At 42.7% G+C, this 144,179-nt stretch overlaps 1 protein-coding gene across 1 annotated transcript; it reads right to left on the reverse strand.

Moving 5' to 3' along the window:
• Nucleotides 1-13,468: 13,468 nt before the first annotated feature.
• LOC121552120 (disks large-associated protein 2-like) lies at nt 13,469-111,957 on the reverse strand. Its single transcript, XM_041864857.1, has 12 exons — nt 110,773-111,957; nt 63,881-64,107; nt 53,365-53,542; nt 51,946-52,165; nt 47,657-48,326; nt 32,812-32,837; nt 21,972-22,345; nt 20,519-20,604; nt 19,787-20,205; nt 18,453-18,544; nt 15,201-15,365; nt 13,469-14,967 (listed from the first exon to the last, which is right to left on the reverse strand). The coding sequence occupies exons 1-12, from the start codon at nt 111,904-111,906 to the stop codon at nt 14,752-14,754; spliced, it is 3,807 nt and encodes a 1,268-aa protein (XP_041720791.1). The 5' UTR covers nt 111,907-111,957; the 3' UTR covers nt 13,469-14,751.
• Nucleotides 111,958-144,179: the final 32,222 nt, after the last annotated feature.

Below are 144,179 nucleotides of genomic sequence, written 5' to 3' on the forward strand. Positions count from 1 at the left end.
GGCTATTTACCTCTGCACAGATTTTGCCTACACGCCACAGAGCATAAATAGAAAGCACGCAGAGACCTACTGCTGCCTCTGTTGTTCTGGGACCATATCTATTCAGAAACGGAACAGCTCTCATTTCCTCCTCTCTCTCTCTCTCTCTCTCTCTCTCTCTCTCTCTCTCTCTCTCTCTCTCTCTCTCTCTCTCTCTCTCTCTCTCTCTCTCTCTCTCTCTCTCTCTCTCTCTCTCCCACTTTCCAACTGTTTTCTCTCCTACTTTTCTATTCCTTCAATCTGTTATATGACCACTCTCAGGGATGTAAACTACTACAGAAACAATTTGTATTGAACTACTATGGAATATCAACAATAAAAGTCACCCCTCAACTCTGGCTCTTCCTGGGTTGGTACTGCCCCAGTACACCCTCCTCGTGCTGACAAAAGACACATCCATAAAGCTCATTTACTGTAGGCTACGGAGCATTATTGAGTGTCGATTAGACACCTGAACAGAATATGTGAGTGAGACACTAGAGAACCAACCTCCACTCTAACACACAATAGAGGTGTAATCCTATCAAGTGATCCGTAGATCAGTTTACTGTCTGTTCTCAATATACAATCCACCAGCTTTCCCTTCACTTCACATTGTTCTTGAGGGCTTTGTTAAATAATTTGTCATAAAATAAGTAGTGATACAGTATCTTTATCAAGATTATTTTGTTTGCAAAAGCTGCAACCACAGCCAACAATTAACATCCTTAATAGTCTATTGACACACCTGAGGGTCAATCTAAATAACATAATAAAAACATCCCCACCTGTCAGTTTAAGCTAGAGATATCCGTTTTTTGCATGGGCTTCATCTTAATTCACTGCATCCGCTTATGTTGGCCTTCCGCATCTGCGGTGGAAGGTGGCCGAGCTACAGCGCTGTTTGTCAGACCATGAGACATCCTGAAAATCGGTCTTCTCACAAAAACGTCTGTAGCGCCATAACTGTCACGGGACTCGTCTGAGGGTAACCCATACAAACAAATGGAAGTATGGAGGTAGTTTTGTGGCAACAAAAATAAGGGGTTAAATATCTGTAAAAAATATATACATATATATATTTCCTGAGCATTCTTATATCACCAGACACTTCAAAACCTTATTCCTTATGATTTATTTTTTGCCATTTATGATTGTGTTATTCAATGCGTTTCTATGGGCTATAGTAGTAAAGGCCAAATTCAATATTTTTTCAAATGAGAATGACCACATTGTTTGTTTTTACGGGTGAGATAACTGAATGCCTCAAACCGCAAATAAAAGACTTGAACTCAAGACGTTGACACAATTGTTGCAGTAGAAGCATAGGGTTTGTGCCGCGGTCTCTAAGCACCTTATTGAGAATTTGAGAAACCATCCATGTCGTTGACCAGTCTCAGGAGATAGGCAAACCATGGATAATTATTTGAAGAATTTGGATTATTGCAATTTAGACAGCTGGCTTGTGGGACAAGGTGGTGGATTTTCATTATATGCACCAATACCCTAAGCCAAATATCCAACTGCAAGTCTCCACAACGGAAACCGAAGTAGCATGACCAATGCTCCTCCCCAGTCCCCACGCAGGCCTCTACCACCTGACAAGGGAGACAGACAGTATGCACTGGGGGCTGCCCTGCTGGTAGTCTGTAGTAGCGCACTCAAACAGACCATTGGATCAGGCTGCCATGATATCACACCTCTGGTTCAATGCTAGTGGCACCTTTGGAGAGCGTTCACTAAGCACAGTCGTCTTCTGTCACTCAGACCAGTCCTGTTCTCAGAGTCCATGGCAGATCCACATTGTCTCTTCCCCCAGGGCTAGGCACCTCTCTGCCGTGCATGCTAACTAGACCACATACATCAAACAGTCTCTGTTACCCTGGCGTGTACTAACTCCCATCCATCCATACACCGGTGTCTTTCAAACCAGGAGGGACAGGAGTACTGTTCAATATATCCTGTATAGTAGAACATACAGTTGATGTCGGAAGTTTACATACACTTAGGTTGGAGTCATTAAAACTCAGCGCCTCTTTGCTTGACATCATGGGAAAATCAAAATAAATCAGCCAAGACCTCAGAAAAAAATGTGTAGACCTCCACAAGTCTGGTTCATCCTTGGGAGCAATTTCCAAACGCCTGAAGGTACTACATTCATCTGTACAAACAATAGTACACAAGTATAAACACCATGGGACCACGCAGCTGTCATACCGCTCAGGAAGGAGACGTGTTCTGTCTCCTAGAGATTAACATACATTGGTGTGAAAAGTGCTAATCAATCCCAGAACAACAGCAAAGGACCTTGTGAAGATGCTGGAGGAAACAGGTACAAAAGTATCTATATCCACAGTAAAACGAGTCCTATATTGACATAACCTGAAAGGCCGCTCAGCAAGGAAGAAGCCACTGCGCCAAAACCACCATAAAATGCCAGACTACGGTTTGCAACTGCACATGGGGACAAAGATCGTACTTTTTGGAGAAATGTCCTCTGGTCTGACGAAACAAAAATATAACTGTTTGCCCATAATGACCATCATTATGTTTGGAGGAAAAAGGGGGGCGCTTGCAAGCCGAAGAACACCATCCCAACCGTGAAGAACGGGGGTGGCAGCATCATGCTGTGGGGGTGCTTTGCTGCAGGAGGGACTGGTGCACTTCTCACAAAATAGATGGCATCATGAGGAAGGAAAATTATGTGGATATATTGAAGCAACATCTCAACACATCAGCCAGGAAGTTAAAGCTTGGTCGCAAATGGGTCTTCCAAATGGACAATGACCCCAAGCAAACTTCCAAAGTTGTGCCAAAATGGCTTAAGGACAACAAAGTCAAGGTATTGGAGTGGCCATCACAAAGCACTGACCTCAATCCTATAGAAAATGTGTGGGCAGAACTGAAAAATGTGTGTGCGAGCAAGGAGGCCTACAAACCTGACTCAGTTACACCAGCTCTGTCAGGAGGAGTGGGCCAAAATTCACCGAACTTATTGTGGGAAACTTGTGGAAGGCTACCTGAAACGTTTGAACCAAGTTAATCAATTTAAAGGCAATCCTACCAAATACTATGTAAACTTCTGACCCACTGGGAATGTGATGAAAGAAATAAAAGCTGAAATAAATCATTCTCTCTACTATTATTCTGACATTTCACATTCTTAAAATAAAGTGGTGATCCTAACTGACCTAAGACAGGGAATTTTTACTAGGATTAAATGTCAGGAATGGTGAAAAACTGAGTTTAAATGTATTTGGCTAAGGTGTATGTAAACTTCCGACTTCAACTGTAAGTAGTGGAATAGCAAAATAATGTCCTTGTGTGGCTCAAGATATATACCGGTATGCTTTGCTACAACATGTTCAAAGTGTGTCACTGTGTGGTGTTGTGGATTAATGTCTGAAAGGGGCTAAGCCAGCCACGTTTCAGTCCTACTGAAACTGAGCTGGCAACACAACCAAATCCACTGCTTTGAACACTACAGACAGAAACCTATTGAGCTGTTATCTTTACAAACAGCTGTGGTCCCTTTTACTCCCAAACAGATAAGGAAACCCACAGACATGACGGCACTTGGGCACAATACTCGATTCTCTCACTCTACCATGAGAGAACGTAAGAAGTTAGCAGCTCGGAGCAGATGGTAGCAGACTCCAAGTGTGGTATTGAGTAAGTCTATCATGGTATTAGAGGCAGTATCACTTAATCGAATTACTTTATTTGTGTAAACTCAACTTCAAAGGCAAATATCAAACTTTTAAAATTGTTACAACCCAAAAAACATGCTAGAACTCACAAAGGCTGTCTAGCATTAAGTGTTGAATGTTGTTGCATAGGAGTAGTCAGTTGGGAGTTTGAATCATGTTGTTCTTGGATTTTGCTAACTGCTTTAATTGGGGTAAACTGTCTTTATTCACAGTTTCACAATGATCTTTCAGACGGTGGAAGGCAGGAGTATGCCCTTTAACCGTTACCATAGAGACCACTGGGGGCTATTGTGGCTTTGGCAGCTAGTGACCACTATGCTGAGCTGCCTCCAGTGTCTGCTGGTCTTTGGTTTTTCCTTTCAATTAAGACCTAGACAACCAGGTGAGGAGAGTTCCTTACTAATTAGTGACCTTACTTCATCAAGTACAAGGAAGGAGCAAAAACCTGCAGACACTCGGCCCTTTGTGGAATGAGTTTGACACATGATGTAGCCTTTCAGCATGGTTATTTTTAGAACATCTTCCTCCTTAATGAAATGCAGTCTTTTTAATTGTATTTTTAAATCATCACTGTATGTCTAATAAAGCACTGTGTGTGTTTATTTCATGAAAATAACTCCATGTATATTTTTAATCATTTATTTCCCTGAGCCTCCTTTTGCCATTGAAATGCTGTCTGATCATGTTGGCGTGTTGATAAAAATGCAAATATATTTACATAGACAGCCCTGATTGGCAGATAGGATCTTCTAGACTCTAGAGCCTACCCCGCTTACCCTTCAAAGTAGGAGGATACATATACAAATAAAAGATGACTGGTCATTGGACAGAATAATCAGATCATATTGTAATGTCATGCTGTGGGCCAAAAATTCTATCCCACCTGATCAGGCTGAAATTCCAGGCTTTTTCCCCAAAGCTCTTACACTAAAAGGGCATTGTCATAATTTTAACAAGCTTTCATGTAGTCCTCATTTCACAACCAGGCTTTGAAATCAATGCTAGTTTTATGAATATGCAGGAGGTAGAAGATCGTGTCTAGTCCTGATTAGCTTCACCACTCATACTCATCACAGACCTCCACACTGGGGATTTCATCCACATCCAGTTGTCTTCACAAATTACAGGTAGAGCTAAATACAGGGATCCTTGTAAAAAATACATCCTCTGATCATCTTAACAATCAACATCTGTTTTCCCTTACTCATCTGAGGAGAGTGTGGTCATTATCTTACATAAGGGGAGGGAGGAGTACTTTCCTGAGTCTGCTGCTACAATGTTTCCTTGCAAAATGCTGTCAAGAGGCATGTTAGAAAGATTAGGAATCACCGATAAATAACGTACACCAGACACAAATATGAAATCCTTGTACGAGACTGAAAGATTAACAATATGGTCAAATTTATGTTACATTTCAACAAATTCAATGGGTAGAGACTACATTCAGAAAGGTGTTATAAATGTTGTTATGAATATTGACCCTATTCAAGTAAAGTGTTACCCTGAAAGGTATGCTGTCTAAAATGAGGTCAATGGAATGTTTAGTGTTTTGATGGTCTGTAAGGTTGTAAATGAACCTGATCAACTACCAAGTTTAGATGTTTTTAGTCTCAGAGCTACACCCTCCGGTCAACACAGTTTGATTCAACATTGGCTGAGAGAACAGGTGATGGTGGCTTTAAAAAAATGGTGGATAGAATAATAACTTAAAGTAAGTAAAGGGACTATCCAAGTTAATATGCATTGTTTATTTTCATCATAACACAGACATGTTGCTTTTTAATCTCTGAAATGATATATACAGCATGGATGTAAATATGAAAATACTTTCTCCAGAAGCAGTTTTCTTCCAAAAATGTTTATTTGCAGAACTATTTACAAAAGATAGTCATTAGCAATACTTAATTCAAAGAGGCAGATTGCTAAGTTATGGCAAAAATACTGAAGCACATTGATAAAGCAGGAAAATAATAAAATAATATAAATAGTTCAAAAACCTTCCAATAACTTTTATTTAGAAAAGAAAGGTTTACAATTCATTTCAGATAACCAAATATATAATTTAAATTTAAATAGTAACTTAAACAGCAAACGAGTCATACAAATACAAAACAATTTGTAGAATGCTGCAATACTGAACAGCAATGAAACATCAGATAATACATTCATACATACATTTCACTATCCTGCATGCTATCTTAAGACCTTATAAAAAACCTAGCCAAAGAAAAGTTGAAACAACAAAAACATGGTTGACTCGAGCGGAAAATAGTTTAAATTAGGCATAAATTTCTATATTTATATATGTATATTTCTGTACAAATAATGAATATTTGGCATTATATTCATCCTTATTATTGATATGATATCTAACAATTCAAAATAGTTTAAGCTAAACATCTACCTTTATGCAATCAGATTTTTTTCTTCCATGTTACATTCCAAAACCCATGAGAGGCCATTTATTAAATATACCCACAAAACATTAATCATTTCTCCACCATAGGTAAACATAGAGTGAAAGCTGTCTCCCCTCGCAAAACATTTAGCAAAAAGAAAAAATTGCACAGGTCAAGGGTGCCCTTTCTTTTCCCTGGGAAAGTTGTATTGGCTTTTAAAGGCTAACAACGCAATGACTGTCAATGTGAACAATGAATGCACATCTGCCCCGAATGTCCATATAGTTGAGTTACATGTAGGCCTAGGTAATAGCAGGGGAATGGGAGACCTTGTGGGTAGAATCCTCCATTCCACAATATTGGCATTGACTAAGGAATAAAGTGTAAGAGATCGGGTGACAGGTCAAATTAGAAGGCCAAACTGTAAATGTTGTGATGTAAAGGCTACAATGCATTGAATGAAGATTATTGCTAAACGGGCAGTGGGCACTTTCAGTCCATGTGGTTTTGAATGTAAAGCAGCCCTGATTCGCTCAAACCTTTTAAAATAAAACATAAGCCAATAGCATTGCCTCAAGGAAATTAAGAAAGAGACCATAGTATTTTGTGGAAGGTCACTACCCCAAATCACTGATAATGATAAGAATGAACACTGTGCTCCTAATTGAATCAAATGTTTTATGAGAAGAGAGAGAGAGACGTTCTTAGAGTGCAACTGCACTGGAAAAAAAGGAAGAAATATAAGATTGAAAGAAAAACTCAAGCAAAGTTTACAGGGCCGTAGAAAATCGTGGTGGTGTCAAAATACCATAAGATAAATTGTTCAAAATAAAGAATTTAGGATGCCATCTTGAGGACATCATGTGTTACTGCTGTTGTGTGTGTGTGCGCGCGTGCATGTGTTTTTGCGCTGATTGTCAGAATAAACCAATCTCTGTAAATCTGGAAAAAGAAAACACGAAAATAAGTTAAATTAATTTCAGCACCTTTACTAAATTCTTTGAGGTTTTTAGCACAACATGCTCACCAAACACATTAGCCCAAGATGATGTAGCAAAAATGTCACTCTTGGAACATTGTACGTTTTAGCCCCTAAAACAGCTCACTACTTAAAGGGCTGCAGAGCAAAATATCATAACCAAAGAACTTTGATATGATGCAATTTGTTATTCTAAATGTCTGTGTATATGTGTGTTTAGCGTTTAAGTTTTGAACAGCATTAAAAGGATGATATTTCCAATCAATATAACGTAATCAGGAAAGCAATTCATCATGGACATACTGCATATTAGATGAGGGTGATGTATTATGTGTTTAATAGAACATCAAACTGCTTTCAGAATGACCAGTCAAGATGGCCAGTAAGTGTGTAAACACCAACGTTTCAGAAGATAGATCAAGACAACTGAAAACGCACTGAGATTTGAACTGTGTCCAACAATTCAAATCTTCTACCTTCTTAACACAACGTCCACTTCCATAAAGATCAGTAAATAAAGTGTAATTTCCACTGGGACCATCATGCTTTAGAGGGCATGCCTGTAGACATGGGGATGTGGTGCAGGCTGGCAGGACTACTGCATAGGACACAGGCATGACAAAGTGCTCTGGTGGCTGTGTGTTGTCACTGTAACTGACTCTCAACCATGAGGTAAATAGCTGTATGTGTGCCTGCCTGTTGTATGAAACACTATTGCACTTTTTAGCAGGTCAAGTTTAGTCAGTCTCTAGTTTGTGGTGATGATAATAAGCCATAAAGCATTGAGAACTGGAACGAGGTTACGATATCATAGCAAGGAAAATACTCTCTGGGATGTTGTTTTTCTTTGCCAACCTCCTCCGAGCCACACACACTCACACATACACACGCAGGGCACACAGAAATGCAAACACACACACATACCTACAGTGGGGAGAACAAGTATTTGACACACTGCCGATTTTGCAGGTTTTCCTACTTACAAAGCATGTAGAGGTCTGTAATTTTTTATCATAGGTACACTTCAACTGTGAGAGACGGTATCTAAAACAAAAATCCAGAAAATCACATTGTATGATTTTTAAGTAATTAATTTGCATTTTATTGCATGACATAAGTATTTGATATATCAGAAAAGCAGAACTTAATATTTGGAACAGAAACCTTTGTTTGCAATTACAGAGATCATACGTTTCCTGTAGGTCTTGACCAGGTTTGCACACACTGCAGCAGGGATTTTGGCCCACTCCTCCATACAGACCTTCTCCAGATCCTTCAGGTTTCGGGGCTGTCGCTGGGCAATACGGACTTTCAGCTCCCTCCAAATATTTTCTATTGGGTTCAGGTCTGGAGACTGGCTAGGCCACTCCAGGACCTTGAGATGCTTCTAACGGAGCCACTCCTTAGTTTCCCTGGCTGTGTGTTTCGGGTCGTTGTCATGCTGGAAGACCCAGCCACGACCCATCTTCAATGCTCTTACTGAGGGAAGGAGGTTGTTGGCCAAGATCTCGTGATACATGGCCCCATCCATCCTCCACTCAATACGGTGCAGTCGTCCTGTCCCCTTTGCAGAAAAGCATCCCCAAAGAATGATGTTTCCACCTCCATGCTTCATGGTTGGGATGGTGTTCTTGGGGTTGTACTCGTCCTTCTTCTTCCTCCAAACACGGCGAGTGGAGTTTAGACCAAAAAGCTCTATTTTTGTCTCATCAGACCACATGACCTTCTCCCATTCCTCCTCTGGATCATCCAGATGGTCATTGGCAAACTTCAGACGGGCCTGGACATGCGCTGGCTTGAGCAGGGGGACCTTGCGTGCGCTGCAGGATTTTAATCCATGACGGCGTAGTGTGTTACTAATTGTTTTCTTTGAGACTGTGGTCCCAGCTCTCTTCAGGTCATTGACCAGGTCCTGCCGTGTAGTTCTGGGCTGATCCCTCACCTTCCTCATGATCATTGATGCCCCACGAGGTGAGATCTTGCATGGAGCCCCAGACCGAGGGTGATTGACCGTCATCTTGAACTTCTTCCATTTTCTAATAATTGCGTCAACAGTTGTTGCCTTCTCACCAAGCTGCTTGCCTATTGTCCTGTAGCCCATCCCAGCCTTGTGCAGGTCTACAATTTTATCCCTGATGTCCTTACACAGCTCTCTGGTCTTGGCCATTGTGGAGAGGTTGGAGTCTGTTTGATTGAGTGTGTGGACAGGTGTCTTTTATACAGGTAACGAGTTCAAACAGGTGCAGTTAATACAGGTAATGAGTGGAGAACAGGAGGGCTTCTTCAAGAAAAACTAACAGGTCTGTGAGAGCCGGAATTCTTACTTTTTGGTAGGTGATCAAATACTTATGTCATGCAATAAAATGCAAATTAATTACTTAAAAATCATACAATGTGATTTTCTGGATTTTTGTTTTAGATTCTGTCTCTCACAGTTGAAGTGTACCTATGTTAAAAATTACAGACCTCTACATGCTTTGTAAGTAGGAAAACCTGCAAAATCGGCAGTGTATCAAATACTTGTTCTCCCCACTGTATGTTTGCTCCTGTTAAACTAATTCAATTTGATTCTGATAAAAATGTCTATGCTGCTTTTTCTGTTGTTCAAAATAAATCAAAGACCATCAACATACAAGATTTTTCATGATAATAAATGATACACAGTGTGTACCTATCATGAAGACACTTTCATACCGGTGACATAATGTAAACTTGGGGCATGTACCAATAAATATGAATAACCAAACCTGCCAACTACACCAAATGTAACATGTTTTTCCCCCCTGATGAATGGGGACGATCTCTACCTGTGAGAATGAATGGATGCCAAAAATGACAGATCTTACCAAAAGCATAGTTTAAATAATCACACAAAATGTATCAATTCATCCTCTTCACTTATCAACTTGTGCTGCAGTCATACAACAGTATAACATTCAAACTTATCCAATGCTAATCCAAACGACTAATATCAAGGCATTTGGATGAAAAAACCAAGCTAGCTTTCTCCCTAACAGCCCTTTTTGGTGACATTGCAGCTCAATCAACACAACCAGAGATGTCCAAGCACTCTGCATGGCATTGTATTCCAACCAAAGACCTCAACCTAAGACATTCATTCATAGATTTGTGTAAGTCTGATTTTAAGGCACCTAAGGATTTTTCCCACCATACGTAGTTGCCAAACTTGCAAACCCCTCCTTAGATCATGGAAAAGCATACGGTATGGGACAAACGTGAAAATAGACATTTACATTTACGTCATTTAGCAATAAATAGAGTATGTTTGAGATTGAGAAAGGGCAATTCATTTTCTATGAAAACAAAAAATTGCTGTCACAATTTAAGCACCTAATTAAGAGGGCTACATATATTGTAGATTATTACAAAATATGAATAACTAAAGACTAGGAAATGATAAAGGAGAAAGAAGAGCATGAAGATCCATGAACAATTTGCCTTGGCCAATCTATCATGTTTAATATAATCTGAATGTTATGTTATATATCACTGCAAATTGGTAACTGTAGTGAATAGTTACTAGTATTTCACTATAGCAGCAGTTGGTGACCCTGTGGTTTTGAATCTTTCAGATGAGACCACCACGGGTGTGAAAGAGATGAAGTGACATAATTTCTAATGCCCAATGATCATACTCTAATTTTTTTGTATCTCTTCATCAAGCTATCAATGTCTATCACTTTCTGCTGTTTACCTCACTAAGACCAGACATGGACTTTGTGTCCACATAGAATCACAATACTGTACTGTTTGCTTTTACACAGCACCTACACACCTCCTTTGACCTTTTTTTTGCATTGTTAGGGGCTCTACATTCATAAAGGTTTTTGCTTTCGATGTGTTTAAGGCCGTCTGGTATGTAACGGTTTCATCGAGTTTCACAGCAGAGAGAGACTGACGTCAGGAAATGAAATTGGAGCCATTGAGCGGTTTACCAGAAGCTATAGAGGAATGAGGTTATTAAACTACTTTCCACCCTTTTTAGCAAAATATCTGCCAACGTATCTGACCAAATGAACTGTGGCTACATTGCAAAGGCCTCAATAAAAAGTGTTGTCTTAATCCATGCAATGTGGACATATAACAGCTCATCCTGTTTTTGCATCACATTCTATTGAACATTCCTAGTCGACCACTGGTGCTAGAAGCTTACAACCCTAACATCACAATTATATGGGAATAAATTAATGATACTTAAAATCCAATCTGCTGTTCATATGGGTATGGATATGCTATACATATGACACACAGTACAACACAAATGCCAGTATATCATGTAATCTAGTAAAAGGACAGTTTCATTTTTTGAAGGAAATATACAGTATATTGAAACAATTATCTCCTTGACTGGAGGAGGGCCAATTCTGAAGTGTGGTGTTGTAGAGCACCGCCAAAGCAATGGAGTAACGTCATAAAAATGAAAATGGCTTGCTCTCTCTCTCTCACTAGAATTCCATAGACCTTTGACTATGGCTACAATTATAGCAACCCTCTTAGCTGATGGCAAGATAGGGACTAGAAATACCTCATCATACGTATTTTCTCTGCCTCTTCAATAAATAACTTTTAAGCAAAAATGAACACTGCAAATAGACACTTTGCAAATATGTTTTTTTTCTCCGCAATGTTTTTTTCCCCCGCAAGTCAATAGCCACCATCTTTAATTAAAGATAAATATGGGCACCATTTTTGTAAATCTCTGTTATTAAAAAGTCCTTGAGTGTGTGTGTGTGCACATAGGACTGGGTAAAGGACAACCGTTTCAGGTAAAAAGCAGCACCATTTACTAGTAACTGGATAGTGTTAAAGTGACATTTGCACCTGTTTGTCCCACACTACATCTGCAGTGTGGAGAAAAATACTTGATTGTTGTGTGCCGGATGCGATAGAATGTGTGTGATGTGGTCCCTAATAGGTATAACTTATCTGTCTGTTGGGGCACTGCTCTCTCCACCCCATAGACAGTCACTCTTTCATCACATCGTCCACTGTCAGACAAATCAAGTTCAATGTAGTTTGTGATGTTGGTCATTGGGTATATATGTGATTGATTACATGATTTATCATCATTGTTATCATTACAATAGTACTTGACATCAGGGGATAAACACAAAACTCAAGGTGCAGATTGATGTGGTGTATAGAAAAGCATCATAGACATATTCAGTAGCAAATGTTCCATTTTTGTCCTTGCAATTCAACTGCAACAATATCATGTGAGTGTCATTTACTACATTTCCCTTGGAAATACAAACACGAATAGTATATATATATAAGGTGCAAAAATGCATTATATCATATAGTCAACTTTTTTCTTTCACGAAATTTGATACATTTTTTTTCCCTATAAGTGATTTAAACTAGTGTTGCAATGGAAACATGGATCAGACGAATAAATGCACTGTACAACCTATATCATAACCATGTTTCAACCTTACAACAATGCCTTTATCTTAACTGAAAATGCATAAATGCAGCCCTAAGGTACTGTCCCAGCTAGCACACAACGTTCTGAGAACCATACGTTTCTTAGAGCTTGGTGAGAGCGTGGTTGTCCCATGGTTATTTTGCATACAACCTTCCCACAACTTTCTGGGAAAGGTACAGGATAGTTGCTTGGCTTTGGGACTTTCTCAGCACATTTAAGGAACTTGACAAAAATACTTAATTTTCTTGGTATTTCATTACTTTAACAGAACGTTTCCTAAAAGTTTAAACATGGTTACATTATTTTTATTTTTTATGTTCTTGGAATGTTCTCCAACTGGTTTGACATTGGGAATGTTCTCAAATAGTTCTAAGAATGTTAAGAAACATTATGAACGTTAAGAAACGTTATTCTGTGGGAATTTCAGTACATTAGTATAACGTTTTCTGTAGGTTTCCTCATGGTTCTATTTAAAGTAATGTTTTCAGAACATTAAGAAAATGTTCCATAAGAACCACAAGAAAAAATGAGTAGCATTCAAAGAACGTTCTAATAATGTTATTTAAAAACATATACATTCCGTTCTCAGTGTCAACAAAACTCTCTCTATCCTCTATTTACTTAAGTGTGTTCAGGTGTATTGGCCGGGCCCACTAATTGGCCGCACCTGATATTAATGAGTGCTTGTTTCCTTTGAAATTGGGTCTGTTGGAATAGACTAAAATTAACAGCTTTTATGAGTTTGAAAAACATGGCATGCTATGTTTTCCTGGTGTCGCAGTGAACTAATTCCACGGACAGAGAACAGAAGATCATAGGTTTGAATCTCACTGACGCCGTGCCACAATAAAAAAGAAATGTGTTTGCATTATTAATTTCCATGTATCCTATTACATTTACATTTACGTCATTTAGCAGACGCTCTTATCCGTTCAAACCAGTTAACCTAAGCTAGCAGTCTTATTGAAACATTCAGTGAAAGTTTTAAGTTATTCAAAAACCTCCAAATAACCTATACATGTCGTTCAAAACATTCAAAACATTTAGAGAATGTTCTCAGAATGTTATTTAATCACCTTCAAATAACCTATAATTTCCGTTTTCAGAACGTTAATAATACCTCCAGGAAAATTTCAGGGAACCATAGTAAAAGGTTCTAAGAACCTCCGTGCAACCTAAAATTTTACATTCTCAGAACATTTTAAAAACGTTCAGTTTTACCGATCAGGAAACTTATGGCTTTGTTCCCAGAACCAATGGGAAACCAAAAACTTCTGTGCTAGCTGGGGTACTACTGCATGTCTTTTTCAGATCCCATGTCTCAGCAATGTTAGGCAGTGGCTGCAGCAGCTAGCCTGGTAAAAAGTGGTGTGAGTACGTCCCAAGAATAACAACGGAACTACTATACCCAGGATGCTGTGCGACCATATCAGATGTGATGACTACTCCTCGGTCTCTACCATAGAAATAGATTTGAATTCTATGTCTATGGTTTTTACGCTAGAGTGCCCACTGCAAGACTGAGGTATTTCAATAGCAGGTGTTGATCAATCACATTACATATTCCCCCCCACTTTGACTGACAACCCACAAACATGGGGGAGAGATTTCCAGACTTCTATCTTGACAGTGAGTCATCACCACCTCTGTGCTACCACTGGGGAGTAGTAGTCTCCGCACAGGGTGCTTTAGCCCAAGACCACTGATGCTGGTGAGATTCTCCATAGAAAAGTTGCACTTTGTGATTCCTTTTGAACATGGTGGGAAAATACTGATATTACCCTTACTTTACCCAGAGGCTCATAATACATGATGGCAATGCGAAAGCTCTTGGGGGGATGAATACATTTCCAACAAGAGAATTTGTTACAGTATAGAAAATAATCATTTTGCTTGTAATTACCCAAATATAATTGTGATGGTGAATCAGTTCGGTTAAAGGGGAGGGTGTAGTAGCAGCTCATTATAATGGGGTGGAGGGGTGGTGAATATTACCTCCGTCTTAAAGGGGAGAGGACATCAGAAGAATGGCAATAGATGGAGAGAAACAGTGAGAAATGAAAGTGAGAGATGTTGACACAGATGAGAAGGAGGAGGGAGGAAGGAGTCTGGGTGACACCCACTGGCTGGGGCTGGGGTATGGGGGCAGGAAATGGGCAGAGCTGGGGTCAGGCTAGAGGGGTAAATCCTTGGACCTCAAAGGCGGGTCTGGGCCTCGGGGATGTAGATCTCGATGCTGTCTGCCCTCTCTGTGGCTGAGTTCTGTCTGAAGGAAGCTGCCCGCTTAGCTGCCATGAGGCGGCGCCGGGCCTCCTGACGCTGGCGGTCCTGCAGGTCCAGAGAACGCTCCCGCATCACGCCGCCACGCCCCTTCGGAGGCCTCTTTGGCAACGGGGGAGGCCACTTCCTCTCCTTCACAGAGAGAGAATGAGAGAGAGAGAGAATGAGAGAGAGAGAATGAGAGAGAGAGAATGAGAGAGAGGGAGAGAGATTTGAGCCATGTAATTTTCTGAATAAGGGCAGGATAAAACAATACAAATAAGTACACATTGGCCAATACCATTAGACAATACACCTCCACAGTCTAGTTTGCTAGCTGTGAAAAGCTATACAGCTAAGCAAGGGTAACAACTCCATTGATATACCTGTAATGGTGTCTTCTTCTCAGGGCTCTCCACAGGCCTCCACTCGTTGCTCTTGATTTGCTGCAGCTCGTCAAACTTGCCAGTGACGTCGTCGATGGAGAGCTGCAGCAGGTCCCAGAATCCAGCCAGGTCCTGAGAGGTGGGGCGGGGCATGGCGCTAGGATCCTGGCGGGTGAAAGGTGGCAGGGAAGGGAGGGAAGGGGTTGACCGGAAAAGTGAAAGGTGGAGGAGGGAGATCATTTTATATAATTATCAACACCTCAGTGACCATGACAACGTATGTCTGTTTAAATTTCATGACACTTATATATCTGGTATAGTCATAACTGTTATAGACTATAATGGTGATTTTTAAATGCTTGTGTTACATCCCCAGATATTGTACCTTCCAACACCCTTCTGTACACTGTCCAACCACTAGATGTCCTCCTTAACGCTTTAAATAACAGATGTATTTCATGCCCTTTGCCAGCCATGAGCTCCATTTCATGGAGCAAAATCAAAGTTACATCCATGTGGAGTTCTACATTATTAAAGAGCCTTTGTCACTCCCACTTATCTGTTTCTGTAATCATTCAAAGCATAATTACACATAAAGGTTGGCAATGACTCAGCACACAATTGCAACATGGTGTGCTGTATGCCTGAACAGGTTCAACATTGACATTTGTGTTACTGAGGGGACCACTTGTGCTGTCCAGATGACACAAACACATGCACTTACACGCACACACACCCACCCCCGAACACACACACAGACGACCCCACCTCCTCAACCCCCCCCCCCCACACCCTCCGCCCCCACACGGACATTACAGTTGTGATATGGGGTCATGCTAGGGGTAGTGCTCTCTCTCTCGCTCTCTCCGGTAGGGATACTAGGGCTGCTCTCTACTCAGTCAGTGGGACACATTTGAGAGGCTCAGGGCAATCTAAGTCCTGTCACAGTAAATGTGGGACATCATCCATCATCCCATTATCTCCGGGGGAACGCAGAGAGAGAGTCCACGGCCCCTCAGAAAGAGAGCAAAACACCGGCTTTAAGGCATCATAGTCATCAGACACAAAAAAACAATCACGCTACGGCAAGAGAGAAGGGTCATTAAGCCCCTCCTCTCAAAAACAATTTGCTTTTTTCATTAAAGAAATGTCTGCACTGTGTGAATAAATGGCAAGTGAAGCATCATTTGAGCACAGTCTTCTGAGACTACCCCTACAGTAACTAATGCAGGTTGACATTTGGTGGGTAATTAAAATTAGGTATTGTGAAAATGTGAAAACTTCTTGACTACGTTAGGGGTGAGTAATGAGAGAGGGTAGAAGGTTTGTTATTCAAAACCCATTGAAATGTCTGTCTCTCTGTATTAATGAATGGTGTGAACATAGACACCTAAGTTTCCTATTGTTATTCTCCTTCCGCTTACTGTGGGGGTCAATACAAGCAGAAGGCCTGTTTCGACATCAATTGGGACTGCTATTTCTGGAGCAGCCAGTTAGTGCAGCTTCAGGTACAGCACTTTTCAAGCCCTGTGCTGTTGCTAAGTCATCAACAGTGAGAATGTGAGATATAAGGTTTATTTTAATGCACAACACTGACGTATGCATGCATACACTACCGGTCAAAAGTTTTAGAACACCTACTGATTCAATGGTTTTTCTTTATTTTTAATATTTTCTACATTGTAGAATAATAGTGAAGACATCAAAACTATGAAATAACACATATGGAATCATGTAGTAACCATTTTATATTTGAGATTCTTCAAATAGCCAACCTTTGCCTTGATGACAGCTTTGCACACTCTTGGCATTCTCTCTACCAGCTTCATGAGGTAGTCACCTGGAATGCATTTCAATTAACAGGTGTGCCTTGTTAAAAGTTAATTTGTAGAATTTATTTCCTTTTTAATGTTTGAGCCAATCATTTGTGTTGTGACAAGGTAGGGGGGGTATACAGAAGATAGCCCTATTAGGTAAAAGACCAAGTCCATATTATGGCAAGAACAGCTCAAATAAGCAAAGAGAAACAACAGTCCATCATTAATTTAAGACATGAAGGTCAGTCAATACGGAACATTTCAATAACTTCGAAAGTTTCTTCAAGTGCAGTCGCAAAAACCATGAAGCGCTATGATGAAACTGGCTCTCATGAGTACCGCCACAGGAATGGAAGACCCAGAGTTACTTCTGCTGCAGAGGATAAGTTCATTAGAGTTACCAGCCTCAGAAATTGCAGCCCAAATAAATGCTTCACAGAGTTCAAGTCACAGACACATCTCAACATCAACTGTTCAGAGGAGACTGTGTGAATCAGGCCTTCATGGTCGAATTGCTGAAAAGAAACCACTACTACAGGCACCAATAAGAAGAAGAGACTTGCTTGGGCAAAGAAACATGAGCAATGGACATTAGTCCAAATTTGAGATTTTTGGTTCCAACCGCCTTGTCTTTGTAAGACACGGTGTGGGTCAACAGATGATCTCTGCATGTGTATTTCCCACCGTAAAGCATGGAGGAGGAGGTGTTATGGTGTGGGGGTGCTTTGCTGGTGACACTGTCTGTGATTTATTTAGAATTCAAGGCACACTTAACCAGCATGGCTACCACAGCATTCTGCAGCGATACGCAATCCCATCTGGTTTGGGCTTAGTGGGACTATCAATTGTTTTTCAACAGGACAATGACCCAACACATCGCCAGGCTGTGTAAGGGCTATTTTACCAAGAAGGAGAGTGATGGAGTGCTGCATCAGATGACCTGGCCTCCACAATCCCCCGGCGTCAACCAAATTGAGATGGTTTGGGATGAGTCGGACCGCAGAGTGAAGGAAAAGCAGCCAACAAGTGCTCAGCATATGTGGGAACTCCTTCAAGACTGTTGGAAAAGCATTCCAGGTGAAGCTGGTTGAGAGAATGCCAAGAGTGTGCAAAGCTGTCATCAATGCAAAGGGTGGCTATTTGAAGAATCTCAAATATAAAATACATTTTGATTCGTTTAACACTTTTTTGGTTACTACATGATTTCATATGTGTTATTTCATAGTTTTGATGTCTTCACTATTATTCTGCTATGTAGAAAATAGTAAAAATAAAGAAAAACCCTTGAATGAGTAGGTGTTCTAAAACTTTTGACCGGTAGTGTTTGTTCACACACACACACACACACACACACACACCCATCATGGTACACCGTCATGGTACACCCGTCATGGTACACCCGTCATGGTGTATTATAATATTATAGGGCACTTACCAGGTTCTGCTGACACAGCCAGTAGAACTGCTGGAATTTTTGAGACATGAGGAGCTGTGCGCTGCCCACCGCACTTCGGATTTTCCCTAGGACTGGAGGACACAGAGAGAGATATAGAGAGAGAGAGAGAGAGAGAGAGAGAGAGAGAGAGAGAGAGAGAGAGAGAGAGAGAGAGAGAGAGAGAGAGAGAGAGAGAGAGAGAGAGAGAGAGAGAGAGAGAGAGAGAGAGAGAGAGAGAGAGAGAGAGACATACGCGTATGGAGTGATATTAGACTCTTAATTCTGTAAATATACTGTCAGGTCCAAAAGATGAGCAAAAAATGCTATAAAATAAATAATACAAATACTGAGCTATATTGTATGCTCCAAAACATTTGAAAAGTATATATTTCTTATAGAGAAAGAGATTTTGTATTTTTTTTTCTTCTGAAAAAGATATGGGTCAAAATTATTGGCACCCCTGTTTTCAATAGCTTTCAATACCTCACCTTGCAAGGATAACAGCACTGAGCCTTTTTCTAAAATGTTTTATGAGATTGGAGAACACATTGGGAGGGATCTTGGACCATTCCTCCATACAGAATCTTTCCAGATCCTTTATATCTTTTGTCTGCGCTTATGGACTGCCCTCTTCAATTCAAACCACAGGTTTTAAATGGGGTTCAAGTCCAGAGACTGAGATGGCCATTTTGATGTGTGCTTGGGGTTATTGTCTTGCTGGTAGATTCACGTGCGACCAAGCTTCAGCCTCCTGGTAGAGGCAACCAGATTTTTTGCAAAAATGTGCTGGTACTGGGTAAAGTTCATGATGCCGTTGACCTTAACAAGGGCCCCAGAACCAGTGGAAGCAAAGTAGCTCCATAACATCAAAGATCCACCACCATATTGTACAGTATGTATGGTTGTTCTCTCCTGCTTATGCATCCTTATCACTGGTGTACGTGGCCAAAATAGCTATTTTGTCATGTCATCTGTCATCTGACCACAGCACCGGATACAATCACATGCCTTTCAGCAAACTCCAGGCATTTACATTTGTTGGATGACATGACAATAGAGCCCTTTGGCCATGCAGCAGTGTTATCTCACTCAAATCTGTCCACTGCATCAAGAATCAAAATGCTGGACTGGTATTCATTAGCTAAATAAATGTGTTCATAACAACGCTTGTTGGTTGTATTACATCTCCATCTACAAACATGACTTTGCCCATTCAATTCTAAAGGGTTATCAGTGAATGCATGTAGAAATTAATGCATTAGAATATGAACAGCCCCTGCCTTAGGGACTATAGAGGCAGTACATGCCTCTATGCTTCAGCGTCAGAAACTCACTCTCCTCCGACAGGTCATGCTCCTCCGCCTCCCTCTCCATGTCTTTACACCATCCCTCCATCCTCTTAGTTTCATTATGGAGGAGCTGCATGAACCAGCTGCCGTCCCTGCGGAGGGGGGACACGCGGCCCGTCTCTACCCCCTCCAGAGAGGGCTCCGTCAGCCACGACTCAGGCTGCGGGCTGGGCGGTCCGCTGGAGGAGCGCTGGTAGTCCTCCCGGTAACTGAAGAGGCCCTGGGTGCGGACGGTGCGGACAGCCCCGTACTGGGTGGGCGTGCTAGGCTCCGAGTGGCCCCCGTGGAAGGCCAAACCCCCTCCGAACTGCAGGCCCTTGTCCTCCATGGTGGGGAAGCCCTCTAGTTCCATGTCAGCTTGTACGGCTGTCGTCACACTGTTGGATCGCTTGAACCTGCCATGCCTGAGGGAGTATAGACACATGCAGACACACACAAACAAATATATATATACAGAGGAGAATAAATAGATTAGAATTACAATATATGGATCCAAAGAGAGAGAAAACATAAATATATTGATAGATAGCCAAACCCAACAGTATATACAGAAAATAAATCATTCACAAGTACATGTGCAATATAAGTTTCACAACATCGATAAATATTGATTTAGTGCAATCAGGACCCAGAGAGAGATTATCAACTGCTGCTGTAAAAGGTCAGAGGCCAAACTGCAATGGTTGTATTGTCTGTTTCCATTTCCTGTGTGCGTACCGTTTGTCATCCTCCACCTGGGTGCCCACAGAATGGTACTGAGGAAGCCCTTTGCTCTCTGACTCGGAGTCTGTCGCCGTCTCCACCTGGGAAGCACAAACGTGAACATAAACAATAACACGTCATTGTCAGTAACCTCGTTATTACAGTATCATGGGTGAACTACTTTAATACCACACCAACTGAACATCAATGAGGGTGCTTAGTGACATAGATAATAAAGAGGGTAGTAAACTGTAGTGATCTATACTATGTATGCCGAGAGACGGAGAGAGACAAACACGGGGGAGGAGAGGGGGGGATAAAGAGAGAGAGGATCTGCATTAAGTGAAGGAGGAGGGCCGGGGTTTGTCCAGAGACCCCTATATCCTGAGCAAATGATTGTCTCCCTGAAAGGGAAGGCTTTTATGGGCCGGTCCCTCTCTATATCCCCAATGCATGGCTCACTTTACACACACACACACACACACACAGACACACACACACGCACACAGACACACACACACACACACACACACACACACACACACATTGTCATCTCAACATTACAGTCCCAGTGCTAAAAAATAATGACATTGAAAAAGTTGAGTATGGAATAAAATGAGTACTTCATAGTAAATAACTAATCATACCAGATGTGATGACAGATATTAATATGGTGCTGGCACTGGAGGTTATGATGGAAACGTTGATGATAGTATTCTGATGATATTGATGATGAGGTTGATGAAGATGATGGTGAGGATGGATTGGTTTCTATTTGTCCCTTGAGAAACTGCATTGCAAAAGAGACAGAATCTTGGCATGAAAGTGAAATTAACGGTCTAAACGGTTACATTAATGCTATATGATGGGTTTCTCGTAAATTCAGAGGCCATGAAAATGTGTAAAACATGTTCACAAGTCACCTCAGCAGGCATCCAGAAAATACTTTGAGTCATTAGTAAATGTAATTATATTTCTTTCATTAGTTTGATTTGTTGCCAGTGTAAAATAGATAATGTGATCAAATTGAATTACACCGATAAATAATCATCATCAACAGTTTCCTCTAATGTTATTCTACTCTATTAGTCATCATGAGGTGGTGTGTGTGTGTGTGTGTTATATTGAGCTGAGTGCTGCCTGAGCTCTCTGGGCTGGCCAGTGGCTGTAGAGCTGTGTGGTCATTAATCCTTATTGGTCAGGGTCACATTGGGTCAGTGTGAGATGGCTACTTCTCAGTGTGAACGGTGTTTAATGAATGTGTGTGTGTGCGCGTATGTTTGTGTGTGTCTTGGTCTAACATCAGCTGTCATGGGGAGTGGAGACAGTGGCTAGTGTTAGTGCGCTTCATTGCAGGCACAAAGTGCTGTTGTGAGAAAGGATTCACGTCCTGGGTCGGCCATACAGGGACTAGACCATCAACACGTGTGTATCTAAGCATATGTGTGTGTGTATGAGCTTGTCTTACCTGAATCCCTATGGAAGAGCGTGGTGTTTTGAGGTATTCCTCAGCCTTGGACACGAGCACCGCCTTGTCACATGTCTGCACCGAGCTGTGGCTGCCCGTGGAGATGTGCCGCTTGCCTGCCGCCGTCTCCATGGCCAGCGTCACCGCCTTGGAGCTGTCCAGGCTGTCGGTGGAGTTGTAGAGGGTTCGACCCGAGCCGCCCAGACCGTCTGGCGCCCACAGTACACTCCCCCGCTGGTGCATCCCCTCGTGGTAGGCGTCCTGGGTGGACTCTGTGCTGCTCTGGGCCGTCACCGAGATGAGGGGCTTGGAGGTGGCACGAGGTGGCACCGGTGGGGGCGTCTTTGCCTTATAGCTAGGCGTGTGCGTCACCTCTGGAGAGCAAGCAGGGAGAGGAGAGAGAGGAAGAGGAGTTATTGTAAAGCAGAGGTTCTGAAGGGGAGAGAATGGAGAATGCTAATATAATAATGAAAGATGGGGCGAGAGTTCTCACAGCAAGGCGACCCATTGCACCTGAGTACATACGCTACCACAATGAGTGATGAAAGCGAACGGCGGAGTGATGAGGGGATTATGTTAAATGCATCAGAAGACACTGGGGACAGAACAGAAGAAAGGGGAAACTCTTTGAGAGGATTTATTTTTACTGCCACAGAGATGAACACTCAACACATATGCTTCTTTCTGGTTAATAAGCTATAGCTCCTTCTGTGCAGTGGAGGATTATGGGTAGCAACCCTTCTTTCAAGTGCAAATGAGAATGTGATCTTAATCCAGATGGACCTCATAGCAGAAAAGGGCTAGCAGCAAGGAGATACAGTATGCCTACTTCACAGGCTGGGCTCAAGACAGGTACCATTGTATCAATGTATATATATTATAATATTAAATGCAGTTGCTTGATATGAACTTTTAATTCTGATAGCCTCATATAATTATTTTAAAATATATAGTTATATCTAACAGGCTATGTTAGACAAAGGTGAGAATATGTTTCTACCAGATTGCTAATGAATTATAACCAGGCCAATTTAGTCCTGTAGGCAGTGAGGAAACATATTAAAGACCCAATGTAGTAAAAAATATATATTTTCCTGTGTTTTATATATATTTCCACACGATGAGGTTGGAACAATACAATGAAATTGTGAATATTATGATAATACCCTTTTAGTGTAAGGACAGCCCGCCTGACATTTCTGCCTGTTTTGGTGGGAGGGAGTTTTGGCCTTCCATGGTGACATCACCATGTGGTAAATTAGTTAATAGACCAATAAGAAAGAGAGTTCCAAACCTATCTGTCAATAACAGCAAATCCCCACTCAAACCACTCCCAGACAGTCCTAGTTAAATTCTTGCTTAAGAAATTGTTCTTTACTAAGAAGCTATTTTTGTTTCTTTTTGACCATTTTAATTGAAAACAATCACAGTAAGGTACTTAATTGTTACCCAAAAATGACTTGATATTGAGATAAAAATGGCTGCAATGGACCTTTAATTATATAACTTTTTTTTCACACACTCATTAACAAGTAGATATGATGCATCATCCTTTTACTGATACATTATCTAGCATCAAAGGAAGGCTACCACACACCAGTTACATTTTGTGTGGAATTATCCCATCCAGAATACAGTACAACAAATAATGACAGTTAACAGGATAAAAGGAACAGCTCATGGCAGTTCTTGTACTGGAGTCCCAGATACTGTATTCATCATTAAACACACCAGTTACAGAGAGACTGCAACATGCTGATGGACCTGTGGATGGTGACATTGACATGCAGAATTTCTAAACCACTATTTTATGAAACTGTTGGATGAGTCACTGAGGTAGAAAGAAAGGCTGTGATTCATTGCAGTGTCAAAAATAGACTTCATCACAAATAGGTTGTGTAACTGGCAAACTCAATAGTCCTCAGGTACATTTATTCAGGCATTAATTTGTTAATGTGTTCATCCACCTACTGAAACATTCACCCATTCATTCATTTTTAAAAATTGACTATTGAAAAACCTCCCTAGTCCTTTCAAGGTCGCACACATGCACACACACGCATGCACATTGCCGGCAGCTGGTTGACACATCTTTGACATAATTATACTACTTGTATAAAATCAGGGATAACTTGCTTAATCCATTCACAATTTTAACAAGCACATCTTGTGATAGATCTAATTAGTCATTAGATGTGATAAAACTCTGCATATACTCTCACTTTAGATGGATTCATTCCATCTGGAAAGGGTTGTAGTTTTTCCGCAAGACTTTGTCGGTGGATACCAAATTGAGTAGGATGGGTGACGCAGTCATAGACAGCATTTATTTTTACATTTATATCCCTGAGTTTTAATCGTGTGCTGCTTCAAAGACAGGCAGGAAGTGTGAAACTCTGACTTTTTAATAAACAGCCTCCTATTCAAACTGAGTGGATTTGAATACTCTGTGGGCAACAGCCTCTTTGAAAAAGCACAACAACTGTACACAGCAAGAGACGCCATATCGCCTCCTTGCCTCCCTACAGAACGCAGACAGACAAACCCTGTGTGCCTGGCGACCTTGCACTGCAACTTGACAAGCAAGAGCCGTGTGAGTCTCTCTCTGTATTCGGGAGGTGTGTTAAAGCCAACAGCCGGTGGGAAAGGCTGTAGAAAGAGTCTGGGCTAGAGAGCTCCTTGAAAGGAGATGATGTGTCTGTCATTGGCCTCTCCTCACACTGCACTCTAAGAAGTAAAAGGAGCCTTTTGGGGTTCAAAAGACTGCCACTGTTGGGGAACCTTTTCAGGTCAAAAAGGTTCCTTGAGGAACACCTCTGAAAATGTTATTTGAGGAACCCCTGTGTAAAGGTTCAAACTGGAACCATTTTTGTGATGGGAAGGACCTCTCAGAAGATTGGAGGGGTGGCTTATTGGAGGCGTGACGTGAAGATTTTTTTGGCCACCTGTGAGAATAAATGTAATTCCTGTTCATCATGTTAAGTTTGTACACTGCAAATGTCAATATCCCTTGAGTGTACAAAACATTAAGAACACCTTCCTGATCATTTCTGAAATTTCTGCCTGTTTTGGTGGGATGGAGTTTTGGCCTGCCTGGTGACATCACCAGGCGGTAAATTAGTTAATAGACCAATAAGAAAGAGAGTTCCAAACCTCTCTGCCAAAAACAGCTAGTTTTCAGTTTTACCCTCCCCACTGAGACCACTCCCAGACAGTCCTAGCAAAATTCTTGCTTGAGAAATTGCTCTTCGCTAAGAATCTATTTTTGTTTATTTTTTGACCATTTTAATTTAAAACAATCACAGTAAGGTACTTAATTGTTACCCAGAAATGATTTGATATTGAGATAAAAACGGCTCAATTGGACCTTTAATAATTATCATCATAAACAAACGTCATTACCATCACAATAAACTTTTCAGAATTGAAACAGGAGGCTACATTCATATGATACAATTGGCTTGATTATTTAACATTGCTATTAAAATAGTACACATATAGGAATGGGTCAATGTTTTCAAGTTGCTAGCTATCCCATAAAGCCATCGCCAAAAACCACATACTTTATTTGGATAGTCCGGATTTTACATCTGTAGATGCTCTACAGATGGTCATACTATCAACAAACTATCTGTTGATAAACAACTGATTACAAAGGTTACCGTTAGGGTTAGGTTTAAATAAGGGTTAGGGTTAAGTTTAGTGCTAGGATAAGGTTTACAATTAGGATTAAAGCTAGAGTTAGTAGATAGATACGGTGAGGGAAAAAAGTATTTGATCCCCTGCTGATTTTGTACGTTTGCCCACTGACAAAGAAATGATCAGTCTATAATTTTAATGATAGGTTTATTTGAACAGTGAGAGACAGAATAACAACAAAAAAATCCAGAAAAACGCATGTCAAAAATGTTATGAATTGATTTGCATTTTAATGAGGAAAATAAGTATTTGACCCCCTCTCAATCAGAAAGATTTCTGGCTCCCAGGTGTCTTTTATAAAGGTAACGAGCTGAGATTAGGAGCACACTCTTAAAGGGAGTGCTCCTAATCTCAGTTTGTTACCTGTATAAAAGACACCTGTCCACAGAAGCAATCAATCAATCAGATTCCAAACTCTCCACCATGGCCATGACCAAAGAGCTCTCCAAGGATGTCAGGGACAAGATTGTAGACCTACACAAGGCTGGAATGGGCTACAAGTGTCACGAATTCCGCCGAGACTGCTCCTCCTCCTTGTTCGGGCAGGCTTCGGCGTTCATCGTCCCTGGAGTACTAGCTACTACCGCTTGATGTTCTCTATGTTTGTTTGGTTTTGTCTTGTTGGTGCACCTGTTTCGTCTTATGTATTGATTATGTCACCTATAAGTTTCCTTTGGTTTTGTTTGCAGTTGTGTGTTGTCGTCCGCCTGTCCGTTGGTGCATTATTATTGTTCTCTAGTTGTTAGTGTTTTTACGCACTGTTTGCGTAATCGCTCGCCTCCTGTGTTTGAGGCCCGTTATTTTGTATTGTCTTTGTTGACAAGTAAAGTCGTTTTGACTAAGCTTCTGTGTCCTGCGCCTGACTCCAACACCGCATCCACATCAGCTTGTGACAGAACAACACACCTTACTATGGAGTCAGCAGGAGCAGCGGCGGCGACCGAGTCGCTGGAGGATCGGGTCAGCTGCCAGGACGCCAGGATCCAGCAACTCGGCTCCGCCATGCAGGAGGTGATGAACACCCTGCGCCGATGGGAAAGGGGAGGCGTGCCCACACCTCCTCCTACATTACCACCACCATCGGCCAGCCCCACCATACCAGCTCCGGAATCCAGTGGGATTCGGCTCTCGCTCCCGAGGGCGTATGATGGCACCGCAGCCGGGTGTCAGGGGTTCCTCCTTCAGGTGGAACCCTACCTGGCCACCATACACCCGGCGCCCTCGGGATACGAGAGCGTTTCCGCCCTCATCTCCTGTCTCTCCGGCAAGGCGTTGGAGTGGGCCAACGCCGAATGGAGGGGAATAGACGCCGCCACCATCAGCTACGCGGAGTTCTCCCGCCGCTTCAGGGCTGTTTTCGATCACCCTCCTGAGGGTAAAGCGGCGGTGGAGCGTCTGTTCCACCTCCGACAGGGGAAGAGGAGCGCACAGGAGTTCGCCTTGGATTTCCGGACTCTAGCGGCGGATGCGGGGTGGAATGAGAGGAACCTCATCGACCACTATCGGTGTAACCTGCGTGAGGACGTTCGTCGAGAGCTGGCCTGCAGGGACACCAATCTGTCCTTCGACCAGATGGTGGACATGTCCATCCGTCTGGATGCCACCCGCGGACGTCCCGAGTTGGGGCCGTCCATTCCATCCCCCAGCACCTCCGAGCCGAGCCCTATGGAGCTCAGGGGTGCTGGCGCTAGAGAGAGGAGGAGAGAGAACCCGAGGGGGGCCGTCCCCTGCACCAACTGTGGCCGTGGAGGACACACTGCGGCTAGGTGCTGGGGAGTGTCTCCAGGGAATCGGGGCAACAGGTCGCGCACTGGGGAGTCATTTCAGGTGAGTAGGCGCCCCACTCACCCAGAGCTCTCTGTTGTTCACTTGTGTATACCTGTGGTATTTCCTCAGGTTGCATCTCATTCCCAGCATAAGGCGCTAGTCGATTCAGGCGCAGCTGGGAATTTTATTGATCGGAAATGTTGTACTAAGTTAGGGATTCCCCTCCTGCCCGTTGATGCACCCTTCCCTGTCCATGCCCTAGATAGTCGCCCGTTGGGATCTGGGTTGATTAGGGAGGTCACAGCGCCACTAAAGATGAAGACGCAGGGGGGTCATGAGGAGATCATTCAGTTGTACCTGATTGACTCTCCTGCGTATCCCGTGGTGCTGGGGCTTCCTTGGTTAATCACCCATGACCCCACCATTTCGTGGCAACAGAGGGCTCTCAAGGAATGGTCTGACCAGTGTGTTGGGCGATGTTTAGGTGTTTCCGTTGGGGCGACCACGGTGGAGAGTCCGAACCAAGTGCCCGCAATGCACATTCCCCCTGAGTATGAGGATTTGGCACTCGTGTTCAGCAAGACGGGGGCGACACGATTGCCACCTCATAGACAGGGAGATTGTGCGATAAACCTCCAGACAGGTGCGGCACTCCCGCGGATGTGTATCCTCTGTCTCAAGAGGAGACGGCGGCTATGGAAACATACATAGCTGAGTCCCTGAGACAAGGATACATACGGTCCTCCACTTCCCCTGCGTCCTCAAGTTTCTTTTTTGTGAAGAAGAAGGATGGAGGGTTGCGCCCGTGTATTGATTACCGTAGTCTCAATCAGATCACTGTTAAATACAGTTACCCTCTTCCTCTGATTGCGAGTATGACTGAATCATTACGCGGAGCGCGTTTCTTCACAAAACTGGATCTCAGGAGCGCCTATAACTTGGTACGCATTAGGGAGGGAGATGAATGGAAGATGGCATTTAGTACCACCTCAGGTCATTATGAGTATCTCGTCATGCCATACGGGTTAATGAATGCTCCTTCAGTCTTCCAATCATTTGTGGACGAGATCTTCCGGGACCTGCATGGGCAGGGTGTGGTAGTGTACATTGACGACATCCTAGGGTACTCTTCTACACGAGCCGAGCATGTAGCCCTGGTGCGCCGAGTGTTGGGTAGGCTGTTGGAGCATGACTTGTATGTCAAGGCAGAGAAATGTCTGTTTTTCCAGGAGTCCATCTCCTTCTTGGGTCATCGGTTGTCCGCGTCAGGGGTGAAGATGGAGGTTGACCGTGTGTCAGCCGTGCGTAACTGGCAAACCCCAACCACTGTTAAAGAGGTGCAGCAGTTTTTGGGTTTTGCCAATTACTACCGGAGGTTTATCCGGGGTTTTGGACAGATAGCAGCTCCCATTACTTCCCTGCTGAAGGGGGGCCCGGTGCGTTTGCAGTGGTCGGCTGAAGCGGACAGGGCGTTTGGTAAACTGAAGGACCTGTTCACTTCGGCTCCGGTGCTGGCGCACCCGGACCCCGCTTTAGCGTTCCAGGTAGAGGTGGACGCGTCAGAGGCCGGTATTGGGGCAGTACTGTCGCAACGCTCCGGCACGCCTCCTAAGCTCCGTCCCTGCGCTTTTTATTCTAAGAAGCTCAGCCCGGCGGAACGTAATTATGACGTAGGGGACAGGGAGCTGTTAGCCGTGGTTCAAGCCCTAAAGGTGTGGAGGCATTGGCTTGAGGTGCTCAACACCCTTTTCTCATTCTGACTGACCATCGTAACCTGGAGTACATCCGGGCAGCTAGGAGATTGAACCCTCGTCAGGCTAGGTGGAACATGTTTCTGACCCGGTTCGTTTTTAAGATCACTTACATCCCAGGGTCCCAGAACGGTAAGGCAGACGCCCTGTGCCGGCGGTATGACACAGAGGAGAGGTCCATTGAGCCGACTCCCATACTGCCGGAGTCGTGTCTGGTGGCACCTGTGGTATGGGAGGTCGATGCGGAAATTGAGCGGGCGTTACGCACCGACCCTACTCCCCCAGAGTGTCCAGTGGGTCGGACGTACGTGCCGCTCGAGGTCCGCGATCATCTAATTTATTGGGCTCATACGTCACCCTCCTCTGGACATCCAGGTATTGGCCGGACAGTGCACTGCCTTAGTGTTAAGTACTGGTGGCCAACATTGGCTAGGGACGTGAGGGTTTATGTCTCCTCCTGCTCGGTGTGCGCACAGTGTAAGGCGCCTAGACACCTGCCCAGGGGGAAGTTACAACCCCTGCCCGTTCGACAACGGCCGTGGTCTCACCTCTCGGTGGACTTTGTAACGGACCTTCCCCCCTCTCAGGGGAATACCACTATTCTGGTCGTTGTGGATCGGTTCTCTAAGGCCTGTCGTCTCATCCCAATGCCGGGTCTCCCTACTGCCCTACAGACTGCTGAGGCTTTGTTTACCCACGTCTTCCGGCACTACGGGGTTCCCGAGGATATAGTGTCTGATCGGGGTCCCCAATTCACCTCTAGAGTCTGGAGGGCGTTCATGGAACGCTTTGGGGGGTCTCGGTTAGCTTTACCTCGGGGTTCCACCCTGAGAGTAATGGGCAGGTGGAGAGAGTGAACCAGGATGTGGGTAGGTTTCTGAGATCATATTGCCAGGGCCGGCAGGAGGAGTGGTCGGGGTATATCCCCTGGGCAGAGATGGCTCAGAACTCTCTTCGCCACTCCTCTACTAACCTGACCCCTTTCCAGTGTGTGTTAGGGTATCAGCCGGTTCTGGCACCATGGCATCAGAGTCAGATCGAGGCTCCTGCGGTGGATGAGTGGTTTCGGCGCTCGGAGGAGACGTGGAACGCTGCACACGTCCATCTGCAGCGGGCCATCCGTCGGCAGAAGGCGAGCGCCGATCTCCACCGCAGTGAGGGTCCAGTATACGCACCTGGAGATCGAGTCTGGCTCTCGACTCGAAACCTGCCCCTTCGCCTGCCCTGCCGGAAGCTGGGTCGGCGGTTTGTGGGGCCATTTAAAGTCCTGAGGAGACTGAACGAGGTATGCTACAAGTTACAACTGCCTAATGATTATCACATTAACCCCTCGTTCCATGTGTCTCTCCTCAGGCCGATGGTAGCTGGTCCACTCCAGGACAGTGAGATAAGAGAGACTCCCCCGCCCCCACTGGACATCGAGGGGGCTCCGGCATACTCAGTCCGGTCCATCGTGGATTCGAGACGTCGGATGGGGGGTCTACAATATCTCGTGGAGTGGGAGGGGTACGGTCCGGAGGAACGGTGCTGGGTGCCTAGGAGGGACGTTTTAGATCCATCCCTCCTGACTGAGTTCCACCGTAGTCATCCTACGCGCCCTGCTCCACGTCCTCCTGGCCGTCCCCGAGGCCGGGGTCAGCGCACGGCTGGAGCCGCGCGTCAAGGGGGGGGTACTGTCACGAATTCCGCCGAGACTGCTCCTCCTCCTTGTTCGGGCAGGCTTCGGCGTTCGTTGTCCTCGGAGTACTAGCTACTACCGATTGATGTTCTCTATGTTTGTTTGGTTTTGTCTTGTTGGTGCACCTGTTTCGTCTTATGTATTGATTATGTCACCTATAAGTTTCCTTTGGTTTTGTTTACAGTTGTGTGTTGTTGTCCGCCTGTCCGTTGGTGCATTATTATTGTTCTCTAGTTGTTAGTGTTTTTATGCACTGTTTGCGTAATCGCTCGCCTCCTGTGTTTGAGGCCCGTTATTTTGTATTGTCTTTGTTGACAAGTAAAGTAGTTTTGACTAAGCTTCTGTGTCCTGCGCCTGACTCCAACACCGCATCCACATCAGCTTGTGACAACAAGACCATCGCCAAGCAGCTTGGTGAGAAGATGACAACAGTTGGTGCGATTATTCGCAAATGGAAGAAACACAAAATAACTGTCAATTTCCCTCGGCCTGGGGCACCATGAAAGATCTCACCTCGTGGAGTTGCAATGATCATGAGAACGGTGAGGAATCAGCCCAAAACTACACGGGAGGAGCTTGTCAATGATCTCAAGGCAGCTGGGACCATAGTCACCAAGAAAACAATTGGTAACACACTATGCCGTGAAGGACTGAAATCCTGCAGCGCCCGCAAGGTCCCCCTGCTCAAGAAAGCACATATACAGGGCCGTCTGAAGTTTGCCAATGAACATCTGAATGATTCAGAGGAAAACTGGGTGAAAGTGTTGTGGTCAGATGAGACCAAAATCGAGCTCTTTGTCATCAACTCAACTCGCCGTGTTTGGAGGAGGAGGAATGCTGCCTATGATCCCAAGAACACCATCCCCACCATCAAACATGGAGGTGGAAACATTATGCTTTGGGGGTGTTTTTCTGCTAAGGGGACAGGACAACTTCACCGCATCAAAGGGACGATGGACGGGGCCATGTACCGTCAAATCTTGGGTGAGAACCTCCTTCCCTCAGCCAGGGCATTGAAAATGGGTCGTGGATGGATATTCCAGCATGACAATGACCCAAAACACACGGCCAAGGCAACAAAGGAGTGGCTCAAGAAGAAGCACATTAAGGTCCTGGAGTGGCCTAGCCAGTCTCCAGACCTTAATCCCATAGAAAATCTGTGAAGGTAGCTGAAGGTTCGAGTTGCCAAACGTCAGTCTCGAAACCTTAATGACTTGGAGAAGACCTGCAAAGAGGAGTGGGACAAAATCCCTCCTGAGATGTTTGCAAACCTGGTGGCCAACTACAAGAAACGTCTGACCTCTGTGATTGCCAACAAGGGTTTTGCCACCAAGTACTAAGTAATGTTTTGCAGAGGGGTCAAATACTTATTTCCCTCATTAAAATGCAAATCAATTTATAACATTTTTGACGTGTTTTTCTGGATTTTTTTGTTGTTATTCTGTCTCTGACTGTTCAAATAAACCTACCATTAAAATTATAGACTGATCATGTCTTTGTCAGTGGGCAAACGTACAAAATCAGCAGGGGATCAAATACTTTTTTCCCTCACTGTAAATGTCACTGATAGTCTGAAGATAGTATGTGGAGCATCTACAGATGGACTATCCAAATAAAGTGTTACCATAAATTCAAAGTGCTCCACACACGCCAGCAAAAAGATTCCTCCAGGAACCCTTTGCTACATTGAATCATTAAATGTTCCTCCAAGAACTCTCAATTAACCAAAGGTGTCAATATGAACCTATTGACTGCAATGGTTACTTACATTTGCATTTGACATTTTAGTCATTTAGCAGACGCTCTTATCCAGAGCGACTTACAGTTAGTGAGTGCATACATTTTCATACTGAGGAACTCCAGGGTTCCTCGGGTCACACATAATTCAAAGAGTGTGGGTATCTCCCATTCGCAATGTGGGTAAAGGAGATGAGGACTTTTTTACCTGGAGGTGGATTGTCTCGGTCCACACTGCAGGAAGAAGGGAGACGAAACTGGATACCTGAAAATAGTAGGCAATACAAGTTAGTAAGGGAATTGGAGGGTCAGGAGAGACTCATTCACACATAGTTCATCTTACTATAACAGTACCTACCATGCCTCAGGCCAACACTCGTATCAGGATCACAGTCAAGCGAGAGTCGCAGACACATTTCAGAAGATATACACATACATTTCTTCTCATTGATCATGCTATTTGGTCAATCAATAACAAACAAAGACGTGGACATTACAGTGCTGGGATGGTCCACAGTTTTCAACGTTTGCTGTGTTCCCATCCACAACAAGAACATTCACACAGCAGTGTCATTGAGACTGTTTTCAGTTATGACTGGTGGAACCACAGGTATTAGACTGTGTTGAACAGTCTATTTGGCATGATTACACAGCAAAGAGAAAACATGCAGTATCATCTAATAATCTCGTGGTACATAGAACTGTGCCCTAATGCACACCACACAGACAAATAGGGAAACATGAGAAAGTAAACACAAATGATGAGGCAGGCTAATTAACATAATCAGTTAAAAGTAAATACATGAGTAAATATGCTAATTTAACAAATGTATGCAGAGGTGGGATATAGGTAATGAGGCATCTACAAATAGCTGAATGGGGATGAGTAAATCAGAGATAAAAGAATAGAGGGACTAGATAGAGGTGTAAAAAACAACAACTTATAATGAAGATTATAAATGGGGTTGACTAAACAGCGGGAAAATATGTTAGAGGGAGGACAAATAACGAGGAAGAAGACAGACACATAAATCAAACATTCAATTAACTAGTCTACCAGGCAAACACCACATTAACATGGAATTGAATTGGAACAAGATCTGTCAAGAAGTTGCAGTTGTGTTTAGATCTAGAGAGGGCCATGAGGTTAAGACAGTAAGGCAATAGAGCATATTAGACAAAGCGGGCCTGCGAGGACAGAGACAGAGAAGCTCATTTACACCACAGAGAGGTAGCCTGGAAGTCGCAACAAAGGATCTAATTTCTCTATCTGTCTATTCATCTATCTGTCGGTCGGTCAGTCAGTCTCATACTCCTAGGGACAGCTAACACAACATGGTCAACACATGCTGTGATGCCTACTGAACAGTGACTCATATTAACTTAGCTGAAAGGTTTACATTTGGGGGGAAATGCTCATCATTTTAATCTTCGTATGAGGGTGTGAAATCGTAAAACAAGTATCTTATTTCTTTAACCAAAAGGTCATGAAACATTTACAGTAAATCTACAATTTTCTTGTGGGGGAAATTGTGTTCCTCATTTCCCATGACCTTTGATTCCTTATTACATAACATGAAGTTGCAAGGATAAAATGTTGATTGATTTCTATTTCTATATCTAATTACAGTAGCTACCTGTAACTACACAGTTGCAATTAATTTGAGAGATTAAATTCAATCATTGTCTGCAGGCATGTCTATAGTTAGTGTACCAGTGCAAAGTAAAATTACACTCAAGTAAATAGTTACAGAGTAGCTACATGGTATAAAGTCAACTTAATGAAACTTATTTCTTATACAGTATCATGTATTTGTTCTGTCTAGCATATTCTGACTGGTCAGTCTGCCTTTGACTCCTTTTCTCTGTCCAGAGGAACTCTCAGACCTTTTCGTTTGTTTCCTGGTGGTCCATTCACCTCGCTCCATTTGAGCCATTGGCGGTCCCCTGCCATAGCCGTGGAATGTGACTGGCAGTAAGGCTGGAGGGAAGGTGATCTTTCTCAGGTCAGGATGGTACTGGTGTAATGTTATGGGATGACTGACAAGCAGCATGAGGATGATGGCAGCAGCTCCAGCACGAGCAGTGGGGAATGGGTATTCATCATGCTGAATTAATAGAACCAATTCAGATGAGAAAAATGGTGAACAATGAAACCCTGCACAGACCTACATTCAAATACATGTAATTTGTTTGTAACCTTTACAAAAAAAAAGTCAAAAAGAGCAGGAAAGTAATGCTTTCCTTACAAAAAGTGTCAAACTAATGGACACTCAGAGAAAAAAAAGGTGCTATCTAGAACCTAAAAGGGTCCCCATTGGAGAACCCTTTGAATAATCCTTTTTGGTTCCAGGTAGAATCCTTTCCACATAGGGTTCTACATGGAACCCAAAATAGTTCTACCTGGAACCAAAAAGGGTTCTCCTATGGGGACAGCCGAAAATCCCATTTGGAACCCTGTTTTCAAAGAGTGTATATCAGACTGTATGCTAATCGTATTTCATATGATAGGTGCTTTGCCAAAGTGAATGGAGTGGATTAATGAATGGATGGAGGGAAAGATGGATAGATGGTTGGATAGAGGACAAACTAGATAGGACAGGTTCGAGGATGACGACAGTCCGTTAGGGTCCAGCTGACTCCACTACTGCTGGTTTTCTGAGCTAAAGATCTGGTGATTTGGATCCTCTTTCAGTTGAAAGAAGAAAAACAACCATGTTTTCCATAGCCACATACATATATACATACAGTGGTGATGCCCCCATGGATGCAAAGTGGATTAACCTTTCATGTATGGAATACAACAACAAACCTTTACAAATCAATGGGCTGGATACAAACCTCCCTAATCTTTGCTACTGTGCTATGGATACTCTTCAGATTACCCACTTCTCTGTGTCACTTGTAGATTGATATCTTCTGCTCTATCAAGTCCTAAGTAGCAGTCAGTAGCAGTGTAAAGTTAATGCAAGTTCAAAAACAATGTTTAAGAACATTGTAAGATGTAGGGAAAAGTGATAATTTGCTTTGCATCACCAACAAAGCTTCAGGTTTACAACAATGTTCATACAGTAGCTAGTTTGCTTTGCAGATGTAATAAAATGTTGAAATTAAAACACATGTTCCAATCTGTAATGAGTGTACACCAAGGTCATTATAGTTTTGTTTTTATATTAGTTTTTATTTCTATTATTATTATTCGTATTTTTTTAAAATTCAGTTTAGTTTTAGTTAGTTTTCCAACTTGATTTACATTTACATCATTTAGCAGAAGCTCTTATCCAGATGTACTAGTTTGTATTCAGTTTTAGTTTGATAAAAACATTGGTATTTCATTTTTATATTATTTAGTTTCAGTTTCAGTGTTAGGAACAGAAAGTAGCTTATGCATGGGAGGCTTGTAGCCATTTTTGTGTTGTAGGTTCTATTTTTCCCTGTTAGCTAGTGATAGCTAGTAGTCATGGAAATTCCAGACCTAGAGCAACAGCACTAGGTCTGGGAAGGATGTTGGATTCTCTTGGACATTTTGGAAATAAATAGTTCAGGGGAATTCAGATAGACAACTCTCCCAACAAATCACGAGTTTGGGTATGCAGGCCAAGCCTGAAATATCAACCTTTTTCTGTAGCCTGTAGACAGACATCTCAGAACATCGCGATTTGAAACCAAAGTTTACAGGTAAAACCTTTGCAGTGCTTTTAGTGAAGATAGATAGAACTAGCCACTTGCAAAATGCACGCATTAAAAATAACCTCTGCGTACTCAATCTCACTAGCTAGCTACTTCTTTGTCTCCGGCTGGGATGTTGACGCTAGGGCAACAAGCGGAAAAGGTTGTGACGTCACTGGATAAGGTGTTCAATAAAGATGTATACAGTCCATTCAGAAAGTATTCAGACCCCTTGACTTTTTCCACATTTTGTTACGTTACAGCCTTATTCTAAAATGGATTAAAAAATAAATAATCCTCATCAATCTACACACAATACCCCATAATGACAAAGCAAAACAGGTTTTTTGAGATTTTAGCAAATGTATTAAAAATAAACAACTGAAATTTCACATTTACATAAGTATTCAGACCCTTTACTCAGTACTTTGTTGAAGCATTTTTGGCAGCAATTACAGCCTCGAGTATTCTTGGGTATGACGCTACAACCTTGGCACCTCTGCAGATCCTCTCAAGCTCTGTCAGGTTGGGTGGGGAGCGTTGCTACACAGTTATTTTCAGGTCTCTCTAGAGATGTTCGATCGGGTTCAAGTCTGGGCTCTGGCTGGGCCACTCAAGGACATTCAGAAACTTGTCCCGAAGCCACTCCTGTGTTGTCTTGGCTATGTGCTTAGGGTCGTTGTCCTGTTGGAAGTTGAACCTTCGCTCCAGTCTGAGGTCCTGAGAGCAGGTTTTGAGAGCTGGTTTTCATCAAGGTTCTCTCTGTACTTTGCTCCATTCATCTTTGCCTTCATCCTGACTAGTCTCCCAGTCCCTGCTGCTGAAAAACATCCCCACAGCATGATGCTGCTGCCACCACCATGCTTCACCGTAGTGATGGTGCCAGGTTTCCTCCAGACATTTCGCTTGGCATTCAGGCCAAAGAGTTCAATCATGGTTTCATCAGACCAGAGAATCTTGTTTCTCATGGTCTGAGACTCCTTTAGGTGCCTTTTGCCAAACTCCAAGCAGGCTGTCATGTACCTTTTACTGAGGAGTGGCTTCCGTCTGGCCACTCTACCATAAAGTCCTGATTGGTGGAGTGCTGCAGAGACGGTTGTCCTTCTGGAAGATTCTCCCATCTTCACAGAGGAACTCTGGAGCTCTGTCAGAGTGACCATCAGGTTCTTAGTCACCTCCCTGACCAAGGCCCTTCTCCCCCGATTGCTCAGTTTGGCCGGGCGGCCAGCTCTAGGAAGAGTCTTGGTGGTTCCAAACTTCTTCCATTTAAGAATGATGGAGTCCACTGTGTTCTTGGGGACTTTCAATGCTGCAGACATTTTTTGGTACCCTTCCCCAGATCTGTGCCTCGACACAATCCTGTCTCTGAGCTCTACGGACAATTCCTTCACCCTCATGGCTTGGTTTTTGCTCTGACATGCACTTTCAACTATGGGACCTTATATAGACAGGTGTGTGCCTTTCCACATCATGTCCAATCAATTGAATTTACCACAGGTGGACGATCAAGTTGTAGAAACATCTCAAGGATGGTCAATGGAAACAGGATGCACCTGAGCTCAATTTCGAGTCTCATAGCAAAGGGTCTGAATACATATGTAAATAAGGTTTCTGTTTTTTTTATTTTATACATTTGCAAAAATGTCTAAAAACCTGTTTTCACTTCTTCATTATGGGGTATTGTGTGTAGATTGATGAACAAAAACATTTATTTAATCAATTTTAGAATAAGGCTGTAACGTAACAAAATGTGGAAAAATTGAAGAGGTGTGAATACTTTCCCAATGCACTGTATGCCAGTTAGGCTCTACACCCGTTGTAAAGCGGATTAATGTGCTTCATTTTAAGAAGTTATTTGGCCACTTTAGTTGTGATACAAACCTTATCAAAACATATAGGCCTATGGGCTAGGCTACATGAGGTGTGTGACTATGATTTGAAAAAGTCACAAAAAAAGAAGGCATTCGCTGTTTCTTGCCTTACTGCACACAAGCTGGGCATCATTCACAAGTGATAATATATAATTCACAAGTGATAGGCAAAATATTGTCACCCATCAGACTGTTCTTGATTTAATCTTGTCTTTACATATACTAAATCATATATGTGTGAAATTTGTTTTGATTTAGAATGGACCATTATCATGCACCTGTCTCGAAACAGGGGCAGTGGAAAAAAAAAAAATGTCGTCTATGCACTTAAATAGCGAATGGAGGACGCTTTTCCCGTGGTTCATTTTCATGCCAGCCAGGTAGGCTATACTCCTGTTGTAAAGAGAAGCAATGTGCTTAATATTAGGAAAGTTGAGAAATAATTATAGTATGCCTACCCTATAGAAAGCTGATGGTATCCTCCTCTTTTTAATAGAGGCCATTACTCTGTTTTCTCAATTGCATAGCCTATAGAAATGTTGCACAACATGAGCTCATGGGCTCTCATGAAGTGTTTGATTAGATTTTCGATTACATTTGCATTGATGTCAGAGTGATGAGAGGGACAATAGAGTGCTGAGTACCAGGCAATTAGCAAGTTTGGTAGGCTACTAATGACCATCAGCATCATCAGAGCTTGGCCTAATTACCGTGACTAAACGGTCAAGTAGAATTTGACTGCCGTCATGACTCGTGACCGCCGGTGTGGCGGTAATAAGGTCACCGTAACAGCCCTAGTTCCAAACAGTCCCACACTGTTACCAGGCTCTATGCGCCAGCAATTTGAGCATGGGGACGAGGTTACAGACGCCATAATGGGACAGATACAACGTTGCAGTCTCTATACATCTCATTGGCGGTACATTGTTACATTGTGGGAGGCAACCCATCTGTCTAGAGACTAGATACTGTAGCTAATGATAGTGATGCACGAGCTAGGCCTAGTTGAAACATCCCCATCAACTGGCAGCATTTACCTGCCAGATTTTTGCCCAATGTTAAGATGAGAAAAAACTACAACTGAACATAATTTATGATGGTCTTTATTTCATTTTAGTTCGTTTTGGAAACAAAGATAATAGTTTCATTATAGTTTTCATTTTTCAAACGAGTTTCTTAATTATTTTACTTCAGTTTTTCATGAATCTTTTTTTTGTTTTAGATTACTATAATAACCTTGGTGTACATCTATAAATGCTGTAGGCCTACTTGTGAGGGATATGTAGTACTGTGTTTAATCCTATCTAATGGCAACATTGATTTGTCACTGGTTTGCCTTGCTGTAGATCAGCATCTCATGAGTTGATTTTATTACTTGCTTTTCATAAAATGGCCTTGCGATAGACTAGCGTCCTGTCCAGGGGGTGTACTTGTACATAAACTGCCTCATGCTAAAGAAACAAGATATATGCTCCTGCTCCTGCTCCTGCGCCTATGAGCCGTTCCGGCTGGTGCCCTACCAGACCTAAGCTACTTTTCATTAAATAAAATAAAATAAAATAAAAACATTTAGGCAAACAGAAATAAATATTGATTAAATCAAGAAGGTGATTCAGGTAAAACACAAATGCCAATACTATAATGTTAATAAGAATGCTAACAATGCTAATGTTAATTCTAATGCTAATTCTAACTCTAATGGTACCAATAGTGGGAGTAGTAGTAGTAATAATAATAATAATAATAATAATAACTTTTCAAAAGGTATAATAAACAGTTCAGGACATGCTTCAAATAACAAACAAATGAACGCAAAATGTGTGGCTATTGTATGAAAACTATAATAAAAAATGTAGGGACTTGTTCTGGGTTACATGCACATCTCAAGTATGTTTTGAACGTGAAAAAGACGTGTGCAAGACATCTCAAATGGAATGATAGTTTATGTTTGTATCTTATAAAGGTACCATGCAGGCACCATGTAATATATTTAAGTAAAATAAAATAGCATTTGTGTCAACACAATGCAATTAGTAGTGATATTAGTAAAGTCATTTGTAACTTTTGGAAAAGCAGAAAAATAATACAATATTGTTTACTTTTTAAAATTGGAATTTAAAAGCAATATGATGACATTACTGACAAAGAGCTGGAGAGTAATGATTTCTACATTAAAAGGTGGGACAAAAATGGTTTAAACAAATATATTAACAACATAGAAAAAAGTATAAGAAAATGGTGCCCTACCTGACCTACCGTATGCTCTATGCCCCCCAGCTAAGCTACGGGTGCCTATAATAAAAAAAAAAAAGTGATAGCTTAGTACAAAAATAAAACATATTGAGAGGATCAAAGCCATAGATACCATGCTGTGTGTGGATTATGGTAACTGTTGTGTGCTGTTTCCCGGATAGTTGACATTTTATGAGATGTTCTTTATGAATTCATCTTGTGCTTAGTTGGACCTTTACACAAAGAAATTAACATTTGCAATGACTCTTTCTTCAGTAAAAACAAATGAGAATTTTTGATTGCCATTGTAAAGCTATGATCCCCATAGAAATTGTGAATATACTACACAACCATTTAAAACATCTTCAAGATCATCAAACATCTTCTTTTAACTTGTTTCATAACTTCTTATATTGATTTATGAAAAAATACTTAAGGCAAATGTAACGGACATTTCACAATTAAACCTTAGAATTAGAAATAAAAATATAAAAAAAGAACATATACTGTAAGTATTTTCTAAAATAAAATACAACCAATTACATTAATTATATCAAACAATTATATATATATATATATATATATTATATCAAACAATTATATATATATTTATAAAAAGCTAAATCTTTAATTAGCAGTGGTCAACACATAGCAAATAGGAATGAAACCTGGACTGGTATATTGATGATACCTCCAACCCTTTAAAAATGTAAATAAAACATGATGAACCTGTGGCCTCAGCCTGGTCTCATAGAAAACATAAATCCCGGACACTGAAATTACTATGATATGTTACGTTTGGTATGGTTACATAAGACAGATGGTTACTTAAGGCAACGATGAAAGTAGGGTGGTTTGGTTGGGCGTATAAGGCGAATGTCTAGCAACACAATGGTTGCGAGTTCGAATCTCATCATGGACAACTTTAGCATTTTAGCTCATTAGCAACTTTTCAACTAGTTACTACTTTTTTTTTGCTACTTTTCAACTACTTAGCATGTTATCTAACCCTTCCCCTAACCCTAACCGTAACCCTTTAACCTAAACGTAACCCTAACATTAAATATAACTCCTAACCCTAACCCCTAGCCTAGCTAGCATTAGCCAGCTAGCTAGTGTGAACCACCTAGCCACCTAACTAGAATTCATAACATATCATACGTTTTGCAAATTTGCAACATATAGTACATTTGGTAAATTTGTAACATATAATACAAATTGTAATTAATACATACCATACGAAACGTAACATATCATACTAAATGGAGTGTCTAGGATTTACGTACAGAATAATACGAAGTGCTCTGACCAGGTTGGTTGCCTGCCATATGTACTAGGCTGTAATAAAGAATAAAACATTAAGATGACCTTTGAAAGTGCCATTCAAACTTTTGCTCGTTATATTATACTTAAAGAAATGTGTTTGTTTTCTTAAAAAATCGTAAATACAGGAGAGGAAAACTCTTGAGGGGTAGAAAATGAATTTGTATTCAAGCAGTGTTACAGTCTATTTTTCTTTTTTTAATTGAACTGCGATCAGATTCCAATCCAAACCTGTGGACTCCAAGACTGGACATCAGAAGGGCAGCACAGTATTTGTGTCAGATCTCTGTATAGTAATAAGACGTCAAAATTAAATAAAAATATCTCAGGGGTCCATTAAATAATTAGCAACATGAAACTGGAAATACATAGACCAGATATGACATACAGTATAATTAATATGGTCCCATTATTCAAAAGAGTTAATGGTAAGATTTCATGATACAAACAACATTTGTAAGCCATGCCTCTACCAACATCTTTTTACTTTAATTTTTTTGTAATCAAGGTACATTTCATTGCCCGACGTATTTCTGACCAAATATAAATATTATTCTTAGCACTTTGCTACATTTCAAGTCATTCTGGGGGGAATGTTGTAATTTCTGACTACATAATGCAATAATTGTGAAAAAAGAAATCCATCTTTCTAGCTAACTGATATGACGTTATATCAATAGTTGACAATAATACAAAAAAATGATACATTTGTATGACAAGATCTTAAAAAAGCAACAAAATTAATAGCATTGCCTGAGTTTCATGCAACATATTCTCTACTAATAATATCTCTGCACAATCCATTTGTTCATGATACATACTTTCCAGTGTTAAAATACTTATATGAGGGGAACAAACCTAAAGACCTAATAAGAACTACAAAAACTGAACATAACCTGAAACAATACAACAGAAACGGACATAGGCCTTGCATAGAATGAATGAAAGTAGTTCTGAGACATCAAGAGTTCACCTGCCCCATCATAGATTAAGCACCTTTATTTCAGTTAATTCTCCCCAGGCTGGGAAGGATGCATTCTCTCCTCTTTGTCATTTCAAGTGAAAAGAGGAAAATGAGAATGTTAGTTTCTTAGACCATTCTATTAAAAAATATGTTTAATGAAATAAATTCATATATTTAAATTAAAACTTGGTTGATTTGTGTGATGCTCTCACAGTCTTTTTTTTCCCTGAAACAACAGGAAATGTCAGCCAACCGGTAGCTGTTTAAGTATGGGGGACACATTCAGAGAACATTCAATATCCTTTTTGTTTTGGAAATCTGGGTCTGTAACAAACGGGGGGAAAAAAAGTGTTATTCCTGTATTGCAAATATTATTTTGATTGTTACAGTAGAACACCTTCATTTTCTATGACAGGACGGACTGCTATCAGCCAAACTACCCTATAGTGGTAGTGTAGTGTGGTGCTGTAACACATGTCAAGAGCAAAAACCAATCCACTGTAAGGCGAAAGAACTTTGGCCCATTGAGTTACAGTAACCAGGTGGGGAAATAATTTAAATGCCAGGTCAGAATTCTTGATTATCTTATATTTTTGTGTCCGTTTTCTTTTCATATTTCTTTTTTTGGTACACTTGGTGTCAATGTCATCTTTCCAAATTGCCACTTGTTTCTCTAGTAATGTATTTTGGTCCTGCACAAAAACAGAAAAAAATCATCACTTTCCAGAAGAAGTAAGAGGTCTTTAGTTTGAACCATCTCATCCGTAGAAAGTATTTGAGGGATTTAAGTTAGAGTTGTGATTCGTACATGCCTCTGTAACATTCCTGTTCTGGAGGGTATAACATCTCTGTTCTGGAGGGTATACCCACAGACAGGTGCACTGTGGAACTTGGAGCTGTTTCAGGTGGGCCCCATTTCCATGGGTCCCAGCCGTGACTTTGGTACGCCATGGTGGTATGATGTGATGATGAAGGAGATGAGCAGTTAGGGGTATCATTTGACTTGTTCAAATGCTTCTTTTTAGGAACACTCAAACAAAGATAATTGAGGACTCAACCTTTTAAGGTTTCCATAGAGCCTGGCATGGCCATCACTAGTGAAGGCGGTGTTAGTACATTCAGGGGTACAATACTACCATGTACCTCTGGAAACATTGAGGAAGAGGTAGGGGACTATGCCCTCTGTCTCATAGATTAGGACTATCTAGGAGATGTTTGTGACATATAACACACAGGACAGTGATTGCATTTGAGTAATGAATGAAACAACATGAGGGTAAAGGTGCAGGGTTTGATTTAGAACCATGTAGGAGAGTTACGAGCTTAGCTTGCGTTAACCCCTCATAGAGGGATTATGTAAGAACACAGAATGGTCACAATGAATTATATAAACTTGGAATATATGCCATACTTTTCAGTCTATTCAAAAATATTACATTTATAAACACATATAAGGTTGAAACATGTAACATAGATTGTGCTTGAATTAACTTAAGCTGATACAGTACATTGGTACTCAGATAATGCCAAACCCTGACTATTTATAGTTTCCCTTTGTTGGACATTGGAATGAAATTGTAAGTATGTTAATTCATTTTGATTGTTAATTTTAGATAAATGTGGGGTTATCCACACTTAAAAATGTTATCTTATTCAACTTAAAAAGATAAGTCATACAACTTAAAGTTAGAGGGGTAACTAATGTATATTACAATGCAACTAATATTGAGTTAACATAACTTTAAAGCATTTTTAAGGCAGCTGGGTAACTAAAATGTAGGAGTTACCTTGCTGCCTTAAATCTTAAGTTAAGTCAAATCAATAAATATTTTTAAATGAAACTACACTTTTTAAGTGTAATTGTTTAATCAATGTTAGATATTATCGGTAACATAACTGACTTAAATTATCATTATATCTTCTTATTATTTATATTATTGTCCACTAAAACTAAAGTTTGTATACAGCTTTGGCATGTTCCATTTTCCTCCAAACACAATGCGATTTACGGCTTTCAAAATGCCTATTTTCATTAACTAACTACACAAAAATGAACTGAAAAAAATAAGTGTACGATGACACAGGGAATGACTGGGAATGGTTATTGATTAAATTTACTTTACATTTAATCTAAATGTGATATTTTTCTTTTTGATTTAATCATACAAAAAAATGGTATTTAAAAAGTTGTTCACAGTATCATTTCAACATAAACTGGTGTTTAGGTTTCTACATGAGAAGAAACTGGAATGAATAAGGTTGGGAAAAAAGTCACTAAATCACTGGAATTTCATGGCTCAGTTAATGCAAGTTTCATGACAATTCTTTCTCTCTAATTCAGATGTATGCACATTTGCGGTATCTTTTATCTTTGTAATCTGTTGCCCGGTTTCATAAAGGTTCCTAGCCCCTTTACCCAGCTCCTATTTCTTCGTTGTTCTCAGATCTGAAAGGATATGATTGGTGTAAGCAAAGGGATGGGATAGGTCCTAGGATTAGAGGCGGGAGACTGGAAAGAAACTGGGCAGTTATATTCAATTCATATATTCAATTTCCCCCCCAAATTGTCAATTTGTGCATTCAATTAGTCTTAATGGTATCAAGGCTTTTATACCACACCTCATGGAGTGGCAACATTCTATAGGCTACCTTACCAACAAGATAAGAGAGTTTAAGGTGGCTTGAGCAACATCTTACTCACCTATTGATTGCAAACAGCCAAATTGGTGACTCAGTGTTATAAACAGTATAATCTCAGTAACCCAGAACTAAAGTCTTGCATAATTGGTCAGATGCTCTCTTAAGTTCTGGGTCTATATGTGTTAAGAGAAGAGATTGGAACCAGAACAAAGAGTCTATGGGACAAATGTCCACTCCCCTTTTGAAATATGTTAACACCTGCGAAATTGTGATTTGTCCAAAGCACCAGAACTAATGCTGCTTGTCATGCATCACATTGTATCATGACATATCTACGGTACCATTTAAGTTTACGTAGTCTGTCCATGAGAGATTACATACAGTAAGATACTTTTAAATATTTGATACACAGTAGCCTAGTTAGGGGGGTGCTGAAAGCCACTCTGTGGTGCTTAGGGAACAAGACATTCCAAAGTATTCAACACATCCCTTTATAATTGATGTACAGGTCCCTTATTATTGATTAGTTCAATGTTGTCATTACTTGCTCTGAGAATGACAGGCCAACATCTACAGTGTCTTCAGAAAGTATTCATACCCCTTGCTTATTCCACATTTTGTTGTGTTACAGCCTGAATTCAAAATGGATGAAATCTACACACAATACCCCATAATGACAACGTGAACAGTTGTTAGACATTTTTGCAAATTTATTGAAAATGAAATATGACACTAAATTGAGTTCAGGTGCATCCAATTTCCTTTGATCATCCTTGAGATGTCACTACAACTTGATTGGAACCCACCTGTGGCCAATTACATTATTTGGACATGATTTAGAAATAAACACAACTGTCTATTTAAGGTCCCACAGTTGATATGTCAGAGCAGAAACTATACCATGAAGTCAAAGGAACTGTCTGTAGATCTCTGAGATTTGTGATGACGCATATATCTGGGGAAGGGTTTAAAACAATTTGTTGAAGGTTTTCAAGAGCACAGTGGTCTCTATCATTAGGAAACTAAAAAAATATGGAACTAGCCAAACTGCCTAGAGCTGCCTGTTCGACCAAACTGAGCAACCGGGCAAGAAGGACCTTGATCAGGGAGGTGACCAAGAACCCAATGACCACTCTGACAGAACTACAGAGTTCCTTGGCTGAGATGGGAGAACCTGCCAGAAGGACAACAGTCTCTACAGTCCTTCACCAATCTGGGCTTTATGGGAGAGTGGCCACTCCTGAGAAAAAGGCACATGACAGCACGGCTGGAGTTTGCAAAAAGGCACATGAAAGACTGAGATCATAAGGCAAAAGATTCTGTGGTCTGATGAGACAAACATTGAACTCTTTGGCCTGAATGCAAAGCACTATGTCTGGAGAAAACCAGGCACAGCTCATCACCCGTTTAACACCATCCCTAACATGAAGCATGATGGTGACAGCATCACATTATGGGGATGCTTTTCACTGGCAGGGACTGGGAGAACAATAAATGGAGTCAAATACAGGCAAATCCTTGATGAGAACCTGCTTCAGAGTGCAATTGACCTTAGACTGGGGGCGAATATTTGTATGTCCCCAAGCATACAGCCAAAGCATTAATGGAATGGCTTCAGAACAAGAATGTGAAAGTCCTTGAGGGGTCCAGCCAAAGCCCAGACTTGAATCCCATTGAAAATCTGTGGAAATTCTGGAAGATTGTTGTTCACCGCCGCTCCCCATCTAACTAAACAGAGCTTGAGAAAGTCTGAAAGGAAGAATGGGAGAACATCTCCAATCCAGATGTGCAAAGCAGATACAGATATATTCAAGACGACTCAAATTTGTAGCCGCCGCCAAAGGTGCTTCTACAAAGTATTGACTCAGGGGTGTGATTATTTATGTAAATTAGATATTTCTGTATTGAATTTTCAATACATTTCAATAAAATCTAAAAACATGTTTTCACTGTCATTATGGGGTATTGAGTGTAGATGGGTGAGAATCCATTTTGAATTCAGGCTGTAACACAACAAAATGTGGAATAAGTCAAGGGGTATGAATACTTTCTGAAGGCACTGTTGATCTCTACATAAGTAAAGGGACATTCAGCAACATTAGTGCCCTGCCTCTCTCTGTGCACACATGATGAGTTTTTCCCCTTGGCTCCTGCTCTGGTTCTCTAGGGGTTGTTATCAAGGGGGAACCCATTTGTGTTTTGCTTCTTCTGGGTTGTATGGGAATGATTAGAATGACATTGACAGGTATGACATGGGCCCACTGGTGTGCTTCCTGCTCCACAGTTCCAGACTGGCACTCTTGCGGCCACCGCCCAAAGAGCGCTTGCGGGTCTTCTGCTTCCTGTTGTCCTACGTTGCGGAATGTTCCGATGGCTGGGAGCTAGCAGGGATGCTCGCTTCCTCCTCTGGTGTTGAATCTCCAGTTATCTCAATGCGGGGAGGGTCCATCAGGTCTATGATGCTAAAAGAGGCCGGTTCTGGCTGGCACATGACAGACTTATCCTCTGTGTTCTGCCCGATGGGCCTGCTGGTGCCAGCCTGGATGCCCACAGACACCCGGTCCCCGGTCTGTGTTGAGCTGTCGCTTGCGCTCTCACGGCACAGCGTCCACATGTTGTAGCACTGGGTGAAATTGAAGAAGTTGCTGTTGAAAGTCTTGAGCTCGCCGCACACGTCCCTGCGCAGCTCGGCCAGTTCGTAGCGCATGGCCGAAATCTCGTCTTTCCACTGCATGTTGAAGGCGGCCACCATGTTGGCAGACTCTTTAAAGGCCTGGATGGCCTGAGGTATGGGGGGATCGGGGGCGGCAATGGAGGGGGCAGCAGGGATCTGGTAGGCAGGCGGTGAAGTCGGGGGGACAGAGATGGCTGTTACAGTGGAGCTTGTGCTGTGCTGGCTGCGAGCTACAGCGTTCTCCCTCTCCAGACGCTCCAACTCCACATAGGCCGAAGAGCTGGCCCCGTCGTCGTCTTCTATCATGTCCTCGTTTAGCAAAGAAGTGCCTTCCAGCACATCATATCCCTCTGGAAGACAAATTTGAATATGCAAATAGAGGGACATTCAAAGGGAGGGAACAGCTGGAGTGTCATGTAACTGTGATGCCCAAATGTTCAAATCTAGAGTGGGCATACATATACCTACAATATGAATACAGTATGTGAGTAAAATACCACAACTACCCTATCATTCCAATAGATATATCAGATCAAATCAAATATCTATGGAACAAGGATTTTGACTGGCTGCATAGAGAATGGTGAACAGCTAGATGATTTGTTGATCGTCAATCTCCTGCGAAAATGATTACCCTTTTATCAAATTATGCATTTGTGATGCATTTATCAGATGCATTTGTGATTGTTCAAACTCGAAAAAGAGACAATGTAAAACTTAATGAAGAGGTGCCCTTCAGACACTGAAGTGGTCTCTAGAATTGGAATGCTCTCTAACACAGCTCTATTTGGCATAGTAAAATACGGAAAGGAATTATTCAGGCAGGTACACTGAGCCACTTGAGCGATACATTTTGACTCACATACTGCAGGCTTTTCATGGTGTTTTTACACTGCCTTCTCACTCATCTGAATGAACATCAACCTTCCAGTCTTTCCATCTTTTCACTGCACTACACCATGGGAAGTGGAACCCGTTGGCTCCTAGCATAAGCCATCATTACCAATCAGTTTCAAATGAAAATACCATTCTCCGAATTAAATCTTCAAAGCATGGTTCTCTAAAAAAAATCTAAAGTGTTTTCCGATTGTTTCCTTTTTCTTTTTTTTTGTGCAACAGAAAAGATGAAAAGGCAATGAAAAATCACAACTCAAGTCATTGGGCCGAGAAGCAGTTATGAACCCTATTGAACATATCAGGTCCCTCACCATGAGGTTGATTGGACCATGTGGAGTTCCCCAGTGGCGGGTAAATCCCCCCCTACAGGGCTGCACCAGGGAGGGGCTGCAATCCCACAGTCAAAGACGGCTGATAACCTCCACGCCAAGGGTCAAACCTAGCCACATGTGGCCTTTACAGAGGTCGACAGTCATAGAAAGAAAAAAACACAAAACTACTGTAACATACTGTAAATGCTCTCACATTTTCACTGTTGACAGTGGCAATGTGATAACATGCAGTGTTATTTTATGGCTGGGGTATGAACACATTATGTGTTAGACTGGAAAGTACAGCTTTATCATACAGTTCCACCAATGAGTCGCTTTTAGCGCACTTGAAAATAGAGACACTTCAAACAACTCGCAAAAGCCAGTGAGGCACCATCATCACATATAAAGTATAATTCTGGAATATTAATGCATACGAACAAGGAATTCAAGGCCTCTGAGTTTTGTGAGTTGTTCGGACCCCTGTTTGTTTCTCATTGTATTTAAATGGGATTTTTCTATCCTGCTATTATATCAAAGTGGTCATTTTTATTTATTGCTGAGAAGGCAGTGCAAAAAACACACATATACATAGATATATGTATGCGTGTTGACATTAAAATACCTGTGACAGGCATCACTGAGGTCTCCAGCTGTTCTGTCCCCCTGGTTATCCTTCAAGAGATGCATGGCTGGTCAGATAGAGACGGGATGCTGCTCTTCTGCCCAATGGGGCATCATAGGATCCCTTCCCCACTCAAGGGCCCCGCTATCCTCGACATTATTGCGTTTGGTTGGTAACCGATTTAGAATTCAGATATCATTTCGAATTTTAGAAGTCGGTGACATGGCCAGTCAAATACTATGGATCATTTATTTCATTTCAAGGCCACTATTCCCCCCAAAATGACACCAAATGGTTTCCCTGAGGCCCACTAACATATCCTGTTCCATAGCCCAGTCGGATATGACTGTATTTGGAGAAAGAAAGTCCTAGAGAACTACTCATTAAAAAATACAAATACAGAAAATGCTGGGAGTAACTGACACCCATTTGAGAGCCAATTGTGTGAGCCAATTGTGAAGCAGACAATTTGAACAGAGAGCTTATTGGGTGAAAGGAGTTCAGCAGGTAAGACAGTGGGATTGGAGGATATCCTTGATCCTCAGTACTTCAGTCACATCGTAGGCTGAGGGATTCTGATTGTGCAACCCAATTGAGCATGACAAGATAAACAAAAAAACCTCCAGATTGTACAAGAAAACAGTTAAACCAACAGAAAACAAACAAATACAGAGGTCTAGTACAATTGATTTTACAAAATGTGTTGAAAAATTGAAATCCCGGTCATAATATTGTCAAATGAAAAACGTCATATGAAATGATAGTATTTCAATAGGGTTCATAGCTTTACTCTTTCAGGCATACACCAAATGCACTAGATCAATAAGGTTAGAGGCAGCAGTGGTTCTGTTCGCACAAAGAACCAGATAGATTGAGGTTATGATGATGATATTGTGTGTAAAATGTTGCACAAAACCTTCAAATCCCTGAATGTTTAATATCAAAACAGCAATTATTGCAAAAAATTGACTTGGTATATTTAGCAGACACACTTACAGGAGCAATTAGGGTTAAGTGCCTTGCTCAACGGCACACCGACAGATGTTTCCACCTAAGCGGTCAACTAAATGTGAGATTTAATTGAATGAAAAGTGTCTAATACGGTGGCCCTAAGGAGTAAAGTAGCTTTTTAAATTTTTTTGTGAGAGCGCTACTGTAGTCGTACCCTCTTCAAACCTTGTAAAACCTCAGGCCAACTGATCAATCTCCCTGAAACATTTGATTGCCAGACTACCTGATGAAAGACTATTTATCTTACCTTCTGATCTGGCTACATCAAAAGTGATAAATCGGTAACTATTCCAATTGAAAGCATAATTTATATCATATCTCCAAACATGGTTTTATGCAACACAATACAACAATATAGAATACCGTAATATATTTTACTAGTAAGTTCCTTTGTGCAACCAGTACCCTATCTGAGTTTGATGACTTACCGTATGTCAGTTACAAGATAGTTTTTGCTGTCTTGTGTTCTGTAGGCTTCTAAGCCAAGATCAGTTAGAGATGCTAGTGTAATGAACTGGTCAAACAAAGCATGGACGGGAGAAACTGAAGACCTCTCTGGAGCAGGCTATGAGCCTTCCTAACACTCTGTAGAGGTCTACAGCCCCCCTCCAACCACTGTTCTGTTTCACACTTAAACCTTCCCTACACGACTCACACTCTCTACAAACGACACATATATCACTGAGATTATCATGCTCAGGACAAGGCCTGTTCCTCTTACACATGCCAAGTGCTGTGAGTGTGACTGTAGTGTGTCGTGGGTTTAAGTTCTCATTGGGCTGGTTTGAATGAGGCCCCTCCCCTCCTCTACTTCGGGTCCAGCTTTGCCACCACCACACGTGACAAATCAGAAAGCCAGGGTAATGATGCATGGATTGTGCAAAGTAACACGCTTGCAAGCAAATCCCTCAGAACACTCAGGATATGCAGAGGCAAGACAAACAAGACACACAACAGTGACAGTAGCCAAAAACAAATGACGGGAATCATTCAACCCAGCATCTCTTAAAGCTCAAGGGTACCCCACTGTACATATGTAGGTATGTCAAGTATGTGCGCATGTTATAGAACGTATGAGGAGTATGTTTTCTAAGCCTTCTCTCATTTTTTGAGGCATACTGTTACCTGTTGTGGATCTGAGAGTTGAAGTGACAGTGGAGGATGTCATTGAAGGCAAGCAGTCGTCGTCTTGGGAATACCCAGCCTGAATTGCACGCAGGTAACTGTGGCTTCGAGTGCGGAACGAGCCAGGCAGGTCCAAGGCCTCCATGGCCTGGGATTCTACTTCGCTAAAAACGGACTCGCAAACTGACTCAAACTGGCCATTGACCTCAGTCTCACTCACCTGAGAGACAAAAACAGGAATAGCACTCCTTAATTTTTCCTCTTCCTTTCTCTTTCTCACTTTGACTCTTCCCCTTTGTACAGTAAATATGAAGGAGTGTTAGCAGGAAAAAAAGGCACTGGCAATTTTGACCTTTTTTAAAGAAACTTTGCATGAAAATTGTTGTTTTCTTAAAAAAAAGCAGATAAAACAACCAAATGAAAAGAACAAAAACAATGCATCATTTGGTATACCATTTCAAGATGTACTATCCCATTGTAGGTCATCATCATAGACGTACATACATTACTACTGCGAAAAAGGGGAAAGCAGATGTCCTTTCAAGAACCTATTCAAAAGCAGAAATTACAGTGCAACAGAGTAAAAACTACATGCAGTTAATGGAATTTCAATGTTGAGAATATATTTCCATCGCAATGCACCCAATGTAACGGCAGGCAGGAAGCTATACTAACGTAATCTGTGTGAGGTGATTTTTTAAATAGCACCAAAGTTGGTTGAGATATTGTGCCAAATGTGTATTCAAATCCATCTAGTCTATATTATGCAGTGCATAAAAGCCTGCTACTATGTAATAAAAATGACTGCAGACGATGTATTAAATCATTGTATCTTGTATCTAATATTCAGCCGCTACGGATAAAAAGCATGCTGTATAGTTTTACTCCTGCTGTACAAACATTTTTTAAAATCTAGACTGACTGAGCAGTTCAACGCAACTTTCTAGTAGAGTGCCTGAACTTACTTAACGGGTAACTTGAACTTGTAATGTAATACATATTAAAATGAACAGATATGTATAGTATGGCACTGCTTGTTTATGCAACGTCCCCAATAACAAATCTATGGATTTCACATGCATAGTTCTGAAGATGTGCACTGAACATAGTCAAAATAGGATTCATTGTAATTAAGTATTACCAATGACAACTTAAACTATCAATAAAACCTAATCTCTCAGACAATAACGACTAAACAAGCATCTACCATCTCATGCGGGGGGATCTGGTGGTGACTAATGTCTTTCTGTAAATAACTATATGATTTTTGCCACCCCTTTAGCAAACAACAGAAGGTTCCACCCACTCTACCAACATGGTGGCATCTACTGTATCACTCAAACCTCCTCCTCCTCCTCCTCCTCCTTTTCCTCCAGGGCTCCTGGTGTTCCCCCTGTGAGGGGCCTGTGTGGGACTCACCTGGCTGACGCAGCTTGCCTGACTGAGGGTGCTGACCGCGCGCATGTAGCTCTGGTTCCGGGATCGGAACTGAGGGCCGAGGGGTATATGGTGTTGGGGATATTTGGTGGCTGGGTCCAGGGTGACACTGGGATGGGGCCGCATCATGTCTCGGGTGGTTTGCAAGTGGTAGCTCTGGCTGAACAGAGAGAGAGAGAGTGGATAGACAAATATGAGAGGCATTGTCAGTCAGACACAGGGCTGTGGTGGTCATTACATTTTGTCAGCCGGTTATTGTCATGCAAAAGACTGCCGGTCTCACAGTAATTGACTATTAATTAACAAACACGTTTTGCATATCCAGGCCTCCACACATACTGTACAAGCCACTGATGCATGCCTTTGGAACATATACATTTAAAAAAGTATCATGAATAAATGTAATATACACCATCACAATAAATCCCATATTTAGGTCTAAAGAAACAGTATGAGTTGGCCTACTGTTTCTTTAGACCTGCGTAGGCTGTAGGCTTGTTCATTTAACAGACAAGATATAAGTCCTGTGACACTATTTTATATTAGATTATTTTATAGTAAGAATAAAATAATTTATCTTCGCTGAATGAAATAGAAAGGATATTTTTCCCATTCTGGAGCGAGTGCACATATGAAGTGGCTATGTGGAGCGAAAAAGTGATCATATGAAACACATCGTATACACTAGATTTAGAGTTATTTGTCAAATTTATTTGTGAACGATACAAACCTTAATATGTCTAGAAATCTTTGTAGAGCCACCTTTTGCAGCAATTACAGCTGCAAGTCTCTTAGGGTATGTCTCTATACATTTGGCACATCTAGCCACTGGGATTTTTGCCCATTCTTCAAGGCAAAACTGCTCCAGCTCCTTCAAGTTGGATGGGTTCTGCTGGTGTACAGAAATCTTTAAGTCATACCACAGATTCTCAATTGGATTGAGGTCTGGGCTTTGACTAGGCCATTCCAAGACATTTAAATGTTTCCCCTTAAACCACTCGAGTGTTGCTTTAGCAGTATGCTTAGGGTCATTGTCCTGCTGGAAGGTGAACCTCTGTCCCTGTCTCAAATCTCTGGAAGACTGATACAGGTTTCCCTCAAGAATTTCCCTGTATTTAGCGCCATCCATCATTCCTTCAATCCTGACCAGTTTCCCAGTCCCTGCCGATGAAAAACATCCCCACATCATGACGCTGCCACCAACATGCTTCACTGTGGGGATTGTGTTCTTGGGGTGATGAGAGGTGTTGGGTTTGTGCCAGACATAGCGTTTTCCTTGATGGCCAAAAAGCTCAATTTTAGTCTCATCTGACCAGAATACCTTCTTCCATATGTTTGGGGAGTCTCCCACATGGCTTTTGGCGGACACCAAACGTGTTTGCTTATTTTTTTCTTCAAGCAATGGCTTTTTTCTGGCCCCTCTTCCATAAAGCCCAGCTCTGTGGAGTGTACGGCTTAAGGTGGTCCTATGGACAGATACTCCAATCTCCGCTGTGGAGCTTTGCAGCTCCTTCAGGGTTATCTTTGGTCTCTTTGTGCCTCTCTGATTAATGCCCTCCTTGCCTGGTCCGTGAGTTTTGGTGGGCGGCCCTCTCTTGGCAAGTTTGTGGTGCCATATTCTTTCAATTTTTTAATAATGGATTTAATGCTGCTCCGTGGGTGTCACGCCCTGGCTCGGGGGACTCTTAAATGTTGAGCCAGGGTGTGGAGTTTCTGTTACATTTTCTATGCTTTTGTTCTAGATCGTTTATATCTATGTTGGCCAGGGTGGTTCCCAATCAGAGACAGCTGTAGCTCGTTGTCTCTGATTGGGGACCATACTTAGGCAGCCTGTTTGGCACTAGTATTTTGTGGGATCTTGTTCCGTAGGGTTTTGTGTATAACCTAGGACTTCACGTATCGTTTGGTTTATTGTTTTGGTTCGTGTGTGTACACAAATAAAGAATGTACGCTTATCAACGTTTTCCCTGACCTGTTTGGAGAGCTCCTTGGTCTTCATGGTGCCGCTTGCTTGGTGGTGCCCCTTGCTTAGAGGTGTTGCAGACTCTGGGGCCTTTCAGAACAGGTGTATATATACTGAGATCATGTGAAAGATCATGTGACACTTAGATTACACACAGGTGGACTTTATTTATCTAATTATGTGACTTCTGAAGGTAATTGGTTGCACCAGATCTTATTTAGGGGCTTCATAGCAAAGGGGGTGAATACTTATGCACGCACCACTTTTCCGTTATAGAATTTTTTGAAACAAGTTTTTTTTTTTTTTTTCACTTCACCAATTTGGACTATTTTGTGTATGTCCATTACATGAAATCCAAATTAAAATTACAGGTTGTAATGCAACAAAATAGGAAAAATGTATTAGTTTAGATTAGAATGGCCCATTATCAAATAATAATAATAATAATATGAAGAAGAGACACACACAAGGGTGTAGACACATGCATACGCATAAATTGTGATATTGCTGTATGGTGGTATTAAACATTTTGTAATGTAGATAGGTAGTGGTGTAATAATGTTATATGATGTACTGTTTTATATTTTGTTTTATATGTAATGTAAGTGTTTTAATATGTTTGGACCCCAGGAAGAGTAGCTGCTGCCTTGGCTTTCCTGCTGGTTCGCTTTTCAATCATGCTGGATAGGCTACTCCCGTTTTATAGCAGAGCATGTGCTTAATATGAGCAGCTGAGAAATAAATATAGTAGCAGCTGGGCTCCTTCTCTTTTTATAGAAATGTCTGGTCTTATAAGAACACTTGTTTGGAGTTTGGAGCATAGCATAAGGTAACCAGTCCATCCAGTATGTATAATAATATCAGCCAGGTCACCCATGTTACAAGTCAGTATTCAACGTCCATCCATGTCTGAGGACGTCAGGAGATGATGAGGAAACCGGCCACTAGGGGCAACAGTGAGCGCTGTTACCTTCAAGTAGCATCTGCCTCTGATTCCAAAGGTTACAAGTTTGAATCCAGCAATAGAAAGATGTTTTGGATATTTTTGGTTTAAGCCTATCCCAAACCTTAACCCTTACCTTAACCATTCGGAGTTAATGCCTAACCTTAAAAATTCATAGTTAATGCCAAAACTTAACCTTGACACTTTTACGTTTGGAACAACTTTGAAATTTTTAGAAACATGGATGAATGTCTAATTTTGTCGTGAGACTAAGGGCTAATTGAATAATACAGTCCACCCTCAAAAGCTATTACTATAATCTGTTTCATTTTGGAGTATAGGCTAGACCAATTATGTACCAAAGACATCTTAAATCCATTTTTTTATGTTTTTCTGCTGTGACTAATATGCGGTAGGCTATGTGTTGTATAATGGCACAATCATTATTTTAATTCCACATTTTTTGTATGCATACAGTGAGGGAAAAAAGTATTTGATCCCCTGCTGATTTTGTACGTTTGCCCACTGACATAGACATGATCAGTCTATAATTTTAATGGTAGGTTTATTGAACAGTGAGAGACAGAATAACAACAACAAAAAATCCAGAAAAACGCAATTATCAATTGATTTGCATTTTAATGAGGGAAATAAGTATTTGACCCCTCTGCAAAACATGACTTAGCACTTGGTGGCAAGTGCAAAACCCTTGTTGGCAATCACAGAGGTCAGACGTTTCTTGTAGTTGGCCACCAGGTTTGCACACATCTCAGGAGGGATTTTGTCCCATTCCTCTTTGCAGATCTTCTCAAAGTCATTAAGGTTTCGAGGCTGAAGTTTGGCAACTCGAACCTTCAGCTCCCTCCACAGATTTTCTATGGGATTAAGGTCTGGAGACTGGCTAGGCCACTCCAGGACCTTAATGTGCTTCTTCTTGAGCCACTCCTTTGTTGCCTTGGCCGTGTGTTTTGGGTCATTGTCATGCTGGAATACCCAATCACGACCCATTTTCAATGCCCTGGCTGAGGGAAGGAGGTTCTCACCCAAGATTTGACGGTACATGGCCCCATCCATCGTCCCTTTGATGCGGTGAAGTTGTCCTGTCCCCTTAGCAGAAAAACACCCCCAAAGCATAATGTTTCCACATCCATGTTTGACGGTGGGGATGGTGTTCTTGGGGTCATAGGCAGCATTCCTCCTCCTCCAAACACGGCGAGTTGAGTTGATGCCAAAGAGCTCAATTTTGGACTCATCTGACCACAACACTTTCACCCAGTTCTCCTCTGAATCATTCAGATGTTCATTGCCAAACTTCAGACGGGCCTGTATATGTGAGCAGGGGGACCTTGCGGGCGCTGCAGGATTTCAGTCCTTCACGGCGTAGTGTGTTACCATTTGTTTTCTTGGTGACTATGGTCCCAGCTGCCTTGAGATCATTGACAAGATCCTCCCGTGTAGTTCTGGGCTGATTCCTCACCGTTCTCATGATCATTGCAACTCCACGAGGTGAGATCTTGCATGGAGCCCCAGGCCGAGGGAGATTGACAGTCCTTTTGTGTTTCTTCCATTTGCGAATAATCGCACCCACTGTTGTCACCTTCTCACCAAGCTGCTTGGCGATGGTCTTGTAGCCCATTCCAGCCTTGTGTAGGTCTACAATCTTGTCCCTGACATCCTTGGAGAGCTCTTTGGTCTTGGCCATGGTGGAGAGTTTGGAATCTGATTGATTGATTGCTTCTGTGGACAGGTGTCTTTTATACAGGTAACAAACTGAGATTAGGAGCACTCCCTTTAAGAGTGTGCTCCTAATCTCAGCTCGTTATCTGTATAAAAGACACCTGGGAGCCAGAAATCTTTCTGATTGCGAGGGGGTCAAATACTTATTTCCCTCATTAAAATGCAAATCAATTTGTAACATTTTTGACATGCGTTTTTCTGGATTTTTTTGTTGTTGTTATTCTGTCTCTCACTGTTCAAATAAACCTACCATTAAAATTATAGACTGATCATTTCTTTGTCAGTGGGCAAACGTACAAAATCAGCAGGGGATCAAATACTTTTTTCCCTCACTGTAAGCGTATGCATAGGCCCTAATATGCATATGGGTGTTTTGAATTAATAATCACCTTAGAAAGCGATGTCCATTTCGTTGTTAGGCTTTAAAATAACTTTCACAACGACCGTATTTCCACTCAGTTTCAACCTGTTGTTGAACTTCTTTCTTCAAATTGATCGATTACAGTGGGGTGAGTTTTAAAAGCATGATACTGTTTTAACGATGTGTTGCATTTTCGATTGCATTTGCATTGATATCAGAGTGGTTAGAGGGACAATAGAGCCCTGAGTACCAGGCCATTAGCGACCTGATAATTGTTAGCGAGTTGGGTACTACCAACGCATGTCCAGAGTGCATAAAAGGAGATTACCATGACTCAAAGGTCATGTGGAATTTTACTGTGGTCATGACTCATGACTGCTAGTGTGGCGGTAATACGCTCACCGCAACAGTCCTAGTCAGACATCCCTGGCAAATTCTTAGGGCCAAAGACAATTTCACATACTGTTAAACAGGTAACCTGGCTAACATGCAGTACTGCTGTATCCAGGTCATGTTGTGGTGTTGTGTGACCAGCAGGGTATTTGGTGTGCCCAGCTTATATCTCTCACTGAATATAACACTGTGCTTGCAGCAAAAGTGACTCATCCTCCTACAACATAAGCAGTATTATTACGATCAACTCTAAACTATGATGACATGTGCAGTCATGGCAAACCCCAAAACACTGGTGATTCGCTAGCCCCACAATTACAGTTTGCAAATCCCACCTACACCTACCATTAGTACAACAATATAAGCTTCTTAGAGATTCAGTAATAATGGAGCGTGGAAACAAGGCATAATGTGTGTGTGTGTGGGGGCAGGAAGTGAGACAAGAGCAGGAAGTGAGTAGATTCCCAGTGATATGATGATAAGCTGTGGGTAACAAAAGGATAGGGAGTCTGAGCGTCACACAGGACTGATGCAATCAGGGCATCTCCCCAGGTTCTCCCTCTCTCTCTCTGTGTGTTTGTGTGTGTGTGTGTGTGTTTGCATGTGTGTGTGGTTATGTGTGTGTGTGTGTGTAAGTGCATGTGTGCATGAGTGCAGACCTCCAGAACACAAGCAACTGTCCTGTTTTGGAAGGGTGATTTTCAAAGCCAGCCTAGAATAACAATGAGCTAAGATAAATCTCAGAGGGCGAGCCGATGCATCCTCTGGGTCACAATCAGGATGGGAAGATATTCTGCTCTGCCGCATTCAACATTAAAAATAAGGTATATCAAATGTTATGGTAACCATCGTTACTGCTTCCAAGATCCCCTGCCATGCCATGCTACACATCTAGCTGTACAGTCGTGGTCCAAAGTTTTCAGAATGACACAAATATTAATTTTCACAAAGTCTGCTGCCTAAGTTTTTATGATGGCAATTTGCATATACTCCAGAACGTTATGAAGAGTGATCAGATGAATTGCAATTAATTGCAAAATCCCTCTTTGCCATGAAAATGAACTTAATCCCAAAAAAACTTGTCCACTGCATTTCAGCCCTGCCACAAAAGGACCAGCTGACATCATGTCAGTGATTCTCTCGTTAACACAGGTGAGAGTGTTGACGAGGACATGGCTGGAGATCACTCTGTCATGCTGATTGAGTTAGAATAACAGACTGGAAGCTTTAAAAGGAGGGTGGTGCTTGAAATCATTGTTCTTCCTCTGTTATCCATGGTTACCTGCAAGGAAACACATGCCGTCATCATTGCTTTGCACAAAATGGGCTTCACAGGCAAGGACATTGCTGCTAGTAAGATTGCACCTAAATCAACCATTTATCGGATCATCAAGAACTTCAAGGAGAGAGGTTCAATTGTTGTGAAGAAGGCTTCAGGGCGCCCAAGAAAGTCCAGAAAGCGCCAGGACCGTCTCCTAAAGTTGATTCAGCTGCAGATCGGGGCACCACCAGTGCAGATCTTGCTCAGGAATGGCACCAGGCAGGTGTGAGTTCATCTGCACGCACAGTGAGGCAAAGACTTTTGGAGGATGGCCTGGTGTCAAGAAGGGCAGTGAGGAAGCCACTTCTCTCCAGGAAAAACATCAGGGACAGACTGATATTCTGAAAAAGGTACAGGGATTGGACTGCTGAGGACTGGGGTAAAGTCATTTTCCCCTTTCCGATTGTTTGGGGCATCTGGAAAAAAGCTTGTCCGGAGAAGACAAGGTGAGCGCTACCATCAGTCCGGTGTCATGCCAACAGTAAAGCATCTTGAGACCATTAATGTGTGGGGTTGCTTCTCAGCCAAGGGAGTGGGCTCACTCACAATGAATAAAGAACACAGCCATGAATAAAGAATGGTACCAACACATCCTCCGAGAGCAACTTCTCCCAACCATCCAAGAACAGTTTGGTGACGAACAATGCCTTTTCCAGCATGATGGAGCACCTTGCCATAAGGAAAAAGTGATAACTAAGTGGCTCGGGGAACAAAACATCAACATTTTGGGTCCATGGCCAGGAAACTCCCCAGACCTTAATCCCATTGAGAACTTGTGGTCAATCCTCAAGAGGCGGGTGGACAAACAAAAACCCACAAATTCTGACAAACTCCAAGCATTGATTATGCCAGAATGGGCTGCCATCAGTCAGGATTTGGCCCAGAAGTTAATTGACAGCATGCCAGGGCGGATTGCAGAGGTCTTGAAAAAGAAGGGTCAACACTGCAAATATTGACTCTTTGCATAAACGTTATGTAATTGTCAATAAAAGCCTTTGACACTTATGGAATGCTTGTAATTATACTTCAGTATACCATAGTAACATCAGACAAAAATATCTAAAAACACTGAAGCAGCAAACTTTGTGAAGACCAATACTTGTGTCATTCTCTAAACTTTTGACCACGACTGTACATTATTTTGCTGGTGTCTATTTCTTTTTCTGTCCAATCATTCTATTATTTGTATTACAATATCACTCTGTACCACTCTCCTGCTTCCTATAGCTTACCTAAAGCTTATTTATCTATGAGTGTTGCCTGTCAAGAGGGGAATGAGTGCAAACAGGCCAAAATTCCAAATTATTGGCACCTTTGATAAAGATAAAGACTGTATAAAATAAATAATACAAATACTGAGCAATATTGTATTTTTGAAACATGTATATTATTTTATACTAATACAATTGCTCAGATACAGAGATTCTGTTTAACAAGTAATACTTTTTATCAAAAAAAGATAAGAGGTCTAAATTATTGGCACCCCTCTTTTTAATACCTTTCAATTGCTCACCCTGCAAGGATAATAATAATAATAATAATAATATGCCATTTAGCAGACGCTTTTATCCAAAGCGACTTACAGTCATGCGTGCATACATTTTTGTGTATGGGTGGTCACTGAACCTTTTTCTAAAATGTTTCATGGAGACTGGGAAGGATCTTCAACCATTCCTCCATACAGAATCTTTCCAGATCCTTGATATCCTTTGTCTGCACGTATGGACTGCCCTCTTCAATTCAAACCACAGGTTTTAAATGGGGTTCAAGTCCGGAGACTGAGATGGCCATTGCAAAATGTTGATTTTGTGGTCAGTTAACCATTTATTTGTGTGTGTGTGTGCTTGCTGGAATATTGTCTTGCTGGAAGATCCACTTGCGGCCAAGTTTCAGCCTCCTGGGAGAGGCAATCAGGATTTTGGCTAAAATGTCCTTGTACTTGGGTAAAGTTCATGATATCATTGACCTTAACAAGGGCCCCAGGACCAGTGAAATCATGATAGCCCCATAACATCAAAGATCCACCACCATATTTTACAGTAGGTATGGGGTTCTGTTCTGCATCTTTCTTTCTACGCAAAACCCACCACTGGTGTGTGTGGCTCTATTTTCATGTCATCTGACCACAGCACCGGTTCTAATCCAAGTGCCAATGCCGTTTAGCAAACTCCAGGCGTTTACATTTGTTAGATGAAATGAAAATAGAGCTCTTTGGCCACACACACCAGTGGTGGGTTTTGCATCAAAGGAAAGATTAGCATTTTTTTTTGCATACAATTTAGCTCAGTATTTGTGTTATTTATTTTATACAGTATTCTTTGCTCATCTTTATCAAGGGTGCCAATAATTATGGATCTGCCTGTATGTGCTGAGTGAGACATATCAAGTGAGAACAGACAACTTCTCCTCTATGAAGACATTCAAAGAAATAAATGAGATTTGATTGTCAGACAAATTGTTTATTCATGTTTAAAACCTAGTCGTTTGACTATGACATTGGAGAGAAGTGACAGGGTTGCCATAGCCTTGTCAACAGTGCTGTGATAACATGATGCACGTTGCCTCGGTAAGATGTTGGGCAAATATTGAAATAGCAGTTGATAAACATCAGATATAACTGCATTGGTCTGTAACACTCACCAGCTAGAACACTACTTCTATATCTGAGCTGATGGACAGAACTGGGTTCCAATTACTAAACAAAGAACAGTCAAAGCATATAAGGACAGGGGCACAAGGCATTGAAGCGGCTGCAAACCAATTGACCAAACAAATGTAGCAAAGCTCTTAGTCATGCATTAACACAGGTTGTTGATGCACTGGGGTACAATAGGAACATGTCACAGCCAATCGTAACCAAGAAGGTTTTCTTACTCTGTTGCCCAGCAACATCGAATGACATGTCTAAATCATGCATGCTCCCCCAGAATGTCCCACTGCAGACAGAGGTCACAGAGACATGAAATGGATATAACAGCCAGGTCAAATAATGTCTTTGCTTTAGCAAGCTGGAGGTGCATAGAGTATAACTAGCAGAGCTACTGTAAAACAAACAGGCAGGAGGGACACAAAAATGACTAAAACATTGTTGGCGGTGTCTGACTTTGATGAAATTCAACGATGAAAGCCGGGGGTTAGTGTTGAAAACAGCTTGCAAAAGGCTTGGAGCTAGGGTTAAGGTTTTTAAATGGCGTGTCAAAAAGGCGGAAGCCGTGTTCAGGGTTTTGAAAGGGGGTCAAGATCCAGCCAAGATAAAAGGTCAGAGCTTCTACATTATTTACGGTAATCTATGAGCCACATTGGCTATCAGAGCGAAAATATCATTTTGAATCCTGCCATCCAATCTAATGTCCAAACCAAGTTTATGAGCACAGTTATTTCAAGTTCAGTAATGCAGCCAAATGTTTACCCAAAGCCGTGTCAGTAATGCTGTGCAATATATAGTACACTACCGACTGTCATCACTGTAACAAGGCTTACAAATGCAATTTCATGAGGCATATTCATTGAAAATTGTTTCCTTGTCTGTAACAATCCCAAAATATATAACTGTATATTAATATCTCACACTCCACACTTGCACTAGTTTGGTTTAAACGTACCCTGGGTATGATAATCAGTACAGTGTCCATTTTAGAACATACTCAGCCTCATACCTCAGGGGTGAGGATTGATATATGAGGCTGAGTGTGTCCTAAAATAGACACCGTAACCAGGATGTAGTGACAACGCATTTTTGAAAACCAGAAGTAGCTCTAGTCGAGACATTAATGGGCCTACCTTTGGGGGTCTACGTGGGGCCTCTGCATAGCTGATTTGAGGACGAGGGCGTCGGGTCGGATGGCCTTCTGGGGTGAGGTCTTGGGGCTGCCATCAGATTCGCCACCAGAGTCGTTGTCTTCCTCTCCCATGGCTTTGACATAGCTGCTGCTGCGCATCCGCCGACACGGGATCTCCTCGTCCTGGTCCCCATCCTCTGGGTATCCACTCCACTCATCCTGAGGCACCTGTGGCAGAGAGTAGGGTTGAATATTTTCCCAGTATTTTTTAAACAATTCTACATTAAACTAACACAAACAGTTCTGTAGGAATGAGGTTTGGGAATTAGGCCTAATACATTATCACAGCATATTGGCTATACGCTTGGCCTGCCAATATTGTTCTACTCAGACCATATTATATTTAAAAAATCGAGCTTTGAGAACAAAATAGATCAGTTGGTGTAACACTTGCGAGGAACTGCGGAGCATAAATTTAAATAATTAGTTTTTTTATTTTACTGGACTGATTGTACATGGTGGTGAGACTGACCAGAGAGAGGGGACACTGTCTTCTACCTGATGGCGAAACTCGAGTCACACCGCATCTGCCTCACACACAAATTCATGTTGTTCCTATGAACAGAAAAAGTGAAATATTCCTAAATATTAAAATAGACATGACGAGCTGCTAATAATAGCATAATAAAAACGCATGGCTATTGATACACTTGGCTACTCATTCATTGCAGCTGCAGCGCGTGTGGAAGTTGCCTACTGAGAAGCGCATTTTATGTTTTGTAATAGTGTTCAACAAAAACAGTGTTGACACTGCTGAATAAAAACTTAAACATGAACTCACTCATAAAAACAGCAGCTCTTTGCTGTATTCTTTGACAGTCTCTCTGTGGTCATGGTTTTAAAAGTTATGAAGTCTTACGTATGAAGTCTTACGTAGGCAAGTATCAAACATTTCTGTGGCCGGTGCAGTAGGAACACTCGATTTAGCCACAGATCTCCTGGTCTGCCGGGTAGGCGGAGTTGGTATTTTCAGACAAATTAAATGGTTCAAAATGGGAACACTTTGTTTCCCCAGTGTCCTTCTGAGTCAAGTGCACCTACCACCAACCTGTGCAACATGAATAATAATAAAAAACGAGAGCAGGCCTTTATCATTGGCTTTTCTATAGAAATGTTTGGTGATCGACTAGGAATGCCTTGAAGATCAACCAGTCGATCGCGATTGACCGGTGGGTGACTGCTGTACTGTATTGTATTATACTGTATTATATGACTGAAATTACGCACCTCGTTCAAACTATCAAGCTGGGAGAGAACATGCAGAGATGGTGCAGGATATGCTGCCAATAAAGTTACAATTACAGGCTAGCAATTCGTTTTGAATTTGGAAATATAATAGGGCCTATTTTACATTCTTATAATTAGTAGGCTGACACATGTAGGCTACTTTTCATAATATTTCCCCTAATGTTGTTCGAAGTGAGCATTAGCCTACTTCGTCTTTCTCTCTCTAATGTTGCTTATCTTCTTCATAGTAATGACATGCTTGAATAATTTAGGACTAGAATAAGATGCAGACGGCTTCCACTTCTCTTCACGAACACTGAATGGTTATTGGTGACAGGTATGAATAAATAACTTATTAGCCTACCGCCATCCTGCATTCTCTCTTCTCCCAGAGAGTTCTATTGGCTGCTGCTGTATTTAACATTCAGCAAACAAGAGATTGCATCCCTCTTCGAAGAGTCTGTTAGTAGGCTATAAGAAATGCAACAACAAAAAAATCCAGCAAGCTATTCTAGTCTAGCTTTTCGTGGGACTCTAAGGATATTTTTTTAAAGGCCAGCGGTGCACTGGTGGGTATTGCATAAGAGACAGAGGCTATACACTTATGCATAACCCATAATTCATTAGATATATGGCTAATACTGCATTGAATGTATTACCTGAAAAGGATTATCTATTTTTGATGCAATTTGAAGGGAATTGATGGAGAGAGAGAAAGACTGTGAGAGCGTGCTCCCGTATGCACTGATTTAAAGCAACTATATTCGAGTGATAGGTGCAAAAATAATCATATCTAATGTACAATTAAAAAACAAGGTGGCCCCGAAAGCCAGATGGATGCGCATTCGGTCCTTATATTACTGTAGCATAGGTTATGCTGGAGCAAATGTAGGCCTACCTGTCACAATAAAAAAAGTAACCATGATGAGATGATACATGCATTGTGAACTGCGCTCCTCCTGAAATGCGCTGTCTGGCCTCACCCTGAGCGTTGATGATTGATCATGCAGATAGCAGAGAGAAGGCCATAGAGAAGCCAGATTTAGACATCTCATATATACTGAACAAAAATATAAACGCAACATGTAAAGTGTTGGGTCCATGTTTCATGGGCTATATGAGCCAGACATTTGCCATATGCATAAAAAGCTTATTTCTCTCATATTTTGTGCACAAATTTGTTTACATCACTGTTAGTGAGCATTTCTCCTTTGCCAAGATAATCCATCCATCTGACAGGTTTGGCATATCAAGAAGATGATTAAACAGCATGATCATTACACAGGTGAACCACTCTAAAATTTGCAGTTTTGTCACACAACACAATGCCAAAGATGCCTCAAGTTTTGAGGGAGTGTGCAGTTGGCATGCTGACTTCAGGAATGTTCACCAGAGCTGTTGACAGAAAATGTTAATTTCTCTACCATAAGCCGCCTCCAACGTCTTTTTAGAGAATTTGGCAGTACGTCCAACCGGCCTCACAAACGCAGACCACGTGTAACCACGCCAGCCCAGGACCTCCACATCCGGCTTCTTCACCTGCGGGATCGTCTGAGACCAGCCACCCGGATAGCTGATGAAACTGAGGAGTAATTCTGTCTGTAATAAAGCCCTTTTGTGGGGAAAAACTCATTCTGGTTGGCTGATTTATTTCAAATGACTGATTTCCTTATATGAACTGTAACTCAGTAAAATCATTGAAATTGTTGCATGTTGCGTTTATATTTTTGTTCAGTATAATTTAACAGTTCCATTTCACGTCATGCTGTTCATATTAATAATGTATTATAATTGACTGTTTTCTCACAATTATTTATCCCAGGAAAAGGGAGTGGGTTTGGGCGGGAAATCTCAGTATATCTCGGTAACCCATTGTCCGGTATTCAACCCTAGCAGAGAGCCCACCTCTGTCAGTCACATAGATCCAACTTGTCTGCACAGGTGATCATTCACATGTAGGATGTACTGTACTGTATGTCTTTGTATCACATACACACACACACACACACACACACACACACACACACACACACACACACACACACACACACACACACACACACACACACACACACACACACACACACACACACACAAACAAACACTTACACACACAACTTATCAGCCTTGTATGCCTGCTCTCTAAGCAGTTCCTTTATTTGCAGGTACAATGGGGGGCCAATTAGCCAAAGGATTGTGAGAGCTGATTCAGGCCAGGAAGAGTTTTCCTCAAACACACACAGGGACTCACTGAAGCAGAATGATCCCCATCCCCAGCCTCTGTTCTCCCCCCCCACTCCTCAAAGGTCTAGCTACTCTAAATATCCAGTCTCACTCCTCATAACATTCTCTCCTACTCCAAAGCCCTTTTTGTAATATTAATATTTCTCTAACATTAAATGTTTTGTTATTTAGCCAAAGCTCTTTTACCCAGAACAATGGACAGTAGGTGTGTATAATCAGCTGAACAACAGCATTACACATTTTCCAGAAACAACTCAAGAGAAACGATCCTCAATGGTGGCAAGATAATATTCTCTGTATGATAAGCGAAAAGTATCTCCAAAAACGTTATATGATACAAATATCCAGAGTACTTAGTACTAAAATACACAAGAAATGTAGCAAAATATACTTTTTGTAGAGATGGTGTACCGCAGGGTACACAAATTCCCTTTCCACTTGTACAGAAGGGTTATGAATATGACCCCCCATTGAGGCCCACTTGTGTACAGCATGGCTCTGATGTCTGAGCACTGAGTGGAGTCAAACTTCCTAGGGAATGGATCTGTGGGCTGCAGAGTTCCAGCCCATCCCAGATTCCCAAGCCATCCAAACAGGGAATGACACTGCAAGCGCCTGTCGGAGTGACGAGTCCCGGTGAGATGGGCTCAGTGTGAGGAGAGGAGGGGTGTGAAAGGAGTGGGAAATAAAGCCACTACAATCTGTCACCAAATGGCTTGTTTCATCTATAGGGAGGCTCTGTGGCCTAGCTCTATTGTGCCCTGTTACAATTGTCATGACTCTCCCTGGGTGAGGATCAAAGGCCTCACATCAGCTTGGCAAATGGCTGACAACAACCAGACCCTCTTATCCACAGTGGGGCTGTGCCGGTCTTGACACGTTAATACTGCAATAAATTAGAGAGGAGGAGAATCTATCTCTGGCATTCTAGTATGGTGAAAGGAATGCCATTGTTTTAGAGACTTTTTGCCGCCCAAAAACTTCAACATCCAACAATGAACATTGGGACAATATATTTCAATATCCAAATGTTGGGAATGATGAGAAATGGAATATGGAAAATTAATGTATATTTTGTGATATCATTAAAAATGGTCTAAATGCGTTATAACGAAAACATTGTGACTTGAAGAGCTTTTACACTGTGTATATCAGGTTTACATCCGTTACGTTGTGTAGAAAATATCAAGGAGGAAGATAATGTTTTCGTGACGATAGGAATGTGATTTTAGCCTTCTAACGAAATGATAGTGATGATAAAACTTTTGCCTCGTAACTAGCCACGCCCGAGGGAGCTCAGAGAGCGTCTCAGTATGACGGAAACGCGCCTCTTTGCATAAAATATTGAGATAAGAACTATCAGATCAGACTAGACGGACCTCAAGCTGCAGCTTTTGTCCATCTTGGTCCCGACCCTGAAAATCAACACGAGGTGAAGACGACAAAGTTGCCTCCACTAACAATCAATGTTGACTGTGTCCAAAAAATGTATATAGAATGTATAAGCTGGAAGTAGAGGCCGAAGCGTTGTTGTTGACTAGTTTACTCCAATTAGGAAAGGAGTGGTAGGGTTGGAAAGTAATAAAGGGAAATATATTTTTAAAAGGATATGTATATATATATGTATGTATATGTATTTATATGTATGTATGTGTATATGTACAGTTGAAGTCGGAAGTTTACATACACTTGGAGTCAATAAAACTTGTTTTTCAACCACTCCACAAATTTCTTGTTAACGAACTATAGTTTTGGCAAGTTGGTTAGGACATCTACATTGTGCATGACACAAGTCATTTTTCCAACAATTGTTTACAGACAGATTATTTCACTTATAATTCACTGTATCACAATTCCAGTGGGTCAGAAGTTTACATACACTAAGTTGACTGTGCCTTTAAACAGGTTGGAAAATTTCAGAAAATTATGTCATGGCTTTAGAAACTTTTGATAGGTTAATTGACATCATTTGAGTCAATTGGAGGTGTACCTGTGGATGTATTTCAAGGCCTACCTTCAAACTCAGTGCCTCTTTGCTTGACATCATGGGAAAATCTAAAGAAATCAGCCAAGACCTCAGAAAATACATTGTAGACCTCCACAAGTCTGGTTCATCCTTGGGAGCAATTTCCAAATGCCTGAAAGTACCACATTCATCTGTACAAACAATAGTACGCAAGTATAAACACCATGGGACCACGCAGCCGTCATACCGCTCAGGAAGGAGACGCGTTCTGTCTCCTAGAGATGAACGTACTTTGGTGCGAAAAGTGCAAATCAATCCCAGAACAACAGCAAAGGACCTTGTGAAGATGCTGGAGGAAACAAAAACAAAAGTATCTATATCCACAGTAAAACGAGTCCTATATCGACATAACCTGAAAGGCCGCTCAGCAAGGAAGGAGCCACTACTCCAAAACCGCCATAAAAATGCCAGACTACGGTTTGCAACTGCACATGGGGACAAAGATCGTACTTTTTGGAGAAATGTCCTCTGGTCTGATGAAACAAAAATAGAACTGTTTGGCCATAATGACCATCGTTATGTTTGGAGGAAAAAGGGGGAAGCCTTGCAAGCCGAAGAACACCATCTCAACCATGAAGCACGGGGGTGGCAGCATCATGCTGTGGGGGTGCTTGCTGCAGGAGGGACTGATGCACTTCACAAAATAGATGGCATCATGAGGAAGGAAAAGTATGTGGATATATTGAAGCAACATCTCAAGACATCAGTCAGGAAGTTAAAGCTTGACCCACTGGGAATGTGATGAAAGAAAGAAAAGCTGAAATAAATCATTCTCTCTACTATTATTCTGACATTTCACATTCTTAAAATAAAGTGGTGATTCTAACTTACCTAAGACATGGAATTTTTTACTAGGATTAAATGTAAGGAATTGTGACAAACTGATTTTAAATGTATTTGGCTAAGGTGTATGTAAACTTCCAACTTCAACTGTATGTACAGTGGTGTGAAAAGGTGTTTGCCCCCTTCCTGATTTCTTATTTGTTTGCATATTTGTCACACTTAAATGTTTCCGATCATCAAATAAATTTAAATATTAGTCAAAGATAACACAAGTAAACACAAAATGCAGTTTTGAAATGAAGGTTGTTATTATTAAGGGAAAACAAAATCCAAACCCACATGGCCCTGTGTGAAAAAGTGATTGCCCCCTACAACCTAATAACTGGTTGGGCCACCCTTAGCAGCAACAACGCAATCAAGCATTTGCGATAATTTGCAATGAGTCTTTTACAGCGCTGTGGAGGAATTTTGGCCCACTCATCTTTGCAGAATTGTTGTAATTCAGCCACATTGAAGGGTTTTCGAGCATGAACGTCCTATTTAAGGTCATGCCACAGCATCTCAATAGGATTCAGGTCAGGACTTTGACTAGGCCACTCCAAAGTCTTCATTTTGTTTTTCTTCCGCCATTCAGAGGTGGACTTGCTGATGTGTTTTGGATCATTGTCCTGCTGCAGAACCCAAGTTCGCTTCAGCTTGAGGTCACGAACAGATGGCCGGACATTCTCCTTCAGGATTTTTTGGTAGACAGACAATTCATGGTTGCTTTTGTCCAGCAAGTCTTCCAGGTCCTGAAGCAGCAAAACAGGCCCAGACCATCACACTACCACCACTATATTTTACTGTTGGTATGATGTTCTTTTTCTGAAATGCGGTGTTACTTTTACGCCAGATGTAATGGGACACACACCTTCCAAAAAGTTCAATTTTTGTCTCATCAGTCCACAGAGTATTTTCCCAAAGGTCTTGGGGATCATCAAGATGTTTTCTGGCAAAAATGAGACGAGCTTTAATGTTATTTTTGCTCAGCAGTGGTTTTTGTCTTGGAACTCTGCCATGCAGGCCATTTTTGCCCAGTCTCTTTCTTATGGTGGAGTCATGAACACTGACCTTAACTGAGGCAAGTGAGGCCTGCAGCTCTTTGGATGTTGTTGTGGGGTCTTTTGTGACCTCTTGGATGAGTCGTCGCTGCGCTCTTGGGGTAATTTTGGTCGGCCGGCCACTCCTGGGAAGGTTCACCACTGTTCCATGTTTTCGCCATTTGTGGATAATGGCTCTCACTGTGGTTCACTGGAGTCCCAAAGCTTTAGAAATGGCTTTATAACCTTTTCTAGACTGATGGATCTCAATTACTTTCTTTCTCATTTGTTCCTGAATTTCTTTGGATCTCGGCATGATGTCTAGCTTTTGAGGATATTTTGGGCTACTTCACTTTGTCAGGCAGGTCCTATTTAAGTGATTCCTTGATTGAGAACAGGTGTGGCAGTAATCAGTCCTGGGTGTGGCTAGAGGAATTGAACTCAGGTGTGATAAACCACAGTTGAGTTGTGTTATAACAGGGGGCAAACACTTTTTCACACAGGGCCATATAGGTTTGGATTTTGTTTTCCCAACCTTAATTTCAAAACTGCATTTTCTGTTTACTTGTGTTATCTTTGACTAATATTTAAATTTGTTTGATGATCTGAAACATTTAAGTGTGACAAACATGCAAACAAATAACAAATAAGGAAGGGGGCAAACACTTTTTCACACCACTGTATATGTAAATTATGTATATATATACAGTGGGGAGAACAAGTATTTGATACACTGCCGATTTTGCAGGATTTCCTACTTACAAAGCATGTAGAGGTCCAGAAAATCACATTGTATGATTTTTAAGTAATTAATTTGCATTTTATTGCATGACATAAGCATTTGATACATCAGAAAAGCAGAAATTAATATTTGGTACAGAAACCTTTGTTTGCAATTACAGAGATCATACGTTTCCTGTAGGTCTTGACCAGGTTTGCACACACTGCAGCAGGGATTTTGGCCTACTCCTCCATACAGACCTTCTCCAGATCCTTCAGGTTTCGGGGCTGTCGCTGGGCAATACGGACTTTCAGCTCCCTCCAAAGATTTTCTATTGTGTTCAGGTCTGGAGACTGGCTAGGCCACTCCAGGACCTTGAGATGCTTCTTACGGAGCCACTCCTTAGTTGCCCTGGCTGTGTGTTTTGGGTCGTTGTCATGCTGGAAGACCCAGCCACGACCCATCTTCAATGCTCTTACTGAGGGAAGGAGGTTGTTGGCCAAGATCTCGCGATACATGGCCTCATCCATCCTCCCCTCAAAACGGTGCAGTCGTCCTGTCCCCTTTGCAGAAAAGCATCCCCAAAGAATGATGTCTCCACCTCCATGCTTCACGGTTGGGATTGTGTTCTTGGGGTTGTACTCATCCTTCTTCTTCCTCCAAACACGGCGAGTGGAGTTTAGACCAAAAAGCTTTATTTTTGTCTCATCAGACCACATGACCTTCTCCCATTCCTCCTCTGGATCATCCAGATGGTCATTGGCAAACTTCAGACGGGCCTGGACATGCGCTGGATTGAGCAGGGGGACCTTGCGTGCGCTGCAGGATTTTAATCCATGACGGCATGGTGTGTTACTAATGGTTTTCTTTGAGACTGTGGTCCCAGCTCTCTTCAGGTCATTGACCAGGTCCTGCCGTGTAGGTCTGGGCTGATCCCTCACCTTCCTCATGATCATTGATGCCCCACGAGATGAGATCTTGCATGGAGCCCCAGACCGAGGGTGATTGACTGTCATCTTGAACTTCTTCCATTTTCTAATAGTTGCGCCAACAGTTGTTGCCTTCTCACCAAGCTGCTTGCCTATTGTCCTGTAGCCCATCCCAGCCTTGTGCAGGTCTACAATTTTATCCCTGATGTCCTTACACAGCTCTCTGGTCTTGGCCATTGTGGAGAGGTTGGAGTCTGTTTGATTGAGTGTGTGGGCAGGTGTCTTTTATACAGGTAACGAGTTCAAACAGGTGCAGTTAATACAGGTAATGAGTGGAGAACAGGAGGGCTTCTTAAAGAAAAACTAACAGGTCTGTGAGAGCCGGACTTCTTACTGGTTGGTAGGTGATCAAATACTTATGTCATGCAATAAAATGCAAATTAATTACTTAAAAATCATACAATGTGATTTTCTTGATTTTTGTTTTAGATTCGGTCCCTCACAGTTGAAGTGTACCTATGATAAAAATGACAGACCTCTATATGCTTTGTAAGTAGGAAAACCTGCAAAATCTGCAGTGTATCAAATACTTGTTCCCGGCATTGTGTGAGAAATCACATTGGTCCTGTGTCACAAGAATGTATGAATTGATTGAATGCAGGTCTGTCTCTCCCCCAACATTTTGTTGTGACGTGACTTTCATTATTGTGATGAATATTATTTATTGAATAATTACCTACTATGTTTAATTGTTACTAGATTAAATTAATAATGTAACAATTAACTCAATAGGAATTTGGGGCACCACAGGAAAAGTTGTTTAGCGAGTTACCGTTTCCCGAATTAACTCTAAAGATATCTAGATATCTCTTATCATTTAACAGTCATTTATTAATCATTGACGTCATATCAGTCTCATTCTGAAGGTCGTAGACTCTTTAAGTCTGCACGAACCCGGGTCTTACTGATCATTCCGTACCACACAAATTTATTTAATTATTTATTTACTAACTAATTAAAAATGATAACACAAGATACAAACACGTACACGATATACAGTGGGGAAAAAAGTATTTAGTCAGCCACCAATTGTGCAAGTTCTCCCACTTAAAAAAGATGAGAGAGGCCTGTAATTTTCATCATAGGTACACGTCAACTATGACAGACAAAATGAGAAAAAAATTCCAGAAAATCACATTGTAGGATTTTTATGAATTTATTTGCAAATTATGGTGGAAAATAAGTATTTGGTCAATAACAAAAGTTTCTCAATACTTTGTTATATACCCTTTGTTGGCAATGACACAGGTCAAACGTTTTCTGTAAGTCTTCACAAGGTTTTCACACACTGTTGCTGGTATTTTGGCCCATTCCTCCATGCAGATCTCCTCTAGAGCAGTGATGTTTTGGGGCTGTCGCTGGCAACACAGACTTTCAACTCCCTCCAAAGATTTTCTATGGGGTTGAGATCTGAGACTGGCTAGGCCACTCCAGGACCTTGAAATGCTTCTTACGAAGCCACTCCTTCCTTGCCCGGGCGGTGTGTTTGGGATCATTGTCATGCTGAAAGACCCAGCTACGTTTCATCTTCAATGCCCTTGCTGATGGAAGGAGATTTTCACTCAAAATCTCACGATACATGGCCCCATTCATTCTTTCCTTTACACGGATCAGTCGTCCTGGTCCCTTTGCAGAAAAACAGCCCCAAAGCATGATGTTTCCACCCCCATGCTTCACAGTAGGTATGGTGTTCTTTGGATGCAACTCAGCATTCTTTGTCCTCCAAACACGACGAGTTGAGTTTTTACCAAAAAGTTCTATTTTGGTTTCATCTGACCACATTCTCCCCAATCCTCTTCTGGATCATCCAAATGCACTCTAGCAAACTTCAGACGGGCCTGGACATGTACTGGCTTAAGCAGGGGGACACGTCTGGCACTGCAGGATTTGAGTCCCTGGCGGCGTAGTGTGTTACTGATGGTAGGCTTTGTTACTTTGGTCCCAGCTCTCTGCAGGTCATTCACTAGGGTCCCCCCGTGTGGTTCTGGGATTTTTGCTCACCGTTCTTGTGATCATTTTGACCCCACGGGGTGAGATCTTGCGTGGAGCCCCAGATCGAGGGAGATTATCAGTGGTCTTGTATGTCTTTCATTTCCTAATATTTGCTCCCACAGTTGATTTCTTCAAACCAAGCTGCTTACCTATTGCAGATTCAGTCTTCCCAGCCTGGTGCAGGTCTACAATTTTGTTTCTGGAGTCCTTTGACAGCTCTTTGGTCTTGGCCATAGTGGAGTTTGGAGTGTGACTGTTTGAGGTTGTGGACAGGTGTATTTTATACTGATAACAAGTTCAAACAGGTGCCATTAATACAGGTAACGAGTGGAGGACAGAGGAGCCTCTTAAAGAAGAAGTTACAGGTCTGTGAGAGCCAGAAATCTTGCTTGTTTGTAGGTGACCAAATACTTATTTTCCACCATAATTTGCAAATAAATTCATAAAAAATCCTACAATGTGATTTTCTGGATTTTTTTTCTCAATTTGTCTGTCATAGTTGACATGTACCTATGATGAAAATTACAGGCCTCTCTCATCTTTTTAAGTGGGAGAACTTGCACAATTGGTGGCTGACTAAATACTTTTTTTCCCCACTGTATATCGTGTACGTGTTTGTATCTTGTGTTATCATTTTTAATTAGTTAGTAAATAAATAATTAAATAAATTTGTGTGGTACGGAATGATCAGTAAGACCCGGGTTCGTGCAGACTTAAAGAGTCTACGACCTTCAGAATGAGACTGATATGACGTCAATGATTAATAAATGACTGTTAAATGATAAGAGATATCTAGATATCTTTAGAGTTAATTCGGGAAACGGTAACTCGCTAAACAACTTTTCCTGTGGTGCCCCAAATTCCTATTGAGTTAATTGTTACATTATTAATTTAATCTAGTAACAATTAAACATAGTAGGTAATTATTCAATAAATAATATTCATCACAATAATGAAAGTCACGTCACAACAAAATGTTGGGGGAGAGACAGACCTGCATTCAATCAATTCATACATTCTTGTGACACAGGACCAATGTGATTTCTCACACAATGCCGGTTTAAGCACAGTGTAGGTTTGATTGAACCCTACCTACAGTGGCTGCTATTCATTCCATGAGGCTGTGCTCGTTACTTTTACGTTGACACAATGTAGTTAATGACAAATTATTAATTGAAGCAGCAGACAAGTTAAGTGGCAAATAATCTTGGTACTATTATTAAGTATCGATGGCAGTAATTGTTCAGGACAATGTGATTGAAAATACCATTTTTTTACATACAGTTCAGAAGGCATATGGCTTTAGTAGTATCCGCAGTGTATATCAAGAAAAAAGGAAAATGCACTGGTTATAGGAACTATCGCTATGCAATGTCTAAGATAATGAGGACTTGTCCAGCGATTGTCTTTCCCATGGGCCACAACAGCAGTTAACAAGCCTAGACAAACAGTGGATCTCAATAAATTAATTTATATTGTTATAAATATGAAACTTGTACTGTAAATCCAGAAGTCTCAGGGTCTGCTCTAGGGAGAAAAGTGTAACACAGCATAGTGAGTCAGGGGGGTAATAAAGTAATGGATAATACCATCTCTTCCTCCTGAATCCTACAGTATGTCCTTTTACTCCTCCAGATTCATTTGAAGGGGAATGTAGGCAAGTGTGTAGGTTGCAGCCATAGCAACTGGAGATGAACAAGCGACATTAACACATCATGCATATGCAATGGCGTAGCCTCGACTGTAAAGGAAAAAAGGTGTCTGCTTCGACGAACAGCAGCACAATTAATAGCGATTAAGGGATTGAGGTTAATTACATAGTGGTGTATGGTGTAAACGAATGCTGTGCCGTAAACATACACCGAAACAAAGCGGCTTGTGTTTTACTGTACGAATGGCTCTAATTGGTGAAATCAAAGAAGGTTAAAAGCCCAGTAACAGTCACAATTATTTTTTTCCTGTGTTTTATATCACATTGTACAACAGCTGATGAAACTAACACTGTAAAAGTGTGTCAGTTAAACTTATGTATCCCTTTATGGGTAGTCGGATGCATAAGACACATTTTTACTGGCAGTCATTAGCGGTTGTTAAAATGCATGTTCCTTTTTCTTTCTTCCTTTTTATCGGAATATAACAGGATATAATAAGGACTACATGAAATGTGTTTCTCTGCCGATATGTAATGGACATAAAGAACTGGTCTTGCGATATTTATAGAAGGCATTTTTCTCTTCATGTTTTCTCATTTTTTCGAACAATTGGATCCAATGAACTGAGCAGGCTGGGCTGACATGCTTATAGCCTTTGCTAGGACCTTCTTAACATCAGCAGAAATCTATAATATTGTGCTGTTATTATTTCTATTAATATTATCTATTATTATTGTTATTATTTTATTTTTCTGACTGTTTTCCATGTTCATTGGTTAGTTCTCTCTTTAAAAACACCCTCATAGACATGCAATAGACCAATGGGGTTTTGAATGTGTGAGTGAAGGATGGCGGTATTGCATTATGTTATCATGGGACTGCTCATATTTCCCTCTAGCCTACGCCAATTGGTGGCCAAAGGTTTGCCTTAGGATTCAACAGTGCGTCATGGGTCAGGGAGATGGTCTGATGGTCTTAGTGACAACAGACCTCCCAGATATCCCCTTATTGTATGGGACACTTTCAAATGTACTTTTAGAGGCCATTCAATACAATACTCATCATTAAAACAAAAGCAGTTGAGGTCAAAAGAGATTAGACTAATAAAGGAATTAGCGGTAATAACAGCCCAGGTGGCAAAAAAAAACTGTACTATAGAGGCACATTATTATTATACATTATTATTATTATACTATTATTGCCACCTGCGCTGTTATTTCCTCTATTTCCTTTATTAGTCTAATCTCTTTTGACCTAAACTGTTTTTGTTTTAATGATGAGTATTGTATTGAATAAGTAAGAGGAAAAATAAAACAAATTGGAGGAACTTATTCAAGACAGATTAAGTGTAATTTATTACAGAAATAAAGCGAATTGAATTGAAAAAAATAAATAAAAATCACACTAAAATTCTTGAATCTTCAACATAGAAATGCTACCAAAAATAATTTACGGAAACTTGTTACAAATGACAGAGTCATCCATGATTTCACCAAATTATATAATGAAAGAGGAAGCTAAATATTTTAAGCATATGTTTTCTTTTCAGTCTCCTCCATCTCCACTGACTGATGTTAACTGTAAGGAATTATTTCCTAATAATAATAATGTAAAGTTAACAAATGTACAGAAAGACCTGTGTGAAGGCCAACTTGCAGAGGAGGAACTTCTTGAGGCAATTAAATCCTTTCAGTCTGGAAAAACACCAGGGCTTGATGGCATACCAGTAGAGGTATATACAGTTGAAGTCAGAAGTTTACATACACCTTAGCACACGCACATTTAAACTCAGTTTTTCACAATTCCTGACATTTAATCCTAGTAAAAATTCCCTGTCTTAGGTCAGTTAGGATCACCACTTTATTTTAAGAATGTGAAATGTCAGAATAATAGTAGAGAGAATGATTTATTTCAGCTTTTATTTATTTTATCACATTCCCAGTGGGTCAGAAGTTTGCATACACTCAATTCACTCTATTTGGTAGCATTGCACAGAAATTGTATAACTTGGGTCAAACGTTTCAGGTAGCCTTCCACAAGCTTCCCACAATATGTTGGGTGAATTTTGGCCCATTCCTCCTGACAGAGCTGGTGTAACTGAGTCAGGTTTGTAGGCCTCCTTGCTCACAAACATTTAGTTCTGCCCACAAGTTTTCTATAGGATTGAGGTCAGGGCTTTGTGATGGCCACTCCAATACCTTGACTTTGTTGTCCTTAAGCCATTTTGCCACAACTTTGGAAGTATGCTTGGGGTCATTGTCCATTTGAAAGACCCATTTGCGACCAAGCTTTAACTTCCTGACTGATGTCTTGAGATGTTGCTTCAATATATCCACATAATTTTCCTTCCTCATGATGCCATCTATTTTGTGAAGTGCACCAGTCCCTCCTGCAGCAAAGTACCCCCACAGCATGATGCTGCCACCCCCGTGCTTCACGGTTGGGATGGTGTTCTTCGGCTTTGCAAGCCCCCCCCTTTTCCTCCAAACATAACAATGGTCATTTTGGTCAAACAGTTCTATTTTTGTTTCATCAGACCAGAAGACAGTTCTCCAAAAAGTACGATCTTTGTCCCCATGTGCAGTTGCAAACCGTAGTCTGGCTTTCTTATGGCGGTTTTAGAGCAGTGGCATCTTCCTTGCTGAGCGGCCTTTCAGGTTATGTCGATATAGGACTAGTTTTACTGTGGATATAGATACTTTTGTACCTGTTTCCTCCAGCATCTTCACAAGGTAATTTGCTGTTGTTCTGGGATTGATTTGCACTTTTCGCACCAAAGTACGTTCATCTCTAGGAGACAGAACGCGTCTCCTTCCTGAGCGGTATGACGGCTGCGTGGTCCCATGGTGTTTATACTTGCGTACTATTGTTTGTACAGATAAATTTGGTACTTTCAGGCATTTGGAAATTGCTCCCAATGTTGAACCAGACTTGTGGAGGTCTACAATTTTTTTTCGGAGGTCTTGGTTGATTTCTTTTGATTTTCCCATGATGTCAAGCAAAGAGGCACTGAGTTTGAAGGTAGGCCTTGAAATACATCCACAGGTACACCGCCAATTGACTCAAATGATGTAAATTTGCCTATCAGAAGCTTCTAAAGCCATGACATCATTTTCTGGAATTTTCCAAGCTGTTTAAAGGCACTGTCAACTTAGTGTATGTAAACTTCTGACCCAATGGAATTGTGATACAGTGAATTATAAGTGAAATAATCTGTCTGTAAACAATTGTTGGAAAAATTACTTGTGTCATGCACAAAGTAGATGTCCTAAACAACTTGCCAAAACTATAGTTTGTCAACAAGAAATTTGTGGAGTGGTTGAAAAACAAGTTTTAATGACTCCAACCTAAGTGCATGTAAACTTCCAACTTCAACTGTAATACCTTTTTTACGTACTCAAATATCCATTATTAGCATGTTTTAACTACTCCTATAAAATGGTAAACGTTCAGGTACTCAACAAGAAGGTCTGATTTCATTACTGAAACAGGACCCAGTTGGTAAGTATAAATATCTAGTCCATTTAAACTGGAGGCCTCTTACCCTTCAATGTTGTGATGCAAAAATCCTGCTGAAATGCAGAGCACATAGAACAAAAAGGTTTTCCCAGATATTGTTCATCCTGATCAGACAGGGTTTTTACATGGACGATATATTGGAGATAATATACAACAATTACTTGAAACAATTGAACATTATGAAACATCAAAGATATCAGACATGGTCTTTATAGCAGATTTTGAAAAGGCTTTCGATAAAGTACGACTAAAATGTATATATAAATGCCTGGACTACTTTCATTTCGGTGAATCTCTTATACAATGGGTTACCAGGACGTGTACTCCGAGCATGCGCTGACCAACTGGCAAGTGTCTTCACTGATATTTTCAACATGTCCCTGACTGAGTCTGTAATACCAACATGTTTCAAGCAGATCACCATAGTCCCTGTGCCCAAGAACACTAAGATAACCTGCCTAAATGACTACCGACCCGTAACACTCACGTCTGTAGCCATGAAGTGCTTTGAAAGGCTGGTCATGGCTCACATCAACACCATTATCCCAGAAACCCTAGACCCACTCCAATTTGCATACCGCCCCAACAGATCCACAGATGATCCAATCTCTATTGCACTCCACACTGCCCTTTCCCATCTGCACAAGAGAATACTATTCATTGACTCAGCTCATTGTTCAACACCATAGTGCCCTCAAAGTTCATCACTAAGCTAAGGACCTTGGGACTAAACACCTCCCTCTGCAACTGGATCCTGGAATTCCTGACGGGCCGCCCTCAGGTGGTAAGGGTAGGTAACAACACATCTGCCACGCTGATCCTCATCACGGGGGCCCCTCAGGGGTGCGTGCTCAGTCCCCTCCTGTACTCCCTGTTCCCCCATGACTGCATGGCCAGGCACGACTCCAACACCATCATTAAGTTTGCCGACGACACAACGGTGGTAGGCCTGATCACCGACAACAATGAGACAGCCTATAGGGAGGAGGTCAGAGACCTGGCTGTGTGGTGGCAGGATAACAACCTCTCCCTCAACGTGATTAAGACAAAGGAGATGATTGTGGACTACAGGAAATAAAAGAGGACTGAGCACGCCCCCATTCTCATCGATGGGGCTGTAGTGGAACAGGTTGAGAGCTTCAAGTTCCTTGGTGTTCACATCACCAACAAACTATCATGGTCCAAACACACCAAGACAGTCGTGAAGAGGGCACGATAAAGCCTATTCCCCCTCAGGAGAATGAAAAGATTTGGCATGGGTACTCAGATCCTCAAAAGGTTCTACAGCTGCACCATCGAGAGCATCCTGACTGGTTGCATCACCGCCTGGTATGGCAACTGCTCGGCCTCCGACCGCAAGGCACTACAGAGGGTAGTGCGTACGGCCCAGTACATAACTGGGGCCAAGCTTCCTGCCATCCAGGACCTCTATACCAGGCAGTGTCAGAGGAAGGCCCTAAAAATTGTCAAAGACTCCAGCCACCCTATTCATAGACTGTTCTCTCTGCTACCGCACGGCAAGCGGTACCGGAGCGCCAAGTCTAGGTCCAAAATACTTCTTAACAGCTTCTACCCCCGAGCCATAAGACTCCTGAACAGCTAATCATGGCTACCCGGACTATTTGCATTGTCAATTTGAGGTCTACCTATGGATGTATTTCAAGGCCTACCTTCAAACTCAGTGCCTCTTTGCTTGACATCATGGGAAAATCAAAAGAAATCAGCCAAGACCTCAGAAAATTTTTTTTTAGACCTCCACAAGTCTGGTTCATCCTTGGGAGCAATTTCCAAACACCTGAAAGTACCACATTCATCTGTACAAACAATAGTACGCAAGTATAAACACCATGGGACCACGCAGCCATCATACCGCTCAGGAAGGAGACGCATTCTGTCTCCTAGAGATGAACGTACTTTGGTGCAAAAAGTACAAATCAATCCCAGAACAACAGCAAAGGACCTTGTGAAAATGCTGGAGGAAACAGGTACAAAGTATCTATATCCACAGTAAAACGAGTCCAATATCGACATAACCCGAAAGGCCGCTCAGCAAGGAAGAAGGCACTGCTCCAAAACCGCCATAAAAAAGCCAGACTACAGTTTGCAACTGCACATGGTGACAAAGATCGTACATTTTGGAGAAATGTCCTCTGGTCTGATGAAACAAAAATAGAACTGTTTGGCCATAATGACCATCGTTATATTTGGAGGAAAAGGGGGATGCCTTGCAAGCTGAAGTACACCATCCCAACCGTGAAGCACGGGGATGGCAGCATCATGCTGTGGGGCTGCTTTGCTGCAGGAGGGACTGGTGCACTTCACAAAATAGATGGCATCATGAGGAAGGAAAATGATGTGGATATATTGAAGCAAAATCTCAAGACAACAGTCAGGAAGTTAAAGCTTGGTCTCAAATGGGTCTTCCAAATGGACAATGACCCCAAGCATGCTTCCAAAGTTGTGGCAAAATGGCTTAAGGACAACAAAGTCAAGCAAGGTAATGGAGTGGCCATCACAAAGCCCTGACCTCAATCCTATAGAACATTTGTGGGCAGAACTGAAAAAGTGTGTGCGAGCAAGGAGGCGTTCAAACCAGACTCAGTTACGCCAGCTCTGTCAGGTGGAATGGGCCAAAATTCACCCACCTTATTGTGGGAAGCTTGTGGAAGGCTACCTGAAATGTTTGACCCAAGTTAAACAATGTAAAGGCAATGCTACCAAATACTAATTGAGTGTATGTAAAGTTCTCACCCACTGTGAATGTGATGAAAGAAATAAAAGCTGAAATAAATCATTCTCTCTACTATTATTCTGACATTTCACATTCTTAAAATAAAGTGGTGATCCTAACTGACCTAAGACAGGGAATTTCTACTAGGATTAAATGTCAGTAATTGTGAAAAACAGAGTTTAAATATCTTTGGCTAAGGTGTATGTAAACTTCCAACTTCAACTGTATATATATTTTTGTAAAAACACTGTAAAAGTGTGAAAAATTACAGTGTCATCAGCATAGAATTTTAGGACCTCTGTAGGTATAAAAAAAGTATATAAAAAAAGATTTGATAAAAATTGAATTTGGCCATTTATACCATAGCCCATAGAAACGCATTGAATAATACACTCATAAATGGCAAAACAGAGAGTTATAAAATAGATAATAAGGAATACATTTTGGAAGTGTCTGTCCTATATTTAGGAGATAAAAGAAGGCTCCGGAAATATTTTTGTTTTTTGGACACATATTTAACCCCTTTTTTTGTTGGCACAAAACTACCTTCATACTTCCATTCATTTTTGAAAACTGGTAACGGGTTACCTTCAGACAAGTCCCGTGACACTTGTGGGGGTCGTAGAGCTAAACGGAGAACGCCATCGTGCTTCTGAGATTCTCATCTTTCCATAGAGTGGTCATAGTTAGTAGGCCAAACCATTCGTACGTTACAGATGTTTTCACGAGAAGACCGATTTTCAGGGTGTCTCCTGGTCTGACAAACAGCGCTGTAGCTCTGCCACTTTCCACCAACACAGGCGGATGCAGTGGATTGAGACGAAGCCCATGCAAAAAACATATCTGTAGTTTAAACTGACAGATTATGTGTGGGGTGTCACGCTCGTCTAACAGAGAAGACCAATGCGCAGCGTTGAATGCGAACATATTTTATTAGAAAACACACGATCAAAATAACAAACGAAAACGTGACGTCTCTGGTTACATAAACACGAACCAACACGGAACAAAATCCCACAACCCGAAAGAAAAACAGACAGATTAAATATGGCTCCCAATCAGAGACAACCAGCCGACAGCTGACACCCGTTGCCTCTGATTGGGAGTCACACCGGCAAACATAGAAAATAGACAACCTAGAACACCCACCAAAGAAACAGAAAACATAGAATGAACACACCCTGGCTCAACATAATGAGTCCCCGAGCCAGGGTGTGACAGTACCCCCCCCTAAAGGCGCGGACTGCGACCGCGCCTAAATACGAGCAAAAACAGGGGAGGGCTGGGTGGGCATTCCTCCTCGGCGGCTCCGGCTTCGGGCTTGATCCCCACTTCCTCTCCAACCCCCCAAAGTACCCCTGGTCCTGTCTAGCCCCGCTGGCCGGAGCCGGACTGACGACACGCGCCCCTGGCTTGGTGCGTGGAACAGGAACGGACCGGACCGGGCTGACGATACACACCCCTGGCTTGGTGCGTGGAGCAGGAATGGACCGGAATGGGCTGGCGACGCGCACCACAGACTTGGTGCGGAGAGCAGGAACGAGCCGGACAGGGCTGGCGATGCGCACCATAGGCTCGGTGCGGGAAGCAGGAACAGGCCGGGCCGGGCTGACGACACGCACCACAGGCTCGATGCGAGGAACAGGAACAGGCCGGACCGTACTGGGGACACACACCACTGGCCCTACGCAGGGATCAGGAACGGGCCGGACCGGACTGGTAACACACCCCAGTACCTCTCGCCGTGCCTCCACACTTTCCCTCTCCTCTGTGACCAGTGGCCCCCTTAACCTGGCGGCCTCCTCTTCACACCCGCTGGACCGCTCTCTCGCGGCCTCCTGCTGCCCCGTCGTCCACGTCGTGAGCCCCCCCCTAAAAAATTTCTGGGGTTCTCTCCTCCCCGTGGACCAGGCCTCCCTAGCTCTCGCCAGACTCTCACTCTTCTGCTTCCAACTCCCGCTATTCAGCTCCTCAATTGGCTTGACCCAGTCGAAACTCTTGATCCATTGCTCCATAGACCAGCCTCTCTTCTCTTCACTTAGCGGGGCCCAGCCGAAACTCCTACTCCACTGATCCCAGGTCCTTCCTCTCTCCTCTTCACGCTGCTTGGTCTGGTTTAGGTGGGATTTTCTGTCACGATCGTCTAATGAGGGAGACCAAGGCGCAGCGTTGCGAGTGAACATATTCTATTTATTAAATGCTCACACGAACAAAACAATAAACAACGAATGCGTGACGTCTATGGTACAACACGAACACACACAAACAAAATCCCACAACCCGAAAGAAAAACAGACAGATTAAATATGGCTCCCAATCAGAGACAACCAGCCGACAGCTGACACTCGTTGCCTCTGATTGGGAGTCACACCGGCAAACATAGAAAATAGACAACCTAGAACACCCACCAAAGAAACAGAAAACATAGAATGAACACACCCTGGCTCAACATAATGAGTCCCCGAGCCAGGGTGTGACATGGGGATTTGTTTATTATGTTAATTAGATTATAGACTCTTAAGGTTAATAGACCAATAACAAAAAGAGTTCCAAACCTCTTTGTCAATAACAGCTAGTTTTCCCCTCCTCACTCAGACCACTACCAAACAGTCCTAGCAAAAATTATTGCTTGAGAAATAGTTTTTTGCTGAAAAACTATTTCTGCCCATAGTAATGGAAATCTATTACACCAATGTACTTAATTGTTACCCAGAAATTATTTGATATTAATATAAAAACGGCTGCATTGTGCCTTTAATAAGGCATGTTCTAGTCAATCCACATGCAAACAGAAAATATTTTCTTTCACTCTAAGAAAGATTATCATATTCAAGGCAATTTATTTTGATCTCAGACGTTTGAATCATATTTACCTTATACATCCTTATTTCACTGCAAATTCATTGATATTGGGATTTACATGAAATTAGCCATAAATGGCCAATCAAATAAATGCTCCTGTCACAGTGAGCACCCTTAGCAGAGTTGCCAACAACCGGATGCATCCGGTTTTCAGGAATAGTGCTATCTTCAACCTAGCTTCCTTTTCCGCTGAAAAACGGATATGGTTTTACACCTGCTACATTAGTTTGACAGTGAGTCATCTGTTTCTTTCCTCTTCCTGGACCTTGGAGATGGCAATCTAAAGCTGTGTGATGTCACACATGTTGTAGTGTCCAGTATATTGATCAGGCGTATTTACTGTATAACATTCCATTACGCTGCTCATGCTGATAAGGGGCGCTGCGGTTCTTAGAACAACAGCCCAGGGCACTAGTGGTCTCTCTCTCCCTCTGCCAGTTACTCACTCCAACCAATCATGGGCCCTGCCCAGCTATTTCCCCTCAACAGTCCCTGGGCTGCTATCAGAAAGAGCATAGCGGATGATTGTTGGTTTTTATTTTTCTGGAGGTAATGTTTAGATCTATGTCTCCTTCTCTCCCTTTCATTCTCTCGTTAGCTCATTCGCCCTCCCCAACAATCACTGTCAACACCACTGACCCAGTAAAGACAAGGCATTTCAGAATCTTGGGCGACAATAACTCTAGGTAACACTTTCTTTTAAGGGTCCATAATAAACCATTTATAAGGCATTTATAAGGCATTTACGAACCGTTTGCAATTTCTCCCATCTTTGTAAAAGCCTCAATTTGTCAGGGCATGGACTCTACAAGGTGTCGAAAGTGTTCCACAGGGATGCTGACCCATGGTGACTCCAATGCTTCCCACAGTTGTGTCAAGTTGGCTGGATGTCCTTTGGGTGATGGACCATTCTTGATGCACACGGAAAACTGTTGAGCATGAAAAATCTAGCAGAGTTGCAGTTCTTGACACAATCAAACCAGTGCGCCTGGCACCTACTACCATACTCCGTTCAAAGGCACTTAAATATTTTGTCTTGCACATTCACCCTCTGAATGGGACACATACACAATCCATGGTTCAATTGTCTCAAGGCTTAAAAATCCTTCTTTAACCTGTCTCCTCCCCTTCATCGACACTGATTGAAGTGGATTTAACAAGTGACATCAATAAGGGATCATAGCTTTCACCTGGATTTACCTTGTCAGTCTACAGTGCATTCGGAAAGTATTCAGACCCCTTGACTTTTCCCACATTTTGTTACGTTACAGCCTTATTCTAAAATTGATTAAAACATTTTTTTCCTAATCAATCTACACACAACACCCCATAATGACAAAGCAAAAACAGGTTGTTAGAAATTTTTGCAAATGTAAAGAAATTAAATAAATGGAAATATCACATTTACATAAGTATTCAGACCCTTTACTCAGTACTTTGTTGAAGCACCTTTGGCAGCGATTACAGCCTTGAGTCTTCTTGGGTATGACGCTACAAGCTTGGCACACCTGTATTTGGGGATTTTCTCCCATTCTTCTCTGCAGATCCTCTCAAACTCTGTCAAGTTGGATGGGGAGCGTCACTGCACAGCTATTTTCAGTTCTCTCCAGAGATGTTCGATCGGGTTCAAGTCCAGGCTCTGACTGGGCCACTCAAGGACATTCAGAGACTTGTCTCGAAGCCACTCCTGCGTTGTCTTGGCTCTGTGCTTAGGGTCGTTGTCCTGTTGGAAGGTGAACCTTCACCCCAGTGAGGTCCTGAGTGCTCTCGAGCAGGTTTTCATCAAGGATCTCTCTGTACTTTGCTCTGTTCATCTTTCCCTCGATCCTGACTAGTCTACCAGTCCCTGCCACTGAAAAACATCCCCACAGCATGATGCTGCCACCACCGTAGGGATGGTGCCAGGCTACCTCCAGACGTGACGCTTGGCATTCAGGCCAAATAAGTCAATCTTGGTTTCATCAGACCAGAGAATCTTGTTAGGTGCCTTTTGGCGAACTCCATGCGGGCTGTCATGTGCCTTTTACTGAGGGGTGGCTTCGGTCTGGCCACTCTACCATAAAGGCCTGTTTGGTGGAGTGCTGCAGAGATGGTTGTCCTTCTGGAACAGGGGTGGGCAAACCTTTTGGCTCAAGGGCCACATTGAGTTTTTGAAACCAAGTGAAGGGCCACATACTATATGCGTGACAAAACATGTGAAGCCTTTATTCATTTTCACATTGACACGCAACTACTACTGTACTGTAGGTGTACATATGCTTGCAGAACAATTCTACCCTTGTACCATCTCTACCCTTGTTTTTTGTGAACACATTTTTAACAAAACTTTTACAAAATTGATATAATTTATAACATCACAAACACAGTCAAACACACACACAGATCCTGCATCTCTACTCTTGTAAAGTACAATCAAACTTACAGTCACAATATGCAAACTTAAAAATATATATATATTATATGACTGGAGACATGCAGAATGTAACAGCAGATGTGTAAAAAAAAAAATTCTAAAATTTGAGTGAAACATGTGGTAAGAGCATTCATTTAATTTGGAATGGTCTGTTTTTGAAAGCATATTAAGGAACAATTCTCATCTCCGCCATATTTACAGTTACAGTGCCTTGCAAAAGTTTTCATCCCCCTTGGGGTTTTTCCTATTTTCTTGCATTACAACCTGTAATTTAAATGGATTTTATTTGGAATTCATGTAATGGACATACACAAAATATTCAAAATTGGTGAAGTGAAATGAAAAAATATAACTTGTTTCAAAAAATTATTAAAAAAAATACATAACGGAAAAGTGGTGCGTGCATATGCATTCACCCCCTTTGCTATGAAGCCCCTAAATAAGATCTGGTGCAACCAATTACCTTCAGAAGTCACATAATTAGTTAAATAAAGTCCACCTGTGTGCAATCTAAGTGTCACATGATCTGTCACATGATCTCAGTATATACAGGTAAAAGTCAGTAAATTAGAATATTTTGAAAAACTTGATTTATTTCAGTAATTGCATTCAAAAGGTGTAACTTGTACATTATATTTATTCATTGCACACAGACTGATGCATTCAAATGTTTATTTCATTTAATTTTGATGATTTGAAGTGGCAACAAATGAAAATCCAAAATTCCGTGTGTCACAAAATTAGAATATTGTGTAAGGGTTACATTTTGAAGACACCTGGTGCCACAAACTAATCAGCTGATTAACTCAAAACACCTGCAAAGGGCTTTAAATGGTCTCTCAGTCCAGTTCTGAAGCCTACACAAACATGGGGAAGACTTCAGATTTGACAGCTGTCCAAAAGGCGACCATCGACACATTGCACAAGGAGGGAAAGACACAAAAGGTTATTGCAGAAGAGGCTGGCTGTTCTCAGAGCTCTGTGTCCAAACACATTAATAGAGAGGCAAAGGGAAGGAAAAACTGTGGTCAGAAAAAGTGTACAAGCGATAGGGATCACCGCGCCTAGTCAAGATTGTGAAAAAAAACCCATTCAAAAATGTGGGGGAGATTCACAAGGAGTGGACAGCTGCTGGAGTCAGGGCTTCAAGATCCACCACCAAGAGACGCTTGAAAGACATGGGTTTCAACTGCCGCATACCTCGTGTCAAGCCACTGTTGACCAAGAAACAGCGCAGCGTCTCACCTGGGCTAAGGAAAAAAGAGCTGGACTGCTGCTGAGTGGTCTAAAGTCATGTTTTCTGACGAAAGCAAATTTTGCATTTCCTTTGGAAATCGAGGTCCCAGAGTCTGGAGGAAGACAGGAGAGGCACAGGATCCACGTTGCCTGAAGTCTAGTGTAAAGTTTCCACCATCAGTGATGGTTTGGGGTGCCATGTCATCTGCTGGTGTCGGTCCACTCTGTTTCCTGAGATCCAGGGTCAACGCAGCCGTCTACCAGCAAGTTTTAGAGCACTTCATGCTTCCTGCTGCTGACCTGCTCTATGGAGATGGAGATTTCAGGTTCCAACAGGACTTGGCGCCTGCACACAGCGCAAAATCTACCCGTGCCTGGTTTACGGACCATGGTATTTCTGTTCTAAATTGGCCAGCCAACTCCCTGACCTTAGCCCCATAGAAAATCTGTGGGGTATTGTGAAAAAGGAAGATGCAGAATGCCAGACCCAACAACGCAGAAGAGTTGAAGGCCACTATCAGAGCAACCTGGGCTCTCATAACACCTGAGCAGTGCCAGAAACTCATCGACTCCATGCCACGCCGCATTAATGCAGTAATTGAGGCAAAAGGAGCTCCAACCAAGTATTGAGTATTGTACATGCTCATATTTTTCATTTTCATACTTTTCAGTTGGCCAACATTTCTAAAAAATCCCTTTTTTGTATTAGCCTTAAGTAATATTCTAATTTTTGTGACACACGGAATTTTGGATTTTCATTTGTTGCCACTTCAAATCATCAAAATTAAATGAAATAAACATTTGAATGCATCAGTCTGTGTGCAATGAATAAATATAATGTACAAGTTACACCTTTTGAATGCAATTACTGAAATAAATCAAGTTTTTCAAAATATTCTAATTTACTGACTTTTACCTGTATATACACCTGTTCTGAAAGGCCCCAGAGTCTGCAACACCACTAAGCAAGGGGCACCACCAAGCAAGCGGCACCGTGAAGAACAAGGAGCTCTCCAAACAGGTCAGGGACAAAGTTGTGGAGAAGCACAGATCAGGGTTGGGTTATACAAAAATATCCGAAACTTTGAACATCCCACTGTAACGATCCCGGCTGTCTGAGTCGGGTCCTGGCTGGTGACTAGTGTTCCTGTTCGTAATCTCCAGTTTCCCGAGGGTTCGGGAACGCTCCGGGGAGCGCTCTTGTTTTCCGCACCTGCATCCCATCAGCAATCTGCACACCTGGTCCTGATCATCACCCTTCTTAGGCTCTGGCCTAACATCCAGTTCCTGCCGGATCGTTAGCTATGAACAGTATGTTTGTCAGCGTATCAGCCTCTGAGCCATTAGTGTTAGTTTTGTTGTTTTGCACCTTGTGACTTGCTGTGTACTGACCTCCGTTTTGTTCTGTCTGCAGTCTCTCACCCGGAACCTTCACCCCACCTCTGCCTGATGGTCGGCGGCTGCCGAGCCAGTACCGACCAACCACTGCACCCTCAACAACCCATCCACGCCACCCGCTCTGTTCCCTGGATTAGTCAGCCTCACTCGGAATCGATTAAATAAACACTCACCTTTCTCTCGACGTACCTTGTCCTGGTCTGCTTCTGTTCCGGGCTTAGTAAACCGTGACAGAACGATCCGGCCAGTAATGAACCCAGCGGACCTGGACTCTGTTCGCCATGCTATTACCCAGCAGGAGAAGATGTTGGGCCATCATAGCACGGTACTACGGGAGATCGCGTTGTCAGTTCGAACCTTTCTACCGGTCTGACTGAGGTCCAGAACCAACGCAAGTGTCCGGTGGAGGATCCACTCACCGGTTTCACCCATCTCGCCTGCCGCTTCTGAAGCTGTGTCCATCCGTGAGCCCAAGGTTCCGGCCGGATAAATATGAGGGGAGCTGGGAAGATGCCGTTCCTTCCTTATGCAGTGTGGATTAGTGTTCGATCTACAGCCCTACTCTTATGCCACAGACAAGGCTAGGATAGCCTTTGTGATTGAGTTGCTGCGTGGTCGAGCGCTGGAGTGGGCTTCAGCCGTTTGGGGGACGACAGGATCCCTGCATGGCTTCATACCAGGGGTTCACGGCCGAGATGAGGAAGCTCTTCGACCATTCCGTCCGAGGGAGGGACGAGCTAGGCGCCTGTTTTCGCTTCGCCAAGGAACTCGCAGCGTGGCCGACTTCGTGATCGAGTTCAAGACGTTGGCTGTGGAGAGTGGGTGGAACGAGGAGTCTCTGCAAGCGGCCTTTACCAGGGTCTGTCGGACAGCTCAAGGATGAGTTGATCTCCTATCCGAGCCTAGTGACCTGGACAGCTTGGTAGCCTTGTCTATTCGGGTGGATAATCGAGTCCGAGAGCCGAAGGAGGGAGAAGCAATGGGGTCCGTCCAATCGATCAGCTTCTCAGTTCCCAGTCGGGTCGGGTGGTGGACCAGAACACGTCGATCATTCTCCACCACAATGGATTAGTGGAGAGGTCCTCTCTCCGATTCTGAACCCATGCAAGTGGGGGCGACGGGTTAACCAAGGAGGAGCGTCAACATAGACGTAAGACCAACTGCTGCCTCTACTGTGGTAGCTCGGGACATTACATCTCCACTTGTTCCCGGCGGTCGTCAAACTGCCCGGCTCAGCTAAAGTTGGGAGGACTTTTAGCGAGCCAGTTTCAACCTCTCAGTACCTCTGTCAGACCCCGTTTCCCGGCTACCCTTGTGAACAGGAATCAGAGCTTAGCGCTTAACGCCTTTATCGATTCAGGTGCCGATGGAAGCTTTCTTGATGCCGAGTTGGTGGAACAGCTGGGGCTTTCCAAGGAGCAATTGCCGGAAGCCATTGAGCGACCACTCTGAACGGCAGTAGTCTGGCACGTATCACGATGAGGACTGAACCGTTAAGATGCGGTTGTCGGGTAATCATTCTGAGATGATTTCATTCTTCATTCTGCCGCCTTCCCATGTTCCTCTGGTCCTTGGATACCCCTGGCTGAAGGAACACAATCCACGTTCGATTGGGTGACGGGCAAGGTAACGAGTTGGAGCCTTGATTGTCATGCTAACTGTCTCAAGACTGCCTGCCCCCATTCGGTTCCCAGTCAGGTGATTGAGGCTAAACCCCAGATTTGTCCCTGGTTCCCGAGACATATCACGATTTGGGGGAGGTTTTCAGTAAGCAGAAGGCTCTGTCACTCCCTCCCCACCGACCATATGATTGTGCCATCAACCTGGTCCCTGGAGCTGTCTACCCCAAGGGAAGGTTATACAGTATCTCCCGACCTGAACGTGAGGCGTTGGAGACCTACATCAAGGAGTCCCTAGCTGCTGGTCTCGTCGTCCCTCGTCATCACCCCTGGGGGCAGGATTCTTCTTTGTGGTAAGAAGGATGGCTCTCTTCGACCGTGTATTGATTATCGGGGGTTGAATGACATCACGGTCAAGAACAAGTATCCCCTGCCCTTGATGAGTTCTGCCTTCGACTCCTTACAGGGTGCTACGGTGTTCACCAAGCTAGACCCACGCAATGCGATATCACCTGGTCCGGATCAGAGAGGGGGACGAGTGGTTGACGGGTTTCAATACACCGATGGGTCACGCCGAGTATCAGGTGATGCCGTTTGGACTGACCAATGCTCCAGCGGTATTCCAGAGTATGGTGAACGACGTCCTGAGAGATATGATCGGGTCTCTTTGTGTTTGTTTACCTGGATGACATTCTGATCTTCTCGAAGGAACCTTCCGACCACGTCCAGCATGTCCGGCAGGTTCTGCAGCGATTGTTGGAGAATCGCCTGTTCGTTAAGGCCGAGAAGTGCGAGTTTCACGCCACACGACATCCTTTCTCGGGTACATCATCTCCAGGGGAGAGATTAGGATGGACCAGGAGAAGGTTAGAGCGAGTTCTGGAATGGGCCCAGCCCGGCACGAGATTGCAGCTCCAGAGATTTTTGGGGTTTGCGAATTTCTACCGCAGATTCATCCGGGATTACAGCCGTGTGGCCGCTCCGTTAACTGCCTTGACTTCCAGTATCAGGACCTTCAAGTGGAATCCGGAGGCGGATCGAGCGTTTCTGGATTTGAAGAGGCGATTCACCAACGCACCGATTCTCTCTCAACCGACACGGCCCGTCAGTTCGTCGTTGAAGTGGACGCGTCTGATGTGGGAGTTGGCGCCATCTCTGTCGCAGCGATGCTCCACGGACAGTAACTCCATCCCTGCGCCTACTACTCGTCGCCTTTCGCCTCGCGGAGAGGAATTACGATGTGGGTAACCGGGAGCTTCGCGGTGAAACTTGCCTTGGAGGAGTGGCGCCACTGGTTGGAGGGGGCGGAGCAACCGTTTATTGTCTGGACGGACCACAAGAATCTGGCTTACGTGCAATCGGCTAAACGTCTCAACTCCCGTCCAGGCCAGGTGGGCGTTGTTTTCGGACGATTCAAGTTTGCCCCTGACGTTCCGACCTGGATCTAAGAACGGCAAGGCGGACGCCTTGTCCCGGATGTTCTCTAAGACGGAGGAGAGTGGGTCCAAGACCGAGACAATCCTCCCCGGAACTGCGTCGTGGGAGCAGTTATGTGGAAGATTGAGGAGGAGGTGCTGGCGAGCCCTTCGGACTCAGCCCGGTCCCGGTAACGGTCCACCCGGTCGGTTGTTTGTGCCTGAGTCGGTTCGTCCTGCTGTCCTCAAATGGTCCCACGCCAGCAAGATGGCTTGTCACCCTAGCATGGCTCGGACAATGGCGTTTCTTCGCAGACGTTTTTGGTGGCCTGCCATGGCCGAGGATACTCGGGTTTTGTTGCTGCCTGTCCAGTGTGTGCGCAGAATAAGAGTACCAATCGGCCCAGCTCTGGACTACTTCACCCCCCTTCCTATTCCCCGGCGACCATGGTCGCATCTGGCCCTGGACTTCGTCACTGGGTTGCCCGCTTCTGAGGGGAACACGGTCGTTCTGACTATCGTGGGACAGATTCAGCAAGTTACGCCCACTTTGTGCCTATTGCCAAGCTTCCCTCTGCCTCGGAGACGTCCGAGATCCTGGTTAGGGAGGTTTTCAGGGTCCACGGTTTGCCCAGTGATATCGATTTCCGACCGTGGCCCTCAGTTTACCTCTGCTGTCTGGAAGTCCTTCTGTTTGGCCATTGGAGCTACAGTCAGTCTCACATCTGGTTTTCACCCCAATCCAATGGTCAGGCGGAGAGAGCCAACCAGAAGATGGAATCACGCTCGCTGTCTGGTCTCTTCCAACCCCACCTCCTGGGTCTCTCAGTTGCCTTGGGTTGAGTATGCCCACAATACTCTTCCTACATCTGCCACTGGGATGTCTCCCTTCCAGTGCCTGTATGGCTACCAACCTCCCTTTGTTCCCTTCTCAGGAGAAGGAGCTCTCAGTGCCTTCTGTTCAGGCCCATATTCGTCGTTGCCACCGGACCTGGCATCGGGCCAGAAAGGCACTCCTTAGAGTTTTCGGACCGGTATCAGCTCCAGGCGAATCGTCGCGGATCCCCGCTCCCACCTATACCACTCGGAGATAGGGTTTGGTTGGCCACACGGGATCTTCCGTTACGGACTGAGTCTAGGAAGTTGTTACCGAAGTTCATTGGTCCGTTTGTGGTGGAGAAGGTGATCAATCCAGTGGCAGTTCGACTCAAACTACCGAGGGACGCTCAGAGTCCATCCCACCTTTCATGTCTCCTGCCTCAAGCCTGTCTTCCTCAGTCCTCTGTTGCCTCCTCTCGCCTCCTCCTCCTCCTCCTCGGATGATCGGAGGTGGTCCTGCCCTACACGGTGCGTCGCATCATGGATTCCAGACGGCGGGGCCGGGTTTCCAGTATCTCGTGGACTGGGAGGGTATGGCCCTGAAGAGAGGAGTTGATTCCGCGCGACAGGTCCTAGATGCGGACCTCATCAGTGACTTCTACCGCCTCCATCCTGGCGCTCCGGGAGTCCGCCCGGTGGCGTCGTCGGAGGGGGGGTACTGTAACGATCCCGGCTGTCTGAGTCGGGTCCTGGCTGGTGACTAGTGTTCCTGTTCGTAATCTCCAGTTTCCCGAGGTTCGGGAACGCTCCGGGAGCGCTCTTGTTTTCCGCACCTGCATCCCATCAGCAATCTGCACACCTGGTCCTGATCATCACCCTTCTTAGGCTCTGGCCTAACATCCAGTTCCTGCCGGATGCGTTAGCTATGAACAGTATGTTTGTCAGCGTATCAGCCTCTGAGCCATTAGTGTTAGTTTTGTTGTTTTGCACCTTGTGACTTGCTGTGTACTGACCTCCGTTTTTGTTCTGTCTGCAGTCTCTCACCCGGAACCTTCACCCCACCTCTGCCTGATGGTCGGCGGCTGCCGAGCCAGTACCGGACCAACCACTGCACCCTCAACAACCCATCCACGCCACCCGCTCTGTTCCCTGGATTAGTCAGCCTCACTCGGAATCGATTAAATAAACACTCACCTTTCTCTCGACGTACCTTGTCCTGGTCTGCTTCTGGGTTCGGGCTTAGTAAACCGTGACACCCACGGAGCACCATTAAATCCATTATTAAAAAATGGAAATAATATGGCACCACAACAAACCTGCCAAGAGAGGGCTGCCCACCAAAACTAATGGACCAGGCAAAGAGGGCATTAATCAGAGAGGCAACAAAGAGACCAAAGATAACCCTGAAAGAGCTTCAAATTTCCACAGCGGAGATTGGAGTATCTGTCCATAGGACCACTTTAAGCCGAACACTCCACAGAGCTGGGCTTTACGGAAGAGTGGCCAGAAAAAGCCATTGCTTAACCCTCGTGTTGTCCTCCCAAATGCCTTACGCCTTTTGTCCTCTGGGGTCAAAAATGACCCCGCCTGGTTTGACTGTTTATAAAGCATACAGTATACATTTTCAATCAATTCTGTGTTACATCTTTAGTCTTACTTCTGTTCAACCCATTACTAGAATTTTTTTCATTTGTTTTGGAATTTAGAGCCAATAGACCTTGTTTACATAAAAGTATACCCTGTTTTTAAGTAAAAATACAATGAAACTATGAATTATTTTGACTTATTATTATTTTGACTATTTGACTTATCACTGAGTGGTATTTGTAAAAGTTTAGTGAGGATGCTGTTTTTGAATCATTTTATTTTTATTTTGACAGCCCATAATCACACCTTTTGTCCTCTGGGGTCAAAAATGACCCCGCCTGGTTTGACTGTTTATAAAGCATACAGTATACATTTACAATCACTTCTCTGTTTCAACTTTTCAGTCAACTTTATTCCAACTTATTACCTGACATATAACACATGTTATAATTCATTTCCAAAACATTTTCAACTTCAAAACCTAACTTTTTAGTCTGAATGAGCCCTCAGTTGCATGCGAGGCAGGTAGTAATGGCGTGATCTTTGCAGATGTATGGATTGCATTTTTGGCACATTTTGGATGTTTTGAAATCACTTCGGCGAGGGCAGAATTTGCACCTACTCCTTTTGGGTAATGGGCGAGGAAGGGCTGGTCGGCATGAGGGAACTGGGAGAGGGGGAGCTGCTGCAGAGGTAGAGCTGGAGGAGACCTGCTGGATCTCCTTAACCAATTTGACAGCGGCTGACGTGCGGGGAATAACCTTGCGTCGCTTGATGTGAGGTATCACCAGTTGTCGCCCAAGCTCCTCCATGAAGAGCCTTCTCTTGTTGTACTTTCCCTGATTCCAGGCTGGCTTGATTTCAGACCATAGGACAAAAGAGTTGTATGCAGACACGTCGAGAATGTTGTAGAAGACAACGAGTGGCCAACGGGCTGTCATTCTTTTGCACGTGTACACACTGGTAACTTTGTCAAGGTTATCAACACCACCTTTGTTGTGATTGTAATCTTCAATGATTTTGGGCCTTTTGTCATCCCTGTTGCTCACAGCAGCATCCCGATGCAGAGTGCTCATCAGAAGAACATTTTTCTGTTTTTTGGGGTGATATGACACTAGAGCATGGGTCTCGGTGAAGGCAAACTTCGATGAGAACCGTGCCCGGTCCTTTTTTGACACCAGAGCAGGGGGAAGCTCAGGCTTATTCCTCCGTACTGTTCCCACCATGTACAGCTTTCTTTTCAGCAGCTGCAAGCCAAGAGCATGTGAAGTAAAAAAGTTGTCACAGGTGATTGTTTTCCCCCCGGAGACCTTCTGTCATGTCAAGGACAACTCTCATGCCCTGATTTTTTTCTGACTGCGCACCAGCCAGTTTGCCAGTGTATACCTGCATGTTCCATGCATAGCTAGACCTGGCATCGCATGCTACCCATATTTTTATCCCATATTTCCCTGGTTTACTCGGGATGTACTGTTTGAATGGACAGCGACCTCTGAAGGGGACCAGGCGCTCATCCACAGTCACATCAGTACCTGGATCGTACATCAACGGCAGGAGAGACACCCACTTGTCCCACACATCTCGAATGGGAGCAAGTTTGTCTCGTGCACGGCGATTTTCTCTTGTGGCTTTATCATCAAATCTAATCACTCTTGAGATTTTATGAAACATCTCGAGTGTCATGGTAGCACGGAAAATTGTCCTACCAGACTCGGCATGCCATAAACTAGATGTAGCTTCCTTACTAGATCGGTACACGCCAGCAAGAATCAACACACCCACATATGCCTGCAAATCCATTTGATCCATCTTTCTCCACTTGTTGCCATAAACGCGTTGCCCCTCCTTGTTTGTCATGCTCAGCACTGCGTCTTCAATAGGCTTTGGCAGAAACAGGTCAAAAGTGGACTTTATGTCATCAATCCGAGACCTTGCATATGCAGTTGGACCATGGTGGCTTGTATCTCTCTCTGCTGTCAACATGCGTCGTCGGTCACTGGGAGGGATGGAAGACCAGATCAATGTTTCATCCTTTGACTGGAAATATTCTTCCATCTCAGCTGGGTCCTCTTCCTCAGATTCTACCTCATCTGTTGATTCTTCGTCTTCATCATAATAGATGATGTCCTCCACTTCTGACACTTCTTCCATTTCAACTTCAGATTCTACCTCATCTGTTGATTCTTCATCATAATAGGTGCAGTGCTCCACTTCTGACACTTCTTCCATACCAGCTTCAGATTCTACGTCATCATCACGTTCATCCATTTCCTTATATTCATAATCATCTTCCATTTCTGCAGCAGGAGATGTGGGGGAATCTTCGGAGGAAGAAGTAGCATGCTGTCTGTATGTTGGATCTATCACCTCATCATTATGTTCCTCCTCTTCTGACCCTGAACCCTCTTCATCAGTTGATTCATCCTCATTATGTGCAGCATTGTCCTCCTGGTCATTATTTTCTTTTATTTCAAAAATTATCTTGCAAGCCTCCTGTGCATTATAAAACTTCTGCCTCCTCATTGTGCTGCCTGTCTCTCTCAGACTAAAATGTGAAATGCCCAAACACCTGTGAGAAAATACTTTTTTTTTTGTTGTTGTTGTCATAACCATTGCTTGACCCCACACATCAAAGAAACATGATCAAAGATGTTTTGCCAAGCAGTATGTAAACTTTGTGCTGCGGGGTCTTTTTGACCCCAGAGGACAACAGAAGTTATTACATTTAGTAAAACACCCATAATTCAATCAAATTACTTCAAATTTGTTTGAATCATAAAGAGCATAGTATTAAATAACTACCGTTATTTTCAGACCAATTGATGAATAAAAAACATATTTTGTCGGCAAAATATTTAATTTGGGGTCAGAATGACCCCAGGACAACAGGAGGGTTGTAGAAAAAAGTAAGCAAACACGTTTGGTGTTCGCCAAAAGGCATGTGGGAGACTCCCCAAACATATGGAAGAAGGTATTCTGGTCAGATGAGACTAAAACTGAGATTTTTGGCCATCAAGGAAAACGCTATGTCTGGCGCAAACCCAACACCTCTCATCACCCCGAGAACACCATTGCCACAGTGAAGCATGGTGGTGGCAGCATCATGCTGTGGGGATTTTTTTCATCGGCAGGGACTGGGTAACTGGTCAGAATTGAAGGAATGATGGATGGCGCTAAATAAAAAGGGAAATTCTTGAGGGAAACCTGTTTCAGTCTTCCAGAGATTTGAGACTGGGACAGAGGTTAATCTTCCAGCAGGACAATGAACCTAAGCATACTGCTTAGGTTCATTGGGGGGGAATAGTTATACATGCGCAAGTTTTTTGTTTTTTTGTCTTATGTCTTGTTTGTTTCACAATAAAAAATATTTTGCATCTTCAAAGTGGTAGACATGTTGTGTAAATCAAATGATACAAACCCCCAAAAACATCAATTTTAATTCCAGGTTGTAAGGCAACAAAATAGGAAAAATGCCAAGGGGGGTGAATACTTTCGCAAGCCACTGTATCCAATCACCTCAGCCCAAATCTGACTGATCAGTTTTTACCTATATCCAAGTGCATTGCTGGATAATTCTCACTGCATAACCATCACATGAAAAAGCATAATCCTTGCCTACCCCAGTCACGGTTATTCAAGTCTTAATGTGAACAATGGGTCTGGTCACCTCTCTTGGCAAGGGCATCAAAGTCTGGTGTCATCTTTAGTCTGTGGTCCTCTGTAGCTCAGCTGGTAGAGCACGGCGCTTGTAACGCCAAGGTAGTGGGTTCGATCCCCGGGACCACCAATACACAAAAAATAAAAAAAATAATTATGCACGCATGACTGTAAGTCGCTTTGGATAAAAGCGTCTGCCAAATGGCATATTATTATGTAGAGATTCTCAGAACAACTGACAAGTGGTCATTTGTTAAATTTCACCTGTGACGGGATTTGTTGTAATTCATGACTGAGAACGTTTGTTCACACACATATGTGGACCCGAATAAAACAAGCATCCTTTGGGTGTGCTTTTTAATGTTTGGAAACTTTGTTTCATTCAGTGAGCCATAGAACTGGTCTATTGTTGCTGTTTTGTACTTCTCCTTCAAAGCACTGTCACATTGGATGTCGATGAGCTCCAACTGTGTGTTTGGTGGTGCTTTCTCACTGTCGAAAGACAGAAGATGGTTAAGCCCCCTTGCTCCTATAAAGTTAACGAGTTTTACAACCACTTTGACAACAGTTTCCAGCTTTAACACACTTTTAGCATGCTGGCTTGAAAAATGACGATTGAGATTATATTCCTTAAAAATGGCAACACTTTCTTGGCATATCAGATTTACACTACCAGTCGAAAGTTTGGACACACCTACTCACAAATCAGAATATATGTTATATTTGAGATTCTTCAAATAGCCACCATTTGCCTTGATGACAGCATTGCACACTCTTGATATGCCCCACCTGTCAGGTGGATGGATTATCTTGGCAAAGGAGAAATGCTCACTAAAGGCGTCTGCATGCTTCAGTTCGGCTGGCGGGTAGCAGAAGTTGGCTAGGCGAACAAAACTAGTGTGCTCGCATACTCCCCTTCGCAAAAAAAGCGCAATAGTCCTGTTTGTCCATTTTGAGATGCCATAGCCAGTATACACTTACTTACCATAGTCAGAATTAATCTAAAATAACTCAATACATTTTGACGTTTTTGCCGAGGAGATCTTAGTCGCGCAATTTTACATTGAACCAAACTAATGTTTGGTGCAGTATTTTTCAATGAAAAAATGTGCTTGAGAACGAGTCGTCTCTTGTTCAATGACATCAAATACTTTATTGAAGAATCCCTACTGTTGACCAATCACCGACAAAGGGGCTCCGAACTTCAGCTTGCCTCCCAAAAACATTTTTTGTACCAGAAAAAAAAGAACTCACCAAAGTCCAAAACAAACCAAAACGTCACAAAATGTTGTCATAATATATGCACAAACTCTACCGATCTGTTTCGGCTGGGAAGCATGTGGACGCCTTAACAGGGATGTAAACAAATTTGTGAACAGAAATTGAGATAAATAAGCTTTTTGTGCCTACGAAACATTTCTGGGATCTTCAGCTCATTAAACATGGGATCAACACTCATGGAACATGTTGCGTTTATATTTTATATATTTTTTAATATATTTTTGTTCAGTGTATTTCCTTAAACATCCTGTGTTGTGTGCTTATTCTTTTACCAGGTACTGCAGGAATGTATACTAATGGCATGCCCATCTTTTCATAAGAAATTGCACTCATCACTCAAAACATTATTTATAAGTATTTATAAAGTATAAATAGCTCTCACTTTAGAATAGGGACTGCAAAAATACTTTACTAATGATTAGTAAATTGTTTATAAATGTGGGAGTGATTATTAATAAATGGTGAACACACAATTTATGAATGCCCTATAAATGGTTTATTACGGATCCTTAAAATAAAGTGTTACCTAACTCTGTGTCACAGAAAGGCAGTAGGGATGCCATCTGCTTCACATACCTGTACCTCTAAAGTACAGTGTTGCCTTGTTGATTAGTGAAGAGGGATACAGAAATACAGGCAACTAAACACATTCACGAGGAAAAGAAACATCAATGTAGCTAATTACTTACAAGGTGAATATGAATGAACACTTCCAAAAACAATGCAAAGCCAGGTTGGGTCAAAATGCAATTGACAGACAGACTGCTGTTGCGGCCTAAGAGGACACCGTTAGGTGTGTCAAACCGCTTAACAGAGCAGAGAGGCTAAGCTTCCCAAAACACTCAAATCTCCTCACCAATGCCTGACTTGGCAAGTCAACATGACAATTAGCTGGCTCGCTTATATCTTCGCTTCAAAGCTCTATCAGCAAAACCATCACGCACACTAAATTGCTGTTTGTGCATTTCTCTGTTCCCACATGAGAGCATTGAATAAAAACGCAGTGATTGTGCGGAAACTAAATTAATCAGGCTTAAAGACAGCAATAAAGGAAAGGAATAATTTTAAATAATTTTTCCTCCTAATGCGTCATCTTTGACCAGCTGGCTAGGGCAGTGGTTAACAAGGCAGGCGTCGTTCATGTGAGCCCAGCGCTAGCTCGTTAGCATTCCCCTATCTCTTCTCTGAGTGGATGTTGTTTCACCTGAAAGAAGAGGCACCGCTGTGCCACTGGGTCCAACTACGCTAGAAAAGTTCTGGCATCATTAGTTTCTTCACATTTCAGCCACTACAATGAGCCCGTCCTCCCCATTTCTATTTCCACCAGCCTCCACTGATCATATATTGAACATCAATGAGGATGTTTTGAGATGTTGTAACCTTCAGTTATGCTGTATCAACAGCTCATCGACAAGCGAGATAAAAGTTGATAAGAGGCTAAGATGGACTATCTTGAATAATGAACACATAAATGCTCAGAATAGTTTGAGTGTTGCGAGCAGATAGCCCCAGCCAGCGAGCACTCAGGGAAAAATATATATGTAAGGCCTGAGTCTTGATAGCTTATTCATTACAATTACTGGGTGCATGTGATTACTGGGTGCATGTGATTACTGGGTGCATGTGAATACTGGGTGCATGTGATTACTGGGTGCATGTGTGGCGGCCAGATGTTGAACCATGACCCCCGGACAGGGATGCAGACCATTACCCTAATCCGTCTCCATAACGCTGCATGGCACACACGTACACGTACAGTACACACACGTACACATACATACATACACACACACACACACACATGGAGGACGGGGTGTTTAGGTCCTGTTGACATAATTGGTTACAATGACTGGTACAAATCACCGGGAGACACCAGCCTGACCTTCAGATGTGTTACTGTCTAAATCTAACTTCAAATGCCATGTGGATGGACGGATATGAAAGGAACGTCTGCTAGGGACAGAAGGCTGCCAGATTCAGCCCAGTCTACCTCTCCATTAGGCTCCAGACTATCCCATGAAAAACACATTTGATGTATCAGTATCGGTGCAATACTGATTCACTGATTGGCCATATGATAAAAGAACAGTAGTTGAATGTTTCACCTCTGTTTCTTGATTTGTATTCCCTTTTAAAATTAACAGATGCAAACATTGCTGTGTAATGTAATCATCTAATCTGGCCCTATAGTAGATGTACCTGTATGTAAACAGTCCTCGTAAGCAAGGGCTGGACTAGAATGATGAACATACTGAAGGATGGGTAACTGGAGTGACAGTAAGGCCTGGAGTGGTTGTAATGCAATCGAACTCTCTCCTTTGGCCTGAATGCAACACTTTATTACACTACCGGCCTCACCTCCATCGTCTTGATGTGGCCACGCCGTTTCTACTGCAGGTGCAGCATAGGCTAATTGGATATCATTAGCATAATGACTTTGCCTGGAAGAAGCAGGTGAGACTCATAACATTTCATTTAGAGCCCAGCATCGCTCAATCACTGTCCTCCCTCTAAGTCCTGTGCATTTACCAGGCTTAGGTCACTGAATGTAGAGTAGACCAGAGCCATGTATTTAGAGAGTTGGGCCAAATTTTCGAATTTTGAATAATTGTTCTTATTCTAGAGATTCAGTTACATAGCATTATGTAAATCAGGGTTGGGCAACTTTGATGGGGGTGAGGGCCTCAGTGGTTCGTGGGTCTGCGGACCCACATCATTTTTATATTTACGTCATTTAGCAGACGCTCTTATCCAGAGTGACTTACAGTTAGTGAGTGCGTTCATTATACATATATTTTTTTTTTCATACTGACCCTCCGTGGGAAACGAACCCACAACCCTGGCGTTGCAAACGCCATGCTCTACCAACTGAGCTACATCCCAGCCGGCCATTCCCTCCCCTACCCTGGACGACGCCCCGACTGTGCGCCGCCCCATGGGTCTCCCGGTCGCGGCCGGCTACAACAGAGCCTGGATTCGAACCAGGATCTCTAGTGGCACTGCGATGCAGTGCCTTAGACCACTGCGCCACTCGGAAGGTTATCCATACCCACACATGCCGTGAGAGCCAGCCCTAGCCTTTTGGGGGCCCTAAGCGAAATATTGTTTTGTTTTTAATATGATATCTAAGTGAAAGTGACTAACAAAATCAATGGGGGCCCCCTGGTCGGTAAATCGCCCATGAATACTACAAATGTAGATAAAAAAAAAAGGTGGGGGGGGGGGGGGGGCACCAGCTGCCCAGCCCTGATATAAATATTCCCAATGTAATGATAAATGGGGAGATAACATGGCTGCCAGAGAATGTTGTACTGTCATGCAAATGCATCATAATGCAGACACCTCAAAGGCCCAACTCTCTAAATACATGGCTCTGGAGTAGACCAACCTACATCTACAAGGCCTAGGTCACTGCATATAGACCAACCTACATCTACAAGGCCTAGGTCACTGCATATAGACCAACCTACATCTACAAGGCCTAGGTCACTGCATATAGACCAACCTACATCTACAAGGCCTAGGTCACTGCATATAGACCAACCTACATCTACAAGGCCTAGGTCACTGCATATAGACCAACCTACATCTACAAGGCCTAGGTCACTGCATATAGACCAACCTACATCTACCAGGCTTAGGTCACTGCATATAGACCAACCTACATCTACCAGGCCTAGGTCACTGCATATAGACCAACCTACATCTACAAGGCCTAGGTCACTGCATATAGACCAACCTACATCTACAAGGCCTAGGTCACTGCATATAGACAACCTACATCTACCAGGCTTAGGTCACTGCATATAGACCAACCTACATCTACAAGGCCTAGGTCACTGCATATAGACCAACCTACATCTACAAGGCCTAGGTCACTGCATATAGACAACCTACATCTACCAGGCTTAGGTCACTGCATATAAAGCAACCTGTATCTATAGAGCAACCTGCAAAGGTGGCTGACGGACAAGACTCACAACATTTCATTTAGAGCCAAGTGTCGCTCAATCACTGTCCTCCATACAAACATACCTCACCATACATACAGACATACATACTCCACCCGACACGCCATTATGGCTTTCTTCACTGTGCCCAAACCACAAACTGATGTAATGCGTCACTCAGTTATATATAGAGCCATGTCATCATGGAGTGATCTGCCACCAGAAAGCAAGTTCAGCTTTACAAAACAGTTTAAAAAAAACATATTGTATCACAGCGCCTCTCCTCTTTCTAAAGATCTAATTTAATTGTATATAAGAATATGAATATGTATATATGAATAGCGTGTAAACAGTATTTTTGTTGTCTTTCCAAAATATAACAAAATATAACTGTTATTGTGAAGTGGAAACATCTAGGAGCAAGAACAACGGCTCAGACGCGAAGTGGTAGGCCACACAAGCTCACAGAATTGGACCGCCGAGTGATGAAGTGTGTAGCTTGTAAAAATTGTCTGTCCTCAGTTGGAACACTCACTACCGAGTTCCAAACTGCCTCTGGAAGCAACGTCAGCACAATAACTGTTCGTCGGGAGTTTCATGAGATGGGTTTCCATGGCCGAGCAGCCGCACACAAGCCTAAGATCACCATGCGCAATGCTAAGTGATGGCTGGAGTGGTGTAAAGCTCGCCGCCATTGGACTCTGGAGCAGTGGAAATGCGTTCTCTGGAGTGATGAATCACGCTTCACCATCTGGCATTCCGACGGACAAATCTGGGTTTGGCGGATGCCAGGAGAACGCTACCTGCCCGAATGCATAGTGCCAACTGTAAAGTTTGGTGGAGGAGGAATAATGGTTTGAGGCAGTTTTTCTTGGTTCGGGCTAGGCCCCTTAGTTCCAGTGAAGGGAAATCTTAACACGACAGCATACAATGACATTCTAGACGATTCCGTGCTTCCAACTTTGCGGCAACAGTTTGGGGAAGGCCATTTCCTGTTTCAGCATGAGAATGCCCCCACGCACAAAGCGTGGTCCATACAGAAATTGTTTGTCGAGATTGGTGTGGAAGAACTTGACTGGCCTGCACAGTGCCCTGACCTCAACCCTATCGAACACCTTTGGGATGAATTAGAACGCCGACTGCGAGCCAGCTCTAATCGCCCAACATCAGTGCCTGACCTCACTAATGCTCTTGTGGCTGAATGGAAGCAAGTCCCCGCAGCAATGTTCCAACATCTAGTGGAAAGCCTTCCCAGAAGAGTGGAAGCTGTTATAGCAGCAAAGGGGGGACCAACTACATATTAATGCCCATGATTTTGGAATGTTCAACAAGCAGGTGTCCACATACTTTTGGGCATGTAGTGTGTGTGTGTGTGTGTGTGTCAATTTCAAATTATTTTCTAACAACAGTTTGAATTGAGGTGTGTTCTGCCTCATTAATTCACAGAAGAAGTAGCCCATTTCACTGTTGCGGACAATTTATGTTTGAGGAGAGCCCAAGCACTTCCCCAGTGTTTCCCCAGATCAAGGATGTAGACATTGTGCATATCTAGTCAGAACCTTGCACAAACTTTTTCCCCCGGCACATTTTCTGGGTGGTGCTAGCATTGCCCTCTTTGTTGTTTTCCTTACAAATAATAACTTTGGACATGTGTGTGTTCCTATCAAAGTAAGTGCCTTATTTTCTGTATATCGTGTTGTCGTTTCTTCTGTAGCATACCGTATGTATGTATGGAGCAAAATGTTTTTACTGTTTTATTCAGGTTTTCAAGTACTGGTGACAAATCATCTATTCCGATTCTTGCATATATTGTAATGGACACATATGATGTGTGTAAAATACTTTTGTGAAGGTTTTCCTTATTATGATGAGCTAATACTAAGCTATTTGCCAGCTATGTGTAGTGCCATATTTGTTGACATCATACAATGCATTCTGGTTGTCACGTAAGCGTCTGTCAGACCAAAAACGAGGTGAAGGGATAGTTCACTCAACTGACTTATGGTGCTTTCAAGACAACTGGGAACGCTGAAAAATACGACGTCAAATCATAACGTCAGTGATCTTCAGGTCGGAAAGTCAGAGCTCTAGAAAGAGACCCGAGTTCCCGAGTTGGAATTCCGAGTTAGATGACCGTTAAAAAATGTTTTCCCTGCCGGAGTTAGTTTTTTTCAGAGTTCCCAGTTGTCTTGAACGCAATGAAGTTCCCAGTTGCTTTGAACACGGCAACAGATTGTAACTTTGGTACCTCAGGGTTGCCACCTCAGACCCCCCTTTCCAGAGGTTTTACTTATATTTAGCATATAAACTTCTGTGTTTGCCACACATTTATTGATAAATCCCCCATCATAGTAATATTTCCTGCATCATATCCCCCCACAATACCGTCCCCCATTTCTACCCCCCATGGACTTGAAAACCCCCCACAAATTAAATGAGCCCCCCCACAAACCCTCCTAAAATGGTTTCATCCCTGTTTACCCAGTAGGCTTGTATTTGGTGTGATGATCTGTGAGGTGATAACATTTTATTTGCTTTGTGATTTGTCAAAAACGGTAAACGACTTGTCAAGTCATGTGCTCCGGTTCTTGTATATACTGTAATAAGTACACCGAAGATTTGTAATATGCTGAAAAGTGGACAAAATAAGTTCATATTTTTCAGGCAATGGGCACAGCCATCTTTGACTTTGACTTTGCTTATTTGTGTTTTATAGTGAATGGCATTCTGGGATTAGGGAGTTTTCGCTTGTCAAACATAAAGAAACATGGCTGACATCATAAAGAATTTACAGTAGCTGCTATTAACTTACAGTGAGGGAAAAATGCATTTGATCCACTGCTGATTTTGTACGTTTGCCCACTGACAAAGACATGATCAGTCTATAATTTTAATGGTAGGTTTATTTGAACAGTGAGAGACAGAAAAACGCATGTCAAAAATGTTATAAATTGATTTGCATTTTAATGAGGGAAATAAGTATTTGACCCCTCTGCAAAACATGACTTAGTACTTGGTGGCAAAACCCTTGTTGGCAATCACAGAGGTCAGACGTTTCTTGTAGTTGGCCACCAGGTTTGCACACATCTCAGGAGGGATTTTGTCCCACTCCTCTTTGCAGATCTTCTCCAAGTCTTTAAGGTTTCGAGCCTGACGTTTGGCAACTCGAACCTTCAGCTCCCTCCACAGATTTTCTATGGGATTAAGGTCTGGAGACTGGCTAGGCCACTCCAGGACCTTAATGTGCTTCCTCTTGAGCCACTCCTTTGTTTCCTTGGCCGTGTGTTTTGGGTCATTGTCATGATGGAATACCCATCCACGACCCATTTTCAATGCCCTGGCTAAGGGAAGGAGGTTCTCACCCAAGATTTGACGGTACATGGCGCCGTCCATCGTCCCTTTGATGCGGTGAAGTTGTCCTGTCCCCTTAGCAGAAAAACACCCCCAAAGCATAATGTTTCCACCTCCATGTTTGACGGTGGGGATGGTGTTCTTGGGGTCATAGGCAGCATTCCTCCTCCTCCAAACACGGCGAGTTAAGTTGATGCCAAAGAGCTCGATTTTGGTCTCATCTGACCACAACACTTTCACCCAGTTCTCCTCTGAATCATTCAGATGTTCATTGGCAAACTTCAGACGGCCCTGTATATGTGCTTTCTTGAGCAGGGGGACCTTGCGGGCGCTGCAGGATTTCAGTCCTTCACGGCGTAGTGTGTTACCAATTGTTTTCTTGGTGACTATGGTCCCAGCTGCCTTGAGATCATTGACAAGATCCACCCGTGTAGTTCTGGGCTGATTCCTCACCGTTCCCATGATCATTGCAACTCCACGAGGTGAGATCTTGCATGGAGCCCCAGGCCGAGGGAGATTGACAGTTATTTTGTGTTTCTTCCATTTGCGAATAATCGCACGCACTGTTGTCACCTTCTCAACAAGCTGCTTGGCAATGGTCTTGTAGCCCATTCCAGCCTTGTGTAGGTCTACAATCTTGTCCCTGACATCCTTGGAGAGCTCTTTGGTCTTGGCCATGGTGGAGAGTTTGGAATCTGATTGATTGATTGCTTCTGTGGACAGGTGTCTTTTATACAGGTAACAAACTGAGATTAGGAGCACTCCCTTTAAGAGTGTGCTCCTAATCTCAGCTCAGTACCTGTATAAAAGACACCTGGGAGCCAGAAATCTTTCTGATTGAGAGGGGGTCAAATACTTATTTCCCTCATTAAAATGCAAATGAATTTATAACATTTTTGACATGCGTTTTTCTGGATTTTGTTGTTGTTATTCTGTCTCTCACTGTTCAAATGAACCTACCATTAAAATTATAGACTGATCATTTCTTTGTCAGTGGGCAAACGTACAAAATCAGCAGGGGATCAAATACTTGTTTCCCTCACTGTAGCTGACACGCATCTCTTTTCTAAACAATATTAAATTTCTCCCTTGTGCTCACCAGAGATGTGGTACATTGTAAACAAGTCTTGCTGTTAGGTCGCTAACTTATGTTTTGTTTTTTGTCCTGTTATTTATACTGGATTATGGAACGACTTTAGCTATGGATGTGTTCCGTGGGATGTTTGGATGATGAAGTTCGCATTTACCTTTTACAATAAAAGGTGAAATGGAGGAATAAAGATCTCAACCCAATTGAACACATGGAATATTGTGGAGACAGCATTTTCCACCACCATCAACAAAACACCAAATTATTGAATTTCTCGTGGAAAAATGGTGTCGCATCCATCCAATAGAGTTCCATGATATTTGTACATCTGTAACTATCTCACTAATCATTATTCACGATTCATTCAGGATTATCTGTCATCATGGTAGCAGCCACATTAATCTAATGTAGAAGTGTTCAGAAACATATTCTATTCGTATTATTCAATAAAGGTGACTCCAAAATGACACAATACATTATTTACCATGAATTTCTATTGGGCACAAAATAATCTGAAACACAACCAAAAGAAATAAGCTTGATGTAGTCATTGCGTGCTATGAGTATGGAACCAAATACTTAACTTTTTACTACTTTAATAAACATATAAGTGAATTTGTCCAAATTCTTTTGGTCCCCTAAAATGGGGGGACTAGTGGTAGTCCGTGGTCCTCTGTAGCTCAGCTGGTAGAGCACGGCGCTTGTAACGCCAAGGTAGTGGGTTCGATCCCCGGGACCACCCATACACAAAAGAATTATGCACGCATGACTGTAAGTCGTTTTGGATAAAAGCGTCTGCTAAATGGCATATTATATTATTTATTATTATTACAAAAAGTGCTGTAATTTCTAAACGGTTCACCCAATATGGATGAAAATACCCTCAAATTAAAGTGGACAGTCTGCACTTTAACCTCATAGTCATCCAATCTAAAGTGCTCGAGTACAGAGCCAAAACAACAACATAATTGTCAATGTCCCAATACATTTGGAGCTCACTGTATGTGAGATTGAAGCATTTCTCATCAATATGAGAATATCAAATTAGGCCTACCTATATAATGCTAAGCAGTATTCCATACAACACAAAAGTTACTGTAAGCTTTGGGCAATATCCAGAGTAACGTCTACATTACGGTAGCGCGCACACACACACACACACACACACCACAGACCACAGACCACCACTCACCTGTAGATAGTGACAGGCCCGTAGCGAGGGCTTGAGGTCTGTGTGCATCATGGGTTTCTCGAGGTTGAGGGAGGACTTCCTGTAGGCCTCCTTGGCTTGGCTGACGGTCAGCGTGGACCAGGAACTCCTCTTCATAAACTTCCCCTCCGGAGCCAAGGCCATGCTCTCGCAAGCTGAGCACTTGACGTCGTTGTTGCTCTTGGAGGTCTTGAGGGACATATCCCCAAAGTGACTATGGTGCATGGAGTCCGGGTAGCAGTGGGCGGCATGGGCGTGGTCGCCATGGTGACGGCTCATGACACTGGGCGTGCGGTAGGTGCTGTCGCTGTCCAGGTTGTCGTCGGAGCTCCAGAAGCCACCCGCGCCCCCCGAGCGGTGCGTCTTGCGCTCTTTGCTCTTGCTTCGCTTGCTGCCATGCTTGGAGCCTCCATGGTGGCTGTGTTGGGAGCCGCCGTGGTGTCCCCCTCCTCCTCCTTCACCTTTGGCTCCGTTCATCTTTGACGAGCCCTCCAGGGAGTGGGACTTGGTGAAGAGCTTCTGGACGGAGTGGACAAGGTGGCGGATGCGTCCGGGGCTTTCGCTGCGCTGCTCCGTGGTGGTGGTGGTGGACGTCCTCTGGTACTGCAGTGTGTGGAAGCCATCACGGTGCAGCGGCAGCTGCTTCTCAAACTGGTCCAGCAGGTTTGCCGGGATGCGGTTGCTCTTGCCGCTGCCCTGGTACTGCAAGGCTGAAGCGGTGGGGGCAGCAGCGGCATGGGAGGTGGCGGAGGCGGTGATGGCGGTGCAGTCGTCCCGCGTGGCCGAGTCGTAGTACTGGGAGCTGTAGTGCATTCTGGGGAAGGTGCTGCTGGAGACGTGGTCAATGGCAGCGCCGCCACCAATGCCCGACGAGGGCGCCATAACGACGGGGGACATCATCATGCAGTCAGAGTGGATGGAGCTGCGCGGTGAGTAGCGGTGGTGGTAGTCCATTGGGCAGCTCTCGGTGGGGCTGAGCAGGTAGGAGGAGTGGCGCGACTCGGCGGCGCCGCCATGGTGGCCCATGCCATGGAAGTCTTGAGGATGGTCAAACTGGTCCAGCCCGTGGGGCGAGGGGATCTGGTGCTGGGAGCGGCCACCCGATAAGCCCTTCATGTTCCTGGCTGGGGGGACAGGGAGGCGTCTGTCTTCATCGAAGTGTCAAGACGGGGACCAAGGGGAATAATGCTGGTCTGTCAGAGAAACACAGAGGGAGAGGAATAAGATTAATGCTAAGACTGGTGTAAATGCATTCAGTGACCTTACGTAGGTACAGTAAGTGATCGCTCAAAATCTCCATTAAGACAAGAGCAGCTGTTTCAGCTGTTTCAAAAACAGCAGCAAGGCAGCTGGCAAATTGTTCCTTTAAAATCTCATGAAAATTAATAAAGATTTTGATAATTTACTTTGAAGATCTACTATCGCACATGTGTCAAACTCATTTCATGGAGGGCCGAGTGTCTGCGGGTTTTTAGCTCCACCCGTGTACTTGATTGATTAATTAAGGTCACTAAATAGTAAGGAACTCCCCTCACCTTGTCTAGGGTCTTAATTGAAAAGAAAAAACAAAACCCTGCAGACACTCGGCCCCCCATGGAATGTTACAATGCTAGATCACCTGATTCACCTAATCAATGGCTTGATGATTAGTTGACAAGTTGAATGAATTGATTTTAAAAAATTGTGGCACTGGAATATTTAGTGGCCGTTTTATGGGCTCCTGACCAATTGTGCTATTTCCATATTTTTTTTGCGCTGATCTTATGTTTTTTTTGTACATAATGTTTCCGCCATCGTTTCCTTTGACCGAAAATAGCTTCTGGACATCAGAAGAGCAATCACTAACCTTGATTTGGATGAATATTTCTACTTCAATGAGTCGGCGGTGCAGCACATACTGCTCACCCCGGACCAGGTCCTAATCCTCGACACACGGTAGAGAAAAAGACGATAATATAGAGGCTGACGTGCGCGTACCCTGATGAAACTATGGCGGGGAGTAAATAAACCCCCTCTACCCTCCGTTCTATTGGCGAATGTACAATCACTGGAGAACAAACTGGACGAGCTCCGTTCCAGACTATCCTATCAACGGGACCTGAAGAACTGTAATATCCTACGTTTCTCGGAAACTTGGCTGAACAAAGACATGGATAATGTCCAAGCTGGTTTTTCAATGCATCGGCAGGACAGAACGTCAGCTTCGGGGAAGCTCAAGGGTGGTGGTGTGTGTCTCTTTGTTAACAATAGCTGGTGCCCGATCTCTAATATTAAGGAAGTCTTGGGTTCTGCTCATCAGAGTTAGAATACCTCATGATAAGCTGTAGACCATACTATTTACCAAGATAGTTTTTGTCTATATTTTTCATTGCTGTCTATTTACCACCAGAAACCAACACTGGCACTAAGACCGCACTCAACAAGCTGTATAGGGCCATAAGCAAACAACAAAATGCTCATCCAGAGGCGGAGCTCCTAGTGGCCAGTGATTTGTCTTACCTAATTTCAACCAGTATGTCATCTGTGCAATTACAGGTAAAAAAAACTCTAGATCACATTTACTCCACACACAGAGATGCATAGAAAGCTCTCCCTCACCCTCCATTTGGCGAATCTGACCATAACTCTATCCTCCTGATTCCTGCTTACAAGCAAAAACTCTGCTAAGCTACAGGACTTTTGATGGCATTGAAGAGTTTACCACATCAGCTACATTAATAAGTGTATCGACGACGTCGTCCCCATGGTGACCGTACATACATATTCCAACCAGAAGCCATGGATTACAGGCAACATCCGCACTGAGCTAAAGGTTGGAATTGCTGCATTCAAGGAGTGGGACACTAACCCGGACGCTTATAAGAAATCCTGCTACACTCTCCAACAAACCATCAAACAGGCAAAGCATCAATACAGGACTAAGATCGAATCCTACTACACTTTGTCTGACACTCGTCTGTGTGACAGGGCTGCAAACTATCACAGACTACAAACGGAAACCCAGCCACGAGCTGCCCAGTGACACAAGCCTACCAGATTAGCTAAATGCCGTCTATGCTTTAAGGCAAGCAACACTGAATGATGTGCGAGAGCACCAGTTGTTCCAGAAGACTGTGTGATCATGCTCTCCGTAGCCGATGTGAGTAAGACCTTTAAACAGGTTAACATTCACAACGTCGCAGGGCCAGATGGATTACCAGGACGCGTACTCACAGCATGCGCTGACCAGCTGGCAAGTGTCTTCACTGATATTTTCAACTTCTCCCTGACCCAGTCTGCAAGACCTACATGTTTCAAGCAGACCACCATAGTCCCTCTACCAAGAACACCAAGGTAACCTGTCTAAATGAATATTTCCCCGTAGCACTCGCATCTGTAGCCATGAAATGTTTTGAAAGGCTGGTCATGGCTCACATCAACACCATCATCCCTGACACCCTGGACCCACTCCAATTCACATACCACCCCAATAGATCCACAGATGACGCAATCTCTATTGCACTCCACACTGCCCTTTCCCACTTGGACAAAAAGAACACCTATGTGAGAATGCTGTTCATTGACTACAGCGTTCAGCACCACAGTGCCCTCCAAGCTCATCACTAAGCTAAGGACCCTGGGACTGAACACCTCCCTCTGCAACTGGATCCTGGACTTCCTGACGGGATGCCCCCAGGTGGTGAGGGTAAGCAACAACACTTCCGCAACTCTCACCATCAACACGGTGGCCCCTCAGGGCTGCGTGCTTAGTCCCATCCTGTACTCCCTGTTCACCCACGACTGCTTGGCCCCGTACAACTCCAACACCATCATTAAGTTTGCAGCCGACACGACAATGGTAGGCCTGATCACCAACAATGATGATACTGCCTATAGGGAGGAGGTCAAAGACCTGGCAGTGTGGTGCCAGGACAAGAACCTCTCCTTCAACATCAGCAAGACAAAGGACCTGATCGTGTACTACAGGAAATGGAGGGCCAAGCACATCAACTGGGCTGTAGTGGAGCAGGTCGAGAGCTTCAAGTTCCTCGGTGTCCACATCGCTAAGAATCTATCATGGTCCAAACACACCAACACAGTCGTGAAAAGGGCACGACAACGCCTCTTTCCCTCAGGAGGCTGAAAAGATTTGGCATCGGCCCTCAGATCCTCAAAAAGTTCTACAGCTGCACCATTGATAGCATCTTGACTGGCTGCATCAGCGCTTGGTATGGCAACTGCTTGGCATCCGACCGCACAGCGCTACAGAGGGTAGTGCATACGACAGAGTACAGACTCCAGCCACCCAAGTCATAGAATGTTATCTCTGGTATCGCACGGCAAGCAGTACTGATGCACCAAGTCTGGAACCAACAGGACCCTGAACAACTTCTACCCCGAAGCCATAAGACTGCTAAATAGTTAGTTAACCAAATAGCTACCCGGACCATCTGCATTGACCCTTTTTGCACTAACTTTTTTGACTCATCACATACGCTGTTGCTACTGTTTACTATCTGTCACTTTATTCCTAGTTATATGTACATAAAGTATGTACCTCAATTTCCTCGTACCCCTGCACATCAACTCGATAATGGTACCCCTTGTATATAGCCAAGTTATAATTACTCATTGTGTATTTATTATTACTTTTATTATTACGTGTTTTACTCTTCTATTATTTCTAAATTTTCTTTCTCTCTGCATTGTTGGTAAGGGCCTGTAAGTAAGCATTTCACCGTTAGTCCACACCTGTTGCTTACGAAGCATGTGATGAATAACATTTGATTTTAATCAGGTGTGCTAGCTCTGGAATGTATCAAATACATGGAGCGGTTGGGGGACCCAGAGGACAGGTTTGAAAACCCCTGATCTAAGGGATTCCCCTAACATTGCATGCCTGTGTGCGTGCATGCATTATTGTACTGAACATATTCACCAAACGTGAAGTCTCCACTTCATGTTTCCACAATCCACATCCAGCAGCACACATTAAATTACGGTTCTCTGAAAGAGGGTCTAAAGAACAGGTTTCAAACTCATTCCACGAAGAGTCGAGTGTCTGCGGGTTTTCGCTCCTCCCTTGTACTTGATTGATGAATTAAGGTCACTAATTAGTAAGGAACTCCCCACACCTGGTTGTCTAGGGCTTAATTGAAAGGAAAACACTAAAACCTGCAGACACTAGGCCCTCCATGGAAATAGTTTGACACCCCTGTTCTAAAGTCTCATGAGGAGAACATGGTGAGTGCAAGTTATTACCTATCAAATTGAGGATAGTACCACTCATATCTGAGGGTGACAAGACGTAATTGAAGCTGTATAGGAACCTGTTGTGCCCCTCCCTCCTGTGTCAGGTCTATTTAAAACAGATGAGAGGCTGTTCCGTCTCTGCCACCAGTGCAGCGCAGCGCCGTAAAGACCGTTTGAGCCCGGCTGACAGGCTCAGGCTAATCATTCTCTAGGCTTTACGGGATCTGGAGAGGCCCACAGGAATGTTCCATCTCTTCTATTTCTCCTCTCTCTTCTCTCATCTCCTCTCCCTTCCATAAGCCTCCTTAAGAGTCCTCCATAAACAAAACCATAATTCTCTACATCGGTTCCTGTTCCACTTCTAGTACTATACCTAGGAGCTTAGGACTAAAGGCAGCTTCCATTCTGACAGATGAAAAGCAGTTGAACTAGCAATACACCAACATGAGTATGTACTTGCAACATTTCATTTTGATACAAACTGTATGTAACAATCCCTTATCACACACCCCAAAAAACTATTTGGGAATTTTCCTCAACCAAATATTGTTAAACTGGCTGGGAAATTGCCAAGATGATCCCATAAAAAGATTACCAAGAACTTATCATTCTGGAATGTCATTTGAGCAAATTTATACACAGTAATGAACAAGAACCCCAAACCAGACGATTAGGAGTATCGGAATTAACTTGTTAATTAATCCTTCTCCTGCTGCAGGAAACCCCTGTCATTAATAAATCCACAATCTTACATAATGTTTAGGGACTCTGATCCCTCCACACTGTATCAAAAGAGTCTGAAATAAAATGCACAGTTGTCATGGCAACCACTGCTGAAAACTCTGAAAAACATAATAGGATTTTCACATCTGTTCAGGAGGAACCTATCTTAAAACAAAATTGTGCAATGTGATACATGTACACTACCAGTCAAAGGTTTGGACACACCTACTCATTCAAGGGTTTTTGTACATTGTAGAATAATAGTGAAGACATTAAAACTATGAAATAACATTCCATATGTGTTATTTCATAGTTTTGATGTCTTCACGATTATGTGTAAAAATAGTAAAAATAAAGAAAACCCCTTGAATGAGTAGGTGTCCAAACTTTTGACTGGTACTGTATATACTTATACACAATTGTCAGAGTTGTGTACGGCATGTTGCAGGGGTTCGTGGAGGTACTGCAGGGGGTCCGCAATTATTATATATTCTGGAGATAAAAATATATATATATGTGAAAATGTTTTTATTTTATGAATTTCGCTAGCTGCAACAGAATACCATTGTGGATAACATTTGTATTTCTCTACGTCCAGTATAAAGGAACTTGGAGGTAGTTTCACGAGCCAATGCTAACCAGGGTTAGCGCAATGACTGGAAGTCTACATGGACAGTTACATTTACATTTACATCATTTAGCAGACGCTCTTATCCAGAGCGACTTACAAATTGGTGCATTCAACTTATGATAGCCAGTGGGACAACCACTTTTTTTTTTTGGGGGGGGGGGGGAAGAAGGATTACTTTATACTATTCCAGTTATTCCTTAAAGAGGTAGTGTTTCAAGTGTCTCCGGAAGGTGGTTAGTGACTCCGCTGTCCTGGCGTCGTGGGGGAGCTTGTTCCAACATTGGGGTGCCAGAGCAGCGAATAGCTTTGACTGGGCTGAGCGGGAACTGTGCTTCCGTAGAGGTAGGGGAGCTAGCAGGCCAGAGGTGGATGAACATAGTGCCCTCGTTTGGGTGTAGGGTCTGATCAGAGCCTGAAGGTAAGGAGGTGCCGTTCCCCTCACAGCTCCGTAGGCAAGCACCATGGTATTGTAGTAGATGCGAGCCTCAACTGGACGCCAGTGGAGTGTGCGGAGGAGCGGGGTGACATGAGAGAACTTGGGAAGGTTGAACACTAGATGGGCTGCAGCGTTCTGGATAAGTTGTAGGGGTTTAATGGCACAGGCAGGGAGCCCAGCCAACAGCGAGTTGCAGTAATCCAGACGGGAGATGACAAGTGCCTGGATTAGGACCTGTGCTGCTTTCTGTGTAAGGTAGGGTCGTACTCTGCGAATGTTGTAGAGCATGAACCTGCAGGATCGGGTCACCGCTTTGATGTTAGCGGAGAATGACAGGGTGTTGTCCAGGGTCACACCAAGGTTCTTTGCAATTTGGGAGGAGGACACAATGGAGTTGTCAACCATGATGGCGAGATCATGGAGCGGGCAGTCCTTCCCCGGGAGGAAGAGCAGCTCCTTCTTGCCGAGGTTCAGCTTAAGGTGGTGATCCGACATCCACACTGATATGTCTGCCAGACATGCAGAGATGCGATTCGCCACATGGTTATCAGAAGGGGGAAAGGAGAAAATTAATTGTGTGTCATCTGCGTAGCAATAATAGGAGAGACCATGTGAGGATATGACAGAGCCAAGTGACTTGGTGTATAGAGAGAATAGGAGAGGGCCTAGAACTGAGCCCTGGGGGACACCAGTGGTGAGAGCACATGGTGCGGGGACAGATTCTCGCCATGCCACCTGGTAGGAGCGACCTGTCAGATAGGACGCAATCCAAGAGTGAGCAGCGCCAGAGATGCCCAACTCGGAGAGGGTGGAGAGGAGGATCTGATGGTTCACAGTATCAAAGGCAGCGGATAGGTCTAAAAGGATAAGAGCAGAGGAGAGAGAGTTAGCTTTAGCAGTGCGGAGAGCCTCGGTGACACAGAGAAGAGCAGTCTCGGTTGAATGACCAGTCTTGAAACCTGACTGGTTTGGATCAAGAAGGTCATTCTGAGAGAGATAGCAGGAGAGTTGGCTAGAAACGGCACGCTCAAGAGTTTTGGAGAGAAAAGAAAGAAGGGATACAGGTCTGTAGTTGTTGACATCGGAGGGATCGAGTGTAGGTTTTTTGAGGAGGGGTGCAACTCTCGCTCTCTTGAAGACGGAAGGGACATGGCCAGCGGTCAAGGATGAGTTGATGAGCGAGGTGAGGTAAGGGAGAAGGTCTCCGGAAATGGTCTGGAGAAGAGAGGAGGGGATAGGGTCAAGCGGGCAGGTTGTTGGGCGGCTGGCCGTCACAAGTCGCAAGATTTCATCTGGAGAGAGAGGGGAGAAAGAAGTCAAAGCATAGGGTAGGGCAGTGTGAGCAGGACTAGCGGTGTCATTTGACTTAATAAATGAGGGTCGGATGTCGTCAACCTTCTTTTCAAAATGGTTGACGAAGTCATCCACAGAGAGGGAGGGAGGGGGAGGAGGAGGAGGAGGATTCAGCAGGGAGGAGAAGGTGGCAAAGAGCTTGCTAGGGTTAGAGGCAGAGGCTTGAAATTTAGAGTGGTAGAAAGTGGCTTTAGCAGCGGAAACAGAGGAAGAGAATGTAGAGAGGAGGGAGTGAAATGATGACAGGTCCGCAGGGAGTCTAGTTTTCCTCCATTTCCGCTCAGCTGCCCGGAGCCCTCTTCTGTGAGCTCGCAATGAGTCGTCAAGCCACGGAGCGGGAGGGGAGGACCGAGCCGGCCGGGAGGATAGGTGACATAGAGAGTCAAAAGATGAAGAAAGGGAGGAGAGGAGGGTTGAGGAGGCAGAATCAGGAGATCGGAGGGAGAAGGATTTAGCAAAGGGAAGAGATGATAGAATGGAAGAGGAGAGAGTAGCGGGAGAGAGAGAGCGATGGTTGCGACGGCACATTACCATCTGAGTAGGGGCAGAGTGAGTAGTGTTGGAGGAGAGCGAGAGAGAAAAGGATACAAAGTAGTGGTCGGAGACTTGGAGGGGAGTTGCAGTGAGATTAATAGAAGAACAGTATCTAGTAAAGATGAGGTCAAGCGTATTGCCTGCTTTGTGAGTAGGGGGGGACGGTGAGAGGGTGAGGTCAAAAGAGGAAAGGAGTGGAAAGAAGGAGGCAGAGAGAAATTAGTCAAATGCAGACGTAGGGAGGTTAAAGTCACCCAGAACTGTGAGGGGTGAGCCATCCTCAGGAAAGGAACTTATCAAGGCGTCAAGCTCATTGATGAACTCTCCAAGGAAATCTGGAGGGCGATAAATGACAAGGATGTTAAGCTTGAATGGGCTAGTGACTGTGACAGTATGGAATTCAAATGAGGAGATAGACAAATGGGTCAGGGGAAAAAGAGAGAATGTCCACTTGGGAGAGATGAGGATTCCTGTGCCACCGCCGCACTGACCAGATGCTCTCGGGGTATGTGAGAACACATGGTCAGACAAGGAAAGAGCAGTAGGAGTAGCAGTGTTTTCTGTGGTAATCCATGTTTCCGTCAGCGCCAAGAAGTCGAGGGACTGGAGGGTAGCATAGGTTGAGATGAACTCTGCCTTGTTGGCCGCAGAACGGCAGTTCCAGAGGCTGCCAGAGACCTGGAACTCCACGTGGGTCGTGCGCGCAGGGACCACCACATTAGAGTGGCAGCAGCCAGTTAGCATGCTTGCTGTTCCTGTTCATCCAACTCTGGGGAAGTAGATAAATGGCTTCATTGCCAAACTCTCAATCTAATTACGGTCATTGGAGCTAATTTCAGGGTTTTTTCTGTATAGAACATTCTTAGGCGGGCCGTCTAAGTGGTAATTTTCAGGATGGAAAAACTGTTTCGGTATCAACTTAAATGACACACTGTTAAAATGAAGTGCTTTGTAACACAAAACTAGTGGCAACTGAGCTGCCAGCAACTTGTAGGAGATGAAACCCTAACTTTGCAGGAGTATTGAAACACTTCATCCTGAAATGGATAAATTTTTATCAAGTACATGTTTTTTTTTTTGTTTATATATTTTTTGGACTTTTACCCCTTTTTCGTAATATCCAATTGGTAGTTACAGTCTTGTCCCATCACTGCAACTCCCGTATGGACTCGGGAGAGGCGAAGGTCGAGAGCCATACGTCCTCCGAAACACGAACCTGCCAAGCCGCACTGCTTCTTGACACACTGCTCGCTTAACCCGGAAGCCAGCCGCACCAATGTGTTGGAGGAAACATTGTACAACTGGCGACCAAAGTCAGCTTGCAGGCGCCCGGCCCGCCTCAAGGAGTCGCTAGAGTGCGATGGGACAAGTACATCCCGGCCGGCCAAACCCTCCCCTAGCCCGGACAACGCTGGGCCAATTGTGCGCTGGCTCATGGGTCTCCCGATCACGGCTGGCTGTGACACCGCCTGGGATCGAACCCGGGTCTGTAGTGATGCCTCAAGCACTGTGATGCAGTGCCTTAGACCGCTGCACCCTTGTTGGTTGTTTTTTGAGTCAATTTCAATTCACCCGAGAATCTTTTTTTTTACAGTGTGGTTGACTGTGTCAAATTCCAATGAAATGTACCATCTTACTGTCCCAGAAGTCGGGGGTCCAATTCCCGCTTCCGCCTGTGCCACTTTCACCCCATTCTCTGTCTCCTCCTGTTTCTAATCGGTCTAAATAAAGCAATGCAAAAATTAAAGTGAAATTCCACTAAAAATATTATTCATAGGCCCTTATCATCAATCAATATTTAGGCTACAAACCATTTGCATATAAAAGACACAATCTGAAAAAAAATGTGGGGTGTGTTTTGATGCTGCCTTTTACATGCACTGAAAACTCCCAAAGGTGTTTTCACAACACTCTTAAAAACACCAATATTCAGATTGACGAACCTATTTGGGTGTTTCAGAGCACATTTATTCTGTTTTAAAACACTTTCCGTGTATCAAAACACTTACATTTGGTTTACATTCAAACACCCTCCAAACACCAGATCTCAGATTAGATGCATTACTTTTCATGGTTTCTTTACACTATGATGGTGTTTTGAGTCTTTCTATTTTTACGCTGCAGTCAGGGAGAATAGAACATTCCAAAGACCGGGCATTCAGGGCAAATGCCCATTGATTGTGTTATAATGTTTGAGCAGAGGAATACAGCATTAGCCATAGAATTGCAGGAAATTAGCTTTAACACTGCAAAATTTCTGTCATGTCCCGGTCCCCTGCCAATGCAGAATAATGCTACAATAGCCCCTTAGTTATCACTGAAGAGAGAGAAAACGACTGGCTCAGTAGAGTAGAGGCATGGAATAGCCCAGTGAAACTCATCAGACAAGCTTGGCAGCGTAATAAATCAGCCCTAGCGAGTTGCTAACCCCTACCATGCAGACGATATGACAGGTCCATCTATAGCTCTATGTACAGTACATGTGTGGGAGAATCGAGAGGATAGGAGGACAGGGGCAGTACTGCTGGTTGGCTGCCAGCCTTGGAAAACAGTCACTGTACATACTGCACCTGCAGTATAAGAATTAAAACCGTAGCCATCTCACTCTCTCTCTCTCTCTCTCTCTCTCTCTCTCTCTCTCTCTCTCTCTCTCTCTCTCTCTCTCTCTCTCTCTCTCTCTACAGTGCAGCACACAGCAAAGCAGATGAGATGGACTGTGTGGTTGTCAAGGCAACTACGTGTCAAAATGAGGGAAGCAAGCAGTAGTCATACATGTCTAGAGTGCTGCATACATAGCACATATACAGTACAACGTGCACACTTACGGCACACACAAACATGCACACACACACAAACACGCACGTGCAAACATGCACGTGCACACTCACATTGTTCTCAGATTGACACACACACACACACACTTGAATGTCAACAGAAAATTAACCCACAGCGGTCTAGTATACAGTATTTCCACATGAACAGGGACCAAGGGGTCATTAACTAGTGTAATCGAAACACTTTCTGCTCTGCAGGCTGGAATGAGAATGAGATACACCACCCACACATAAGGGCCTTAGTTGTACAACATGTTTTTTTTCCTCCAGGAAACCCTCTGCATTCTCTGGAAATCAAATCCAAGTTTATTTGTCACATGCACAGGATACAACAGGTATAAACAGTACAGTGAAATGCTTACTTGCAAGCTCGCCCACAACAATGCAAGATCAAAGGTAAAGAAATATATATAATCTTAAGAAGAGCAGAGATGCAATACTAGGTCAGATAAAATTAAAACACAGGAGAATGTATGCTATATACAAGATCAGTACCAGTACCGTATCAACGTGCAGGGACACGGGGGTAGTTGATATGTAAGCAAGGGTAAAAGTGATTGGGCAGCAGGATAAATAAATTAGTAGTAGTAGTAGTAGTAGTAGTAGTAGTAGCGTACAGTGCATTCGGAAAATATTCAGACCGCTTGACTTTTTCCAACATTTTGTTACGTTACAGCCTTATTCTAAAATGGATTAAATATATACAAATCCTCATCAATCTACACACAATACCCCATAAAGACAATGTGAAAACAGGTTTTTAGATATCTTTGCAAATGTATTAAAAATGAAAAACAGAATTTTCATAAGTATTCAGACCCTTTGCTATGAGACTATTTCAGTTTAATCCACCAGAAAAGACAGGACAAATATTACAACAAATATTTGGGTTAAACTCTTTGTACAGGACATCATAAATAGGACAGGTGGAGTTGCTGTATGTCACACATGCTCTAATTTCTGCTCTATTCAAAATTATAACCAACTAATTGCAGCATTACCGCAAAAATGGAAGAGGCAAGTGGAAGGGGGGAGGTAAGGAACTTGTTTGTCGGCCCTGCATTAAAGACCAAAACAGGTTAAAGAAAATTGTGATCAATAAAAAAGTATACAGGTTCAGGAATGGCTGAAGAATTACAACATTTACCTGGAGCTAACTCTGCAAATAGCACTGCTAGGTGATTTGAAAAGTCATAGTCAATCAATCAATAATTTAAGAATACTCTGATTATTTATCTGTTTATATATATGTCTTTTTAATTTATTGTTTTTTTTCTGTTTGTTTTTTAGGGGTTAGATCAGCTTTAATATTGCAGATGGTAACTTTCATCAATGTAATAGTCTGCATCGCTTCCAATCCCCAATATGTATTTTATTCTCGCAAAAATAAATAAATATATATATATATATATATATATATATATATAATACATATCCTTTTTTTTATCAATTAGTATATTTGAGTTTAACCACAATATTTGTTGCATTATTTGTTCTGTCATTTCTGGAGGATTAAATTGAAATGGCAACCAACATTATATTGCTTGTTTTAGAAATAGTGATATTTGAGAGAATTTTTTTTTCAATTAACTGAAAGTGAGAGGTTGTAATCTGAAAAAAGGAAAAAAGGCCATTCTTGAACATTGGGTGAGACAATCTTACTGATTTGCTAGAAAACCAGTTCGGATTTAAGTATAACTTTTGTATGACTGAAGCTTTTAGTGATAGGTCTAATGCTTTAATATTTAATAATTTCTGTCCTCCGAATTCCTATTCATTACATAAATAGGCCCGTTTAATTTTGTCTGGCTTGCCATTCCAAATAAAATGGAATATTTTTTCTCATATACAGTGAGGGGAAAAAAGTATTTGATCCCCTGCTGATTTTGTACATTTGCCCACTGACAAAGACATGTTCAGTCTATACTTTTAATGGTAGGTTTATTTGAACAGTGAGAGACAGAATAACAACAACAAAATCCAGAAAAATGCATGTCAAAAATTTTATAAATTGATTTGCATTTTAATGAGGGAAATAAGTATTTGACCCCCTCTCAATCAGAAAGATTTCTGGCTCCCAGGTGTCTTTTATACAGGTAACGAATTTTTTTTTCTACAGTAGATTTGTCATTATGAGGTATTGTGTGTAGATTGATGAGTAAAACAATGCATTTAATCCTTTTTAGAATAAGGCTGTTACTTAACGAAATGTGGAAAAAAGGTAATGGGTCTAAATACTTTCCAAATGCACTGTATAAGATGACATTTAATACTGTAGTGACCTTAGAACAACATCTAGAAACCTCATCAAGAGGTTTAGACCCTGTTAGTGTAACGGTTAAGGTGTCGAAGAGAATTTGATACATAATAATACAATATAGAGATCAATACTAAAATCTCTGCTTCTCTAAAACCCCTGGCAGTAAAAATACCACTAGCCGTTGTTAATCATCTTATATACCATACTGTACATAACATTTGCATTATCTAGATTCAGGGCCATGAAATGTGTCAATTCATTGGTTGAAGTCAGTTTAAATCATAATGATATCATTATCTAAGAGATTAGCAGTTTCCACCAACAGCCACCCCAGGATCCTGATTGCTTAAAATCTCAGGCTGTTTTGATTACTCCATAATTGACGTCCTCAAGACAAAGTCGTGCCAAAAAATCTTGAGTTAAACATAGTGTTTACAATATACAGTGCATTCGAAAAGTATTCAGACACCTTCCCTTTTTCCACAATTTGTTAAGTTTCAGCCTTATTCTAAAATGGATAAAAAATATATATAATCCTCATCAATCTACACACAATACCCCATAATGACAAAGTGAAAACAGGTTTTTAGAAATGTTTGCACATTTATTAAAATAAAAAAACGGAAATACCTTATTTACATAAGTATTCAGACCATTTGCTGTGAGACTCGAAATTGAGCTCAGGTGCATCCTGTTTCCATTGATCATCCTTGATGTTTCTACAACTTGATTGGAGTCCACCTGTGGTAAATTCAATTGATTGGACATGATTTGGAAAGGCACACACCTGTCTATATAAAAACCAACAGTTGACAGTGCATGTCAAAGCCAAAACCAAGCCATGAGGTCAAAGGAATTGTCCGTAGAGCTTCGAGACAGGATTATGTCGAGGCACAGATCTGGGGAAGGGTACCAAAAAATGTCTGCAGCATTGAAGGTCCCCAAGAACACAGTGGCCTCCATCATTCTTTAATGGAAGAAGTTTGGAATCACCAAGACTCAAACTGAGCAATCGAGGGAGAAGGGCCTTGGTCAGGGAGGTGACGAAGATCCCGATGGTCACTCTGACAGAGCTCCAGAGTTCCTCTGTGAAGATGGGAGAATCTTCCAGAAGGACAACCATCTCTGCAGCACTCCACCAATCAGGCCTTTTATGCTAGAGTGGCCAGACGGAAACCACTCCTCAGTAAAAGGCATATGACAGCCCACTTGGAGTTTGCCAAAAGGCACCTAAAGGACTCTCAGACCATGAGAAACCAGATTCTCTGGTTTGATGAAACCAAGATTTTACTCTTTGGCCTGAATGCCAAGTGTCACGTCTGGATGAAACCTGGCACCATCCCTACGGTGAAGCATGGTGGTTGCAGCATCATGCTGTGGGGATGTTTTTCAGTGGCAGGGACTGGGAGACTAGTCAGGATCAAGGGAAAGATGACCGGAGCAAAGTACAGAGAGATCCTTGATGAAAACCTGCTCCAGAGCGCTCAGGACCTCAGACTGGGGCGAAGGTTCACCTTTCAAAAGGACAATGACCCTAAGTACACAGCCAAGACAACGCAGGAGTGGCATCAGGACAAGTCTCTAAATGTCCTTGAGTGGCCCAGCCAGAGCCCAGACTTTAACCTGATCGAACATCTCTGGAGAGACCTGAAAATAGCTGTGCAGCTACGCTCCCCATTCAACCTGACAGACCATGAAAGGATCTGCAGAGAAGAATACAGGTGTGCCAAATACAGGTGTGCCAAGCTTGTAGCTTCATACCCAAGAAGACTCGAGGCTGTAATCACTGCCAAAGGTGCTTCAACAAAGTACTGAGTAAATGGTCTGAATACTTATGTAAATGTAATATTTCTGTTGTTTTTCTAAACACCTTTTTTTGCTTTGTCATTATTGGGTGTTGTGTGTAGATTGATGAGGGAAAAAAATTAATTAATCCATTTTAGAATGAGGCTGTAACGTAACATAATTTGGAAAAAGTCAAGGGGTCTGAATACTTTCCGAATGCACTTAAGAACACCTCTTTCCATGACATAGATCGACCAGGTGAAAGCTATGATCCCTTATTGATGTCACTTGTAGAGTCCATGCCCCGACGAATTGAGTATTTTCTGAGGGCAAAAAGGTGTACACTGAGTGTACAAAACATTAAGAACACCTTCGTAATATTGAGTTGCAATCCCCCCCCTCCCCCTCCCCTTAATCTACACTGATTTAAGTGGATTTAACAAGTGACATCAATAAGAGATCATAGCTTTGACCTGGATTCACCTGGTCAGTCTATGTTATGGAAAGAGCTGTTCTTAATGTTTTGTATACTCAGTGTAAAACTCAGGTTTTAATCAATACAATTCCAATTGGGATCTCTGTGGGGTGAGTTAAAAAATATATATATTATTGCTCTGTGGTATGTGTAGGTTAGTGTAATCCGCTACCATAAACCAAAATACATTCAACTGCCAGATAGCTCACTGCTAGCACAAGAAGCATGTTATAAACTATATATACAAAATTAGTGAATTTGGCTATTTCAGCCACACCCATTGCTGACCGGTGTATAAAATCGAGCAAACAGCCATACAATCTCCATAGACAAACATTGGCAGTAGAATGGCCTTACTGAAGAGCTCAGTGACTTTCAACGTGGTACCGTCATAGGATGCCACCTTTTCAACAAGTCAGTTCGTCAAATTTCTGCCCTGCTAGAGCTGTCCCGGTCAACTGTAAGTGACATTATTGTGAAGTGGAAACGTCTAGGAGCAACAACGGCTCAGCCGCGAAGTGGTAGGCCACACAAGCTCACAGAATGGGACCGCCGAGTGCGGAAGAGTGTAACGCGTAAAAATCGCCTGTCCTTGGTTGCAACACTGACTACCAATTTCCAAACTGCCTCTGGAAGCAACTTCAGCACAATAACTGTTCGTCGGGAGCTTCGTGAAATGGGTTTCTATGGCCAAGCAGTCGCACACAAGCCTAAGATCACCACGCGCAATGCCAAGCGTCGGCTGGGGTGGTGTAAAGCTCGCCACCATTGGAACAGTGGAAAGGCATTGTCTGGAGTGATGAATCAAACTTCACCATCTGGCAGTCCGACAGAGGAATCTGGGTTCGGCGGATGCCAGGAGAACGCTACCTGCCCCAATGCATAGTGTCAACTGTAAAGTTTGGTGGAGGAATAATGGTCTGAGGCTGTATTTTATGGTTCGGGCTAGGCCCCTTAGTTCCAGTGAAGGGGAATCGTAACGCTACAGCATACAATGACATTCTAGACAATTCTGCCCTTCCAACACCGACTGCAAGCCAGGCTTAATCGTCCAACATCAGTGCCCGACCTCACTAATGCTGTTGTGGCTGAATGGAAGCAAGTCCCCACAGCAATGTTCCAACATCTAGTGGAAAGCCTTCCCAGAAGAGTGGAGGCTGTTATAGCAGCAAAGGGGAAACCAACTAAATATTAATGCCCATGATTTTGGAATGAGATGTTCAACGAGCAGGTGTCCACATACTTTTGGTCATGAACTGTATTTGCCTTCTCCAGGAAAACTTGTCCCGGTTAATTGAACAGGGACCATAATCTATGCGTTTTAAACTCAATAATCTAAATCCTGATTTAATAGCTATGCTTAAGTTTCTGCATTTCTACAACACATCTCCAACCATTTGTGTGAAGCAACTTGATCATAGCCTGATGCAGACCTCTCGATTCCAGGCTAACTTGACTAGTCTTCTGCAGTAATAGGGGAAAGCAGAGGACATCGGGTAAATCCATTTGAATTCAATGACTGCATCTCTTTTGATTTAAACAAAACTTTCCATAGATTTTTGCCCATGGAAGAAGTGCTCAGAAAGTGACTTTTTGGACCTGAATGGCCAACATTTATATAGTTTTTTATAACGGCACATACACATGCATGACACACACTTAACAGACTGGATTACAGAGTGTAGTTCTACTGTGATTACTAGAGCATAGGAGTGACAGGGTTTGTGAGAGAGAGAGAGAGAGAGAGAGAGAGAGAGAGAGAGAGAGAGAGAGAGAGAGAGAGAGAGAGAGAGAGAGAGAGAGAGAGAGAGAGAGAGAGAGAGAGAGAGAGAGAGAGACAAACGACCCTGTAGCACATGAATCACACAGTTAAAAATAACACCCCAAACATTTTCATCGACAGTGGGGGCTATTGAGTCCTTTCTGAAATCAATGCTTATTACTTGTTCTACTATTTTCTAACCCCGACTGCGGAACAAACATTTAACCCGATCATATTGTGTGAGGAGATCGACACCTTTGTACGTTTACTGGTGCTGGTACTGTATGAACGTCAAGAACAGTTCGAGAAAGTGTGTGAGTGCTTTGTAAGGTTCTTTAGTGATTCTAACAACAAAATGCACTTCTACACAAGAGCCTTGTGAATCAACACTGTTGCTGCTTCTCTTGAAGGGAACAACATGCTTAAAGGAGACTGAACAAAACATCCCTCTTTCTTCATTCAAACTTCATTCAAACAACATTTTACTGGAAGCCATCCCCCACCTACAAACACATTGAGGCACAAATAAATCAGGAGACAGTTATTTTATAGCAGTCAGTTTGTGTTCACATCAGAACTGTTATGCAAGCAGAGAGAGGAGATAGATATAGTCCCTGATTCCAAAACTTTTAAAATTAGAAAGCTTTGCGGCAAATTCCACATTCACCTTTGACTTCCTCTCCCACTCACTCCTACTGGTGCTGCTCGCATTCAACAGACACTGGTTCATGTCATTGTGATGCCATACTCTCTCTCCACCAGCTCCAGTCTATCTATTAGTGTCAGGGCGTGTTGTAGGTGTAGTGTAGGAATCAAACGCAGGACGCAGACTGAATGTTCCAAAGGCTGTATTACTGGCCCAACACAGGCAACAGGACAACTAAGCCCGACAGCAAAACCCGCACGAAGGCGAAAGGTAAATGCGCACTAACAGGTGCGACAAAATGTAACGGTGCACACACAAGTGCAAAAATAAGCTCCAGCACAGTGGAGACAATACGCTCAACCGAGCAAAACACAACACTGACGGAAACAATCACACACAACACTAGACAAACACAACGAGAAACTTATAGGACACTAATTACGTCAAAACAGAAACAGGTGTGTAAACAAACAGACAAAAGCAAACGAACATGAAACATCTAGCGGTGGCAGCTAGAATTCCGGAGACGACGAACGCCGAAGCCTGCCCGAACAAGGGAGAGAGGCAGCCTCGGCCGAAACCGTGACAATTAGCCCCCATCGGAAAGTAGACCTAATAGGGAGATAGGCTATAGTCTATCCCCGCCCACTGTGAACATCCTCCAAAACCTCTCACGATATTTCTAGCCTCCATGATCTAATGATAGTTGTTAAGGAAGAGGCTATAATATGCCCTCACTCATTCCTCTGGAGTGTGTGTGAGTGGAAGAAGATCTGGCCATCTTCTTCCATCTGTCTCTGAGCACTTCAAGTGCACAGCAAGCCAGCCCCCTGAGCTAAAGTGAAAATAAATGAAGAGTAATATTCAAATGGCTTTTCAAATCAGCCCCAGTCCCAATTCCAACCGAGCCATTATCCTACTTCTCTATGGCTTTCAGTATCATACAGTGCCTGGAAAAATACTGCTTTTCATCATATTAACCATGCATCCATCTTTTTTAAAGGGGAACTGCACCAGCTGATTTGGCCTTGTTTTTTGGCTTGCTCCTCAATAAATAATGGTGGCCTTGACAGAAGCCAAACGTGAGTTGGCTTGGGGGTGTGGTTTGATGTGGGTGTTTCTTCGGTGTGTCCTTGCCACCATCAAGACACACCCATCTGTCATAACCTTGCCCGTAGCTGTTTCCCCCCACTCAATCACAGCAAACAAACCTCCTGCAGGTTGAGTTCAACAACTATAGGCAGATGTATGGTGAGATGTTGGAGGACACAAAACAATAATCAAACACAATATAAAACAAAACAGCTATCAAATTACAGCAAATTACCTTTGAATAGGTCAGTAGCCTACAGAGTAATATGAAAAGAATGCAATTGCTGAATTTAATTTAAGTATTTTGATAACTTTCACATTTAGTAACAGGTCCGTGTAGAATAAACTTTACATAATACCATAGAAGCAGTGTTCTGCTACTAGAACAATGTGTACTTTCGTCTTCCATTGTCATTCCCAGCCGGCTCATATACTCTGCCTATCAGCATTTTGTCTGGTGGTAATAGGGCTACCTTGGCAAACATGTCAGAGTGGTCATACCTTCCTGTGTGGTGTCCCGTATACAACAGGAGTTCCCTGATCCTGGTGCAGAATACATAGGGTTTCTCCCTCCCCGTATTGACTGATACCATACAATTGAACAATAAAAAAAGACAATACAATTAAAAGTTGTGTCTAATCAGATTTTAATGCCGAGTGCCAGGTCTCTCTCCATTCAGCGACATCAGTATCAAGCCCATCTGTCAGTCTGGACTTCATCACATCATCTTGCAAGTCTCCATGTGCTGGCTCCATACATGTTTCTGTGAACACATACAGTCACTGTTCTATAAAGTCACTGTTCTATTACCAATGGCAGTTAGAATAGGTAATAACTGATACACAAACGGGTACTATGTTGATGTTTGAACAGGTCTGATAAAACCTAACCAATTATTGTCTCCCCATTAAATGACTGAGGCTGCCGTCTGGCAAAAGCATCTCCAGTCCATCTATAGAAAAAGGCAGAGTTGAGGCAGGGTTCATCAGTGACACATGGAATGAAAAGGGTGTTGCTATTACTGGACATTTGTGCTGTACTGTATTATTAGTAATCATCTCATTGTGGATGTGTTGAGTGCCAGTTCTCTCGCATCTCATGCATCTGTGAACACATACACACAGTCACTGTTCTATTACCAATGGCAGTTAGGGATTGGTGATACCTGACACACAAACATATACTATGTTGAACAGGTCAGACTAAACCTACCTAATTCTGTTCTCCCCATCGACAACCGTTGGTGAGCAGGCAAGAGGTGAGGCTGGAGGTGAGGTCTTTGCCAGAGCCCCATTGATGGGCATAGCAGTGTAAATCAGCTCCTGGCCCCTCATCAAAGATACTGGTCGGTCACACACAAACACACACACAGAGCACTGATTACAATATCAAATGTGGTTATGATTAGCCTGGTGGAACTAACCTGATCGCTACGCTCACCTTTCTATTTCACTTCAGATATCATTAAATGTGAAGTAAAATAGAATGGTGAACACAGCGATCAGGCTGGTTCCACCAGGCTAGGTTATGCCCTGGACATTATATGCATCTAAGAAGTAGAAAATAAGAAACAAATAATGTCAGCTTACATCAATTATGTTTCAAAATTGGGTTATCAAATGTATCAAAGTAATGAAGTTGGTTACCTTCTGTATTTGTACAAAAGATGAGCACTTTAATTTCCATGACTGATCAAAACTTGTTTTCTCATGGCTCTCTCATCCCTCTGCAGCAATATGTCTGGAACATCAAATTGCAATAAAATCACAGTATCAAATCGCAATACATATAGAATCATAAGAATCGCAATACGATTCAATACAATTCTACACTATAAATAAATGTTTCTGACTCATATCAATGCCATATAGGCCATTTTCAAGGGGATTAGTTGGTGTTTAGGGGCAGTCGCTCTATAAAATAAAAAAGGCCAGTTATTAGGGCAGTGACGATACCAGTATCACAATATTTTTTCCGTACAAAAAAAGAAAACATGAAGCAGACCAAACTCTTTGGTCCTTTAAAACCTGCTGTATGTAAAATATTGTGTGATATAGCTTGGAAGATGTGACTGGATGACAACATAATGATGTTCGTTTCAACATTAGGGCTGCTTTCCCTAAAGAAGTTAAATCCGCTTGTTTTCCTTTCCTTGCCATTATACTAACGAGTATCGCGATACTGGTATCGTCCCGGCCCTATCAGTGGATTTGAGGTCACATTCTGATAGAAAAAGTGAGAGAGAAGAAAAGCGTAGGTGTCTCTAGTTTGGAGACCTCGCCAACTTGCCTCACCCTGTCTCACAACTGAGAATATATTGCACATCTACATGGAAACTGCTCATAAGATGATCAAGGCTTGAATGTTGGAAAGTGGCTTGGACCAAGACATCCTTATTTGTGTTCACAAAGTTGAATCAGTGAAATCAGTTTCACTTCCTTTCATGTCATCACATTTCAATGGGGGACCATTTTTCTATTCAAAGTATTCTTGTGTCAACCACTTATTGGTATTGAACCATGATAAGAGGTCAGATCACCATAACCAACTCCTCCCAAGGACCAAGGGTGAATTTCAATTTCCTCGCTTCCTCACGTCCTCTATCCTTAATCCTCTCCACGCCTCCTTTTCAAAACATCAGAGGGAAGCGAGGAGAGGATTTTGAGGAGAGAACTCACTTCCTTCTGGCATTTTGAAAAGGAGGCAGGGAGAGGATGGAACAAGGAAAAAGATTCACCCAAAGAGTGCCCCCTCTTATGGCTCTGCCATTACTGTCTCTTCTCTATCCAACTGTACTATACATATATAATTGTTCTCTGGGAATTTAAATAGGGTTCAAGGGGAGATATGAGAATACTGTGATTGAGGTTCAGAATGTCACTTGTCACTAGGCTCATTGGGACACAAAACCTACAGAAAAGATAGCAGGCTCAAGAAGAAGATCACGAACTAGGAATGAAAAATTCAACAAGCAATTCTGACAGCAAATCACCTTGACATAGGGGAATTGTGAGGATATGTCCTATTCTATATTCTTAAAACTCTCCATGCCTCGGTGAAACAAACTGAAATCTACAAACTCATCATTTTCTTATACAACCTCTGTTAACACCCCCATATCCCATATAACACCCAAATGCTTTAGCAACACTATCAAGCTGTAATAATTTCACAGTGACTACAGACGGAAAATAGCTATTAGCTTAATCTGGTGCGACACGTCATTTCTCAGTGCTCTGTCCCTGCCAAATAAACGTAATAAAAAATTGTATAACACCTTAGTGAGGAATACCTGTGTAGTGTGTAGCCTGGCAGCTCTAAGATAATGCAGAAGGAAGCCATTCCATTAAAGGTTAAGCAATGATCATACGTTATTGTGAAGAATAAGCTAATGACGACGGGAGAAAGCTTTACGGAGACCCTCATTGTGAAGTGAATATCATCACTGGTTAAATGTATTAATCCCACATTAGGCCATGTCTTTCAAACTCATAGATAGGACTAAGAACAGGGCCATGCACCTGTATTTTGTTTCTATGGAAACTCCTGATCTCCTAGCAACCATACGTTGAGTTTTTGAAAGCATGCTTAATATCGCAAAGTTATTTTTATGTCTGTTCATAATTAAAAATAATAATAATTAGCCAAGGTAGAAAAAGTATTACATTTGCCTTAGAGTTCTACTTTGTTTGCGGTAAAGCAAGATATTAGACCATATGGCTTTAACAGGGTAACACCGCTCTGTGACTGCATGATGGCCTTCTGGTCACCTGGTTGCATATTTGGGAGTGCCATACCAGGATATATTTTTACAGCTTCATTGATAACATAATGCTGTATCACTTATATTTTTATATTTTTTATATTGAAATACTACATTTTGACTGTGACCTACACACCTCTAAAGAGACCAATTGTATTTTTCATTCAAACCTGATCATATATTGGTGCCTGTCCTATTTCCTGTATGGAATCAAAAGCAGACAGGTAAATGATGTCAAGTTGAGGCCAAATTGAGCAGAGCTCCAGACGTATTTACACAACCACTCTCAAGTGTAAAGTTAATAGCACCTTTTTTCATGGAGAAGGTTAATTCATCAAGCTGTCTGCAAATAAGCAATTTACCTTCAGTCAGTGCTGAGAACCTAGGGGCATTATTTCCAATGGCGGGAGACTTGCAACTTTGTTGGATACGTCGGTACAGGCAATTTGCCACTTTTGATTCATATCTGCTTTCCTTTTATGCCTTGTCTTCAATATGTTCAGCTACCTTGAGAGAGGAATTTATATGATTTTATTTTTGTTTGTCTCCCATATGTCCGGGGTGACATGAGAAGTACCCAACGCTTTTAATGGCCTATGTGTTTCATTCAGTTTAGCAGGAGGCTCCCAGACGTAATCATGAATGCTGGGCGCATTGAGGACGCTGGTGATAGCTGATGCAAATTGGGGTGCCTTGCCTGAGAGTCATCACGGCTGTTACCTAGTTCAATGTTCTACAATGGTTCTGGAATGGAAATTCCACATCAGGGATTTCAGAGCTGCTCCACTTAATGAGGCTGTTCTATCATGTACCATTCCATCTGTGCATGCCTGTGCCACCACAGTGCACAGAAAGCGAGGTAGCGCTTTTTTAAACAACACCTGTGCAGACAGTGTGCATTGAACATTACAGCAACCCGTTAGAAACCAGAGATTTGATGATTAACCAAATTCCAAACATATGAAATATGTTGGACAACATAACACACTCTTTTGATTATTGAGGGGGTGACGGGGGGGCAAACTGAACACAAATAGAGCGATAACAGATTGCTAACTAGTGCTAGAAGTGAGTTAAGTGCAGGTGCAAATGCAGAGAGAATCCATTCCAGAGCCTTCTTCTAACAGGATATAAAAAATACCTCTTGTCGTGCGTTCCAATTCATACCAAAGGTGTTCGATGGGGTTGAGGTCTTTCCCCAAACGGTTGCCACAAAGTTGGAAGCACAGAATTAATTAGAATGACATTGTATGTTGTAGCCTAGCCCGAACCATGATAAACAGTCCCATAACATTATTCCTCCTCCACCTAATTTTACAGTTAGCACTATGCATTGGAACAGGTAGCGTTCTCCTGGCATCCGCCAAACCCAGAATCATCCGTCGAACTGCTAGATGGTGAAGTGTGATTCAATACTCCAGAGAACGTGTTTCCACTGCTCTAAAATCCAATGGCTGCGAGCTTTACACCACTCCAACCAACGCTTGGCATTGCGCATGGTGATCTTAGGATTGTGTGCGGCCATGGAAACACATTTCAGTTACTGTGTTGAAGTTGCTTCCAGAGGCAGTTTGGAACTCAGTAGTGAGTGTTGCAACCGAAAACAGACGTTTTTTGCGCGCTATGAGCTTCAGCACTCGGCGGTCCTGTTCTGTGAGCTTGTGAGGCCTAACACTTCGCGGCTGAGACGTTGTTGCTCCTAGACGTTTCCACTTCACAATAACAGCCCTTACAGCTCTAGCAGGGCAGAAATGTGATGAACTGACTTGTTGGAAAGGTGGCATCCTATGACGGTGCCACGTTGAAAGTCACTGAGCTCTTCAGTAAGGCCACTCTACTGCCAATATTTGTCTATGGAGATTGCATGGCTGTGTGCTCGATGTTATACGCCTGTTAGCAACGGGTGTGGCTGAAATAACCAAATCCACTAATTTGAAGGGGTGTCCACATACTTGTGTGTATATATATATATATATATATATATATATATATACAGTGGGGAGAACAAGTATTTGATACACTGCCGATTTTGCAGGTTTTCCTACTTACAAAGCATGTAGAGGTCTGTACTTTTTATCATGGGTACACTTCAACTGTGAGAGACGGAAACTAAAACAAAACCCAGAAAATCACATTGTATGATTTTAAGTAATTCATTTGCATTTTATTGCATGACATAAGTATTTGATACATCAGAAAAAGCAGAACTTAATATTTGGTACAGAAACCTTTGTTTGCAATTACAGAGATCATACATTTCCTGTAGGTCTTGACCAGGTTTGCACACACTGCAGGAAGGATTTTGGCCCACTACTCCATACAGACCTTCTCCAGATCCTTCAGGTTATGTGGCTGTCGCTGGGCAATACGGACTTTCAGTTCCCTCCAAAGATTTTCTATTGGGTTCAGGTCTGGAGACTGGCTAGGCCACTCCAGGACCTTGAGATGCTTCTTACGGAGCCACTCCTTAGTTGCCCTGGCTGTGTGTTTTGGGTCGATGTCATGCTGGAAGACCCAGCCACGACCCATCTTCAATGCTCTTACTGAGGGAAGGAGGTTGTTGGCCAAGATCTCGCGATACATGGCCCCATCCATCCTCCCCTCAATACGGTGCAGTCGTCCTGTCCCATTTGCAGAAAAGCATCCCCCAAAGAATGATGTTTCCACCTCCATGTGTCACGGTTGGGATGGTGTTCTTGGGGTTGTACTCATCCTTCTTCTTCCTCCAAACACGGCGAGTGGAGTTTAGACCAAAAAGCTCTATTTTTGTCTCATCAGACCACATGACCTTCTCCCATTCCTCCTCTGGATCATCCAGATGGTCATTGGCAAACTTCAGACGGGCCTGGACATGCGCTGGCTTGAGCATGGGGACCTTGCGTGCGCTGCAGGATTTTAATCCATGACGGCGTAGTGTGTTACTAATGGTTTTCTTTGAGACTGTGGTCCCAGCTCTCTTCAGGTCATTGACTCAGGTCCGCCGTGTAGTTCTGGGCTGATCCCTCACCTTTCTCATGATCATTGATGCCCCACGAGGTGAGATCTTGCATGGAGCCCCAGACCGAGGGTGATTGACCGTCATCTTGAACTTCTTCCATTTTCTAATAATTGCGCCAACAGTTGTTGCCTTCTCACCAAGCTGCTTGCCCCATTGTCCTGTAGCCCATCCCAGCCTTGTGCAGGTCTACAATTTTATCCCTGATGTCCTTACACAGCTCTCTGGTCTTGGCCATTGTGAAGAGGTTGGAGTCTGTTTGATTGAGTGTGTGGACATGTGTCTTTTATAAAGGTGACGAGTTCAAACAGGTGCAGTTAATACAGGTAATGAGTGGAGAACAGGAGGGCTTCTTAAAGAAAAACTAACAGGTCTGTGAGAGCCGGAATTCTTACTGGTTGGTAGGTGATCAAATACTTATGTCATGCAATAAAATGCAAATTAATTACTTAAAAATCATGCAATGTGATTTTCTGGATTTGTGTTTTAGATTCCGTCTCTCACAGTTGAAGAGTACCTATGATAAAAATTACAGACCTCTGCATGCTTTGTAAGTAGGAAAACCTGCAAAATCGGCAGTGTATCAAATACTTGTTCTCCCACTGTATATATATATATATATATATATATATATATATATATATATATATATATATATATATATATATATATATATATATACAGTGGGGGGAAAAAAAAGTATTTAGTCAGCCACCAATTGTGCAAGTTCTCCCACTTAAAAAGATGAGAGAGGCCCTGTAATTTTCATCATAGGTACACGTCAACTATGACAGACAAATGAGAAAAAAATTCAGAAAATCACATTGTAGGATTTTTATGAATTTATTTGCAAATTATGGTGGAAAATAAGTATTTGGATCAAGAACAAAAGTTTCTCAATACTTTGTTATATACCCTTTGTTGGCAATGACACATGTCAAACATTTTCTGTAAGTCTTCACAAGGTTTTCACACACTGTTGCTGGTATTTTGGCCCATTCCTCCATGCAGATCTCCTCTAGAGCAGTGATGTTTTGGGGCTGTCGCTGGAGCAACACGGACTTTCAACTCCCTCCAAAGATTTTCTATGGGGTTGAGATCTGGAGACTGGCTCCAGGACCTTGAAATAGGCCACTCCAGGACTTTGAAATGCTTCTTACGGCCACTCCTTCGTTGCCGGGCGGTGTGTTTGGGATCATTGTCATGCTGAAAGACCCAGCCACGTTTCATCTTCAATGCCCTTGCTGATGGAAGGAGTTTCACTCAAAATCTCACGATACATGGCCCCATTCATTATTTCCTTCACGGATCAGTCGTCCTGGTCCCTTTGCAGAAAAAACAGCCCCCAAAGCATGATGTTTCCACCCCCATGCTTCACAGTAGGTATGGTGTTCTTTGGATGCAACTCAGCATTCTTTGTCCTCCAAACACGACGAGTTGAGTTTTACCAAAAAAGTTATATTTTGGTTTCATCTGACCGCGATATGACATTCTCCCAATCTCTTCTGGATCATCCAAATGCACTTTAGCAAACTTCAGACGGCCTGGACATGTACTGGCTTAAGGGGGACACGTCTTGCACTGCAGGATTTGAGTCCCCTGGCGGTGTAGTGTGTTACTGATGGTAGGCTTTACTTTGTCCCCAGCTCTCTGCAGGTCATTCACTAGGTCTCCCCGTGGTTCTGGGATTTTGCTCACCGTTCTTGTGATCATTTTGACCCCACGGGGTGAGATCTTGCGTGGAGCCCCAGATCAGGGAGATTATCAGTGGTCTTGTATGTCTTCCATTTCCTAATAATTGCTCCCACAGTTGATTTCTTCAAACCAAGCTGCTTACCTATTGCAGATTCAGTTTTCCCAGCCTGGTGCAGGTCTACAATTTTGTTTCTGGTGTCCTTTGACAGCTCTTTGTCTTGGCCATAGTGGAGTTGAGTGTGACTGTTTGAGGTTGTGGACAGGTGTCTTTTATACTGATAACAAGTTCAAACAGGTGCCATTAATGCAGATAGTGGAGGACAGAGGAGCCTCTTAAAGAAGAAAGTTACAGGTCTGTGAGAGCCCAGAAATCTTGCTTGTTTGTAGGTGACCAAATACTTATTTTCCACCATAATTTGCAAATAAATTCATAAAAATCCTACAATGTGATTTTCTGGAGAAAAAAATCTATTTTGTCTGTCATAGTTGACGTGTACCTATGATAAAATTTACAGGCCTCTCTCATCTTTTTAAGTGGAGGACTTGCACATTGGTGGCTGACTAAATACTTTTCCCCCACTGTATATATATATATATATATATATATATATATATATATATATACAGTGGGGAAAAAAAAGTATTTAGTCAGCCACCAATTGCTGCAAGTTCTCCCACTTAAAAAGATGAGAGAGGCCTGTAATTTTCATCATAGGTACACGCCAACTATGACAGACAATTGAGGAAAAAATCCAGAAAATCACATTGTAGGATTTTTAATGAATTTATTTGCAAATGATGGTGGAAAATAAGTATTTGGTCACCTACAAACAAGCAAGATTTCTGGCTCTCACAGACCTGTAACTTCTTCTTAAGAGGCTCCTCTGTCCTCCACTGTTACCTGTATTAATGGCACCTGTTTGAACTTGTTATCAGTATAAAAAGACACCTGTCCACAACCTCAAACAGTCACACTCCAAACTCCACTATGGCCAAGACCAAAGAGCTGTCAAAGGACACCAGAAACAAAATTGTAGACCTGCACCAGGCTGGGAAGACTGAATCTGCAATAGGTAAGCAGCTTGGTTTGAATAAATCAACGGTGGAGCAATTATTAGGAAATGGAAGACATACAAGACCACTGATAATCTCCCCGATCTGGGGCTCCACGCAAGATCTCACCCGTGGGGTCAAAATGATCACAAGAACGGTGAGCAAAAATCCCAGAACCACACGTGGGGACCTAGTGAATGACCTGCAGAGAGCTGGGACCAAAGTAACAAAGCCTACCATCAGTAACACACTACGCCGCTCAGGGACTCAAATAATGCAGTGCAAGATGTCCCCCATGCTTAAGCCAGTACATGTCCAGGCCCGTCTGAAGTTTGCTAGAGTGCATTTGGATGATCCAGAAGAGGATTGGGAGAATGTCATATGGTCAGATGAAACCAAAATATAACTTTTTGGTAAAAACTCAACTCGTCGTGTTTGGAGGACAAAGAATGCTGAGTTGCATCCAAAGAACACCATACCTACTGTGAAGCATGGGGGGTGGAAACATCATGCTTTGGGGCTGTTTTTCTGCAAAGGGACCAGGACGACTGATCCGTGTAAAGGAAAGAATGAATGGGGCCATGTATCATGAGATTTTGAGTGAAAACCTCCTTCCATCAGCAAGGGCATTGAAGATGAAACGTGGCTGGGTCTTTCAGCATGACAATGATCCCAAACACACCGCCCGGGCAATGAAGGAGTGGCTCGTAAGAAGCATTTCAGGTCCTGGAGGGCCTAGCCAGTCTCCACATCTCAACCCCATAGAAAATCTTTGGAGGGAGTTGAAAGTCCGTGTTGCTTAGCGACAGCCCCAAAACATCACTGCTCTAGAGGAGATCTGCATGGAGGAATGGGCCAAAATACCAGCAACAGTGTGTGAAAACCTTGTGAACACTTACAGAAAATGTTTGACCTGTGTCATTGCCAACAAAGGGTATAAAACAAAGTATTGAGAAACTTTTGTTATTGACCAAATACTTAATTTCCACCATAATTTGCAAATAAATTCATTAAAAATCCTACAATGTGATTTTCTGGATTTTTTTTCCTCATTATGTCTGTCATAGTTGACGTGTACCTATGATGAAAATTACAGGCCTCTCTCATCTTTTTAAGTGGTAGAACTTGCACAATTGGTGGCTGACTAAATACTTTTTTCCCCCACTGTATGTATGTACAGTGATGGAAAAAAGTATTTGATCCCCTGCTGATTTTGTACGTTTGCCCACTGACAAAGAAATGATATTTGAACAGTGAGAGACTGAATAACAATAAGAAAATCCAGAAAAACGCTTTGTCAAAATGTTATAAATTGATTTGCTTTTAATGAGGGAAATAAGTATTTGACCCCTCTGCAAAACATGACTTAGTACTTGGTGGCAAAACCCTTCTTGGCAATCACAGAGGTCAGATGTTTCTTGTAGTTGGCCACCAGATTTGCACACATCTCAGGAGGGATTTTGTCCCACTCCTCTTTGCAGATCTTCTCCAAGTCATTAAGGTTTCGAGCCTGATGTTTGGCAACTCGAACTTTCAGCTCCCTCCACAGATTTTCTATGGGATTAAGGTCTGGAGACTGGCTAGACCACTCAAGGACCTTAATGTGCTTCTTCTTGAGCCACTCCTTTGTTGCCTTGGCCGTGTATTTTGGGTCATTGTCATGCTGGAATACCCATCCATGACCCATTTTCAATGCCCTGGCTGAGGGAAGGAGGTTCTCACCCAAGATTTGACGGTACATGGCCCCGTCCATCGTCCCTTTGATGCGGTGAAGTTGTCATGTCCCCTAGCAGAAAAATACCCCCAAAGCATAATGTTTCCACCTCCATGTTTGACGGTGGGGATGGTGTTCTTGGAGTCATAGGCAGCATTCCTCCTCCTCCAAACACGGCGAGTTGATGCCAAAGAGCTCGATTTTGGTCTCATCTGACCACAACACTTTCAACACTTTCAATCAATTTATACAATTTTTGACATGTGTTTTTCTGGATTTTGTTGTTGTTATTCTGTCTCTCACTGCTCAAACAAACCTACCATTAAAATTATAGAATGATCATTTCTTTGTCAGTTGGCAAATGTACAAATTCAGCAGGGGATCAAATACTTTTTTTCCCTCACTGTATATGGGACGGCTGTCAATCCTTTGGTCCTTAAATGAAACTGATATACTTTTTTATTCATCACAGTTTTCCTTAACCAATTATGTTCTTTAATGCAAGGCCGACAGACAAGTTCCTTACTTTCTCCCCCTTCCACTTTCCTCTTCCATTTTTGCGGTAAGGCTGCAATTATTTGGTTGTAATTTTGGGTAGAGCAGATATTTCCATATGTTTTTGTTGTTTTTAATAGCTGCATGTGCGACATAACTCCACCAGTCCTACCGATGATATCATTTACGAAGATTATACCTTTTTTAAACATTCTGTTCAAAGAAAATGTTTTTTTGTCAATTAGTATATTTGAGTTTAACCACAATATTTGTTGCATTATTTGTTCTGTCGTTTCTGGAGGATTAAATTGAAATTGCAACCAACTTTCTATGGCTTGTTTTAGAAATAGTGATATTTGGGAGATTATTTCCTTTTCAAATAACTGAAAGTGAGTGGTTGTAATCTGAATAAAGGGAAAAAGGCCATTCTTGAACATTGGGTGAGATATTTTACTAATTTGCTAGAGAACCAGTTCGGATTTATGTATAACTTTTGTATGACTGAAGCTTTTAGTGATAGGTCTAATGCTTTAATATTTAATAATTTCTGTCCTCCGAATTCATATTCATTATATAAATAGGCCTGTTTAATTTTGTCTGGCTTGCCGTTCCAAATAAAATGGAATATTTTTTTCTCATATCATTTAAAAAACTGTTCGCTAGGTGTAGGCAAGACCATAAGCAAATAGGTAAACTGGGATATTACTAAAGAGTTAATCAGGGTGATTTCTCCACAAATTGACAGGTATTTACATTTCCATGGTAGCAAGATCTTATCTATTTTTGGCAACTTTCTATTAAAATGTATTGAAGTGAAGTCTCTTCTTCTTATTGGTGTCCTTTAGTAGGTTTCTTTGCCGCAATTCGACCATGAAGGTTTGATTCACACAGTCTCCTCTGAACAGTTGATGTTGAGATGTGTCTGTTACTTGAACTCTGTGAAGCATTTATTTGGGCTGCAATCTGAGGTGCAGTTATTCTAATGAATTTATCCTCTGCAGCAGAGGTAACTCTGGGTCTTCCTTTCCTGTGGCGGTCCTCATGAGAGCCAGTTTCTTCATAGCGCTTGATGGTTTTTCTGCTACTGCACTTGAAGAAACTTTCAAAGTTCATGGTTACTACATGCTCCATATGTGTTGTGTCATAGTGTTGATGTCTTCACTATTATTCTACAATGTATAAATAGTAAAATAAAGAAAAACCCTTGAATGAGTAGGTGTTCTAAAACTTTTGACCGGTAGTGTATATGCTACAGTAGGCTACTAAATAAACATTTCAGTGGCACTGACTCAGCCAATGATTGAAGATGATGCCTAGACTACTCACCGGTGATGGCTGATGCACTTGTGCCACTAGCCTCAAGATCAGATAATGTCAGAGAATGTGCTGATGTGGATGCGGTGGTGAGTCAATCGCAGGACACAGAGGATCAGTAAAGCGTCTTTACTAAACTTGTAAATAGACACAAAAAGAAACGGCCTCAAACACAGGAGGCGAACAAAATACACGCAGTGCGTAAAACACTAAACTAAGACAAGGCACCGAACCTACAACACACGACATGTGGAACAATAACACACAACTACAAAACATAACACAGGGAAACTTATAGGTGGCATAATCAGGACAGAATACGAAACAGGTGCACTAAACTAGACATGACCAAACAAACATCGAAAACATCAAACGGTGGCAGCTAGTACTCTGGGGACTACGAACGGCGAAGCCTGCCCGAACAAGGAGGAGGAGCAGCCTCGGGCGGTATTCGTGACAGATAAGCTACTTTGAAAAACAATGCTGTTCGCTCAAATAGGGAGTTGAGACAATTTTCTTGCTTCTACAGACAGATTAGTCCTCCATTTTGGAGTAAACATTTGCTTTCAAAACGTAATGTTTTTTCCAGCAAATGT

The sequence above is a fragment of the Coregonus clupeaformis genome, chromosome 36 (assembly GCF_020615455.1).
Source record: "Coregonus clupeaformis isolate EN_2021a chromosome 36, ASM2061545v1, whole genome shotgun sequence".
NCBI classification, from domain to species: Eukaryota; Metazoa; Chordata; class Actinopteri; order Salmoniformes; family Salmonidae; genus Coregonus; species Coregonus clupeaformis.

Coding starts and splice junctions, on each gene's coding strand:
- LOC121552120 (XM_041864857.1), bottom strand. CDS start 111,906: ATGAAGGGCTTATCGGGTGGCCGCTCCCAGCACCAGATCCCCTCGCCC. Junction 22,346..32,811: donor CCGAGACAATCCACCTCCAG/GTAAAAAAGTCC, acceptor CTTGCTCTCCAG/AGGTGACGCACACGCCTAGC. Junction 18,545..19,786: donor GCATGACCTGTCGGAGGAGA/GTGAGTTTCTGA, acceptor TGTGTCCTCCAG/TCCTAGGGAAAATCCGAAGT.